This window comes from Bactrocera oleae, chromosome 3, assembly GCF_042242935.1.
Source record: "Bactrocera oleae isolate idBacOlea1 chromosome 3, idBacOlea1, whole genome shotgun sequence".
Classification (NCBI taxonomy): domain Eukaryota; kingdom Metazoa; phylum Arthropoda; class Insecta; order Diptera; family Tephritidae; genus Bactrocera; species Bactrocera oleae.
In genome coordinates, this window is record NC_091537.1 from 60301837 (window position 1) to 60427531 (window position 125695).

The 125695-nt window shown below is 34.4% G+C and overlaps 4 protein-coding genes and 1 long non-coding RNA gene across 12 annotated transcripts; 2 read left to right on the top strand and 3 right to left on the bottom strand.

The window, feature by feature from the left end:
* The first annotated feature begins 14891 nt into the window (after positions 1 to 14891).
* Positions 14892 to 22087, top strand: mus201 (rad2 superfamily protein mus201). 2 transcript variants are annotated; one of them, XM_036356723.2, is made up of 9 exons: positions 14892 to 14971; positions 15045 to 15147; positions 15201 to 15376; positions 15456 to 16083; positions 16142 to 16652; positions 19495 to 20449; positions 20503 to 20944; positions 21009 to 21259; positions 21321 to 22087. In XM_036356723.2, the coding sequence occupies exons 2-9, from the start codon at positions 15060 to 15062 to the stop codon at positions 21909 to 21911; spliced, it is 3642 nt and encodes a 1213-aa protein (XP_036212616.2). In that variant the 5' UTR covers positions 14892 to 14971; positions 15045 to 15059; the 3' UTR covers positions 21912 to 22087. The 2 variants fall into 2 exon arrangements, with proteins under 2 accessions (XP_036212616.2, XP_069962787.1); XM_070106686.1 differs by lacking the exons at positions 14892 to 14971; positions 15045 to 15147 and having other exon boundaries at positions 15262 to 15402.
* Positions 21982 to 28540, bottom strand: Aasdh (Aminoadipate-semialdehyde dehydrogenase). Of its 2 annotated transcripts, XM_036356724.2 has the most exons (7): positions 28233 to 28540; positions 27850 to 28170; positions 27067 to 27797; positions 23333 to 24016; positions 23013 to 23269; positions 22698 to 22961; positions 21982 to 22641 (listed from the first exon to the last, which is right to left on the bottom strand). In XM_036356724.2, the coding sequence occupies exons 1-7, from the start codon at positions 28451 to 28453 to the stop codon at positions 22231 to 22233; spliced, it is 2889 nt and encodes a 962-aa protein (XP_036212617.1). In that variant the 5' UTR covers positions 28454 to 28540; the 3' UTR covers positions 21982 to 22230. The 2 variants fall into 2 exon arrangements, with proteins under 2 accessions (XP_036212617.1, XP_014098358.1); XM_014242883.3 differs by having other exon boundaries at positions 23013 to 24016; positions 28233 to 28537.
* Positions 28541 to 44448: 15908 nt separating this feature from the next.
* D12 (YEATS domain containing 2 homolog D12) lies at positions 44449 to 48770 on the top strand. Its single transcript, XM_014242887.3, has 2 exons — positions 44449 to 46706; positions 46865 to 48770. The coding sequence occupies exons 1-2, from the start codon at positions 44597 to 44599 to the stop codon at positions 48418 to 48420; spliced, it is 3666 nt and encodes a 1221-aa protein (XP_014098362.1). The 5' UTR covers positions 44449 to 44596; the 3' UTR covers positions 48421 to 48770.
* A 12772-nt stretch (positions 48771 to 61542) lies between these two features.
* Positions 61543 to 121071, bottom strand: LOC106625362 (phospholipid-transporting ATPase VD). 6 transcript variants are annotated; one of them, XM_070106687.1, is made up of 17 exons: positions 121055 to 121071; positions 103248 to 104409; positions 76943 to 77123; positions 76701 to 76880; positions 76513 to 76637; positions 70888 to 71561; positions 70440 to 70827; positions 70049 to 70377; positions 69613 to 69985; positions 68953 to 69108; positions 66839 to 67007; positions 66611 to 66781; positions 66362 to 66547; positions 66103 to 66303; positions 65834 to 66021; positions 65601 to 65741; positions 61543 to 63427 (listed from the first exon to the last, which is right to left on the bottom strand). In XM_070106687.1, exons 2-17 carry the CDS (start codon positions 104258 to 104260, stop codon positions 63379 to 63381), a joined length of 4524 nt encoding a protein of 1507 aa, XP_069962788.1. In that variant the 5' UTR covers positions 104261 to 104409; positions 121055 to 121071; the 3' UTR covers positions 61543 to 63378. The 6 variants fall into 6 exon arrangements, 5 of the variants coding, with proteins under 5 accessions (XP_069962788.1, XP_036212627.1, XP_036212625.1 ...); XM_036356734.2 differs by lacking the exon at positions 121055 to 121071 and adding an exon at positions 120338 to 120979 and having other exon boundaries at positions 65656 to 65741; XM_036356732.2 differs by lacking the exon at positions 121055 to 121071 and adding an exon at positions 120338 to 120979.
* On the bottom strand, positions 100301 to 101554 carry LOC138856250 (uncharacterized). Its single transcript, XR_011395381.1, has 2 exons — positions 100649 to 101554; positions 100301 to 100591 (listed from the first exon to the last, which is right to left on the bottom strand). It is a non-coding gene; the product is annotated as an uncharacterized lncRNA (long non-coding RNA).
* Positions 121072 to 125695: the final 4624 nt, after the last annotated feature.

Sequence of the window (125695 nt, forward strand, 5' to 3'; positions counted from 1 at the left end):
TAAAAAGTATACAACGAGCAGCCAGTTTATGCATTAATGGAGCTCTTAGAACAACGCCAAGCCAGCCACTAAACGTCATTTTACATTTACTGCCAGTAGACTTGTTCTGTAAGCATGTGGCAGCAAAGTCAGCTCTCAGACTGAGGGAATCCTCGCAATTAGTCGCCTGCAACAAGGTAAGTTCCAAGATACTTAGTAAATTCCCGTTTCTAACCACAACCACGGATTTCCGCAATCCAGTAGAATTTTATCTTAATTCGGTCTACAATATTGCTTCCCCCTCCAGAGAGGAGTGGAAAAGGGACGAGGTCGACAGGAATGAGGGAATTAGCATCTACACGGATGGATCCAAACTAAATAATTAAGTGGGAGGTGGAGTCTTTTCAGCAATATTAGACACCAAAATCGCCTTCCGTTTACCAGACATCTGCAGTGTCTTCCAGGCGGAGATCACAGCAATCAAAGAAAGCCTTGTTGTATTGACATAAGGTGTACTCACAACAAGAATACGGATAGCCAAGCGGCCTTGAAATCACTCAAGTCTCATATGGTCTCATCAACATCCTACTTCACGATAAACCTGTAAGGGGTTCCAGGTCATAGTGATATCCCTGGTAACTGCGAAGCAGATTAACTAGCCAGAACAGGTACCATTTTACTATTAACCTCTGAAAAAGAAGGTATTTTTATGCCTCTGGCAACTTGTAAACACTTAATCAGCAAGCAGTCTAGCTGAGTCTCGGTGGAGGCAATCACTAATTTGCTCAACTAGTAGACAAACGTGGCAGGAATTGAGCATGAGCCGCACAAATCGGCTATCAAAATTCCAAAAGAATGACATAAGAACTCTGATAGGAGTACTAACAGGTCACTGTCTAATTAGTAGACATGCCAGCAGACTACGTGTACCATACAACGACTGTTGTAAAAGCTGCCAGGAGGTAGAAGAAAAGGAGACGATAAATCATCTTCTATGCGAATGTAAGGCTCTATACAGGAAAAAGTCGGTCGTCCTAAAGATGAAGCTACCAGGCAATGGAGTAAATATTTATTACATGGAAAAGAGCGATGACTGTCAGTTCACTTTAAACGAATCACGTAGTATTTGCAAACTGCGACTTTAATTAACAGAACGACAAAGCTGCGACTGAAACTGAAGTATGGTGAGAAGCTTATTATCACTGAGAAATTTGGAGCATCAACATTCATATGTCTAACAGATAATTAGCATGATATTTTAAATCAAAAAAAATGTATAAAAAAGAAGAACATTCTGAGTCCTAGACGCAGCTGCAGCTATCATTCGCGAAGATATTTAAACCGCAGTGTTTAATAATTTTACCTACCCTCCACCAGGTCGCATTTTTGAAGATTTAAACAACGAGAAACTTTGACAAATTTTGTGGAACGAGTGATTTTAAAAGATAAATTATTAAATTTAGATCATTTTAAATTAATATGCACAAATATTTGCCATAGTATTATGACTGTTGTTCGACCAAGCTCTAATGTTGAATCACCATGCGATACATCGCAATTGACGCACTTGACGCAATTTACTTGCACCCAGCATGAAGAAAAAGAGCAAGAACAAAGAGAAGAACAAGAGGAAGACCAAGAAGAAGAACAAAAAAAAATTTCACGGCTACGAATCAGACAAATAAACTTCACTACAAGTATTTTATTTTAATAAATATCGCAATATTTTGCAATAAAATTAAACAGGATCATAACGGACAGGTGGAATAGGAAATCACGTTAAAAAAACGCGCTAAGTACACTACCTCATAGGTAGCGTGAAAACGTGGGCATATTATAATAAATACAACTTTTCTACATTTATATTTTTGACCTTTGACCTTAAGTATAATTTTCAACTTGTTCTGAATTTATATAACTTCAAATGTCTAAATTGACCGGACTAACAGATCATTGTCAAATCAAATATCTAGTTAATAAATATAAAGGAAAGAAAGTTTCTCAACGGCATCAGAGGGGGTTATTGAAATTGCAGGAATACAACTTTGAAATAGAATACGTAAATGGAAAAAATAATGTTGTAGCTGATTTTTTGAGTCGAATTGAGAACTCACCAATATTAAAAGGAAATGCAGATATTGAGGGACAACCTTTTTGAAAAAACTAACAGTAATTGAGGACCCTAGTCTTTCAACAGAAATGAGAATGCCAATTGTTATATGCAACTATAACGATAGGTATCACTCAACTATCAAAATTTCTCCAAGGGACGCCAAAGAAAACATATGTCCATCCATATAAGATAGAATAAATATGATAAAACAAAAAACTATAGCCAAGTTAAATCAAAACAGAGAAGAATACATGGAAAACAGAGAAACAGGGCCAATTAAAAACTTCATAAGAGTACGGCATAAAGATCAACCGTATTACCGAATTAATCCACTGCAAATTTGCAAATATAGAAAACCTAAACGAGAAAGATGATAATGCATTTAGTTTGAGATAATTTATTGGGGATAATAAAACTTAAAAAAAAATTTTATTACATGTTTTTGTTCTTCTTCTGTGGGTACGGGGTTTTCCAAGAATATAATCATGGTAAGTGATGCCTGTCGTAAGAGGCGACTAAAATCCAACGGAGTAATAAATAATAAAATATCGTACTCTACGTATAGAGACAATTAATCAAAGCCTAACCAGTTATAAATTTTTTTTTTACAGATGACGGGGATAACTATTTTTTTTTTAAATAATCATAACATTGGTGGCAGCACTTTTGCAAATCACACCAATAATAGAAGAAGCGGGGTATACAGTGATACAAACGGCGGACATAGAAATATTTAATGAAATAAGTACTCACCAAAATTAACATTTAATGATATTGTAGTAAAAAATATTGAAAATATAATATAAAAGAAATTGCAGAATTAAAATACCCTAAAAATGTATCATATGGTATTAAGATAACATTATTAATCATAGTAATGGTGGTCGTAATAATCCTTGTAGGAATAGCAAAGAAGAAAACAACAATAATAACAAGTAAGGAAGGGCTAAGTTCGGATGTAACCTAACATTTTATACTCTCGCAAAGTCAAATGGTATACTCGTTTGAGATTTCTTTGTGAATTGACTGATATTTTCGGTAGAAGGTCAACTATAAGCACTGGGGTCCACATATTTAGTACTTAGGGGTTTAAACAGTTTTGGTTCGATTTAGACAATTTTTGGCCGCAAGGTGGCATACTTTAATTGCATTATTCACGTAAAGTTTTACCCCGATATAATCATTGCTACCTGATTTGCATAGTGGAAAGTGAAAGAATCAGATGGAATTGAAAATGGTGTTACATGGAAAGTAAGCGTGGTTGTAGTCCGATTTCGCCCATTTTCGCACTATGACATAGAAACATGAAAAGAACGTTATGCACCGAATTTGGTTGAAATCGGTTGAGCAGATCTCAAGATATGGGTTTTCACCTTAAAGTGGGCTGTGCCACGCCCACTGACTAATTTTGAACGCGGTTCCTATAAAGCCAATTTATACCATCTCAGAGATAAAATTTAATGTCTCTGGCGTGTTTAGTGCTTGATTTATCGCGCTTTTAGTAGTTTTTAACAGTACCGTTATATGGGGAGTGGGCGGAGTTGTCACCCGATTTCAACTATTTTCACACCGTCAATAGAGGTGCTAAAAACATTTGCTTCTAGTGAATTTTGTTATTATAGCATTAGCGGTTTAGGAGATATGCACATTAAACCTCTTAGAGGCGGGACCACGCCCACTTTAAAAAACCAAATTTTAACTGCGATGCCCCCACCTAATGTGATCCTGTGTACCAAATAACAGTATTGTATCTTATTGGGGAGCCTAGTTATACCAATTTATTTGTTTTTGATTAATGGCGATTTGTGGGCGTGGCAGTGGTCCGATTACGCCCATCTGCAATACCAACCGTCTCACGGTACCAAGAAACATGTCTACCAAGTTTCATAAAGATATCTCAATTTTTACTCAAGTTAGAGCTTGCACGGGCGGACAGACGGACGGACGGACGGACAGACAGTCACCCGGATTTCAACTCGTCTCTTCATCCTGATCATTTATATATATATAACCCTATATCTAACTCGATTAGTTTTAGGTGATACAAACAACCGTTAGGTGAACAAAACTATTATACTCTGTAGCAACAGGTTGCGAGAGTATAAAAACCGTAAATACAAGAACTCAGGAAAGTTCTTACAGTAACGCTGGGGGAGTTGCGTCATCAAATTACTCCACCACTCCCCAGCTACGAAGAAGAAGTACTTTTTTAATATAAGTTATAATATGTGTCATACCAACTTGTATATGCACTATACATTGTAATATGCTATTGCAATAGCATAACGAAATTTTATGCCACCGTTGGATATATACATATGTATGTATGTATATACATATATGTATATATGTTTCATATTGATATAATTTAATATCATATGACCACGTAAGGAATATTTCATATTGATTATTTAAATTATGCCAAGTCGTCGATGTTGAGAAACGTCGAGACAGCACAACGACTCCAAATAAATTAAGCAAAATGTAATTTTATAATGAGTAGGAAAATCAATAATAAACTAGACGGTAAGCCGCTCAGAACGGTATTTTTCCATAGTTTTTTATTCAAACAAAATTAAACTATGCTCGTATTAACAAGAATCAAATCACGTAATTTGCGCGATTTTTATGCTTGTACAAAAGGATGTAAGTATTATTAATAAATTAAATCGTTTTTCATTTCATTTTCTTTGTACTTATTTTAAAATTTAAGTAAGAATTTGACGCAAAGTTGCTGCTTTCTTTAGAGGTGCCGCGTCGGCGTTAACCTTAGCGATAAAAAGCGGGCAGCTCAAAAATTTTTTAGGGTTTCCCATTAAGGCAACACCCCTGATCAGCAATTTTTTATATGTAATATTCAAGTTGTTGTTGTTGTTATTGTAAATGTTGTTGCTTCTATGCACTTGTACGAAATGTGTGTGCACATACGAACACAATTAGGATCGCCAGAAAACGGGAATTGAGGCAAATATATAATAAGTAATTTTTAATTAGACCAAAAAATGAGAGTGAAGTTTCATATATCCGCAACTAACTGAAAATTGGTGACATCGTTTAAAATATAATTATAAATAAAATTTCAAAGTTCCCCATTTCTCCCCTGTATGGAAATTGTTTATTCAAGGTCAAATATATGATTTTATTGCGATTTTTTATGATTTTCAGCAAAACGGTAAGTTTGAAGTTATAGAGGTTTTTTAGTTACCATTGTTTGAGGTCCATTGGTATCGAGGTCCTACTGTAATGTTAAAATATTTTTCTATCAATTATTATAGCTTACATTTAAGATATAAGATATACATAAGCTATAATTATAAAAATAGCAGGTAGAAAGAAACCTTGTCCCTTAAGATATACGAAATTGTGACCCTCAGAGAACATCTGTCTCCTGTTCAACAGTATGCCCAATAAGATGATCAACCATTTGAGGACAACGTAGCAGAATCTGGCGTGGAGACCAAAAGAGCCACTATGCAGATTGTGCAGTTACTAACAAAAGAATCCATCGAACCGCTGGCGAAAAGGGACGGGGAGATAAATTATGGATTCACGAAGGTGATGCTAACACCCTACAAGTCGGACGCCGATGCTGCAGACCATCTAGCATCGGAGAACGAGATATGCGAAGTAGAGGAAGATCCTATGGAGTCCTCGAGCGTTGTGGAAAGTCTAGAGCAAGTTGAGTGTTCTTCCGGGTCCGAGCTTACTGCCAGACTATCACTCTTGTATACTGAAAGAGAGCTTTTAAGCAACTCTCAGGAAGACGCAGATATAACAATAGTCAATGCGTCTTCTACAAATTAATCTTAATCACAGCAAAAGAGCTTAAGCAGTCCTAATTAACGGTGTGGCTATAGATTAGCCTGAGTTTGTTCTCATTCAGGAGCCAAGGGTAAATGGAGGGCGTATTTGCGGATTGAGGACACCGAACTATAAGCTAGTCATGGCTAATTGTTAAGGTAAAGTCAGAGCCTCCATAATGGCAAAGAAAGACCTTAACGTTTTTATATTGCAACATCGACACAGCAGCAGTAAGCTGGGAAACGGGAACAAGCAGTTGCCGGCTGGTGTCGTGCTATATGCCATACGAGGAAGAGATGGTGCCACTTTCGATGGTAAAAGAGGTGGTATAGGATAGCAAGGCATCCAAGTGCATGACTTTACTTGGATGCGACTCAAAGGCACATCATACAGTCAATGACAGAGATGAGTGTCTCTTTATTTACCTACTAGCCTCTAAGCTTCTGTTGCGCAATAAGGGAAGTATGCCAACGTTCATTACAAGAAACTGACAAGAAGTACTGGATATCACAATTGTGTCAGAAGAAATATTTAACAGAGTAAACCGAAGGAGAGTCCTCGAAGAACATTCCTTCTCGGATCACCGTTATATTGAATGTATAATATAGGAAAGGCCCGATAGGGGCATTGACTTCAGGAATCATAGAAAAACGAACTGGCAGGTGAGCATACAAGAGCTGGAAAAATGTATCCCTATGATTCCACCGTTTCAGCCCAGAAGTAAGGAAGATCCCGACATCCTCGTTAATCGATTCACGGAATCTTGCCGGCAAGTATTAGGAGTGTCTTGTCCAATAACATGAAGTAGGGGAGCGGAGTAGAATTAGACCGCCATGGTGGTCTCGCTTAAAGATTTACAGAAAGAATGCAGAAAGCAGTTCAAGGCGAGTCAGACTGGGATAATTACTACAACCTCCTTAGGTCATACAAAAAGGAAGTTAGGAGAGCAAAAAAAAATTCTTGGAAATCTTTTGTAATGATATCGAGAACACGGCGGAAGCGTCTCGACTTAGGAAAATAATGGCACAATCGATGCATAGTATCAGGTATCTTCAGAAGCCAGACCGCAGTTGGACGGTATCGAAGGAAGAATTACTGGGACTGCTAATGGATACCCACTTCCCAAGTAACCATTCTTAAAGGGGCACTGCAATTAAACTACATCCCGTCGCTTTGGAGGGAAGTTAAGGTAATATACATACCTAAGGCAGGCAAAAGCTCGCATACAAGTCCAAAGGATTTCAAAATTACATATAAGAAACAAACTAAAACCAAAAAAGTTAGCTGGTTCGCAGCATGCGTATTCTAAAGGAAAATCTACAGAAACAGCGCTAAGCTCTGTGGTGGCTTAGATTGAAAAAGCTCTGGAAGTTAAAGAATACACTCTAATTGCCTTCTTAGATATAGAAGGAGCCTCTCAGAAAATTAATTATCTGTTCAATTACGAGCAGGTCAATAATTTCAACGCTGGGAGCGTCAACGATGTGCAGATCTGTTCAAATGGGTACACCCCTAGGAGGCGTTTTATCCCCACTTCTCTGGATCCTGACAATGATTAAGTTACTGTTGGATCTAGAAAAGAAGGGGGTACATGTTGTGGCCTACGCTGATGATGTGGCAGTTTCGGTTACGGGTAAATTCCTGAATACTCTCACAAACCTTATGCAAACAATCTTAGATGATATAAATCGTTGGGCCTTATCGTGCGGACTAAACTTAAATGCTGGTAAGAAGGAGCTAGTATTGTTCACCCGAAAACATAATGCTCCAATAGTTACGGCGCCAGTATTAAATGGTAGCAGGCTAACAATCGGAGATAAGGCAAACTATTATGGACTAACCTTAGACAGGAAGCTTTCATGGAAACAAAACTTGGATGCTAGGGTGAAAAAAGCAGCTACGGCACTCTACACCTGTAAAAGGATGGTGGGCCCCAAATGGGGACTAACGGCTCGGAAAGCTTATTGGCTCTACACAGTAGTTGTTGGACCATTCATGACATACGGAATATTGGTATGGTGGCCAATGATGGAAAAGAAATACGTGGTGAGGCGTATAAAAAGTATACAACGAGCAGCCAGTTTATGCATTAATGGAGCTCTTAGAACAACGCCAAGCCAGCCACTAAACGTCATTTTACATTTACTGCCAGTAGACTTGTTCTGTAAGCATGTGGCAGCAAAGTCAGCTCTCAGACTGAGGGAATCCTCGCAATTAGTCGCCTGCAACAAGGTAAGTTCCAAGATACTTAGTAAATTCCCGTTTCTAACCACAACCACGGATTTCCGCAATCCAGTAGAATTTTATCTTAATTCGGTCTACAATATTGCTTCCCCCTCCAGAGAGGAGTGGAAAAGGGACGAGGTCGACAGGAATGAGGGAATTAGCATCTACACGGATGGATCCAAACTAAATAATTAAGTGGGAGGTGGAGTCTTTTCAGCAATATTAGACACCAAAATCGCCTTCCGTTTACCAGACATCTGCAGTGTCTTCCAGGCGGAGATCACAGCAATCAAAGAAAGCCTTGTTGTATTGACATAAGGTGTACTCACAACAAGAATACGGATAGCCAAGCGGCCTTGAAATCACTCAAGTCTCATATGGTCTCATCAACATCCTACTTCACGATAAACCTGCAAGGGGTTCCAGGTCATAGTGACATCCCTGGTAACTGCGAAGCAGATTAACTAGCCAGAACAGGTACCATTTTACTATTAACCTCTGAAAAAGAAGGTATTTTTATGCCTCTGGCAACTTGTAAACACTTAATCAGCAAGCAGTCTAGCTGAGTCTCGGTGGAAGCAATCACTAATTTGCTCAACTAGTAGACAAACGTGACTGGAATTGAGCATGAGCCGCACAAATCGGCTATTAAAATTCCAAAGGAATGACATAAGAACTCTGATAGGAGTACTAACAGGTCACTGTCTAATTAGTAGACATGCCAGCAGACTAGGTGTACCATACAACGACTGTTGTAAAAGCTGTCAGGAGGTAGAAGAAGAGGAGACGATAAATCATCTTCCATGCGAATGTAAGGCTCTATACAGGAAAAAGTCGGTCGTCCTAAAGATGAAGCTACCAGGCAATGGAGTAAATATTTATTACATGGAAAAGAGCAATGACTGTCAGTTAACTTTAAACGAATCACGTAGTATTTGCAAAACTGCGACTTTAGATAACAGAACGACAAAGCCACGACTGAAACTGAAGTATGGTGAGAAGCTTATTATCACTGAGAAATCTGGAGCAGATAATTAGCATGATATTTTAGATGAAAAAAAAATTAATAAAAAAGAAGAACAATTCTGATTCCTAGACGCAGCTGCAGCTATCATTCGCGAAAATATTTAAACCGCAGTGTTTAATAATTCTACAATAAAATCCGAGAAACTTTGACAAATTTTGTGGAACGAGTGATTTTAAAAGATAAATTATTAAATTTAGATAATTTTAAATTAATATGCACAAATATTTGCCATAGTATTATGACTGGTGTTCGACCAAGCTCTAATGTTGAATCACCAACAGTGGAGGATCAATATGCAATTGACGCACTTGAAGCAATTTACTTGCACCCAGCATGGAGAAGAAGAGCAAGAACAAAAAGAAGAACAAGAGGAAGATCAAGAAAAAGAACAAAAAAAAAATTTCACGGCTACGAATCAGACAAATAAACTTCACTACAAGTATTTTATTTTAATTTACATCGCAATATTTTGCAATAATTTCAAATTAAACAGGATCATAACGGACAGGTGGAATAGAAAATCACGTTAAAAAAAACGCGCTAAGTACACTACCTCATAGGTAGCGTGAAAACGTGGGCATATTATAATAAATACAAGTTTTCTACATTTATATTTTTGACCTTTGACCTTAAGTATAATTTTCAACTTGTTCTGAATTTATATAACTTCAAATGTCTAAATTGACCGGACTAACAGATCATTGTCAAATCAAATATCTAGTTAATAAATATAAAGGAAAGAAAGTTTCTCAACGGCATCAGAGGTGGTTATTGAAATTGCAGGAATACAACTTTGAAATAGAATACGTAAATGGAAAAAATAATGTTGTAGCTGATTTTTTGAGTCAAATTGAGAACTCACCAATATTAAAAGGAAATGCAGATATTGAGGGACAACCTTTTTGAAAAAACTAACAGGAATTGAGGACCCTAGTCTTTCAACAGAAATGAGAATGCCAATTGTTATATGCAATTATAACGATAGGTATCACTCAACTATCAAATGTTCTCCAAGGGACGCCAAAGAAAACATATGTCCATCCATATAAGATAGAATAAATATAATAAAACAAAAAACTATAGCCAAGTTAAATCAGAACAGAGAAGAATACATGGAAAACAGAGAAACAGGGCCAATTAAAAACTACATAAGAGTACGGCATAAAGACAACCCTATTACCGAATTAATCTACTGCAAAATGTTCATCCTACAAATATACAATAAAAAGGCAAATGAAATTGGCAAATATAGAAAACCTAAACGAGAAAGATGATGATGCATTTAGTTTGAGATAATTTATTGGGAATAATAAAATTTAAAAAAAAAATTTATTACATGATTTTTGTTCTACTTCTGTGGGTACGGGGTTTTCCAAGAATATAACCATGGTAAGTGATGCCTGTCGTAAGAGGCGACTAAAATCCAACGGAGTAATAAATAAAAAAATATCGTACTCTACGTATAGAGACAATTAATCAAAGCCTAGCCAGTTATAAATTTTAATTTTTACAGATGACGGGGATAACTATTTTTTTTTTGAATAATCATAACATTGGTGGCAGCACTTTTGCAAATCACACCAATAATAGAAGAAGCGGGGTATACAGTGATACAAACGGCGGACATAGAAATATTTAATGAAATAAGTACAGTTATAAACATTATAAATCCGAAAAAAATTACAGAAATAGTTGACCAGACCAGATTTAATAAAATATCGGACAGCTTAACATTGAATATAAAGAAATTTTGTATAATGAAATAAAAAACATAAAAATTATATCTATATCATCGTATACCAAAGAATAAAAGAAAAGAGCCTTAAATATTGGGGGGAACAGCCTATAAATGGATGTTTGCAGTTATGGATGATGATGACAGACAAGACGATGTGGACCATTTGAAAGTTATTGAAAAAAATGGCCCTACTACTATTGTAAACTTAAATAAACAAATAGTAATTAATGAACATTTCAATAGATCATTAAACCTATTAAAGGATACTATAGTATCAGATAGGAAACAAATAATAGAAACTGAAAGAAAATTTTTGTATAATAACCAAATGAGCAAATCAAAGTTCATAGAAAACAAAGTTCAAGAAATACAAGACAATATAGCGGCAGCTAAATACAATATGATACATCCAAGTATGTTAACTAAGGAAGAAATTGAAAAATACGAAATTGATTTTTATAAATTAAAATTGGCAACTCCATTGCCAAATTAAAATAAATTACAGATTAGTGAAAAAGAAAAATTCGTTACCAAGATTGGCGAAAGCTATTTTGGTTACGAAGACAATAAAGCATTTAAAAATTTAAAATTGAATATAAGCTGTCTATTTTCAAAAACTTGTGAAATTATATACAATAACAAAACAACAATACAAGAGATAAGCGATGATACAATATTAATAAGAAATACCAATAACGATACAATAAACAGAACTGCGATGATAGAAACATCGTACTAAAAAATGGTTATTTAATTAAAGTTGTAAATTGTAAAATAGAAATATTAAAACGGGAATATAAAAATAATAAAACAGAGTTTGCTGATACAATCGTATACCCTGCCGGAAAATTAAATCAAAGTTACTCACCAAAATTAACATTTAATGATATTGCAATAAAATATATTGAAAATATAAAAGAAATTGCAGAATTAAAATACCTTAAAAATGTATCATATGGTATTAAGATAACATTATTAATCAAAGTAATGGTGGTCAAACTAATCCTTGTAGGAATGGCAAAGAAAACAACAAAAATAAAAACCGTAAATACAAGAACTCAGAAAAGTTCTTACAGTAACGCTGGGGGAGTTGCGTCATCAAATTACTCCACCACTCCCCAGCTGCGAAGAAGAAGTATTTTTTAAATAGCCCCCAATGTAATAAACAACCTACATGGGTATGCGTATATTATAAGTTATAATATGTGTCATACCAACTTGTATATGCACTATACATTGTAATATGTTATTGCAATAGCATAACGAAATTTTATGCCACCGTTGGATATATACATATGTATGTATGTATTGTATATACATATATGTATATGTTTCATATTGATATAATTTAATATCATATGACCACATAAGGAATATTTCATATTGATTATTTAAATTATGCCAAGTCGTCGATGTTGAGAAACGTCGAGACAGCACAACGACTCCAAATAAATTAAGCAAAATGTAATTTTATAATGAGTAGGAAAATCAATAATTAACTAGACGGTAAGCCGCTCAGAACGGTATTTTTATTAACAAGAATCAAATACGTAATTTGCGCGATTTTTATGCTTGTACAAAAGGATGTAAGTATTATTAATAAATTAATTCGTTTTTCATTTCATTTTCTTTGTACTTATTTAAAAATTTAAGTAAGAATTTGACGCAAAGTTGCCGCTTTCTTTAGAGATGCCGCGTCGGCGTTAACCTTAGCGATAAAAACGGACAGCTCAATGATTTTTTTAGGGTTTCCCATTAAGTCAACACCCCTGATCAGCAATTTTTTATATGTAATATTCAAGTGTGCATAATATAATAGAAATGTTTTAGAAAATAGTGAATAAGGATAAAAATTAGGTAATCAAAAATATTTATATGCACGGTGTACATAAAGCGTACAAGAATTTGAGTGTGTGATATGAAAGAAAGTAAAGAAAATCGTGCCTCGTGTTCCTCATGTGAACGGAATGAGCGACACCAAAAGTGAATTGGCCGATAATGGGTGACGAAAAGAGTTCTCGTCTGAACGCCGTCAATGTATACAAATAACACTAGGTGAAAAGCCACTACAAAGGAATCTTAACATCAGGGTTGCATTTTAATCAAACTATCTAATTATGAGGAAATCAATTTTGTAATCACAAATATAATACACTATCACGTTTAAATCGTATTTTAAGGATTTGGGATATATTTCATTAGGAAATAATTTTCCATCATAATAAGCACCTACAATAATAGTGTTTTACCCAATTTACTCAGTATTTACTACCCATCTTATACAACACTGCGAAAAGCTTTAATGAAGCATTGTATAATTATGCAATGTATTGCAGTTTGTACCATCGTAAAGAGTAACTCTTTCTTTATATCTATACAATGATAAATTTTGCTTTATTGTTTAAATGAATTATTATGACTTGTATGACAATGATAAGTTCTGCTTAATTGATTATATGAATTTTCGCGGATATCCTACCGTACGGTCTGGTGAAGCGGACGGTAGAAGCGGTGGTGACTGTTCATTTACATTGCGCTCTCATAAGATAAGTGGTTCAGCTGATTTGGTCTACGGTTTTACGTCGGTCACTGTTTGTGCCATAACTCAGCAGAGGCGGCCATGTTGGTTTTAATGTGAACGTACGCCTCGGAGGTGGCGAAAGTACTGTGAATCATGGATAAAATGATCCGAAACTCTTTGATGTGAGAGAGCGCTGTCAAAGTCCACATTTTTTATAACATTTGACAATGGTGCCACAAGTGAAAGAAATACGTTTTGAGATTTTTTAATGTATTTCTTGGGTATTTTTCGGTTTTCATTTTACAGAAAATATACATAATTAAAATTAGTTTAACAAGCTATATATCCTATATGACTTCTAAATATATGTACGTGTATATTTTAATCCCAAAAGATTTTCTAAATTAACTTTTAAAACTAATTTTAACAAAATATTTTAATATAATTTAAAACACTTTCAAGTTTAAAATAAGCTAAACATGAACATTTCTTAGTTTTTATGTACTAAATAAACAAATATCTTTCGATGATTTATTCGGAAGTCAAAGTTTACATAACATTTGCTGGGAATTCTAGCCAAAATATGTATATACGTTGACAATTGCTACTGCTAAGCAAAAAAATACTCTGCGACAAAATACACGCTCTTTCTTAAAATCAAAGCTATATTAAGAGTCTTTAAATAAAGATTAGAAATATACGTAAAAGTCACCAAAAAATCTGATCTCACAAATTACCCACTGATTTTCATTTTATTTCTGCGGGATTTTTAGTGGTAGTTCATTGTTTTTGTTGTCATCTGTTCAGTAGCTAATGAACTCGTGGGTTTTTTTGGCAGCACTGAAAGTTCTTGAGCTCTCTCAGAAAGCAAAGATAGGAGTTTCGGATAATTTTATCTATGCTATGCTGTGAATTGGAAAGTACCATAAATCATATATGTATTCGTTAAGGAAATAACAATGAAAACCTTCAAGAATATTATCGAAACAAATGAGTTTAATATATTTATTGCTTTTCCTCACCACCTCTGAGGTTGCAATATAGGCGCGTTTTCGATCTTTTTTGGTTGTTCGGTGCCCTAGGAGGCCTATATTCACCTATATAATATATACAGTTCTAAAACAATCTACTTTTCATAACAGTTATAACTCGAAAAGATATATACATAAAATCAGGTACATGAATATATATATATATATAATATAAGTTGAAATATTCAACTTGATTTGAACAAAAACGAAAATAAATATATAAAAATCAGGCACATTCATAAACAAATATAAGTGAAAACAATCTACTTGTATTAATTTTAGCAAAAACAAAAATAAATATAAAAAAAAGTTAAAGCTTAAAGTTATAAATTTTAAAACATAACACGGCAACACACTGTAGCAGATTTCTGTCATTTGGAAGTTTTAGTAGTAGAATATTGGTTGGCAACCCGAAAAAAGTGTGACTTTAGTAGCAGAATGTTGGTTGGCAACCCGTACCAAGTGGGATATTTTTGCGTGTGAATTAGTGAAAATCTTAAGATTGGTTACTTGTAGTTTTATACAATGGTACCATGTAAGGCTTGCATGTTTTTCGCTAAGTTCTGCTTTATTTCTTTACAAATATAGACATTAAATAATTTAAATAGAAGGAATTGTCCGTTATGGGAGTAACAGGTCTTTGGAAGTTGGTTGAGCCTTGTGGCAGTCCTGTTCCTGTTGAAACTCTGGATGGAAAAATACTTGCTATTGGTATATGAATACATCTTTATCAAAAATAATATTAACATCTAGTCTTCATTTAGATATATCCATTTGGCTTCATCAAGTTATTAAAGGATTTCAAGACAGTAAAGGTTCCTTGTTACCACATGCTCATTTGTTGGGTCTTTTTCATCGTCTGTGTAAATTATTGTACTATCGTATACGTCCGGTGTTTGTATTTGACGGACTGGTACCACAATTGAAACGTGATACAATTGTGAGTACATAAGTATGCATATATGGGTACATACAAAAACATTTAAAACATATACCTATGGTACATATATGAATTATAGGCTCGAAGGCACCACCAGCGTGTTAAGATAAACAATGAAGCGAATCGGATACAGGCCCTACTGCTTGAATCACTTGCTAAAGAAAAAGTAGTGCAACAAGCATTGGGAGTTAATGCTCAATTATTAATGAAATCGCCTAACAAAAGAAAAATTAGTCATAATGAAAATGAAAAAGATGATATTTTCAAATTACCTGATCTTCATGCCGAAAAAGAATCTAAGAAAGACCAGGAATACACAGATTCAAGCCTTAGTTATTATTCAGAAGTGTCAGAAGCTGAAAGCTCCATTGATGATTCTAATCCTTGGCGGGAATATAATGCAAACATTCAAGCAATAGATGTGCGTAGTGAACATTTCAAAAGCCTGCCACCTGAAGTTCGACATGAAATATTGGTAGATATAAAGGATACGCGAAAGCAGTCTTCATGGGGTCGTCTACATGAATTACCTTCGAGCAGTAAGGAATTCAGTTCTTTTCAAATGAAAAGACTACTTAAGCGCCGCGCTGTTCAGGAAAGTATTGAAGAAACTGAGAAAGAAATAGGGGAACGAGCTTTAACTTTTACAGATTTACAAAACTTTTTTACTGAAGAGGGAATATTAGATCGCGAAAATATACATCAAAGTATGTATTGAAGATATGGGTCGTGTTTAATACAATTTTTAAAATGTAATAATTTCAGACGCAAAACCAGTATGCTCCGATGAAGCCGTCCGTTTTATGTTAGTGAGTGATTTACGGAAAACACTATTGAAAGACGATAAAAATAATGTATTTACTACGGTAAATGATAACGCTGTGGAAATAAGTGTATCTGAGGATAAAGTCGCACACAAATTGGAAGAACCTAAAAAAAGGAATAAAAGCTTTGAAAATCGATTAGAGGGAATAGATATAGAATACAATGATAATTTAGCATTAGCTATTGCTCTCTCAATGGAAGATGGAGCGGAACCAGTCTACAGTAATGAAGACTATAAGTACAACACTAATGAAGACCTTAAATTGAACCGGCAACAACGTAATCAATTTAAAAATGCCGCGATTGGGCCTGCTCGTGCTTATATGATTGAATATGGTGGATGGAATGACGAAGAGGTTGTTGAAATAATGGAAAAGACGCAAGTGGATTATGATAGTGAGGATGAGGATTTTAATGTTTCTAAGGGAATCGTCTCCCCTTTCAGTTATATGTAAGTAAAGTTTCGCAAATCTCAGCTAACTAAATAATTTTTGCTTTTAATATTATGACCAATATATTGCTTACAATTATTTGCTATAATATTTTGTTGGAATATCCGCTCATCAAATATTTATAAACTAAACGGAAGGAAGCGTCGAAGACCCTATAAAATATATACATAAATGATCAGCGTGACGACCTGAGTCGATTTAGACATGTCCGTCTGGTCTGTCTGTCGGTATATACGCGAACTAGGAATTAAGGAATAGTTTGTTTTTTCTATATATTTTCCCGAAATTTTGGCATGGATCATTGTCTAAAGAAATGGTACAAATTGCTCAGGTCGGACCACTATAGCATGTAGCTGCCATACAAACTGTTTGATCCAAATCAAGTTCTTGTATGAAAAACTTTTTTATTTGACAAAATATCTTCACGAAAATTTCTACGAATTAATTTCTAAGACATCGGTACAAATTTCTCGGATATGACCACTATAGCTGCTATACAAACTGATCGATCAAAATCAAGTTCTTGTATAAAAACTTTTATGTTTGAAGAGTTATATCTTCGGTATAATGGGGTATATAACTTCGACAATGTTACTTCTTCTTGGGGAACTCCTTTTTGCGTTGGTGGCCCTCAGCCGCGCTTTAAAAAAATAACCCTGGTCGGTCCAACATCGGAGTGTACCAAGGTATTTTCGCGTAGAACTCCTTTTTGCGTTGGCAGCCTTCGTGCACGCTTCAAAAAAATAACCTTGATCGGTCCAATACCGGGGTGTACCAAAATTTGTTGGGTCCTGTATTTGGGGTATAAACTCTCTTTTGGGTTTTTTGACATTTACGACCCTTTTGTTATTGTCAAAATTAATAGAATTGAAGAATAATTTAAATATTGAAATAAAGCTATTTTTGCATCATATAATATAAAATAAATGTCTAAAAACAAATTAGTGAAGTGTTAGTGGATATAAAAGTGTATAATTCATTTTAAATCGAAAAAATACGTACTCTAAATAGTTGAAATTTTTAACTTTAAATGTAAAAATCTCTAAAGCTATAAGTTTCCCGCGGATATATCTATATATATTCTTGATCTGGAGGACCTCCTCTATCCGCCAATACCCCCGAAGTTCAGGGATGGTATACTAAAGCCGACCCTATATTTTTTCTGGATGTTCCTATTTTTGCATACTTAATAAATTACAACATTCACTAAAATTTAAAAACTCCATAGATAGAATATTTGTTTTATATATATACACTTATGAACAAAATAATAGATGTACACATTTTTATTTAATAACTTTGAAGTATTAGCAATTAAAACAATTTTGTTTTAGACATATTTACGCTTTACTTTATTAATCATAAATATGTCGAAAATCTTTCATTCCGAATTTTAAAACTGGGTGTAAAATATTTCTAAATAAAATCAAAAAATTCAAGTTATCCTTTTTTCGGTCCATGGGTTTTGGATAACCTATTTATATCCTCCGTGTTTTTTCACTAGTTTTCCAATTTTATTCGGCATGGATTAAATTAATTTTTGGCAGGTCTCTCCTCTTAAGGTCACTTTACAAGTTCTCAATTGGGTTGAGATGAGGGGATTGACTAGACCATTGCATACAGGTCACATTTGCATCCCTGAACCACTCAGATACCAACCTCGATGTATGTTTCGGGTAGTTATCATGTTGATAACGCCATCTCAGGGACATGTTTTTTTCAGCGTATGGTAGCAACACGTTTTGCAAAATGTCTCTGTTCTCAATAGCGGTCATTTTGTCCTTTATCCAAAATAACGGACCCACACTTTGCCAGTATAAACATCCCTACACCATTATGTTTCTGCCCCCATGCTTAATTGTCTTCTGGGTGTATCTACAATCAAATTTTTCGCCTTTAGGGCGACGGGCAGTTCTTTTATAATCATTTTCATAAAAATTAATCTTAACTTCGTCACTGAATAAAATATTTCGCCACTTTTTTCTCCAGTGGGACCGCACCAATTTTTCTGTTTAGCGGCAAAAGCTTTTCTCTTCTGTATGTGAACCTTCCTTAGGAACTTTTCTGGCTTTACGTCCCGGTAGATTATCGTTCACTAATCGAGTCCAACTTCTTCTGCATTTCGCCGTAAAGTCACAAAAGGATCCTTTTTTGCCATGGCGATCATCAATCAGGCCAGTTTTTCTTGTATTTGCAATGAATTTATACGTTTTTCCTTCATCACGCAATTTTTTTTACCAATCGATACTCTACATCGTTAAATTGGCTTTTACGACCCATTCTAAATAATTTTTTGTTTGTAGCTTATGGTGTTCAAAGGAATATAAAATTACAAATACTCCAATACCTACATTAATATGAAAAATACTTCGAAATAACTCTTATTTTTTAAAACGTATTACTTACACCTATTTTATTGGCCAACCAAATTTAATGAAGTAATGATAACTTATCACTCAAACGTAAAATTAACAAAAACAATGTATTGCAATTTGTTGATACTTATGCACTACTCTTTCGCTTTCATTGTAAAAATGTAACGGTATCAAAAAAAGTAACAGTTACAAAACCAATTGGCTTAAAAACATTAATAGCTAAACGCACTCCTATTATTTTATCCATAAAAATATGTACTCTCTTGATCTATTTTGGTTTACGTATCATATCGTTTAAAAAGATAAAAATTCGGGGCCATTCTGGTTAGATACATATGTTATAAATTTAAAAATAAATATGTATATAAAATGTTTATGTCACATATTAATTGAACTAATCCAATATTTGTAAAAAAAATATTGCCCTTTATACATGAAAATAATTGTATTTGTTGTACTTTTGAAGTTCTACCCAATATACAGACAAAAATTCAAACGATGTAAATCCTAGCGAAACGGAAACGTCTAAACAATCCTTCGAAGTATCCAACCAAGAGATACGTCTACGAATAAGCGATAGCTCAGAAACTGACTCGGATTTAGAAGTAGTTGTCGATAATATACCAGTGACTTGTAAAAACGTGTCCAATTTAGAAGTGGTTATAAATACTCAAGACACAATATTACCTGAAGACGATTTATTTACAGATATTTTTGGTTCAAAAGAGGAAAATGCATCTGAAATTGTTGCAGAAAAATTTTTCACTGAACGTTCCAATGTTTCTAGAGAATGTTGTGAAATTATCATACTGGACAGTAACCAATTGGAATCTATTGATAGGTGCAGTAATGACAATCAGGAATCAAAAAACGAGAAATTTTTGCAAACTATTGAGCCAAAAACTACGATAACAATGGAAAATATACCTACAACTACTCAAATGTCTTCTATATTCGATGATCTCAAAAAACAAGCAAATGAGGTCAAAAACATAAATTTAGATGATGTTAATATTAATGAATCAAAAAAAAAGCTTGTGTCGAATAATGAAATTATAGAAATATATGACAGTGATGACCAAAGGTTGGAACATGTAACGCCGAGTAAATCACCTAAATTTAGAACACCTACAAAAAACAAAAGTATTAATGAATATTTTGAAACTAAGTATGTAGTGAAGCGAACTCCAGAGAGTAATAAAAAGAAGGATGAGAAACAAAAATCTAATGTAAAATCCCCGTTTTTTGTGACGAAGTCAAACTCATCCCACCGAAAAAAAAACGTTGTAAAATTGTATGAGTCTTCACTTCATGGGCAAAAGCTCTCGAAAGCATCCAAAACACTATTTGAAAATACCAGTAAATCACCTGAAAAGGAAGATGAGCTAAAGAAGGAAGTTAGTGCGAATTTAAGTAGTGAGGTTTGTATGCAGAAAAATGTTGATAGTAATACTTTTAAATGTGTAATATGCAGGATTTACTAAAAACTGCATCTAGCGTTCTCAAGGAGCAAAAATCCACCGAGCAACTAGAAGTATTAGCTTCAGAATTAGCCAAAGAACGACGAGATTTGGAAAATGAACGTAACCGACAAGATCGCATGGGCGCAGTAATTAATCAAACTATGCATTCTGAATGCCAGGAGTTACTGAGACTATTTGGCATTCCTTATATTATCGCACCTATGGAGGCGGAAGCACAATGTGCTTTTCTTGATTCAGCACGTTTAACTCATGGTACTATTACTGATGACAGTGATATTTGGCTATTTGGCGGACGAACCGTATACAAAAATTTTTTCGAACAAAATAAACACGTTTTGAAATTTGAGGCCAATAAAATTAGCCATGCTTTTAACTGTGACCGTGCAAAATTAATACAGTTAGCTTGTTTAGTAGGTAGCGATTATACAACAGGTAATAATAATATTATACTCAAGTGCCTTACATATTTAATTCAATATAGTTTCTATTCCAACAGGTATACATGGCATTGGTACTGTTACAGCTCTGGAAATTTTGGCAACGTTTTCGATTACAACGAAGCCTGCCAAAGAAGCTTGTAGCGAACCAAGTATAACAACTAGCTCCGTTCTGTCGGCGTTATACCGTTTTCGAGACTGGTTTAAAATGCACAAAGATTTAACACAGCCTACCGGTAGTTCTACACGTCTTAACTTACGAAAAAAATTAAAAAACATTGAATTAAGTGACAACTTTCCCAATCCTGCAGTAAGAAAAATATTGAATGTGTAGATATTGGAAATTAAATAATTATATACATATATAATAGGTCATTGAAGAGTATTTGTTCCCAACAATTGATGATAGTAAGGCAACATTTAGCTGGGGATATCCCGACGTTGAATCTATACACGCTTTCACGAAAAAAGTTTTCGGTTGGACAACAATAAAAACAGATGAAGTGCTTAAGCCTGTGCTGAAACGAATCAACAATAAACAAACTCAATCCAGTATACGCAACTATTTTACGATAAAAAGTCCTTTAAAGCCACCTGACTTAAAAGTAAGCAAGAGAGTACAGAAAGCGATCGATACAATGGCTGGAAAATTGAATGAAAGCGAAGCAGAAGAATCTGACCGACGTAGAAAAATTCAAAATGAAACTATCAAAACCCATAATGAGTTGAATAGTTCTGTTCAGAGTAATTCTGCATCAGATGTTGCAAGCCCAAGTTCTGTATTAACGAAAGGAATGTGTAAACGTTCATCTCGCCTACCGGAGAGCAATCCAGTGATCCCACAACGAGAAAAGTATAAGGATATAATGCGAAGAAATAGAGAAAACGCAGCTGCTCTGTTGAAGAAGTCTACTTCCCAGATATCATCTAGAAAAAATACCAAAAAGAGACGAGCAGAATGAAATCGAAATTAATATATGTATTTACTATTTGCTTGGTACTTGAAACTAACTTGTAAAGAAAATAATTAAATTAATTGAATTTGGCATTTCAATCTTTTTCTTGTTTAAAATCGAAAAGATCACGATTTAGAATTTTTTTATTTAAATCACCAATAAAATATAAAATTAATACTTTATATTTACTTGTTTGTGGGGTTTAGTATGAAAATATATTAATGTGTAGAATGATACTAGAAATAGTAATTTTTAAAATTATAGTATATATCAAAACTAGATTGATTTTTTTCTTTTAATAAGTATAAATTTTTTACTTTTTCAGTTAGTGTATGCTAAATGAGTACAAAAAGTTATCCCTACAACCGATAAAAATTTTGTTGTTCAAATTGCAAGGAGTTGAAAAAATCTCAGCATTCAATTTATATTTTGTAATCATCTCACCAGTTTCGACGTGCAAAAGAGCAATTAATCCACTGGTGGAGCAACATAACACGTACTCAGCGTCTTGTAAAGAAATTGCTAAAGGTGATGCAAAGATATTCCTTTCAAGTTGATTTTTCCATATCAAATCTAGTTTACACGTTGTCCGACGCCCTTTCTCAACTGAGTTTTGATACCGTAAACAGTAAACATATTTATCGTAGGAACCGAACAAGACTTTTCTCTTACTTCCAATATCCTCTAAAATAGTCAATGCAGAAAATATAAGAGATCCAACACAAAATGTCTCTATCTAAAATATTGTATGTAAGTATAATTCAGTAGGTAATTTGTAATAATAGCACAAACCAATTCGCCGTTTTCCGCGTTGCAGATGTGTACTTTTCCAGAAACTTCAGCTAAAATAACAACGTTGTCTTCGCTAATTATAACCGGTGTCGAAAATATCGGTGAATCGCACTTTCTCAGCCACACTAATTCACCAGAATTTAAAATCATCTTGCAGTAACTCCCATCCAGGGTACAAATAATCATCGTGTACGAGTTAATAGCAATAGGGTTGGCAAATATTCCTTTCGTTCCGATTTTTTTGCGCCAAATATAATTATTTGTCTTAAGAAACGACATTTTAATAGAATTTACTTCAGTCCATAAATGACTTACCTTCAAAGAAATACAAACAACATTAAACTCTTCGCCATATGTCGCTATAACCAGTCCAGCTGAGCAGGCCAAAGGTTTAGCTTTAATCAGTCCACCTAAGTCTATACTCCAGTAAATGTGGCCATTTGTAAAATTGAACGCGTATAAATTTTGATCATAACAACCCACTACTGCTAAATATGAGATACTTGCATTTGAAACAATCTCCACTTTGCATTCGATTCTGTCTGGCAATTCCAGTACAGCAATAGGACCTCCTAGATTTATGTCAAGTGTTGTTAAAATATGTGAATGTGAACCAACGCATACCCATTTATTACCAACAATAGAAGGTGCTGAGTCAACACATTTATTTAGACTAGTGCGCCAAAGAAACTTTAACCGTTTTTTTGCATAACTGCTTGAATTTACTGACAAAGTTTTAGATAAAACTTGTGCTTTTGATAACGTGCACGAAGCAAGGAAATTCCTAATCAATTGTAGTGAATGCTGGGAACTTACTAGCATTCCTAATAATTCATTTTGATCGCATGGGTCCAATATCGCTCCAATACGATTAACCAACGTAATAGCATGGAAAGATGTACCACCTGCTGCTATAAACGACATGTTTAGATCCAGCATTTCTATAGATGTGTCAGTGGTTCTTGCGTTATTTTTCATCAAATCGACTCCCAAAACTTCAGTAATAAATCTGTGAAAAATTTCCTCAGAACTTGCCGAAATCGTATAGGTTTTGTTGGTAATTTTTTGTAATAAGCAATGTCTATCTATTTTCCCATGTTCGTTTAAAGGGAATGACGAAATAAATTCTATATCGTCAGGTCGTTCTATTTCCAACAAGTTTTCCATTAAAAGGCGACGAATGTGCATCAATTCTGTTCCATCAACATTTGAATTAGCTTGCACAAAACAAACTACTTTACGCGTTTCTTCATGCCAAAGACATTTAACATTTCTGCAGTTATTATTTAAAATGTTTAGAATCCTTTGTTGTAGGTTTTCTAAATTAAAAGAAATATCACATAATTAATTCTTCTCAATACCATAAACTTAAGATTACCTTATAAAATATATTTAATCATGTGTATTTTCCTAATACTCGAAATCATTTATAATTGTAAACGAAGTCTCTGGTAACGGATAAAGTAAATTGAAACGAAACCAGAATTGAGGTTATGAACTTCGGTTCGTTTACAAATTTGGATTGCCTTACATAGCTACTTTAGGAGGAAGAGCGAAAGTCGATGATAAAAGAAAAAAGTGCAAATAAAATAAGGAAACAAAACTAAAACAATTGCAGAATCTTTACCTCAAATGATAGAAAAAGCATAAATAAACATCGACAAAGAGTAAAGCTTTTTCTGACGGCAACTCCGTAGAAACCTCGTAGACTAACATCAAAGAATTTTGCTGAATAAAAAACAATAGTACTGATTTGTGAAACAGGGTAACAGAGACAAAGGAATGAACCCCATTTAAATAGCTTTCAGAACATTCTATGTCTATGCTAAGGTGTGAAGTTGTATTGAAAATTCGAGATTATTTAACGATGTACATATATACATACAGTGGCGAGAAAAACAGTTCGGATGTGCGCCACTTTTGTATTCTAAGTGCTGTAAAATGTTTTACGACAACTCAAATATTATCAAATTTTCAGGATATGTTTATGTATTTGTTGTACAATAAAATATTTGAAGTAAATTTTCATTCACTAAAACAAAAGAGAAATACAACAAAAACTAAATTAAACTCATTAAGTACAGTTTTGCTCGTAAAAAGTAAATGGCCTAAAATTACATTATTTAATATTTGGTTCAAAGACCTTTGTGTTTAATTACATTTTTTACACGTCTCGGCATACTTTCAACTAAATTCTATACTATTTTCTTTGGTATGCTTCTCCATTCGATTTGTACTCTGCTCCATAGGCTCGGCGCTGTTCGGTATTTGCACAATCTGCTCTTTACAATAGCCCACAAATTTTCAATGGGGATAAGGTCGGGAGTTTGTGCTGGCCATTGGACGAGTTGAAATCGTTGACATGACTGCCGCCACCATATTGAGATTCATATAATAAAATAAATAAATAAAACTCTGGATAATAGTATGTATTTGTGTCAAAAATGGGTTGGATCGGATCAATACTTTCTTTAATATAAAATTTTGACAACAGCTGAAGTAATTTCCCGGGCTTTGATCCTTGCAAGTTGCGAGGGTATAAAATGTTCGGTTACACCCGAACTTAGAACTTCCTTACTTGTTCTTAATTCGGTTTCTACGTAGGCTTCCAAATGCTCTATCGGATTAGGATTCGGGCTTTAGGCTAGATATGGTAATACTTTTACGGCATAATAAAGCTGAATAATAAAGTTCTTGACGATCACGACGACTAAAAGTTTCTGACAGTTCCATTTCGCTGCTCGTGTATGTGGTGCTTTAAATGTCAAAATATTTTAATTTGGGTAGTGTATTGTCTGGACAACGAGCCGGGTTCATAATTTTAATTTATATTATGACAAAATCAACAATTCCCGTGATTTTTCTAATAAAAACATTTTTACTATAAAGTAGATGTTTGCTTAGAACTCATTTTGCGCTGATTTCTCGTTATGACTTACAATTAATGAAACTATATGTGAATGTTTCTTAAATCTATTTAAGAGGCACACCTAGTGTGACCGCATAATACATAATTAATGTATATACACAAACAGCGAGTTTTTAGCTATTTCCCAAAATTAAAAAAACCCTCCACTTTTAAAGTGATTACATTGGCTCAAAATAAAATAAAATACGAGTATTATTAAACTGTAAGGTATAACGATACGATTGTTAAGAAATTGAAATTTAACAAAATGGCAAAAATGGGGATTTTGCTAAAATTACATTTTACATAATCAAAAAACTAGGAGGTCATTGTACAGAGAAACAATACAAAATAAGCGATCGGATGATTTGTCCTCGAGTTACAATTGCAGCCAATTTGAAAAATGTAGGTTTGAGAAAAAGACGTTTAAAGGTAAACTGATTAAGGTAATTGAACTAACTGACTACTCTTTAGAAGGCGTAAGTCAAAAAATGTTTCAAAAAATCAGTACCCAATGCTAACGTTACAATTTTGTTTGTTTTGAAGTGTTGGTACTTCGGTAGACAGTATGTTAAAAAGTATTTTATATTTTTTATAAGGATAGATTTAGTTGATTATTTTGTGTACTCGCTCTTATTGGGAAAAAAACAACGGAATGCCAATCAAAATTACTTGTTAGTAATGTATTTTTATAATAAATTTCATTTTAAACATAATTAAAAATCTAGTTTTTTTATTTTTCATTCATTGTTAAACATATTTTAGCGTCTTTATGTATGTATACTGCTTTGCTGTTTGTACAAGTGACATGATTCAATTATAGTTATAAGGTTGTGTCGATATCCCAAAAATCACAATTTGCAAAAGTAATAGGATCCATAATGTCAAAATTCGCCATTTTGCTTTGAATTGTTCCAAAATTAAATTTTTTACTATGATGTCAACCATTGAAAATGCGTTTTTTGAGTGATAACTGAATACGAAGAGATTGTAAATCACACATCATCAAATTGTATACAGAAAATTCATAAGAAAAACTGTTTTTTTTTTTTTTGACATTATGGATACAAAAACTTCTTTCGTAAGAGGAAGCACGCTCCGCATCGACACAAACTTATATAATTTAAACATGGTTTATTCTTACAAAAAAAATTTTTAATCCATAATGTCAGTACCTTTTTTGTTTTCTCATGAATTTCTTGTTTACAATTTGATGATAATGAAAAACACATTTTCATTGGCTGGAATGTTTAAAAAATATATTTTTGAATGATAAATCTTTTGACAAATTGTTGTTTTTGGGCTATCGACTAGCTCAAGGTATGGGTTTAGCTGATTTAAAGGTATTGATCAAAATATACAAAAACAAAATCATATTAGATGTAGCCCTTAATTCTACGTCTTAGGCGGTATATTTGATAAAACAAAAGATATGTACATAGATTATATTAAACCTCTTACCCAGATTTAGTTGAACACCCATTCGCTTAATAACGCTATCAGTCCTGCCTAAATAAAATACTCTCCCATATTCATCACGGAACACCATATCTCCAGTGTTGCGGAAACGCATCTTTTTATTTTTAGGTCGTAACATACCATCCGTGAAAGGAATGTAACACACTCGAGTTGCACTACCAATTTTTAACTCTCCTTCGCACGATCCAAATAATTCCTTTTCATTTGTATCGGTTATGCGTAAAGTAGTCTGATCATCTAAGGCAATACCAATAGGAGCTCTTTCCCATTGTTCATTAAAATCGCACTCATGTATTGTGCACCAGCAAGACACTTCGGTTGTACCGTAAATGTTAAAAATTCGTTTTTTTAAAGGTATCGTCGGCAACCAAGAATCCCATTCCTTTCTGCTAGGAAAATCTTCTCCACCTAAAATTAAACATCGCAATGAATTGTTTTCATGTAATATGACTTCTTTTATGATAGCTTCTCCGAATAGTCGGAAAAAGGAAGGAGTTGCCTGCAAAATAGTTGTTCCTTTTAAAACCTGTTCACCCCGAGGTTTAGGCCATAGTATATTTATATGTTTTTTGGAATTCAATCTCAATTTCGCAGGACATATTAATAAAGACGCTCCTGAAATTAGTGCCAAAAAAAAATCTACAACAAAAGGATCAAAAGTGGGTGGCGCACACAAGTATATTACATCATTTTCCGATACTTTTAACCGCGTACTAAGGAATATTGATATTAGAAAAATATAACTTTCATAATTTGTAAACATACCATAAAGTTAAAATATTTGGTGCCACACAGGAATACGGTACTTGTACGATTTTTGGAAGTCCTGTAGTTCCTGATGTTGACACACTATAGCAAAGATCACAATCCTCATCATATAATTTTCTATCCATAGATATGTTTTGAAACAAGTACATTTCATTATCCATAATATTCAAAATACCAATTTGTTTGCAATTTTTGGTATCATCACATTTTAGGTCTGTTATAACGTATGTTGCACCATGTGCATTTAACACATTTTCGAAGTTGTAATGTATATTTGTAAAATGCAAAGGAATAAAGTAACAATTGTAGTTGAGGATGCTGCAATAAATATTGTAAAAATTTTTAACATAATTCTTCAATATTTCCAAATATTATTTCACCTGAGGATTAGAGCAATATTATTAGGTGAATGACCTAGTATTCGCAATGCAATGCCTGTATTAGGAGTTATGTTATAATGGTCAAATTGTTGCAAAACACCGGTTACTTCCTTTAATACTACGTCAAATGTGTATGATAGTTCTTCATATTCTGTTCGATAAATAATAAACACTTTGCTACGAAATTTCTCCAATCTTGCGTACTCATATATTTTGCCCATTTTACAAAATATCCGTAGGCAAGGATGAAATCAGAGATAAGAGATGCCCAAATCGTCTCTCACTGGAAATGAGAGCGCAATTGATAAACGTCAAAACATACTGAACTCAAGCAACTGTCAAAGTTCAGCTCTGCTTTTACACACAGATTCTTTTGTAACCCAAAACGGTTTATTGAAGGCGAGGGGACGACGAGGAAAGACGAAGGGACCGTGCCACTCGTGTTCGGGTGGTACGCTTTGTGTTCTTGTTCATAACAGCTCGCTGCTACCCTTTTCAGCATTCCTTTTCACTTTCAAATTCTTTGAACGGTTGCAAGAGCGCTCGGTTTCAAAGGAATTCGTTCACAACTTTGAATTCTGTTATCTATTTTTTGTATGTAATATGCAATATGTATGCATAGAATAGTAGAAATATTTTAAAAAATTGTAAATAAAATGAAAATTCAGATATAGATTATGGAGTAAAGAAATTATGAATTTTTATTAATTAAAGATTAGGAAATTCCTGTTATAAATTTGGCCTTGAAAATATTAGTAGCGGATATTCAATACATTCTGGTGGATTAGGGAATTCCCGTCTTAAGTATTTCTTTGAAACTATTAAGCGGGTAGGTATTATGCATATTGTTCTACCATATTCATGGTAATTCATTGCAAACAAAATGTGTGACCAACATATCAACATACAAATGAAATGCAACACGCTCTAAAACTTGCGCAGTCGAATCGCACAAATATTTACGAAAATTTTGTGAAAAGGAATGCAGAAAAACTAGACTCGAGTTACTGGACTCTTTTTGCCCGTGTGAATGCACAGAGCGACACCAAAAGAGAATTTGAAAAAAATTACGGTCAAAAGAGTCCCAATGTAAAAGCCGTCCAGTAGGTCTGACGTTTAGCAATTGGAAAAAGAGGGACGGCCAGATTAAAATCCTACAGAAAAATATGTAAACAGAGAGATTTGTGCTGCTGTTGAAGATCACTATTCACATATTCTTTTGATTACGTATTGAAAGTTCAAAAATCAATTGTTTAATATATCACAAAAAAATAGTATAAAAAGTTTCTGCATATGTTTAACGGATACATGTATAAATAAATAAATGATGGGTATTTCAATTTAAATTCCCAAAAATTATTATTTTGTCCGATCTGGCTACAATGGAAAATGTTATAGAAAACGCTAATTTTGAGGTGCTCTCACACTGGAAAGAGTTGGGCATCCCATTCTGCTCTTTGAATCGAGAGAGAGCTGTCAAAACCCACATTTTTTATAACATTTGCCAATGTTGCCACTACTGTAAAAAATCGATTGGGTATTTTAAAAATACGTTTTGGATATTTTGCAATTTCCACACTACCATTGAGGTATGCAATTAGCGCGTTACCGATATTATTTTTGGGTGCTCGGTTCCCCAGTAGACCTATATCACCCATATACTATATAGATATTTACTTATGAAAAATAAGTCGTAGTACTAATATATAATACTATGCAAACATAAAAAACTATAAAAAAACAAAACAATTCGTAAAAAATATCACATCTGTATAAAGTATAACAAACAAACCAAAAAATTATAAACTTATATGAAATATATACACGAAGAAAGAAAACATTTCATAAACAATACCACATTTGTATAAAAATAACACAATACAAAAATATGTATATAAATAATAAAAATATAAAAATACATAAATCTATACTAATATTATAAATGCGAAAGTCCGTTTGTTTGTTAAGCTTTCACGCAAAAACTACTTAACAGATCATCATGAAATTTTGAACATATACTCTTAGAGGTGTCAGAATGAACATAGGATACTTTTTATTACAAAATTTATAAATTTTTTACGGATTATTAAAAAAATTATTTTGGAAGTTTATATATGTTTGGAAAATAAATTTGAAAATTTTGAAATTGAAAAAAAAAAGTTTGGCAGAAATGATTGTTTGTCGAAAAAATTAAAAATGAAAGAAAACATAAATGTATAAAACACGTAAATCAGAGAAATAACACAAATATGGATTCGATGCGAGCGAAGCCGCGGGAAAAAGCTAGTTAATAATAAAAGTAAAATATATATACAAAGAAACAATACATTTCACAAGCAATATCACATTTGTATGGGAAATGGATAAAATACAAACATTTCCCATTTATATAAAAAAATAAGTAAACAAAATTAAATATTACTAACACGGTCACGGTCATTACACACACTTTCTATTAATTGATACGAAGTATTAAAGGAAAAACTTTCGTTATTGTTAATAGGTTCGCAGTTTCCGTTCGTTACTAAATTAGCGTAACGCAATCCCCACGTATTCCTTAATAAATTGCAGAACATGTAAGGTGTTATCCTTACACTTCTACCACCGCCTCTCCTTATTTGTCCAAAAGAATTTTCAAGACTGTCTTGACATAGCCGTCTCGTCTGTATATGTTGGAAGCCTGAGCGTGACAAGAATCGCCACAATCGTTTTAAGCTATTTATATTAAGGATCCAACCCTTAAGGTAGTTGAAGGAGGAAGTAATGTCAGCCCCGGTGTCATCGCTAACCCTAATTGTCTTTAAAAGTTTTATAGCCTCATCTAGATTAATTTTGAGGTACGCCTCATCTAATAACTGAATTTGTTCGGTCGTTGCCGAAAAAACTTTTTTGCTAATCAAAATAGCTTCAAAATTGCTACTATTAAAAATGTCAAACAATTTATTAATAAATAAAACATATTCCGACGTATTGCAAAAACTAGGCGAAGGACAAGTTAAACGACCGGAACTATAAATGGATAACATTCCGGAAGCGACTGTGTCACTGAAGACTTGTCCTGCAAGTTTGACACTCATTTTTTGAAAATTATTGGGAAAAATATGTGCATCTGAAAGTTTCGGTGCACAACGAATAGGATTTTGTAAATCTTTTTTATAAAAGTGTACTATATCGGACCAACTTATCGGACGAGGCTTGAAATTTACTTTATTTTTAGACTTTTCGAGACAATTTCTTGTATTTTCCAAAAGGTGGGAGCAGTCATTGAAAAAAAATATATCCTTGCCCATCAGTATGGGTGTTCTTCTGAAACACCCAAGAGAGAAAATTAGATCACTGATCACAAACAAAATGGCATAGATTAAGACCTATGTTTTGCAACTGGGTAATGGCCTCAAAAATATATTTTTTGGCTACATCCCCTTTACAGGAACCATGGACAATAAAATATGATAGGGGGTGAGACCACGGCGCTCCACCAATACCTTCGATCATCAGAGTCATTGCACTATTACCTATTCTACTTGTGCGATTTTCATCGCCATAATCCTCAACCTACAATTTTGTCAAATTTTGGTAAATATTGCATGTGACTCTTAAGTGCCATTTCATCACACAAAATTGACACGAATTTTTGTTCCAGACTAAAGCCCCGTCTTCTCAACTCTAAATACCTAATGCTGCTACTATTACATCCTGGATCACGGGGCCATGCCGAAACAAACTCGTCCAGAGTTCTCTCATACGGAAACCTAAGGATTGGCTTAAGGTGTCTATGAGCTAAAGGTGAAAGGAAGTACACACCTAAAGCCATTGTTTTAAAATAATTGTCGTATCTACGGCCGTTAGGGTTTCGGTTAACATTTTTAACATTATTTTGCACAATAGCGCTTATCTGTGGAGGAAAATTACTACAAAAGTGACCTATTACATCAAAACCTTCCTCTTTCTCCTTTCTTTGTAATCTTTTATATTTCCTTGTGATCCTTGCCGTAGGTTTGTTTCTAAACCGCTAACTAAGGTCCATTCACGTTCAACTTTCCACGCTTTACTTAACAGTTCACAACGAAGAGCAAAAAACAAAGGCTATGCCACATGCCATGGTATAAGGGAGTAGCGAAAGTCCCATTCACAGTAGCTTCCACCTCTGAGGCGTACGTTCAAAATAAAACCAACATGGCGGCCATGGTGAGTTAGGGTGGCGAGGGGTTAAAACGGGTTGCGCATAGCAGAAAACGCCATAATAATGATTTATAAATATTTAAAATTTTGGTTATTAATTGATGTTTAATGCTAACAATATATGATATTATACCATGTTGATATAGGTAAATATGCGGCATATTTTTAAGCATTTTAATTAACTTATTAATGGACAAACTGAAAATTCAATTTAACTATGAGTGGACGGGAATAAATAACTATTGTAACAGAATTTGATATTATAAGTTATAATAATTTATATAATCAAAAAAGCAAAAAATTTTATCACAAATTTTATTTACGTTTTATAATTTCATTTATTAATATTAAATTATATTTTTCAGCATTTAGCGATGGATATATGTACAATATTTTATTACAACTCTTGACATAAAAACTTACCATATTATTATATAGTTCTGTAGATAATAGTAGTAGATAATATAAATTTTATTTCTTTAATAATTTTCAAACTTTTAATCAAAATTAGTTATAATATTATACTTAAATATAAAAAAAAATGCAACATAAAATATAAAAATAAATATTCACTTGATGCCATCTCCTCCTCTCAATAACTCTGCGTATGTCTTTCTCCAATCAGTGGATAGTTCTGAATTTAAAAATGCAAATGTAAATTAACAGTACTGACATATCAAATGTGAGTGTATTGGTGAACCCATCAGCAGTTTCTTGTAGGGTAAGTTTAGGCCAATTATGGAATGTAAACAAATTGTCAAATGACATTTAGGGCTGACAAAATATGTCTTCAAATAATATCGATTAAACTAGAGCAGGCACCGATTATAATGAGTGGAACTGTGTTTTCGTTTGACAGATTTTGTATGGATGAAAACACAAGTTTTCGCGTGAAAACCTCTTATGTCTATGAAAACACGAATTTTGTGTCGGTGCGAACATAGTATTAGTTTAGTTTTTAAATATATAGACTACTAAAATAAATTATTTGTTGAAGTTGCAATATCTTTATAGTATAAAATACGGTTGATATATTTCGCACTGTTATGCAATGCTCAATAGCAATACTGGCAACACATTTGAATTTATTAACAACTTTTTGTCAAACGGACGGACTTGTTTTTTGAAAGGTAAATTGTTTTTGATAATTGTTTTTTAATATAATTATTTTATGTTTTTTTTTTTCATAGAAACATTTCCTAACAACTTATTTTGGATCAACAGGTTAGTATTATTTTCTATAATTTGAATTAAAAGAATTTTCTCAGGGTTTTTGTTAGATCTCCACTGTTGGCAATGCATGAACATAAAATTTATTTAGATAAGTATTATTGTAAAGTGAATTTTTTTAATGTTTTTTTATTTATTTATTATATATAATTTTGTTAGTTAGTTTTAAGGTATATGGGTGAACATAGACATCCTGTGGAACCGAACACCCAAAAAAATCGGTAACGCGCCTAGTTGCATACCTCATGGTGGTGTGGAAAATGCAATATAGATATAAGGAAATGTATAAAAATCTAACGAAATAAAACATATAATATTTGGCACAGAAAAAATCCTGTTTTTATTTAAACAAAGTAAATAAATAATCAGGTTAGATTTTTAAATTGTTTCAATGAATGCAAATAAAGGTGTTGCAAATGAAGAAATTGCTCATGATTCTAACTTTTGTTGGTGGTGAGCACTATAATACTGGCAACATATTACCTTTGATAACAACTAGATGCACACTAAAATATTTACTTTGATAAAAGCAATTTGATCGTAGGAATATGGTAATTTACATATAAGCAATTTTGTATCATTTACAACATAATGTTTGTTTTTTTTTCATCGGAATACTTTTTGCAATTTCACTTTCCAAATCGTTGCCATACATAAATCAGTCTCCAAATTTAAATCACTATGTACGCAATCTAAAGCATCACGGCGTCTATTATTAAAATTATATGTAATGTAAATTTCATCCTAAAGACACCGAAATTTTTTATAAAATCCTTCTAAAACGATATACCGTTCATGAACTTAATGAAAGGGTTAAAATAAGTTCATTATTTTCTACAGGTTTCCTCTGGAAAAAAATAATTTTAGTTATTATTTATTATTACTTTATATGCACTAATACACACCTGCTTATTGATAAAAATTCTTGTGTGAGCAGTTTAATCAGGAGCATTATTAAATATTCATTATTTTACGAAGATTGTTTTGCAAATTTATAAATCTTTCCCTCAGTTTCGTTGAATAAGCATTTTCTGCATCCCGTTATTTGACATGGTTGCTTAATTGCACCTTACATTTTTCTGTGGTGAATATTTATTAATTTACCACAGTTAAAAAAGGCATAAATATAGATCGTAATTATTCTAGAATTTGCCAATAATAGCCGCTCCTTTAAGAACATATATTAAAATAAACTGATTTTATTTTGAAAACATATTAAAGTTTTACATATGACCAATATTTTTTGGACAAATGTTTCATAAGTTAAAAGAAAATAGCAAGATTCAACCATTTTCCGGTTAAAAGTCGGCCATCTTGGCTGTGAATAGAAACTCAACCCCTAGGCGGACTTGACGTTTCTCCATGGACCCCTCTCAGCTGTAGCTTTGTTTACATCGATCAGGTGGTTCTTTCTCTACTCCCCCTTTACGATGACGTGAACAGAGCTGAGCATTCAATGAAAATTTTGCTCAGAAGTTTGCATTGATATTACAGCCGAACGTTAGCTTTTTGGCTAATATTTTTATACGTTTATATGCAATTATATTCATTGATATGAATTTCATTATGCGAATTTTTATGAATGCTTGCAAAACTGATAAGACTCTAATTAAAATCTGTAATATTCAAAATAATATTTATAGTCAGTATGTATGCCACAATGAACGCTTTGCTTTCAGTGTTTCTGTCTTAAGAGTATCGATATTTTTTATTAAATAAAAAATGAACTTGAATATATTTGACAAATACTTAAACTAACGCAAAATCACAAACGAATACATATATTTGTAAATAAGTAGACTATTTTTAATAGTTAGACTTTAGTTTTGAGCTTTTACATTATGAAAAATTATAACTAAAAAACTAAATGTACGTAAATTCATGTATACAAATTGGGCAATGGCAACATTGGTGAAATGAAAATAAAACAACAACTGATTTCTACGGGCATAACATTTCACAAATTTGTTTTCCTGTTCTAGCATTAATATGGCGACCAGAGATAAGAGATAATTATCCCTGATGGCGACGGTGGCTTTGGCAATGCGTACAAAGATGAGAGTGCAACATTTTGCTTGGCTTCGCATCGATTACTTTTTATATGAACGTATTCATTCAAAAGCGTACGTCGAACTTTTCTGTCAAATCAAATGACTTACGTAAAGCGAAGCAAAATTTCTATGTGAATTGGCCAAAACACTTATAGCAGGGATAAAGGGATCAGCGTTGTCGCTTTGGACCAATATTGGTAGTTTCATTTGCCTTTGATAGTTTGTTTGGTATAGGGTTTTGGTAGTCAATAATTTTTATCGGATATATTTAGAATAATAGTTAGTCGCTTTGTTCGCTTAAAATTGCATACTTTCTTATTGGCTATTTATTTTAACTAAAAAATAGTCATGGATGGGAAGCAGCTGCTCAATGTGTGGAAAATGAGAGATCTAACTATATTTGCAACTGTGAAATAAAGGTATAAAGGATCAATAATTTGATATATTCGCGCATTTCTTTAACTTCACACATTAAATGAAAGAAAAAGAGGCTCATGAGCAAATAAATACTTTAATTTTACTTTAAATAATTGTTAATATTATACTTTCAACTGGTTTTTTAGGTATAACAATAAAGTACCTAAAACCTCAGCAGTAAACAAACAAAACGATATCGACGTCATAAAAACTTTACCAACCAACCAATGTGAGGGGTGCAACTGGCACTGTAACCACAGCAATGGCAACAACGACAACACCGATGCAGGTAAGGGGTGTTCTGGAACTAAACGAAAGTTTAGCTTCCTCTCAGCCCTATTGCCTGAGGAGCGTGCGCTGTTTGAGGAGCATGCCAGAGATGATAACGATGAAATGCCCTCATGCAGCGGCGCTCAGCAGGCTATGATTTGGATGAGTCGCAACGGACATGTTTTTGCACGCAAGAAGAAGAGAAATAGAGGAGGCCCACTACCACCAGCTGGTTGTCCTGGTGGACACGACGACCTTCGTAGGAAGGGTATGAGCGGTGCCAGCCTTAAGTGGTACCTGAAGTACCTTCAGGAGGGAAAAACTTCTGAGGTAGCCGGAAAACTCACGCGAGATATAGTCAGAGGAAGCAGTGCCTCCACTGCATCTAAGGGGCATATCAGTGACCGTGTCCATTGTCAAACGGAATAGCAGGACGATGTCAGGTCAATGCAGCCCCGTCCGTTAGGCGAGGTAGCGAAGAGGCAGCGCCTCCGAATACCCAGACCGCAAAACGCCAGATTGGTCAGATAACGCTACAGGAGCCACCCAACTTCAAAAGGCAAAGGAGCAACCACGCACAGGTGACTAGAGGCAATCACTTCCCACCGTCTCCTCTACACCGGAAGCAGCCAGGCTGCAAAGGCCTCTGGCCAGAGACAAGAATGACACAGCCGACAGATCTGTGTCAACCGGTGATCGAATACAAGCCATTTTGCTCTGATTTGAGGAAGGAAAGACTATTCATTGAAGAAATCCTTTAGGCCGATTAGTCGATTAGTAATAGATTATGAAATAAGATAGAAAGCGTTAAAAGCTGCAACGCTCCATGCGAATCAGAATCCATACAGAGCAGGCAGATCAGCTAATACTTCTCTGTATCAGTTACCCTCAGAGATCCAAAGTTCGTTAGATGGAGGTGAGGTTATGCTAAACGCCATCCTAGACATCGAAGGTGCTTTTGACAATACGTCTCACGAAAGCGTGGCAAGAGTACCGGAGAAAAGGAATGTGGAAGCACCACTACCATCATTCCGTTCACGAGACGAAGGTACCTGTTAGGCTTCAGAAACTTTTGGAGGCAGAGAGTTGGAAATAATTAATATGGTCAAATACCTGGGCCTCACGCTGAATTCCACTCTTTGGTGGATGCAGTATGTGGAGCTGACCATAGTCAAGGCTACAAAAACACTCATTGTATGCAATCGACTTGCCGGGAAATCCTGGGGCTGCAACCCAAGAATTATCAGGTGAAGGTACACCATGATCGGGGGACCAATTATTACATATCGGGCAGCTGGCTTCAAAAGCATCCCAGACTTCGGTAGGTCTTCACCGCTGTTCCGTAATGAGGAAAGAGTAGGCAGGGAGAGACATGCCAACAACCTCAAAGCATTCGCCATGCCAAATTGCTAACCTCAGCAGGCTTCATCGATGGGTTCGGACTATAGGAAGTGAAGACGAGATGAGAGATATAAACGTTTTGTGTTTGGCACCGTAAATATGTCTAATCAGGACGATCAGACTTAGGTGGAGGACAGTGTGGCGAACACAGATGATAGAACAAAATCGAACCGACGATAAATTGCCAGAAGCAACCACACAGCAAATTCGTAGTTGGCAAAATGTTCTTGTGGCGAACTTTTGTTAAAGATTTACTATATAATGGCTGCCGGATTGTGCACCAAACACAGTTCTAATTAGAATGTTGCCGTGTAAAGAGCAATTGAGCTACAAGCAATGAGTTGTAAACTCGAATAACGAGTGATAAGGGTTGAGTTGTTGGAAAAATAAATAAAGATAAATGTATAGTCATTAAATTGGGTTTTTTATTTAACAATCCATTGATCCACCTCAAGTGTGTATTTAAATCCTTTTTTGTGATTTTGTGATATATATTTAAACAACTGGTTTTTGAACTTTCAATACCTAATAAAGTGAATTAAACGTATTAGCTCTGAATTAATAAATGTTTTTTTATCACTTTCCATTGAAAATTAATACTACGAAGTATGACATTTTGAATTTTTATTGGTGATCTTGAACAGCGGTAATAAATCTCCGTTCACATAATTTTTTGGTAGGATTTCAGTCCGGCCGGCCTCAACTCAACTGTCAAAGTTCAGGAGGTGATTTACGCTCTCACTTCCAATGATGATAGATCCAAGTCTCATTCATAGTTATAAAACGACGCAAATAATCGGTTTTATTCTGTTTAAAACGTTCTAAATTATGCTTACAAATTTGTTTTCGATCTAGTTTTTGTTGAATGGTTAACGTGTGCGGTACTAACTTTTTTATATGTACTCTCTAGGTAAAATATGAAGTACTCGTTCGTCTGAGATTCCTTTGGCATTAGCAATTTCATGCTTAGTCAAACTTATATCGATACTAACAATATTATGGACTTGCTCAATGATTTCAGGAGTGGTTACGGTTTTTGTTCGTGCTAACCGTGGATCGTCTTCAAGCCTAGCACGATCACGTTTAAGTTCATCATTCAAAATATTCTGACACGCAAACTTTAAATAGCTTGTAAACAAACAATTAATGGACAGAATGACTTGTAATTTTGCATGTGCTCCCACGACAGAAGTACCAACTTGAGAAAAAAAATATTAGGAGCTAGAAGTGCCATTTCTTGGTAAGAGCAGAACCTTTTCAACCCACTGTTTAAACATATTTAAAATCAAATTAACCCGGGTGTTATTATTTAAATATTGTGGTTATTAATATTATTAACGCAATTTAAATATAATGATATACTTGATACTATTGATATTTGAAATCTGATGTGATTGTTGCCAACTCGATATATAATATATCAATTCTAATACTAATAAATGAAGTTTATTTCACGAATTAGATGGCGGCATAATGAAATTTGTTCATTGCTATTGCGATACTACTTGTTATTTAATGTTAGGTTAATATAATAAGATCAATTAATAAATGTTTTTTATCATTTACAACTGAAAATTACTACTACGCATCACATCACAAAAAATGTAATCAAATATATTTAAATGTTATGTTTTCCTTAACTTTTATTGTTTTACATTATTTATTAGTGATCTTGAACGGCGGCAATAAGTTGAAATTGTCCTTCACTATCAAAACTATTTTCTAATTTATTGGTGGGAAATGGACCATCTTCATCCTCGCCAATTTGGTCAACTGGCGCCCCCGAATCGTACGGTTTTATCTGGCCACTTCACATATTCGCAACCGTAATTGTAATAAAATTTTCACTCCATTTATCGCCAAACTAAAACTGCTCCAGCTCCTTTTTCAGTTGTGGAATATTCAGATCGTTAAACTTGCCAATTTTCAAATAATTATCTCCTTGGAAATTTATTTGTCAATCCCACTTCTGACACTAATTGTAACGGATTTTTCGATAAGTCGTCTAGTTATAACTCACTCCTGAGTTCGATCACTGGATTGTCAAATAAAAGTCCTAATTTAATGACTTATCTTTATTTCTAATTCCAACAACTTAACACTTATTGCTCGTTATTCGACAACTTCTTGCTTATGTCTCAATTGCTCTTAACACGGCACCATTCTAATTAGAACTGTGTTTGCTGCACAATCTGGGAGCCTTTATAAGGTACATCTTTAATAAAACTTCGACTCTAGAACATTCTGGCAACTACGAATTCACTGTCTTGTTGCTTCTGGCAATTTATCGTCGGTTCGATATTATGTTCTATCATCCATGTTCTTCACAATGTTAAACAGTGCAAGAATGTAAAAGAATGGTGGGGCCCAGGTGGGGACTGACATCTCGGGTGGCTCACTGGCTGTACACAGCAATTGTAAGGCCGATCATGACCTACGGGATAGTAGTATGGTGGCCAATTACAGAAAAGAAATATGCGATTAGAAGCATGGAAAGTATACAAAGAGCAGCTAGTATTTGCATCAGTGGAGCTCTCAGAACTACGCCAAGCCAGGCACTCAGCATAATTTTACACTTGCTGCCAACAGACTTATATTGCAAGCAAATGGCAGCGAAGTCAGCTCTAAGACTGAGGGAAGCCTCCCTATTAGTCGCCTGTAACCAGGGGCATTCTAGGATACTTAGGAAGTTCCCGTTTCTTCCCATAACTACGGATTTTCGCAATCCGGGGGAGCTGAACCTAAATCCGGTCCTCAATATTGCCTTTCCCTCCAGAGAGGAGTGGGAACGGGATGTAGTGGACAAGGAAGAAGGGATTAGCTTCTATACGGATGGTTCCAAACTGGATAACCGAGTAGGCGGCGGTGTCTTCTCGGCTAAATTAGATACCAAAATCGCCTTCCGGTTACCAGACCACTGTAGTGTCTTCTAAGCAGAGGTCACTGCAATTAAAGAAAGCCTTCTTGTGCTAACAAAAAGCGTAATCACAACAAGAAGTGTACTTATATATACAGACAGCCAAGCGGCTTTGAAATCTCTGATGTCTCATAGGATTTCGTCGAAGACAGTGAAGGATTGCCATGATCTTCTAGCGGATCTGTCATCCTATTTCACTGTAAATCTGCAATGGGTTCCAGGACACAGTGACATCCCTGGTAACTGCGTAGCAGATGAACTAGCCAGAACAGGCACCACCCTACAACTAGATCCTGGTAAGGTGGACATAAATATGCCTCTGGCTACGTGTAGATACCTAATCGACAAACATGTCATTAATATAGCTGAGTGTCAGTGGAATCAATCCCTGACCTGCTCAACTAGCAGGCAAACGTGGCAAGAATGGAATATGAGCCGCACATGCCGACTGTTAAAATTCAAGAGGAATGATATAAGAACTCTCGTAGGAGTACTAACAGGCCACTGTCTAATAGGCAGACATGCAAGTAGACTTGGCGCGCCATATAACGACTATTGTAGAAGCTGTCAGGAAGCAGAAGAGGAGGAGACCATTAAACATCTTCTCTGCGATTGCGCAGCACTATATAGGAAAATAATCGCAACCATCGGTCGTGGGTTTCTTGACGACGTCTCGGAGGTTGCACAGATAAAACTTGTCTCACTGATGAAGTTCATCAGAAGTACGGGGTGGTTCAGAGAGGAGCCAATAGAGTGAGGGGATCACAGTCCCAGTGGTATCACAATGGGCCTCCTAAAGGCCTAAGTGTGTCGAATGACAGCCACTTTACCTACCTACCTACCTAAACAGTGCAAAAATAACTTGAATTAAATATTTAACTTTTGTTCTACTCAATTTATTCACGTATACCAATAAAGTAACGGTATTTCCAATAAGAGCTAACTGAACGCAGACTTAATGGTGCCTATGTTTACTTGTTCTCACACTAAAATCCCGTTATCACAAAAATGAAAATAGAAATATACATTTTTGCTTTTGCCTTTTGAACTTAAAAATATAAAGAAGAAATACATGTAGAAAATTTGAACTGAATTACCTATTTACATAGTGTTGTTACTTCACTTAAAAAATAGTGTCGGGGGAATGCAGACTTTATTGGCTATGTATATACTTTCCTAATCTGGACAACCTCCTCTATCCGTACATACCCATTTTAAACCCAAATTCGGGGGATGCTATCCTAAACCCCAGCCATTTTTTTCTCATATTATTTTGATTTTTAAAGATTTAATCTTCACATGGCTGATTTTTCTTGAACAATTTCTGGCAATACTGCCAGTCAACCATTAAATAATTTAAAAAAGGTTCTGCTGGAAAAGCGTTCGCTAACGCTAAAGTTACACGATCAAGAACTTGCTTTCAATTTGTAAAAGGGTCTTCATAGTCAGAAAAGCTAGAAGCTCAGCACAGGTATTCTCACAGTCAAAAGAGCAGGAAGCGTGTATACTAATACAAGGTTCCTCACAGTTGGAAGAGCAGGATAAAATGAAAGCTGAAGGATGATTCTTTCCAAGAAGATCCAGAATTGCAAGGTGCAATGTATGAAGTAGATTGGAACAAACGTACAACGAGTGGAGAAATAACTACCGGAAGGCCAGTCGAAAAAGCATATTAGGCAGAGCAGAGCAGTTTAAAGTTGGTGTGTGGCTGCTTGCATCGAGTATGGAAAAGCAAACCTCGCGAGTACTTATGGTTGTTCCCAATTTCAGAATTCCTGAAGTTCTTAATGTGCAGTACAAAGGTTTAAGAGGAGGACACTTGAGAATCACGAAAACCTTGGAGAAATTGAAGTAAAGGTTTTATTGTTCTGGTTTTCGTCAATCACCTATGGAGAGGATTGCGAAATATGCTGAGTGCATTGTAGCTGAAGGATCAAGGTCCAGGAGTCATAAAAAACAGTACAATTCGGGTGCGCCAGTTGACCAAATAGGCGTGGATGAAGATAGTTCCTTTTCCACCAATAAATTAAGAAATTGTCATGTTTTGGTAGTCAAGGACCATTTCAACGAATGGCCAGAAGTATACACAATGCCTAATCAAAAGCTGAACCAGTGACGCTCGCATTCATTAACAAGTCGGTAACGAGATTCGGTGTTTCAATTGAGTAACGTTCTGACCAAGAATGGAATCTCGAGTCAGCTTTAAGTGAAGGGATGTATCAGAAACTGGGTATCCGGAAAACGAATGGAATTAACTTCAAGAAGAGAAGGACGGCTAAGGAAGTTAACAGTAGCCCAGAAGACGAAATGAGGGACATAAAAGCTTTGTATTTGGCACTGCAAATATGTCTAATCGGAACGATCAGACTGAGATGGAGGGCAGTATGACGAACACGGATGATAGAACAAAATCGAATCGACGATAAATTGCCAAAATCAATTAGACAGAATGTTCTGGTTGCAAACTTTTGTTAAAGATTTACTATATAATGGCTGCCGGATTGTGCAGCAAACACAGTAAGTGTTGTTGTGTTTAGAGCAATTGAGACATAAGCAAGAAGTTATACGCTCGAATAACGAGCAATAAGTGTTAAGTTGTTGGAATTAGCAATAAAGATAAGTGTATAGCCATTAAATTGGGACTGTTTTTAACAATCCAGTGATCGCACTCAAGAGTAAGTCATAGGTAGGCGGCTTATTGAGAAATCCGTTACAAAACAATATATTTGTGATGTCAAGCGTTTTTTCAAAATTTATTATATAACTTTGGCTACAGAAATCAACAAGCGTTTTGCATTTGCTGAAAAAGATGTCCAGTTCTGCATGCCCTTTCTTTTTTAGATCCACATAATAAACAAAAATTGTTGATTTTTCGACTCGCTGCCACACTACTTTCCTCTCGATGTGCGGAATTACAGCGCATCAGATGTGGCAGCTCTCTCTTCAATAATTCTTTGTCACCAGATGACTTTATTTCACTTAGGAAATTGACATCCATTACCCCTATCCTTACATCATCAATTTCAAAAATGTTTAGTGCTCTGTTAAAAATAAGATATTTTTTGCAGTTAAATCAGTTATTAACGTCAAACAAGCCAATTTCTGAGCGCTATACTGTGTCAAATTTAGATGTTGTGAATTTTTTAAAATAATTTATGTACATATATATAAAATATATTTAACACATTTTGCACATATTTTCCAAGTAACTTAGTTGTTTTTGTGGTTGTAGCGGCAGAATTCTGTAGAATTAAGATCACTTAACTGAAATTATAAGTTCAACGAGTAAGACATTTTCTTGCGAAAAAAAAACTGAAGAAATGTAACAGTCAGCATCTGATGGTATGGACGAATAGAGGAGATCGTCAAATTTTGAATTTCAAAAATTGCACTCATTAAATTGTTAAATTTTTTAATCTTAAATGCAAATACCTAAGTATATAGAGTATATGTAAATATCATACATATGTGTATGTATTTTTAAACTGAAACCTGGATCTGGATTTATTCTAAAATTTTCACTTAACGTAAATATGAATTTCTAATACTTAATATTATATTGTTGTTGTAAAGCATTCCTAATTAACTTTTCTTTAAATAACTATAAATTTTGTGATTAATATTATACGAAAAAATTTCAATGTGGTTTTTTATATAACATTGAATTAAATTGGCAATCCTTTAATGAAAACAGTTTGACGGGCAGCGTGGTTAATGACAAGTTTTTTGACACATCTACTATTTTGGTTTTTACATACTAATTGTCAAAGGACGCGGGTTTATTGTTCTCTGGAAAGAACATTTATTGAAAAAATTAAAACTTTTTAAGATACTCTTAAATTTCCATCTGCACTAAGAAATTTAGAATTTTCAATACAAATTGTACTTCGTTTAAGATGTTTCCCAACACTATTTCCCCTCAAAAGCGTAAGCATCCGAGTGAATACCATGATCCGGATTATATACGTTTGCATTCAAGTCCATATAAAAAGTCGCGCGATGGTGATTCTAATATAATTCAAATAAGTAAATTTTTAACACCTACTAGTTCTACGTTAAAATGTATTTATGAAATAATTTCAAGTGAGTTTCAAAAAGAAATATCTCTAAAACAAGAACATTTAGCTGCAATCGAGAAACGTTTGGACCAAGCTCGCATTTTCCTGGATCGTTTGCGGCATGTTATAGTATTGGATTATTACCAGAAACAAGAATTATCAATATCAACAGGTGATGCCCTAGAAATTCGTGGAAAAGAATCTCTTTTTGACAAAGAGGATCATGGTTTTCAAATGGCACTGCACCCATCTTTAAAAAAAAGAAAAGAAAAGGCCCCTACCAAAATGTATGATATTACACAACGCCCTCTACCTGAACGTGTAGCGGCTCAAAATGCATTGAACACCATAAGATCCCGATCTCAATCGCAAAAACGACAAGAAAGACGTTTGCAACAATTAATAAAGAATCAGGGTTTAGTGATAGATCATTCGAAAGAAAAAGAAATAGAAATGGTGGAAGCAGTTAGTACAGTTGATCAAACGAAATCTCAAGATACCCACCTAACAAATCAACAATTATCTGCAATCGGAAAGAACGCCAGTTTTATTCCATCAAAAACTGGAAAATCCTTGAATTCAACTCGTTTTAATAATAAAACAAAACATTTTGTTGTTATAGGAAATACTTCAACGTATATAGGAGGAGAAGTAGATGCTAGATCGGAACTTAAAATAACAGTCGGAAATATTTTAACCCATAAATGGCTAGTTTATGTGCAATCAAAAGATCCTAAAATCAACTTGGAATCTTTTATAAAAAAAGTTCGTTTTCATCTACATACCTCATATCGCCCAAATGACATAGTAGACATTGGAACGGCGCCTTTCCAAATAGCCCGCAGAGGTTGGGGCGAGTTTCCAATGAGAATTCAGCTCTTCTTTCATGAATATCTACAACAAAAGCCTGTACAACTTATACATAACGTGGTGCTTGATCGTACGTTAAGTGGAATGCACACCCTTGGTTCAGAGACTTTAATGGAAATTTGGCTTCGTTCTGATATTGTATTTACGAAAGCAAAACATGAGTCGCCCTTTAATGTAAAAAGCAACGTCTTTGAAAATATAAAACCAACTACAATTGAAAATATTATTGAAACAGCCGAAAGAGGTCGTATAAATAACACAACGAAACATCGTAAAATATCTTTCAAACATAACAAAGAAGATTTAGACGAGAGTTTATTCGGGTTTTTTAACAAAATCGATGCAGCATCTGCTAATATTTCAAAGATAGAGCCATCAGTGGTCGTAAACGAGCCACTTGCAAATATTTCAAGTAATAGTCCGATTAAAATAATCTGCAAGGGCCCTCAAAAGTCAGTAGCTTCATCAAACAATGAAATGAATTGCCCCGCTCTAAGCAAAGATAAGATGGTACGCGGGAATAGTTGTTCGCTTTCGTTACTGAACAGTAAAAGGACTAGTGGTAAAAATTTTCTTACAAATAGTGTTATTGTTAGTCAATCCTCTACTTCAAATATTAGTAATACTCAAAGTGATATATCAAATCTTAGATACACAAAAGTTGTCGACATAAAATCGACAAATACAAATTCTGACATAAGTAAAGAAATTGCTACTATTATAAAAAGTAGAAAATCAATGCAGCTCACAACTCCTATGATAATGAGGCTTCAAACTACAACTGCGGCCAATACCCATCAAGTTTCAAATATTAACAAAAACAATAATAATATTATTGCAATAAGTAAAGTAGGAAAGCTTATGCCACTAAAATTTACAAACATGAATAAAATCGGCGCATCGGATAGTAATTCTAGTTTCGCAAACATGTCTGTGAAGAACGCAGGTAAAAAAACTGTGTTGCAAAAGAAACTGGTTCAGTTGGTGGATGCTGAGGGCAAAATAAAATGTATGCGAGTACTAGTGGCTCCTACGCAAAAACCAGTGGGTGACAAGAAAATCGGAAGCTTAGGAAATGGTGAGTAAATTAACCAGGTTCTTTTCAATTTGGCAAAAAAATACGATAAAAATAATTAACTAAAATATGTATGATATGTTTATATATTAACAAATTGTACACACAGCGAAATATTTTTATTTTTTTTACACTTACGGTACTTCTTTGAAATTTTGCAGGAACTGCTGACTCGTCTCAAAATGTGTACAGAGCATTATCTGTAGCAGCAAAGAAAAAAACATTTTTCGAATCCTCTGCAATGGCGATAGAAAATCATGCCTCGAAACTATTTACCGTTTCAAATGATGTTAATCGTACAAATTTATTGGTCACAAATAATAATGGCGAATTTCATGCAACAAACAACATATACAATGCGAAAAGTAATAAAAATACTGTAAGCTCTCCCAAGCAGATGGTTTTTCAAAAGGAGGGTAAATTATTCATTATTGACCCCTTACAAATGAAATTGAAGCAGGAACGAAAGAAACAAGTTTCCCTGTTGAAACCACAAACCAATTTACAGAGACAGCATCAACAGCAGACACCAAGCCAAAAAGTAAAATCTAAAGCTCTACAAAGTATGATATGCGATCACGATTATACACACTCTTCGGTAAAAGTTAATAAAGGCAACACCACTTTAAACAATCTAGAAATTATATCGGGATCAATTAAGTCACATGTACCAGAACTTCATTTGGGTATAAGGCAAACACGTGCCAAAGCAAGTAGTGCGTTTGAGCTTCTGCAGCAGTGTAGAAATAAATTCGAACAAGACTTTTTGAATCAAAATATTAATTCAATGCGTTCCGCTATAGATTACATATTACGACATTTGCCTCTTATTGCACCCAAAAATACCTTAGCAGCTGCTTTCTCTTTCGTAAGCAATAGCGAAAAAGAATTCCACTCAATGCCCGTTTTAAAACAACGCGCCTGCGAATGGTTGCGCGCTAAATACATTACACGCTTTGTTCGTAACCACAAATATTTAAAAGAACTTTATTATGATAAAGGACGGGTTTGGAGCACACGTGAGGTACTAGTATATGCTCGTTATCATGCATTCACGCCAAAGATGAAGTCAATTGACATAATGTCCGGGCAGCTTATTGGACCAAACAAATTTCATACCGACAATCTTTCGAAGGAACGTGATTTTTCGCAGTTTGTCAAAAGCGAAGTTAAATCCGAGCAGAACTATATACAATATGAATCAATAACTCCAAAACATCGTATCAAACCTTGGATCGATTGTGGATGGCAAAAATTTATTGACCAAGAAAGTGGTGTAGAATTCTCCGAGGAGCCAATTGATGTCGTTAGCTTACCGAAGTCAAAGAATCGTAACAGATTTAATATAGAATATCTACGATCAAATCAACAACATAGTTGTGAACAAGAACAGCAGTTTTATTTAGCAATCCCGGATCATCTCCAAAAGTCGTCTCAACTTGTAAGCGATATTTGCCGAGATTTTAATATACAACTGCAACCGGAACAAGTTGAAGGAGATGTAATATATCCTTTAGCGCAAGCAGTGTTGTCCCAGTGCTTAAACACATTTATTGAAAAAATTATAAGGGGTGCAGTAGCCTCAAAACAAAACCAACCAGCTACTAAAAGTTTGAATGTTACAACGCGAGATATTGGGAAAGTTTTGGTTCGGCACGCTGAGTTTGATTTTCTAACAAACAAATATTTTGGAACTTATGAACACGATAGTCGCTAAACTAAGCGAACTTGCTTTAATATAAATATTATTTTCTTTTGTATACTTATAGTATTTGAAAGTTTTTTAAATTGCCCATTTATTAGAACCAAGGAATTATTTGTCTATAAATATATACTCATGCTGTAATGCTTCATCAGTTAAGTTTTATTTTAAGTGTTTTAATAAACTGTTACGTATACTTGTAATAATAATAATTTATGTTTAGATTTTGCAGATTTTTGTGAGATATAATTTTTATACTCTTGCAACATGTTGCTACAGAGTTTAATACCATAGTTCTGTTTACCTAACGGTTGTATGCATCACCTTAAACTAGATCGTAAAATATAAAGAAGGTACAAATCGAATTTTGTATGATGATCGATTGAACGGCTAAGAGGACCATTTTTTTAACGCTACTATTTAGCAGATATGTAAAAAACCCTGCGTTACTTGCGTTTACAATATCTAATAGGCAAAGGATAACAATAAAGGAGTTAAGCTCAATGTGATTACGAGCATTTACGTTCAAATCCTGAAACTCATATATATTTTCCTTTTTTAATATCATATTTACTGACATAATTAAAATATTTCAGGGAAATATGTTCATATATTTAGTAAATGTTCACTTATTAATGCGAATGTACACAAATATGTGCAATCACACATACATTCATAAATACACGTACGCGAATGCTTACTTCTTGTCTCGCGCAAGCAATGTTTCTAACTTTTATGCTAGAACAGTTGAAACGAAATCAATTTTATATGGAAATTTAAAATTTGTATATTTATATTCAGGGGTTTTGTAGAATCAGATAGTTGTCGGAATCAGATATTATTGATTTGACGTTCGAAACAGAAATTCCATAGGTTTTTGGATGCCTCGGAAATTAATTTTTATCGGCTTTCTTATTGGAAACAAAGCAGAAACAAGCCAGTCGCTGACAGATTTGAAATGTATGTAATTAATTTATATTATTGTTACGATTTAATTTATCATTATTTCTATAGGGGAAAACATAAGAATAAAACACAAAATGTCATAATTATTAAGTTCATGGAAAAAATTCAGATATTTTAAGAAGATTTAAAAAACGAAATTTAACATCTAAATGCGATTTTAGTTGACTTTATTCATTAATTTGAATTTATCAAACGATTTCAAATTAATTCACTTGCAAGTTTCGTCACATTAGTAAACAGCTTATTCGAATATTGGTTTTGCGTATGTTCGAAGATTCATCATAGAAAATCAGAATTAGTTTGCTGACAACTACGCAAATCGGTTTGGATTCCATAGCACCCCTGATTATTATGTAAATATTATTATATTAAGTAAATAACCCCTTAATGTTTAAATATGTATTTCCCCGTATAAATCAAATACTATCATTAATAGTAAAGCATCGGATGACACGCCTGGGGGCATGCCATGTCAGTAACGGCGAGTTTGGACGGAGCAACATTGTGTTGCTGCTAAAAAAAATTGAGTTCTGACAAAACGTTAAAAAAATTACAACTTTTCCGACAAACATACATACATACGAGCTCGCATACATACTGACGCCGAACTTTACGCATCGTAGCGGAGTTGACAAAATTTGTTTGAATCGACAATTTTGCGACAATGTCGGTCAGCTATGTTGTCACGCAATTACTTTGCTAACGAAAAATGACCTATGCTCTTTTTGAAGTGATTACCGATTTGCCTGCATTTTCATAGCGTAGTATTTAGATAAAATGGACTAAATCGAAAATATATGAAATAATGATAATAAGTAAACCTATAAAAGCACTATATGGAGTGTGCTTAAAACTCATGGAGTAATAAAGGATTGCATATGAATGGTAATTGTACAGAAATTGTATAATTTATTGCCATATATAGTGCATAATATGAAATAAATTAAAATATTATTTTGAGTCGCTAATGAGACTATGTTGCCAATTCTCCTTTCTGAAGGGAACATCAGACAAATTCTTCAATTTCTGATTTTTATGCAAATGGGGATGATAGTATTCTCAGAGAATTGTCAGATTGAAATTTTGGCTTATTTCTTCGATTTTACTAAAATCATTCAACTCATTTCATTTAAACTTAATTTAGGTCATTCTCGCGCAATTGCGAGTAGGAATTCCATATGAAAATCAATTGCAGTTGACCAGGCGCACAGAAAGTGTAGAGTTATAAACGATCGCACTTTGTTTTGTAGCAAACGCACGTTCCTTATGAATGATTTTGTTGTCGTTCTAATATGAGTTACTTAGAAAATATGTCGCAAGTTTGCTCGCATCTTATTGGTCAATGATGGTGCTTCTTTACATTTTTCTCATTTTTGTACTATCGCAACATGTTGTTACAGAGTATAATATTTTGGTTTTTATAAACCTTTTTAATTAAATTTATTTCAATGTTTCAGAATATTTGTTCATAAGTTATTATAAATTAACTTAAATAAAAAAAATTAAATAACAACTTTAAACAAGTAAGGAAGGGCTAAGTTCGGATGTAACCGAACATTTTATACTCGCAAAGTTAAATGGTATATTCGTTTGAGACTTCTTTATATATTTTAATAATTAGAAGTAGGAACTATTGCCTTAGTTATTTACTTTTCACTCACTGTGAAAATAATTAGAGCAATTTGTAAACTAAATTTACTCAAATTATGAGAAATCGTTCTTGTGCTTTTTGTATACGCTTATAATTGATTTTATATAGAATACATTACAACTGTATTGAGAAGTATGAAAAGAAATCGTTTTTGAACAATGAATAACATTTTTTATTTATTATATCGATATTATTACATATGTTTAGCTTAAAAATAATAAATATTAACAACTTTAAAAATGATATAATATTATTATATTAATTTGTATATAATATTTACAATATTAAACATAAATTTTTGTAGAGATTCTTATACATATATCCAAATTATATTTCTTTTTTCCTTATACTATTTAATTTCTATCATATATTTATACAATAATGTCATATATAATAACAAATTATATATATAATTTCAATTTTCTTAGTTAGATTATTTACATATTTTTCTTAAAATTGTCTTAAAAACTACTGTCAAAATTCCTATACCATTCCAATTCGATTATATTTGGAAAAAAAAAAATGAAGAACTATTGCACTAAGTCTGAAAACTTTAGTTCGAAATAGAGACACAAATACTGTCATGATAGCTGTGTACTGTCTCAAAAGTAATTGCATTTACACGGGAAGGATCCATGTTTGCATCCAATCAATTTGTGTACCGGCAGGTGTAGTTGAATATTCTGCACCAAGCAGGGAACTAAAGTTTTTTTCTTGGAGCAGATTTCTTATTGCAGTCCCTGTAGACATTGAACAAATGTTAAAATCTCCAACAATTAGCACAGTTTGATTGCCTAACTCAGAAGTAAGGACTTCCTGAAGTTCTACAATTAATTTTCTGACAGAGAAAGCTGAATTTCTATATAGAACCAGCATATTAATATTGAAACATTTAAACAAAACCGCTTCTAAAACTTTGCTGCCTGAATAAATTTTCTTTACAGCCTTTGATTCTATAGAGCAAGTAATACTATGCTTTGCATATATTATAATGCCCCGTTTATTTCTGTTGGTTGTTTCCGTGCTATGTATCCTCAGCTCGTTAATTGGAGTAAATCCTGGTATATTAAAACTTTCGCAAGGATAACTCCAAGCGTGAGCGTGAAGATTCTGAACATTATGGAATAAAATTTGATGTCCTGAAATCATAAAATTGAAACTTGTTGTCAAAGCTTTATTTGTGTTCAATTCCCTCAGTTCCCTAAATACGGGATCCGATTCAGAAAATTTGTTAGGAGAAATAAAATTTCCTATGATGAATAGACCTTCTGCAGAAGCAGCTCGACTACAAGCGACATATATTGAAGCTCTAGGCATTCTGGGTCGAGTATGAACTACACCCTGACCCTGACACCCTGACTTTTATGAATAGTTATTCCCTCAGCCGGAACAACTGGAAACTGATTTCTTTCAATTGAAATTTGTTCATTTCTTTTATATTGAAAAGATTTTAGAACTTTTTCAATTGGTGTCCAAGAACTTTCTAGAGGATGAGGCTTTTTTGATCGTGATATCAAACCAACAGAAGGTTCCAAAAATTTAATCCACAGAATTGTTGGAAAAGAACAATGGAAATCCATTTGCATAAGTTGTCCAGCTGCCCCATTAACCAAGCCGTCACACGTGTTTATGTTCACTGTAATCATATATTTGGCGGAGATTTTTAGTGTCAATTCATAGGGCAGTTCCTACGTTTCAGAAGTTTTGAAAAGTTTTACTCTTTCCAAAATATCATTTTCATTTATACCAATTCCTTTAACTGAGTCTTTTGCAGTTGAAAGGAAAGCTTCTGTTGGGATCCGACTGAGCTTAAGGGCATTGAAATTATTTATCTCTTCATTGGACCAAAATAAATGTATGGCATCATCGGGAACTTCTTCGAAATAACCTACTCGAGTTTCAATGAGTGATATGTCCTTATTTGTCATAGTACCAGATGCCATATGATTTAATGCAATTGCAAAGGCCTGATCCTCCCGTTGTCTCATAATCACTGTTACTTCAAAGTATTTAAATAACTCCCACAAAGGCGAACCAACTAAAGTGCTGTATGCATCATTGGGATTAGGAGAGAATATCCACCTATCTCCAACAGGTAAGAGTTGCTTCAAATCACCAAACACTATGATCGGTATACCACCGAAGGGGCTGTCTGTTTTGAAAATTTGTTTTAATCTCGCATCAACTGAGCTAAACATACGAGCACCTACCATCGATATTTCATCAATTATGATTAATTTTAAATCGATAAGTCTGGAATACAATGAGTTCACTGTGTCATTGCTAAGTGGCCTCAACTCTCTATTCAACTGATTAACAAGTAAAGAGAATATTGAATGAAGGGTCATTCCACCTATTTCGAATGCTGCTTTACCCGTAGGTGCGCAAAGAAGAACTTTTAAGGAACTTGGATTGGATCCAGGTGTAGAATTGTAACGATGGTTAAGAGCTTGATATATTGCAGATATCAAACGACTCTTTCCTACACCTGCACCGCCGCCAATGAACTCATAAAATGGGAGATTTGTTTTTGTTTTTAGGTGGTGTATCAAATGTGTCAAATAGGTTCTTCGCTTAGTATTTAGACTTTGAACTAAAAAAAATAGATCCTCAACTGGAATTAAAGGGGGTAGTTTAATAAGTCTAATATTGCAATCAGATTCAGTGCTATTATCTGTTGAAACTTCGCCATGCAAGTCCAGCAAATTTATATTTGGGTTTATTTCTGGAAGTGCCAACACTCTGAACTCATTTTCCACGATAGGTAGTTCATTTTGAGCACCTTCGTCCATAACTATTTCATTATAAAGACTTTCTAGAACATTTTCAAGTTCTCTCTGCTCAAAAACATCATATTTTCTTTGATTTTCCTCAATTATAATACGATGTGTTATGCAAGTCTGCTCATTATCGTTTTCAATGAGATCTTGCTGTTCATTCCGCCAAGGATAGTAAAGCATTAACATTTCGCGGAAATACTCAACTCTGGCCAAATCTGGGTTAAACCTTCTATACCGAATAATACAAGGTTTGGTACGTTTTTTCACAAAACCGCTACCGTCTTTAAGAGGCATGACAACCCCGCTTTCTGGTAAATTATCGTCTTCCCTCTCTTCTTCTTCATGATCATTATCTTGTGCTCTTCTAATAGATTTAAAATATTTATACGTAGATGCAAAATCAGCTAAACAAAGAGTTTCTAACTGATCGGATCTTTGAACATAACGGTCTAAAATACCGGCTACGAATATTTCAGTCGAACCTGAAGGAAGGTTTTGAAGTTCCGCTCTAGGTTTTACCATTCAAACACGTTGCTCAGGTCGAGAGGTATTTATAAATATTTCTGCATTACTTGCTTCCGAAAGATGGAGTCCAATGCAGCAATATACTGCTTCTTCTGCAGATATTTCTGTGCCTGATATAAATTTGTGACCTATATGTTTAAGTTTTTGCTTAATAGTATAATTTCCTGCATTTACCTCCGATATAGCTTCATTTAAGAGCCTAGAAATTCCCCTGTTAGACTTGTTAATATAATTAATTATATATGAACAGCAAGCATATGCATCCAGTATATATTGGATATCCATATTTGCTCTATGGAGTTCCAAAATCAGAGGATTATAAGCGTTTATAAAACGATCCTGTAATTCTCTTTTTAGAAAAATTTTGGTTTTTGTTAAACTTGACCTAAGGGCTAACAAATAGTCATCAAAAGACATATTTATTCTACTATCAGACAGGAAGTATTCAAAATCGTTTAAATTAGAAATGTCTTCTGTAGTCATATTTGAATTTAAAACGTTTTGAATTTTGAAAAAGTTTTCCTTGTGTCTTTCTGAATTTTGACTTGTTTCTGTAAGAGGTAACAGTATTTGCGTTGAAGGCATTGGTGGCTATGGTATACCAAAACGACAAAACTGTTGTCGTCTTATTTCCCTAGTACAAGACCGACTGTGGTTATGCTTTTGATAACCCAAATAATTTTCTAAGTGGCTGATCGAACCATCGGTAGAAATATAATTGTCAATAAAACTAATGACATCAGGGAATGTTTGAGGATCTTGAAGGTTGATCCTGGGAGAATTATTAAGCCAATATTTGCCATATACATGCGGGGAACCTCTCTGTTGAAACTCCACTCTCCAGTAGAAATTTGTAACAAAATGCTCTCCAAAAATGCCGGCGTTATCTTTAAAAAGCTTAAGAATTTGTCGATAGCGGTAGTCAAAATATCTAGCACAAGTAACCGCTTCTGACCGAATTAAGCGATATCTATCTTGGGTTGTTAAACTGTTGGCTTCCTCTTCCGAAATATCTTTAGAATCAACAGTTTTAGAGAGGATGACCAAAAGCTCAACCCACTGAGATTCTGCAGCCGATAAAGTGATAAAGAAGGTTGGAAGCCCAAAGTGGCGAATCATAGCGATTGCCTTTTTCTTCTCAGCTTCCCAGTGCGCAGGTGAGGATCTAACGCCTTTCAAAACCTTGTAACCACCATCGTGTTGAATCAAGTTTTGAACAAAGTTTTCGTTTAATAGATTTTGGGACGTAACTCGGTTGCGACCTGAAAACTTTCTAAGGCAAATGAATGTACTATTCTTAATTTGTAGCAGTTCTAATTTTTTGTAATCATAGAACAACTTTGGAATGGTACACGCTCTTCTGTCTAAACGGCGAATTTCAGAACGTATTATCTTCTATATGTTTCAGAGCATGTACGCTTCTGCCCAACGAATATTGTTCCAAATGAAAACTCTTCTGACTTATTATCTTGAATTATGTCAATTGGTCTTTGTACTTCACCTGGCGCTATAACTAAACGGTTATAGTCTACGTTTTCTACAGGAATATTGTCCAAAAGAGTTTCTTGACCGCCTGGATTTAGCTCGGAAGGTAAAAGACCCGTGGGAATATTATTACCTGAGGGATTATCATGAGAAGTTTGTGCCGCATGAAAAGATTGAACCAATCGGGAATCCTCTGCAGATGCAACAAACGGAACTTCTTCTTGGTTATTAAATTCTGAAATCCAGTTTTCATTAATATGTATATTGTGCTCACGATACAGAGCGGTATTAACTAAGAACTGCAAAGCTTCCATAATCTTTGCGGGGCGTATGGTATCGATCATGTAATCATGATTGTATTCCAAACGCCTTCTAAAGTGAATTTGTATAACATGAGCCTCATCAAAGGATCTTGGTAGAGATGTCACAATATTATTAACAGAAATTGGTATATTAACAACAGCACTTTTGAGCAAACTCTGACCTTGATATCCTAACGGACGGATTGTCATAACAGGCAATCTAGGCATTATGAGACGTCCTTCAATTGGGGTTAAATCTTTCAAACAATCCGGTACTTCAGGAAAGTCTAGACCGTTAGCTAAACATTTTTTTGGAACGTTCTTTTTAACAATCGCAGTTTTGCAAGTAGCTCAAAAATTGTAATTTCCATCTTTGTGCATTAAAAAAAGGCGGATGCCGCATTTGGGTGACCTTGCGCAATAGTTTCGAAGTTTAATTTGCGAACTTGGTGTGAAAACCATAAGCCGCCGCAGCAAATACATATTTCAGTAGGGTCCTTATTTATATTTTGGAAATAAATGTTTTTGAAATTTGTTAAATTGCCACTATTATCAGTTTCTATAACATTATTTTCTCTCGTTAATCGGATTCGTTGGGACTGCCTTTGTTTTCAATTTGTCTATTGAGTGGATTATCTCTACGAAGGCAATCTTGACCTTGTCTAAGACGTCTCTGATTCAAAATTTCTTCCCTCATACCCCTCCTACTAAGCTGTCGACGTTGTGTTTCTCTATCACGCTCCTCTCTCCTTATTTCAGGATTTCTTCTTGCATGTTCACTTTGCATTTGATCACGAATGCGCTCTAAATTCCTATACTCAGGATTTCTTGCGCGAAGTTCTCTATGTTACCTAGTGTTCCTACTTTGTTCATCATAACGTACCTCAGGATTTTCTCGACGAGATCTATGACCTCGAGTATTTCTTATTTGCTCTTCAGAGCGAATTTGGGGATCTTGCCGCCTTGTTCTATGTTGAACAGTATTTGAAACTTGCTCAACAGATCGAACCTCGGGGTCTTCACGCCGAGACCTATGACCTCGAGTATCTCTTATTTGCTCTTCAAAGCGAATTTGCGGATTTTCCCGCCTGGTTCTATGTTGATTTGTATTGATAATTTGTTCGGACAGACGTACATCGGAATCTAATCTACGATTAGCGTGACTTACAGTATTTTGTGACTGCTCACTATCTCTATATAAAGAGTTCGCACGAAGAACTCTCATACGTCTTCTATTCTGAAGACGACTTAGTAATATAGATTTTCTACTTAATCTAGGCATAATTAATTAATAATAAATGGATTAATATATAAAATACTTATAGATAATACTTATATAATTCAGTCCGTCCGGGTGTTAAAAGTTGGATCCTAGGTGCTGCTCTCTTTCACTGTAATTACTTGTAAGTCCTTGCTATGCTATTGCTCGTCACTATACACTGTACTGTGTAATACACTAAAATTAGTTTGAATAGAGCACTTTGCTTGTAAAGACATCTAGTGAAACTGAAACTACAAACACAGTATACTGATATTTATTATACTCTTGCAACATGTTGGTACAGCTTACGTACTTTTGTATACCTATATATTACTTAGCTATTCACTAACATAATAATACATAATATTTAGTTATATTTATATTTTAGAAATTAGTACTTTATTTCATTGTATTGAAATTAAGTTCTCGGAAAACTCTCCGTAAATTACTTTTGTTAAACGCTTTCTAAAACAGGGGGATCTATGGTACCTATTTTGAATGGTCTACCCATGAAGGCTAAATTAACAATAACTTACATATAATTAAGTATGGTATACACATATGTAGAGCAAGTATGTAGATTTTCTTCTTTCTGTTTTAATATCTAAACCTTTCATAAGCTGCCAACGGCGCTAGGTAAAAATGTAATTTTCTTGAGTTTACAGTTCACCTCTATACCCCTTCATATTAAAATGTGTCGCAAAACTGAAATAATAGACAGTAGCATGTAAACCGATGGTCGCAGTTTATCTATAACCACATAAAAAGGGTCTTTAGCCCTTTTGATACTACATTACTAATATTTATTTCATGCAATTTTTTCTAGAAAGATTTTTTTGCTCTATACAAAGTCCAGCACTCTAAGAAACTTTTTTAGCATTGTTGACTGGTATATTTTATAATAAGTTCAACATGATGGCTGAGAAATTATACCTAACCACTGATTATCACCAAATATTAGAAGAAATATATGTATATAGAAATCTATATCTATCACTTTAGCTGATGCAAACAACTCTTTGGTGAACAAAACTATACTCTGTTGCAACATGTTGCGAAAGTATAAAAATGTTGCGAAAGAATTCAACATTCATTACTCGATTATTATTTTGTGTCAATACTATTTTTTTCTCCCAAATGTTAACTTTTATAAAAAAAAGCTATTTAACTCAAACATGTGATATAAACTGAACCAAAGGGGTTAGATTTAATATGTGTGGTATATGAGGTTGCTGTTGTACCAGAGGAGCGGAAATAAGTATATTAGGGTTATAAGGTTTAAACAAAGTCTAGACCAATTTCATTCATATGCAGCGATATACATTATTTTTAAGAAAAACTGTCCATTTAATTTCATTAAATTATCAAATTGACGAAAAAAATTATAGCATAAGTAGTACATGTGAGCTGGGAAAATCAAAGACCAGAAAATTCCTCCAAACCGTATATTAAAAAATGTTGAATTAAACATCCATTATTTAATGATATCGTGATTAAATTACAATCAAATTTGGTATCTTCTTGACTTATATTAAAGGCCATAAACTTAGTCTCAGTTTTATTGCTTAAAGTGAGATATAAGTATGAATGTGATATTAACTCCACCAAAGTGGCTAAATTTTATATTATAAGCTTAGGTGGCAAACGTCAACCAAAGAATCGGAATTCATTATATGAAGGTGTGAGGTTTAGACTTAGTATATACTAATTTCATTCTAATTCAGCGTCAAACCACATAATTTTTAAAAAATCTTTTCCACTTAATTTCGTTAAAATATCACGTTGATCTACCGGAACGGTGTGAAGTCAGGTGGAAAGACGGAAATCATATATATATTGGGGATAGAGAAATATATTAATTTTGACATTGCTCAGCTATACTCGAGAACATATTCTGAAGCAATTTTATATAAAAAAAAATATTAATACTCACTGACCGACATATTCGGCATAAAACTGGTTAGAATAACGAAAAGCATTATAAGTAGTATATGGAATTTGAGGGCAGTATTAACCCGATTTTATTAATTTTTTCCAATACCACATACTACTAACATGCCACAGACTAATAAAATGATCCCACTGTTTCATTAAGGTACCTCACATACCATCACCAATCAAATGGAGTAAAGTCAGACGAATGTTCGAAAATCCTGATATTAGTTACATGGGGGCTAAGGAAAATTTTCACCCAATTTGATCTTGTTATGAGTAAAACACGCTCTCTCATTTTCATTGAGATAACTCACATATGCGGTATAAAGTCACGCGGAAGTTCAAAAATATTTATATTAGATATATGAGAGCTACAAGAACTATTGATCCGATTCAACCCATTTTTGAAACAAAGACATACTATTATCGATAGTTTTTTTTATTTATTCTATTATATGAATTTCAATTATATACATATCTTACACAATGGCCGATATTTACGGTAAAAAGTCAACTATAGGTACTGGGGTCCACATATTCAGTACCTAGGGGCTTGAACAGTTTTGGTTCGATTTAGAGAATTTTTGGTCACAAGGTGGCATACTTTAAACGCATTATTCACGCAAAGTTTTACGGTGATATAATCATTGTTGCTTGATTTGCATAGTGGAAAGTGAAAGAATCAAGTGGAATTTAAAATGGTGTCATATGGAAAATAGGCGTGGTTGTAATCCGATTTCGCCCATTTTCGCACCATAACATAGAAATATAAAATGTTATGTACCAAATTTGGTTGAAATCGGTTAAAAAGATCCCAAGATATGGGTTTTCACCTAAAAGTGGGCGGTGTCACGCCCACTGTCTAATTTTGAACGCGGTTCCTATAAAGTCATCTCATACCATCCCTGAGCTAAAATTTAATGTCTCTGGCGTGTTTAGTGCTTGATTTATCGCGCTTTTAGTAGTTTTTAACAGTACCGTTACATGGGGAGTGGGCGGAGTTGCCACCCGATTTCAACTATTTTTTTTTTAAAAAAGTTTTAACTGCAGATGCCTCTTTCTAATGTGATCCTGTGTACCAAATAACAGTCTTGTATCTTATTGCGGAGCTTAGTTATGGCAAGTTATTTGTTTTTGATTAATGGCGTTTTGTGGGCGTGGCAGTGGTCCGATTACGCCCATCTGCAATACCAACCGTCTCACGGTACCAAGAAACATGTCTACCAAGTTTCATAAAGATATCTCAATTTTTACTCAAGTTAGAGCTTGCACGGGCGGACAGACGGACGGACGGACGGACAGACAGTCACCCGGATTTCAACTCGTCTCTTCATCCTGATCATTTATATATATATAACCCTATATCTAACTCGATTAGTTTTAGGTGATACAAACAACCGTGAGGTGAACAAAACTATTATACTCTGTAGCAACATGTTGCAAGAGTATAAAAATGCGCATAGCATTCATTCATTCTCCGGTTCCCTCATCAAAACTCCCTGGTTGATCATGTTCATGTTAACAAAACCGTAATTCTACATATTCACTTCAAAACGATGTTGATATTTTACGGGGTGAATTCACCAGTGGAAATTTTACCAATGTTCGGTGTCGAACCTGCACCTTCTCATTGTTGTAAGTTCTCTTATTCTACGTTTTCTGTGGGTGCATTCGAGATGTCAATCACTACAGTGTTGCAAATTTGTCAAAGTATCACACTTACAACATCATCACGTTCTACTTTTTGCACGCAACTTATGCAAATAATCGGCAACACTAAATTTCAGCAAAGTATTAGCAAATCAAATATACAACACATTTGCTGTACTGCTGAGTTTATTACGTGGCTCGAACGCACCCTGCTTCTCTATACTTTACGTTCTTAGATTCTACGTTCTTTACTCTGTCTACTCCGATATCGACCATTCTTATAAGGAATCATTTGTATTGGGGAAGGGTATTGTAGCTTCGGTTCAACCGATTTCTTCTTGTTTATTCATAAATTTCGCGAATATAGAAATATTTATCCATTTACATACATATGGAATGATAACAGTTGGTAAGGTTGTTGTAAAAAGCGAGCAGCTATTCGGAGGATGCCTTATTCGCCTTTCCGATATTGAGTAAATTATATATATATAAAATCAGTAATGTAATTCGAATAGTTCCAGCTAAATTATACCAAACCGAAATGGAAGCCCCTTTTGAAATAATTAAATATAGAAGTCAAACTTTTTAGTTTATATTAAAAATACATTAATTTTATTTATTCAGTTTAACAGTTTAATCATGATAATTAGCATTACTAATTAATTAGAGCGAATCTTCGAAAGATTCGCTTCGATTTAGTACTAATATAATTAAACTACTCGCTCTTTAAACTACTTCCTATTTCCTTTTTAATACTTTCAATTCGATCTATATACAGTATATGTAGATACGAGTTACGCAGTAAACGACTAATTTAAATAAATATTTCCAGTAGAAAAACGCAAATGGAAAAATTGTAATTTCTCTTTAAATTTTTTAACGTCTACATATTGTCATGCGCGAATCAGCTCTTTTCTATACATACATATGTGTATTTACAAAAAATTTTATTTCATGTTTTTTTATTTGTTTATATCAATTAGAATTGTAATTCTTTAATGAGTGCACACATCACAGCCTCAGCTACAAAGTTTTTTCACATTACACGTTTTTGTCGCTATAATCTATTGCATTCATTCTTTAGGTGATGATTATTTAGAAATTCCTTAAGAAGCATTAAAAACTAAAGACCTATTAGTAGTTAGCTAGTTTTTGATATTTTTTAAGTATAAAATGGATTGTATTATATATGAGATTAAAAATTATTGATAATTCATGAGCAAGGTATAAACCTTGCTCATTTTGCCGATTTTTCATTTATTGTTTGAGTTATATATTGTTCTATCTGACATTTATTATAGCCAGAAGGTTAGGTCAGAAAATCGTGGTTTTCAAAATTAAATATAATATCGAAAGTACTTGATACTTTGCAAATAAACATGAAATACTTTGTTCAAACAAATTACAAATGCTTTAATATTTCAATATACAGTCATATATATAATTACGAAATTATTAATATTTAAGGTTACATCTATCTGTTCTTTCTGTTTATATTAAACATTTAAAATTGAAAGAAAATTGCTTGGTTACATATCTGGAATAAAGAACTTAGTCGAACCGAATTATATTAGTTAATTGTTTAGTGTTTGAAATTCTTAGAAAAAAAAAAATGAACTAAAAAAATCGCCAAAATTAGGGGAATAAAGATTTTAATTTTTATTGAAAATTGAAAAGTGTAATATTTTTAATAAAACAAGATTATAAGCTGCAAAAACAAATATATTCAAATTTCGTAATGATGAACAATTAAACTTGATTACATACAAATTTAGAAAATCATCAAATTTGAGGATTTTCTCACAGGTATAATTTTACTAACCTGCTTAGTTTTGGAAATGTTAATATAAATGTTGTTGATAACAAAAACAATAAACTGATGATAATATTTAAAAAAAAAAATGTATAATAATGGATTATCTTTATATGGTGACTTAGTCGGAAAATACTCTACAGAGCCTTGATAATATTGCATAATAAAATAAATTACTGATGGAACAGAATAAATTTAGTTTATATTACATTATTATAATAGACTGTGATCTGAAAACCACCCTTAAGATATTCACCTAAAACAAATGAATTTAATATTAAAATATATAAGTATTTGAATAATTTAGCCTATAATACAATAAAAATTAAAAATAACTTTTAGTACGGATTAAAAATGTTTACATAGCCTTAGGCTATTATTATAATAGAGCTTTAACAGAAACGAACCTAGAACATACTATTGACCTTACGTATTAACTAACTCAGTCACACACATGTATATATTAATACTACACTTTCGCACCATTATATATGTATGTATTTCAATAACTCTTTTTACATATGATTGTTTTCCAAATATTGATCAGCACTAAATATCCTGATGATAACCTTTGTTGTATAAAATATCCTCTTCGGTAGCGTTTATCAAGAAATAGTCGTTATAATTTGATTCTTAGACCCATAATCGGCGATTCTGTAAATAATAGTTAATTAACGCTGGTGTATACATTTTCTGCTGTTATCAAAATAATAGGAGTGGATTAATCATTATCCATGATAATAAATTCAAAAAATGTAAATGTAACCTAATTATTTCGAAATTATTTTTTTATCTTACATAATTATTAATGAAAAAAAATAAACAAAAAACAGCATGTAATATAAATTCACAAAGTGACAATGAAATTATAAGAAATCGCTTTCTTAAAACAATAGGAGTGCCCTATATATTCATCAAAAACTTAGCAATTGACAAAGTTTGTAAAACGATATTTTTAATATAATAGTTTCAGGACATTTTTGCTTGTATGCTTTGGATAATTATCTTCCTGGAAGACCCAAGCCAATGGCATTTCATCACTAGCATAGGGCAGCATGGTTTCGTGCGTAATTTACCCTTGATTCAGTGTATTGGGCCTACCATATTTAACAGTTTTTATGCAATGTTTTAAATTAAATTCGGTTTTTTGCGGGCTTTCACATACTGACAAAAATCTTTTTCAACAAACAGAGTATTTTTAGATTCATCTAACAACAAGATGCTGTGCCATTTTTCTGGTTACTAGTCAATGTATTGTATGAAAAGGAATTTTCTCGGGCTGTGTGCGGTAATCGTCGGTTGATAGTTTGGATACTTAGATTCAAGCTTAGCTCATACTTTATTTTTTCAAGCTTGAAAAAGGATGTTACCTTGTGTATCTAGTTATGAAAGAAGAAAGTTTTTTTGATGTCGCTCGTGGTCGTCGGCGTATTTCGACGCTTCCGAAAATATTTTGTACTACCTTTTACGTAGAGTTCAAGGTTATTTTTCCTCTTCTAAGTGACAATGAACGACTGATTTTTCAAGATAAGAACACAAGAAATAAGAGAAAGTAAATATGTAATTAAAACAGGGAATAGAATAGATATGCAATAGCACTCCTATTATTTTGATAACATCTGTACATATCTGTGTTTAAAAATATAATGCACGCAACCATAGGTGCTTAGCTCACATTAAATAAATCTGCAAACGGATTGTAACTTGCATACTTGCAAAAAATATATGGTTCAAATTGGTTCCATTAAACAAACAGATAAAATTTAAACGAAAATTAGTTTTTGTCAAGTATCCCATTCGAAAATAATTAACAATATATGGTTATTTATTAGTGTGGTAAAAAAACTTTCATTGTAATATCCTAATCGTTTTCTTAAGCAACACCAATTAGAAATGATGAACTTACACAATATCTAAATAAGAATATATTATATTAAAATAAAACCTAAACTAATGAAAATTTGTAAATAAGAAAGAATAAAATGAAGTGTTGAACGAATTATAAATCAAATAAATGTTGTAAATAAAAAAAAAACACACAACATTTGCAACCAATATTACTATTCTGCAAAAATTATATTAACTTAAATTCTATATTTTTATGAATAGAACTTTCTAGTTTTAAGTTATCAAATAAATCCATGACCCATGGTTACAGTGCTTCAAAGTAAAGAGTGGATGGAGAAAATGATTTAGCTTGTTGCATTCAAAAAAAACACACTATATTATTTTAAATGTTTTTATAAAACATTCTTTTTTTAATTCCCAGTATTCGCTAGGCGTTAGTAACCGAAGCTTTTAATGTGTACAATGTAAGAGAATATTTGTATCATATATATACATATATATATATATATATAACTTTTGATCCATGTTATAGTTCAGGGCGCGACAATCGAACTCACATGGTGACTTTTGGGTTTACAGTCCTGTGTAGATAAAATCTAAACTTATAGACAAGTTTTTTTTTCTAATGCGATCGTCTTCCAGTATATCAGCGGCTCGAAAGTGGCTTAAAAGTTGTGAGATTATCTAACTTTTGACAACATCAAGTCGCACGTCCAAGAAGAATGGTAAGGTTGGGTTAAATTTTAAGAAGTTTTTAAATAATCAAATTTATTTCAAAATATAAACAACCTTAACTGAGATGAAGCATCTTTATTTTTATACTGTTTTAAGAAAGAAACCAAATTAGACACTCATTTAGTAAAGAAATATGTATAAAAAATCTTTGTAAGGTACTACTGGCGAAACATATTTTACTATGGAAGCGGAAAAACGCATAGCAGATAATTGTCGGTTACATTATGTGTTGTGTGTTCTTTACCTATAAATTGATGAAGCTGATGTTGACCTTGACCAAGCAACTAACAAACCCTCACCTCTACTCCGATCTCTTTTTTTCTGCAGCAAAACTGTTGCACTGTCGTCAGGAAATAATGAGTTTTTAATTGTTGTAAACAGCAGCCTGCAATAAAAATTATGTATCATTATTTATTAACAAATATATATCAGATGTGCAATTTGATTAATTGTGACGATACAATGTGAATAGCTTACCTAGGCAAAACAGCCACCAATGTCGATATAAGTATCACAAGCCAATGAAGTAAAGAGCCTAAACAGCGAAATATTACCCAATAAGTAGAAGGTAGTCCAAAACAATTTACACAAGTTGCATTATAAATAACAGAAAAAGCATAGAAGGAACCAAGACTTATGGTAATAGAGAGCAGATGCAGTACAGTCTACAAAAAACAAAAAAAAAAAAATTCAATCTATTTAAACAAATTTATTACATTTACAATGCTAATGCATTGCTAAAATACCCATGATCTAATTTCGAGTGCACCATGGACTAAATTCGTATACAAACAGGAAGCTGTTATGGTTGCTCCGAACTCCCATATGCCAACATCACTTTCCGCGTAGGCGCATAAGGCAATGAAAAATACCACTAAACTTTGATATAACGAATCTGATAGTACTATCCAGAAATCATGCGGTTTGTAGGCAAGACCCAAACGACCCTACAGAAAAATTAAACAATAACATAGATTGTTTACAATTTTGTGCTTGTGTACTAACATGTTTGTATAAAAAACAATTTCGTAGTAAAAAATCCTCAGGCACGCGTTTGTCGTAGACACCTATGGCAAGCGGCGGCAGAGACGTAAATATTAAATTATACAACATCAGATACATTTGATCCATCATAACAGAGCCCGAGAAGCCACAGTATAGTTGGTACCAAAATATTAAGAACACGAAGGCCTTCAAAAATGAAAACTCAGGGTAAATATAAAAAAATTTAAATATTTTTTATAAAATATTTACAGCATTTTTGTAGAAGAAATAAAGTATCATGCGCGACAAACGATCGTAACACCAGTATCCATGAGCTAACAATAAAGGTTCCAAGTAGCGAAACCGTGATAACGTAAAATCAGCGGCCATAACAGCTTGCATACCCTCTTGACCGGAAATACCAACGCCAACATCTGCCATCTTTACATATGAACAATAAATGGTTCCGTATATATAACTGAAGTTCGCTTTAAATACCTGTATCATTGAAACATCATTCGCACCATCACCAATTGCCAAAGTACATAGACGCAACTCATCTTTTACCACTTTAACCAGATATGCTTTCTGAAGAGGTGTCGAACGGCAACACAACACAGAAGCACAGCTTTTAGCCAATTTCAGGAAAGGTCTTATGAGTTTCGATCTGCAAGATAATTTTCAGTGTAAAGTACATGTTTTTATTAATTTGCAAATTTTTTTTGCTAATATAAACATCGGATCATATTGAAAATAAATAAATAAACTCGTTTGCGCTCCATATGTTTGGAGCATATGGCGAATAATGCAACGGCTACGATTTGTCTGGATTTTATTTAAGCATTTGGTAAGGTTTGGCATCGAGTCATACTATACGTAAATAAAACCTGTGCTTAATCATAATAATTTTTTATTTATGCAAAGCATATTAAAGCATTTTTTCAGCAAATTGCCTCTTCCAGAAAAATTCATACTTTGTTTAAGTTTATATAATAATTTTGTTCACCTAATGATTGTTTGTACATTTAAAACTTATCTATATGCATATAGTTATATATTGTATTGAGTTTTGCAATAGGGATGATATGATTTCTAAGTGTCGTTTCGGACATTTTTAATATGTCACTATTTGTAATGTTTTCATTGTATTTAGTAATGTTTACAATTTCATCATAGAAAGATATACGCAAGAACAACGTTTACAATTTATTCAATTTTATTATCAAAATAATCGTTCTCCAATTGCAACTTTTCGTCTGCTACTGCGGCTCACTTTCATCTGAATGGTGCGGTAAATAAACAAAACTGTCGATTCATATCCACATATTATTCATGAACAAACATTACATTCACCTAAATTGACATTATGGTGTGGTTTTTGTACTGGTGTAATCATCGGTCCGTACTTCTTTCCAAATGAAGCTGATTAAACGTTAAATGGAGAGCGGTATAGATCGATGATAACCAACTTTTTATGGCCGCAATTGGAAGAAGTTGATCTTGACAACATCTGGTCCCAGCATCACCACAACATCACCAATGAAGCATTATCGCAAATAAAGTCTTGTTAATCCAATAACATGGCTTTAGAAAAAATAAGCCTCTGAATTGTGTTTGCTTATTTTAGCTCATTTATGAAATTTCATACGAAAAAAATAAGCGTTTTCTTCTAAAAACCATAGGATGGAAATTGATGTATACACAATTTATTAAGTTTACTTTAAGCTAAGAAATTAAATCTATATTAAAACTCAATTTTCAACCCCAACCCCAAAGCAAACGAAATATTAGGTGTTGTAAAAAGTAAAAATCCATTATTTTTCCAATAGATAGCGTTATTTATCTGAAATCGTTATATAAGTAAGAAAAATGACATTTCGTACTTAAAAAGATTTTCTGACAGTTTTGTGATTGGTTGATTTGAAAAAATCGATTAAATAATGGAAATCCAGGTCCTAAACATTGCACAAAAACAGTTTGGAACCATTTGCATGGGGCTGGATACGAAAAGTAATAATTAAAGCATTCATTCAAAAATAATGGATTTCTTTTTATTACACCTAATATGATATTGTACAAAGAACTTAAATGAACGAGAAGTTGCAAATTAAATTTTGTATGATGCTCAATTGGACGGTTAACAAAGCTAATAAACTCTGAGCAGGGAATTAACCATTTTCTGTGATATTCGCTACTATTTAACAGAAATGAGAATTTATAACAACGTTCTCGCAGAATTACGTATCGGTTTATATAAATACCTATTAAGGGAAACACTTAAAATGCCGACATATCAAAATACAGTCACGATAAAATATTTTTGAAAAATATTTGCAAAATCAAGTCATACTTGTAGATGGGCCAAAAGGTAAAATAAAGTTAAAAATAGTTAACAAAAATAATGCCGAAAGTAGTTCGACTCGACATACCCCTAAACCGCCCGGTGTTAGATCGACCAGGGTTATAATTTTTAAGCGCGGCCGAAAACTCGTGAACACCCCGTTATTTTTAATTTTTTTGTCTGTTTTTTGAATTGTCGGTACTTTGATTGACAGAATTTTAAATTTAGAGATTTTGATTGTCGGCATTATGTTATACACCCAAATACTTACCGTAAATCCAGGATAAAAGTCAATGTTTTGCCGTCGACAACCAAAGCACGTGTTTTTAGTCGAGTATGTGTATCATATAATGATTTGCTGTTGTCAAAATCAGCTAGGTAGAAATTAATTGCACTCTCCGCAGCATCACGCGAACGAGCCGTTAGACTATAAATAGGATTAAACTTAAAATTTAAAACTTTAAGAATTGAATTTAACGCAACACGCCCAATAGCTTATTTCGCCTTGAGTGTAAAGAGTGGGCGCTTTCCCATAGTTCTCGGGATTTACTAATGAGTTCCTGAGACTTTTTGACTTCTTTTTTGCAATATCGCTCATTTTCATATTCTCTCAATAAAATATTAATCACAACTTTAAATTAACGGCAATACAAGTTCTTCTTTTTCCACGATCCATTTTAGTATATATTAATTAAATTTTATAAAAATAGTAGAAATTATTGTTTTTGTACATATTCACTTAAATAATACTAAACTAATTTTATCAAGAATTTAAGTGCCTGCTTTTGTATTTACTTTTTTTTAAATTATTTTTGGTTTTAATTTAATATTCTTTCTTGTTGTCATGGACTGTATATGTTAACAATACAGGAAAATACATTAGACTAGTTTATATTATAAATATTATATAATAATAAGAAGTTGATCATACCGTAATAACTCCATCTGTTGAGTAAAAAGTTTGGCAGAATAAGCAACATTTATTGCAGTTTCTGGCTTATCGCCAGTTAACACCCACACCGATATACCAGCCGAAATCAGAGCAGTTAACGTTTCCGGAACGCCATCTTGAAGTCTATCCTCAATTCCTGTAGCACCTAGTAATGTCAAATTACATTCCAGCTTCGCAAATGAATCACGAATGCGTCGTTCTCTATTCTCCAACGACATTTCAATTTCTTCGTGGTGTGCCCACCATTCTGTATATTCGACGGGATTCAATATTCGTTTTGCCATAACTAATATACGCAAACCGTCACGAGCATAACGGTCCAACTGCTGTTGAGTTTTTTCTCGTATCAAACCTATCACAAAACGTTTGGTAAAAATTATTCTATTTTTTTTTAGGCTATTGAAAAATCAAATACCTTCTGGCGTATTTGAAGCGCTTGATACTAATACGGGCATAATAGAGCTGTCAGCGCCCTTTGTGTAAAGCACTATTTCTTGTGTTCCTGTACGGCGCACAACAATTGACATGCACTTGCGGCTCGAATCAAATGGCAAAACCTTTAAAACTTCATACTCCACCATCCCAGAATTAGGAATGCTAACTAGTATATGATTTGGACTTCGATTGACTAAACAGCAGTCATAACTGTAAGCAGCATTTACAAGCGCAAGCTCATCTGGACTCTCGGCTTCATACAATGGTCTGCCGTTAGCCGTTTTAAATGATTGTTGAATTTTTGTTTGACTGTAAGAAAATATTTTTAATATGTATATAAATATAGCCGACATAGCTTTTTTAAAACTTACTTTAACTTGTTCTTAAATTTTTTTGTTTGAACCCTTACATTCAGGAATGAAGTAAGGCTACTTATTTTGGAATTTATCGCTGCTTTCGCTCGTCCTGTCGGTGATATGCTATTTGAAAATGACTTTATTTTCATATGAGGTGATTCAGAAGTAGGCGTAGTCTCTGCTGAGCTGCTTATTGGGGATAACGATGGTATATGTGTCTGTGTTGGTAAAACATAGGCAAGGTTTGGTGGTGGTGATGGTGTTACGGAACGTGATTCAGCTAAGCGAGTATAACGATCAATTGGTATTGCAGATGCTAAATTATTATTAGCTATAGTTAACGATGAAGAAGATGAATCTGTTTGTGTTATATGTTGTAAAGGAACATGGTTGTCTTTTACATCTACAATTATTAAATTTTATATGTATATGGAAGAATTGAGAAACATCATTGACAACTTACTTTTTAGTACTACTGAATCACTGCTGGCTGCTCCTTGAACCTCAATTATACCACTAGCATTCATCAAATCATGATGTGGTGTGGCACTTACTATCACCGTATTGCAAATTGCCAATACCAAAAGAAACTCCTGTAGCCGTTGGGCATTTGATGACAAATACTGACCAGAATTTATTAATTCTAGCATATCATTTAATAATGTGGAATTTGTTATGAGCGGTGGAGCTGGTGTTCCAGGCTTTGAATGCAATCGTTCCAGCTCTGAAGGCGGATGAGCGTAGTCTATGCCATTGACAACACATCGTCGAAATAGCATTTTATTTTCTGTCAGTGTTCCTGTCTTATCTGAAAATATATGCTGTATTTGTCCTAACTCTTCAGTAATGTTCATCGCACGGCATTCTGTTTTTTTATTTGTATCCTCGTCATACAAGTCAATATTGTTGTGAATATGGTAAACTTGCAGAATTTTGCATAATTCAATGGTAACGTACAAAGACAATGGAATCATCACCTGCAATATTATAATGTATGTCCAAAAAGTCAACAGACCTTCGTAGTTTGGATGAACATCAAAAGGTAGATATGGTACAGGAAATTGCTCAAAAGAGCTTAACCACATTTTGCAGCCAACTGCGCCCACAATACATAATATCAGTAAAATTATCACACACCTAATAGAAATAGAAAAAATTTATATTTAAAATATAATAATATTAAATATTATAAATTCATGTTTAGCACTAATGCAAAAATTCGGAACCTCCAATATAAACTGAATCTTTGATTTTTAATCTATCTGTCAAAATTATTATTATAGTTTGAGCCTTGGTAGCAAAGTTTACTAAATTTCATCTAAACCTTATTCTAGGAAGTAAAAAATATAAGTGCAAAACCAGAAAACAACTAAAAACCAAATCGAATAGTACAAACGGAAGGTCGTCAATACCATTCATGAAAAATATAGAGAAGAAAAAAGGTGTTATGGATGTTACTTTTCAATGCATGAACATATGTGTGATCTGTTTTCTGCAGGGCGTGCTGTAAAATATAAAAACGACATTTTTTGTTTTTAGATTACTTTTATTGTACATATGTCAAGAAAAAGAAGTTGCTTGAGATTTAAAAATGTTAACCTTAACATAATTTTTCTAAAATTGTCAAATTTAGTAAAGTTACTTTTTCGAATAGTGTGTTTATTATGTCTTACCTAAAATATTTTCTTATTGAGTTAGTGAGTAAGTTATCAAGTCATTGGTCACGTTTCAAGTTTCAAATATGAATTTGTTGAAGAGCGCTGAAATTTAATATCTAGATATGTGTTAGGAAACATATGCAGTACACTAATATGCTTAAGTTATAGGAACTAATTTTTATGAACACGCTTCTTGTGGTAAAATCATTGATTAATGGGTTTTTTACAATATTAAATATTTTTATACTCTCGCAATATGTTGTTACAGAATATAGTAGTTTTATTCCTAACGGTTGTTTGTATCACCTAAAATTAATCGAGATAGATATCGAGTTCTATATATGTAGCTATATAAAGCAAGATGACGAAACGAGTTGAAATCTGGTTCAGTAAAAGTTCATATATTTTGATGAAACTTGGTACACATATTCGCTGGTAGTATATGAAGATTGGTATCGCAGATGAACTAAATCGGATAATTTCCACCCCCAAAAAAAGCCGTTCATCGAAATGATATAACGTGCAATAACTAAGCTCCAGATTAAGATACAAAACTGTCATTTGGTACAGGGGATCAGTGTAGAGAGCGGCATTTGTCATTTAAAAAATGTTAAAAGTGGGCGAGGCCACACCCTTTAATGTGCATATCTCATAAACCACTATAGCTACACGGAAGTTGTCCTTTTTGCGCTTCTTCACACATCGTGAAAAAAGATGAAATCAGATGAGAACCATGCCCGAAATTAGAAAATGGGTACCGCTCACCTCTAGGTGCAATCCTATATCGCAGGAACTACTCGACCGATTATAATCAAATTTAACGCATTACAATGTTTCGATATTCTGATGTTATATTTCGAAAATGAGGGAAGCAGACAATAACCTCGCCTACTTCGTACATATAAGTATAAATATTACCAATTAAGTTATTGAAATAATTTGGCATATGCAATTAGTATGGTAATTATGGTATGCCTAAGGTATGCCAACTCACAGTCAAAACAAGTGTGCCCTTGTGTCAAAAACAGGAAAAACCCGGTCAATACTTCCTCTAGCTCCCATACACCTGTGCATCGAAATAACGTAAAGATTTTCGAACTTGCGGTTGACTTTGAACCGTGTATAACAGTGTGTCTTTGTGTTTAAAATAAATGAAATCCGGACAATACTACCCCAACCTCAGATATACATATCTAATACACTTATTTCAAACTTCCGCTTGAATTTATAATATAATATATGACCGAGATATAGTCAATATATAAGGTATAATGAAACAGCGGAATTTCATGGTAATACAAGATGCGTTCCAAAGTAAATAGGACTTTTAAAAAAATGACAGAACAAATGGTTTTATCGCCAAAATCAATTAATTTTGTTCAAAATAGACTATTTCTGCTTTAATTCAGCTTTTTGCACGGTCCAAAAGCATGTCGAACGAGTGTTTTAGCTCGTTGCCCGGTATGGCCGCGAGTATAGGGATAGGAAAGTCGACTCTGACTTTGGTCAAGAATCGATCTTTAACTTAAAATAATCGAGTTTAAATGTTCCAAGTCGATTAAAATCGATTCTCCCTCGATGACTTCGACTTTTCTGTCAACAGTTATAACATTCGATGGTAGTACAGTGTGCATCGTTTTCATGTACCGACTCTTTTATATTTTTTTTATACCTTATCGTTAAACTAACCTCTTTCTGATTGGACAAAAATAAACATCATCGCTGGTATCCTTGGTAACCGTTTTAAATAAGCATAGTATAACATAACTGACGGATATATAATTGTTAAATTTTTAAAAAAGTCGACTTGAGAGTCGACTTTTAGCAATGATTAATCGACTTTAAGAGTCATAAAATTCCAAGTCGACTCTAAAATCGAAAGTCGACTCTAAAATCGAAAGTCGACTTTTCGCGCGCTGTTACCATCCCTCCGCCAGTATGCCGGTGCAAGCCTTTTAAATGGCCTCCACGTCTGCATAACGCTTTCCTTTCATCGGCAAATTCATTTTTCCGAAAAGGTAGAAGTCGCACGGTGACATATCAGGTGAATACGGGGAGTGGTTGATTGTTAAAATGTGATTTTTGGTCAAATAATCGGCCACAAGCGTCGATCGATGAGACGGCGCATTATCGGGCAGCAAACGCCAACTTCCATCTTCGCGATATTCGGGCCGAACACGTCGAATACGGCGCACCAAACGCTTCAAAACTCCAAGGTAGAATACCGCATTAACGTTTTGGCCGGGTGGAACAAATTCTTTGTGGACAATACCCTTGGAATCATAAAAAAAAATCAGCATTGTCTTCACTTTTGACTTCTCCAGTCGCGATTTTTTGGGTTTCGGCTCGTCCGGCGCCTTCCATTCAGCACTCTGGCGTTTCGTTTCGGGATCATATTGAAAACACCACGTTTCGTCACCAGTCACAATCTTGTAAAGGAAGTTCGGGTCTTTTTTTGCCTCTTTAATGATGTCCTTTTCGAATGTTTAATTCTGAGCAATTTTTGGTCGTCAGTCAATTTGTGCGGAACAAACCGTGCACACACTTTTTGTAAGCCCAAATGATCGGTCAAAATGCGATAAATCGATGTTTTGGAGATGTTCAATTCAATTTCCATGAATTTCAATGATGATTTCGGCTGATTTTTCATTAATTCAAGCACAGTTTCGATTGAAATTTCGGTGATCACATACTGACACTTAAAACGCAATAACTCCACTTCCAATAGTTGAAATGTCATGAAATTTTTACTGGAAGTCGATAAAGGATAGCAGATTCTAACGCACTAGTCGACATATAGATGGCGTCACTAGAGTTTACTTTGTTACTTTTTTACTGTTTACTTTGGAACGCACCTTGTATGTCGTCAAGCCAAAAATTGATTTAAAAAAAAACAGGTCAATACTACTTCTAGCCTCCCACATACCTAATATCATTATAATATCGGATATATGCAAAGTTTAATGCAGAAAATGTGAAAATCGGTTCACATATTACCCTAAGTCCCATACATGTACTTATATAATGATTTTCATTATTTTAGCAGACATTATATCGAGTATATCGGCCGATGTGTGATCAATTTTCCTAAAATTACTTATATTTTCTCGAGTATACATGTTTAAGGACACGCGTAATACAATAAATTCAGACTGTCCCCTACCCCCACCCCTGCGGGCAGGGGATAGAATATGCCCGCGGCAAGGCATGCCTGTCGTAAAAGGCGACTAAAAGCCAATATGCACTATGACTGTTATTATATACCTTGCTCAGTAATATCAGCATAGTAGGTGGAGTGATAGTGCTATAATACTCAGCTTGAACTAATATTAGAAACACTTTAAATGAAAAAAGCGAATAAAAAGACATTTGAAGTTCAAGCGACAAATGTCACCAGTCATTTGAGTAATGGGGAGCTCAACTGGCAGTAGTTTAGGCTACGCAGTCTGACCGGAGACTTTCCGGTACCACGGGGAGCAGAAAGCCCTTGGACTTCTGTTCAATCTGCTCATTGGGTTCGGCCCTTTGGGGAGTATCGTGGTTTAAACCTAAATGCTGGAAGAACTGAATTTTCAGTTCGAAAAAAGAAGTTGCACAAGTAACTGGGTGCCGTACCCGAAAACGGAAGAGGTTTTAGGTCGGCCTCGAATCACACCAAGATGGTAGTGTGGACCCAGACACACTGCCACTGGTATCCAAATAAATACTTGCAAAAAGCTCGTATTGTTTGGGGCGCTGATCAACGCATTGTATTGATACGTTGTGTTTTTGAACACCGTGAGGTAAGGCCGTCGCCGGCAGGTACTCACGTAAATCTACAACGAAAGTTGTCCCCTAGCCCCAATTTACCCGATAAAGTGATTTCGGACTTTCAACCGTTTATGCCAGTATATATATGCGATATTTAAATGAAATTAAGTGGATAGCGCTGAATATGAATGGAATTGGTCTAAACTTCATAACCCTAACCTTTTGAGGTTTAAAAATTGCGAGAGTATAAAATGTTCAGTTACACACGAACTTAGCCCTTCCTTACTTGTTTAATTCAAAATTTTGTCTACACCTTAAACTATTTCCCCCTAAATGCAAGATTATAAACTGTTCGATTTGTTTAGATGTGCAATAAGATAGAATAATGCTACTTTCAACTTATGTTTGTCAAGAAATGAAAAGAAGAAACTTTGAAGACTCTTTAAATTAAATAGTAAAGTCGTATCCAAAAATATTCAATTTTAGTTGGTCATTTAAAAATATATTAATGCCAATTGTGATGCATATGAAACAAATAGGAATTGATTTTCATCATTATTTATTATTTCTTTTACTCTCGAAACTATACTATAGTACTATCGTCCTTTTCAATCTCGTTTTCTAAAACCAAAAAACCCATATCCTCAGAGGCATCGATCATAATTAATAGTTAAATTTACCATATCACATCAATATTCATCTGCTGCTCGACTTGCGAACGCTTATAGCGAGGCCCACTGTTGTTAAGCATTGATTTTGTTTCGTGGCCTGTATATACCACGACCCCTTCAATGAAATCAGTGTTCTGAAATGTAACAATTTAAAGGTATTCACATAGTAATATCAAGAAGAAAATATAAAGAATCACCTTCAAGCGACTCTCCCTCAGAAGCAAGTTTTCAGTTGCAATCGGAATACGCTCCCCTGTCGGATTTATTAAGGCTCCATGGAATCTGTAAAGCTTTGTGGTGGGTGCGTCAGCTTCGATACGGCTCACGAATTTACTAGGGGTGAAAATATTCTGTTTATCGGTGAAACCGCGAACAACCTAATAAAGAAATTATCTAGTAAGTTGATATGCAAAAAGAATAGCTTAAAAAATATATTTACTTCTCTTCGTTTAAGATTTGTTTCCCCATCTAAATCGCAAGTGTCGATATAACAGGCGCCATGCAAGTCGCTAGTTCTTAAAAGTAATATGTCTGCTGGTACCGTTTCATTATTTGATAAATGAACTAGGTCACCAACGCGAACATCTTGCCATTTTATCTTTTTATACCGCTCCGTTTCACTATAATAATGAAAATGTATTACGCGATATTGTATAAGCACACTACGTTATATATGTAATTTAATACATTTCAATTACAATATTTATGGTATAAAAAATATGACATGGATAACACAACCAATTAATGTCTCTAAAAAATTTTACAGAAAAATAAAAAAATGTATATATATTAATGTGACAAATTTTTTCTTTGTAATACATTCAGGTAGGTTCTGGAATCCGAGTGAAAGTGGAAATTGAAATGAATACAAAAACGAGTGAAGAACGAGAAATTTGTTTATTAATAATATTCAAAAAATAAAATACATAAATATAATAAAAAACAAGGAAGGAAGGGTTAAGTTCGGATGTAACCGAACATTTTATACTCTCGCAAAGTCAAATGGTATACTCGTTTGAGATTTCTTTGTGGATTGACTGATATTTTCGGTAGAAGGTCATCTATAGACACTGGGGTCCACATATTTAGTACTTAGGGGCTTGAACAGTTTTGGTTCGATTTAGACAATTTTTGGTCACAAGGTGGCATACTTTAAACGTATTATTCACGCAAAGTTTTACCCCGATATAATCATTTTGACACTATGACATAGAAATATAAAAAGAACGTTATACACCGAATTTGGTTGAAATCGGTTAAGCAGATCCCAATATATGGGTTTTCACCTATAAGTGGGCGGTGTCACGCCCACTGTCTAATTTTGAACGCGGTTCCTATAAAGTTATCTCGTACCATGCCAGAGATAAAATTTAATGTCTCTGGCGTGTTTCGTGCTTGATTTATCGCGCTTTTAGTAGTTTTTAACAGTACCGTTATATGGGGAGTGGGCGGAGTTGCCACCCGATTTCAACTATTTTCACACTGTAGGTAGAGGTTCTGCTTCCAGTGAATTTTGTTATTATAGCTTTAGATGTTTAGGAGATATGCACATTAAACCTATTAGGGGCGGGACAACGCCCACTTAAAAAAAAAATTTAACTGCAGATGCCCCTCCCTAATGTGATCCTGTGTACCAAATAACAGTCTTGTATCTTATTGCGGAGCTTAGTTATGGCAATTTATTTGTTTTTGATTAATGGCGTTTTGTGAGCGTGGCAGTGGTCCGACTACGCTTATCTGCAATACCAACCGTCTTCCGGTACCAAGAAACATGTCTACCAAGTTTCATAAAGATATCTCAATTTTTACTCAAGTTAGAGCTTGCACGGACGGACGGACAGACAGTCACCCGGATTTCAACTCGTCTCTTCATCCTGATCATTTGTATAACTCGATTAGTTTTAGGTGATACAAACATTCTTTAGGTGAACAAAACTATTATACTCTGTAGCAACAGGTTGCGAGAGTATAAAAATGAGTATATTTGCAACGATTGTAATTTCAATTTCTCTAGCTTCAGAAATGCTATCCTATCCGTCCAACCCTGATTAGCTTAAGAAAAATTCTTTAGAATATCAAAATTACTTGTTTTCACCGTTTCCAACCTGAAATATATTTTTTTGGTAGGCCATGAACGGGTGTTTTTTGAGATATTGATCTTTTACAGCTGTTACTAGGTTTATACTTTTTGGTTTGCCATTTTATAATTAAAAGACTAACGCCGGAACAACGACTACAAACCGTTTAAATTTATTACAAAAATAATGGTTCGGTTAGCGTGAGGCATTGGGCCCTGCGTCCAAACTTCGGTCGACATAATCGACCAGCAGAGTGGATAATTCGAGCAACCATAGATCGGTTTCGCACCACGTTTACTCCAGATGAGAATACGCATCCTTAGAGACGCCGCATATTGCCTACCGAAGACGCTATTGCTACTGTGGAGCAGAGTATCGAAGAAGGTCCGAATGAAATCATCCGCCAACGCTCGAAACAATTGGAGCTGTGCCCATCCACTTTAAGGAAGATTTTGCGGAAGGATCTTGGTTTGCGGGCTTACCAAATCAAACACCTGCAAGAATTGAACAGAACCGAACGACCATAATTCGACTTGCTGCAAAAATTGGGCCTCCCAGCTTTTCCAAAATCATTTTTAAAACAATATGGTAGACCCTTATCTTTATAACGAAGCTGAATTCGGCCATACAATTAAAATATTTTAGCGTTTTTTTCTTCTTGAAATTCACATGTATAAAAAAACACCCTTTATATTAAGCTTGTAAACGATTCCTTCCAAAGCGCATCGACTTAATTTTTGTCACTATTCACAAAGCCTCAGGCGATATGCCTACAGCCACCATGAATCGAATATTGATTGCATATTGCTCTGCGTTTTTAGGTTTCCCTCTTTAATAATTAACAACTATTATTTTAAAAATTTAAATAAATTTAAAATTTTTTTTCTATATAATTTTACCACTTTAATTTATTGGGTTGGCAACTAAGTAATTGCACTTATTTCACTCATAGATGGCTTCAGTTGAATTTTTAGGTTTGCTGGCGTAGTCCAAATGTAAAACACATTTTGTTATTTGATAGTTGGCAATTCAGCTGTCAATCAGTAAAAAAAGTTTTTTGATCGGTTGCGTAGTTTTCGTTCGGCGTTTGTTGAAAAATGGAACATCAAAAGGAACATTTTCGTCATATTTTCCTTTTTTATTTTCGCAAAGGGAAAAACGCATCGCAAGCTCACAAAAAGTTATGTGCTGTTTATGGCGACGAAGCCATAAAAGAACGGTAGTGTCAAAATTGGTTTGCCAAATTTCGTTCTGGTGATTTTTCACTCAATGATGAAAAACGCTCTGGTCGTCCAGTTGAAGTTGATGACGACCTAATCAAAGCAATAATCGATTCGGATCGTCACAGTACAACACGTGAGATTGCAGAGAAGCTTCAGGTATCACATACATGCATTGAAAATCACTTAAAACAACTTGGCTATATTCAAAAACTCGATACATGGGTCCCTCACGAACTGAAAGAAACGCATTTAACGCAACGCATTAACAGCTGCGATTTGCTAAAGAAACGTAATGAAACTTATCCATTTTTAATACGAATGATAACTGGCGATGAAAAATGGGTTGTTCACAACAATATTAAGCGGAAAAGATCGTGGAGCAGGCCAGGTGAACCAGCTCAACGGCAAAAATTATTGGAGCTTGGTTGGGATGTTTTGACACATCCACCATATAGTCCTGTCCTTGCACCATCGGATTACTTTTTGTTTTATGAACGTGGGATTATAATGCTGCCTGAAAGATGGCATAACGTCATTGATCAAAATGGGCAATACGTTACAGAATAAAGGTATTTAGTTCCATGAAAAAATTGTATTTGATTTTTTAAAAAACATAGTTGCCAACCCAATACTTACATGTTGCACCAAATTCAATAATTGATTTTAAGTGAATAACAAACGAATATTTTCTTGTGAATTCGCTTTTAAGAACACTCATTTCCATAGTGAAAGTGAAATATAGAACATCAAATGTCGGATTGAAAGGGGATTTGCTTCAAATTCACTCGGAAGCATGATACCTTTAGTATTTCTTTGTAATGATATATACATACGAGTATACATATATATTTCCTCCTAACTTTCGAATATTATTTCAGTTACTACATTTTACTAATCTGAACATTAGGTAAATTCTAATGTTTGGAATTTGGAAATAAACAAACGTCAGATTATGAAGGAAGAGAGAGACAGAGAGAGAAAGAAAGAGAAAGAAAGAGAATTGTTAGCAAATTTTGTGAAACAACAACTCAGAAAATATTTACCAGTGATCGTATGCATTTGGAAATGAACCACGTTTTATTTAAGAAAAAAGCAACACACACAAACACAAGTAAAAAAGGGCTAAGTTCAGGTGTAAACGAAAATTGTATCCTCATGTAACTTGCAAGAATCAAAGTCGAGGAAATACCTTCAGGTGTTGGCAAAACTTTATATTAAGAAATGTAGCGAAAAGGTTCAACTTCATTATTTGAGGAAATAGGGAATGGATTACAATTAAATTTGGTATCATAATAACTTATTTTGAACGCCATAGACTTACTTAGTTTTATTGTTACCCGTCAGTGAAAATTATACTAAAATTCTTGGGGCCATGGAAATGAAATGATTTGCATTAATTTTTGAAATTGCACAGGTATACTTGAGAACATATTTTCAAGCAATTTTATAAATGTATAAATATAGGCTCTGGGGTTCACATTTTCATATAAAGCCCTTTTGTGTCATCTCAGATGTAAAATTTAATGTCTCTGACGCATTTCGTCATTGATTTATCGCAGTTGTAGTAGTTTTTAACAAAACTTTGAAAAAAATTTCAATCCACAGGTGCTCCTTATCATTGCGATTCGTTGTACCAAAATACAGTTTTGTATCTTAATATGCGGCTTAGATATGGCAATTTATACGTTTTTGATTAATGGCGTGGCAGTGGTTCGATAACGCCCATCTACGAACTCGTCCTCACTTTTTTGCCAAGGAACACATGTACAAAGTTTCATTAAGATATCTCAATTTTTACTCAAATAGTCCGCTTCCACGGACGGACGGACAGACATACAGTCACTCAGATTTCAACTCGACTCATCATCCTGACCATTTATATACAGATGTCTACAAAATAATAGGGGTGCCAATATGAAAAATATATTTGGGTACATAACGTTTCTGGATAACATGTAAATGACGAGGTACAATAGCAGTACACATAACGAGATATTCACATTAAAACATAAAACACATTTTTGATGTGATGATTGTTATTCTCGATCAGTTTTGCTAGTTCTCGGAGACCCTTGAAATTGCTTTCCACAAAAAAATAGGAATGTAAAAATTTCCTTACTAAAATAATCTTTAACTTAAGCAAGTAAGGATCGTCTAAGTTCGGGTGTAACCGAACATTTTATACTCTCGCACCTTGCAAGATTGAAAGCCCAGGAAATTACTTCAGGTGTTGGCAAAACTTTATAATGAAGGAAGTATTGATCCGATTCAACCCATTTTTTACATAAAGACATACTATTATCGAGAGCTTCATTTATTAATTTTAATTATATATCTTACACATTGACCGATATGTTTGGTAAAAAGTCAACTAGCATTGGGGTCCACATATTCAGTACCTAGGGGCTTGAACAGTTTTGGTTCGATTTAGACAATTTTCGGTCACACGCATTATTCACGCAAAATTTTACCCCGATACAATCATTGTTGCTTGATTTGCATAGTAGAAAGTGAAAGAATCAGTAAGTACCGAATTTGGTTGAAATCGGTTAATCAGGTCCCAAGATGTGGGTTTTCACCTAAAAGTGGGCGGTGTCACGCCCACTGTCTAATTTTGAACGCGGTTCCTATAAAGTCATCTCATATCATCCAGAGATAAAATTTAAGGTATCTGGCGTAAATAGTGTTGAGTTATCGCGCTTTTAGTAGTTTTTAACAGTACCGTTATATGGGAAGTGGGCGGTGTTATCACCTGATTTCACCCATTTTCTCACTGTCGATAGAGGTGCTAAAAACATTTGTTCTCAATGAATTTTGTAATTATGGCTTTAGCGGTTTAGGAGATATGCACAATAAACCAATTAGGGGGCGGGACTACGCCCACATTCTAAAAAAATTTTAAACTGCAGATCCCCTCCCTAATTTGATCTTGTGTACCAAATAACAGTCTTGTATCTTATTGTGGAGCTTAGTTATGACAATTTCTTTGTTTTTGATTAATGGCGTTTTGTGGGCGTGGCAGTGGTCCGATTAGCAATACCAACTGTCTTACGGTACAGAGAAACATGTGTACCAAGTTTTATAAAGATATCTCAATGTTTACTCAAGTTACAGCTTGCACAGACGGACGGACGGGCAGACAGTCACCCGGATTTCCACTCATCTCTTCATCCTGATCATTTATATATATATAACCCTATATCTCGATTAGTTTTAGTTTAACAACCGTTAGGTGAACAAAACTATTATACTCTGTAGCGAGAGTATAAAAATATTCGTAAAATTAGAAAAGCAAGTCAGTTTCATAATCTTGCAGCAATTTGAGTTAGTTATGGTAAATTTAATCCTTGGATTTTTCTTCAGTGGGTAGAGGAAAGCATTCTACAGAGATAAAGTGGGAAATTATAAAAAAAAATTCGAAAGCTAGGAAAGACGTATAAGTAGATCCAAGAAATGGAAGAATATTTTGCTCAAATGGTAACAAATGAATAAGTTATTTAAATACAATTGAAACAGATGGGCGAAAGCACCAAAGATCTATTGTTGGCGATCCCGATACATGGTACTACTGCAAAATTAATGCTTTTGTGTCAGTCAGGAGCATTAGCGATAAACTAAATTTATCAGTTAATACTGAAACTCTTTGTAGGCGATTTTGGGAAAATTACCATTTCAACATTGCTAGGATCTCATAGACTCTATTTCTAGGAAGGGTGATGCTCTAATAAAAATATCAAAGCTATTTAAAGGCATATGATTATTTTTAATATTTAGTAAAGGTTTGCAATCATTTTAATTTAAAACTTTTAAAATTTTTCGTACTACATAGAATACTATTATTTTTATGTCGAACTAATTTTATAGTTTATGTAACATAAACTGTGATATCAAATTTTCTTTACATTGAACATAAACATATGAACTATGGAAATATTAATATATCATCAGTGAATGTCTTGTGCAAAAATTTTGAGACTTAAAAAATGATTTTTATTAAAAATTTAAAGTTTCGTTTTGTTAATGATGTTTTTTGTGGATAACTGTATGTATAACCCTATAACTAACTCGATTATTTTTAGGTGATACAAACAACCGTTACAAGAACAAAACTATTATACTCTATAGCAACATGTTGCAAGAGTATAAAAATAGTGCATATAATTGAAGAATAAAATACTGGGTGTTTACATGTATGTAAATGGCATATTGATCAAACCACTTTAATAAATATATGATTTAATATAATGTTTTTTCCACAAATATAAGTAAAGTCAAGAATCCAGTACTATCCTTTTTTTTCATTTCGACTTCGCACCTGTTATGTAATACGCAATAAATAAATAATTTGTTTCGATTTTTCACTTTTTTTTAAATATTTTCATGCGAAACTGTATGATATTCTCAGCTGTTGGTACATGTCTTATTAATGCGAATAAATGTTGCAAAAAGAATTGCCTTTTTGTAGAAACGCAACTTATGTATGTATATGAATATTTTTTAGTTATGTTTGAACTTATGTACAGTTACTCAAATCTTATGGTATATCAACCAGGGCCTTACAAAAATGTTTAACTAGACATACACATATACACACATATCTACTGAACTGAGAGAGGTATTAAAATACAACACTGCGATGAACCGTTGGTCTTTCAATATAAATTATTGTTAATGCTTAATTGCTTTTGGTATATTATTTTAACATGAATTGTTCTCGGGAAAAGACATATTATACAAAATGGTCCACCTACAAGAAAATAACACAGAGAAGATGTCATCCGTCATTATAAAAACGAAAATTTGCGTAGGAATATTGCTGAAATGGTTACTTTAGGTGATTTAACAGTGTTGATTATCATTTACCGTTTTGTCTGCGAAAACAGAACGTATAATAAGACCCGAAAAGCACCCAACAAAGTTTTTAACGAAACTGACGATCGTTACATTGAAAATCCAAAGGTTTATTTTCAAACTGAGACGGAGTCGGGCGGAGTTCGACAGGTACCATAATTTCAATAGGAGCAAGAAGTCGCAGATTAATACAAAAGATCAGACAATTTGTAAAAATTTTCTAAGTAGTATTTAAATAACGATACAAACAAAGTGTAGTATTCCGCTCTGATGAAGTCTCCTACGTCTGACGTAAACCAAATACAGGGACAAAAAAAAATGTTAAAAGCGACACTTCAGTCAACATCGGGAATAAAAAATGATAGTCTTATTTTTAATCCCAATATCGGAATTAAAAAATAAAAATTAAATTTTTAATCCCACATTTTTGAATTAAAAAATTCGGAATTAAAATTAAATTTAAATTAAAAAATAGTCACCACACATTAACATTGACAATTGGTAGGCCATTTTCGATCAAAATGTTAATAATAAGTGGGGTCATGCAAAATAATAATACTATTTTTTTATAATTAAATACTTTAAAAATATATCAGTTTAGAACTGATTGAAATAAGCTATTTTTTCTAGTTATTTTTTTGTTTTAATATTTTTATTAAATATAAAATATACAATATTATAAAATAATTAAATACATATATATTTTTAAGTTTCACACCAAAAATCTGTAATAATTTGAATTGTTTTAATATCCCTTGTAGTTCAGTAGATACATTTAGCTTCACAGTTTTTGTATGTCTATAAATTTATATTTCATATAAAATGAAGAAAAACATTTACAAGGTGCGTTTCAAAGTAAACAGGACTTTAATAAAAAGACAGAACAAATGGTTTTATCGGCAAAATCAATTAATTTTATTATTTCGTCTCCTTCTGTTTTAATACAGCTTTTTGCACGGTCCAAAAGCATGTCGAACGAGTGTTTTAGCTCGTCCCGGTATGGCCGTCAGTATGCCGGTGCAAGCCTTTTGAATGGCCTCCACGTCTGCATAACGCTTTCCTTTCATCGGCAAATGCATTTTTCCGAAAGGTAGGAGTCGCACGGTGCCATATCAGGTGAACACGGGGAGTGGTTGATTGTTAAAATGTGATTTTTGGTCAAATAATCGACCACAAGCCTCGATGAGACGATGCATTATCGTGCAAGGTAGAGTACCGCATTAACGTTTTGGCCGGGTGGAACAAATTCTTTGTGGACAATACCCTTGGAATCATAAAAACAAATCAGCATTGTCCTCCTTTTAACTTCTTCAGGCGCGATTTTTTGGGTTTCGGCTCATTTATGTCCTCACGACCACTTTGAAATCGTTGAAACCACTCGTGCACTCTGCTACGGGATAGGCAATCATCGCCATAAACTTGTTTCATCAATTGAAACGTTTCGGTAAAAGTTTTACCAATTTTAAAACAAAATTTAATGTTGGCTCTTTGTTCGAAGCTCATTTTCGCACGGATGACAAAATTATACTGTCACTTAAAACGCAATAACTTCACTTCTAATAGATGAAATGTCATGAAATTTTTACTGGAAGTCGATAAAGGATAGCAGATTCTAACGCACTAGTCGACTAATAGATGGCGCCACTAGAGTTTACTTTGTTACTTTTGTCCTGTTTACTTTGGAACGCACCTTGTATGGGTATGTGTACGTATGTATGTATGATATATGAAATGGGAAATATTCCTGCTTTATTAGTTCGCCAAATTAAAAAATTTAGTTTTCGAACATGTGGCCACCGCCACTACATCTTATGAAGACCACTTTATTAATATTATATCATTTAAAGCTTGTTCCTTGAGCTTGATATTCAAACATGTGTATGCTCATAAAATTTATATGATGCACGCAAACTTTTGCATTGCTACACTGAATGGTTAGGGAAAGACAATTTACATGGGTTAATTTATTGCCCTCAAAGCAAAATGTATTGGTTTATTGAATAACATCATCATTTTCAATATTTTCATTCAGAATACGTAGTCAGCATTTTTATTATTTTTAACTGCAACGGCTTAATATAAGTGCCAAAATATAATAATTTATGTGCCTGAAATCTTAAATTAAGCTTATATTATTTGCTTATTATCTATATTTATTAAAATCTGGTTAACTGATTTCTATATAAACATATACGAGTATATATTATATAATATAAGCATCTAAAGGAGGACATACATTTAATTTTATTTAACTGCAAAATTAATTTAATAAATTCATAATTTGTACTGGCAGTGAACGTTGGTTTCCAACACAAGTTAAATTCGATCTTAAAAAATTATCATTTATTAATACTTAACGAAATTATTAGTTAATTGATATTTTTAAAATCAAAAGTAATATCTTATTATAAAATAAAAATTAAACTAATTTTAAAACGCTTTGCAGAAGTAATAAGAATACAATTTGTTTATTTGTAAATATGTGTGTGGAGAAAGGGAGTTCGGCAAAATTTTATTTATACTTTGTGTATAATATTATTTATATTTATACTTTGAGTATATTTAAACGTATACTATAACAAGTAAGGAAGGGCTAAGTTCGGATGTAACCGAACATTTTGTACTCTCGCAAAGTCAAATGGTATACTCGTTTGAGATTTCTTTGTGGATTGACTGATATTTTCGGTAGAAGGTCAACTATAGACACTGGGGTCCACATATTTAGTACTTAGGGGCTTGAACAGTTTTGGTTCGATTTAGACAATTTTTGGTCACAAGGTGGCATACTTTATACGTATTATTCAAGCAAAGTTTTACCCCGATATAATCATTGTTGCTTGATATGCATAGTGGAAAGTGAAAGAATCAGATGGAATTGAAAATGGTGTTATATGGGAAATAGGCGTGGTTGTAGTCCAATTTCGGCCATTTTCGCACTATAACATAGAAATATGAAAAGAACGTTATGCACCAAATTTGGTTGAAATTGGTTAAGCATATCCCAAGATATGGGGTTTCACCTATAAGTGGGCGGTGCCACGCCCACTGTCTAATTTTGAACGCGGTTCCTATAAAGTCATCTCATACCATCCCAGAGATAAAATTTAATGTCTCTGGCGTGTTTAGTGCTTGATTTATCGCGCTTTTAGTAGTTTTTAACAGTACCGTTATGGGGAGTGGCCGGAGTTGCCACCCGATTTCACCCATTTTCACACTGTAGGCAGAGGTTCTAAAAACATTTGCTTTCAGTGAATTTTGTTATTATAGCATTAGCGGTTTAGGAGATATGCACATTAAACCTATTAGGAGGCGGGACAACGCCCACTTTAAAAAACTTTTTAATTGCAGATGCCCCTCTCTATTGTGATCCTGTATACCAAATAAGAGTCTTGTATCTTGTTGTGGAGCTTAGTTATGGCAATTTATTTGTTTTTGAATAATGGCGTTTGCATAATGGCGTGGCAGTGGTCCAATTACGCCCATCTGCAATACCAACCGTCTCACGGTACCAAGAAACATGTCTACAAAGTTTCATAAAGATATCTCAATTTTTACTCAAGTTAGAGCTTGAACGGACGGACGGACGGACAGTCACCCGGATTTCAACTCATCTCCTCATCCTGATCATTTATATATATATAACCCTATATCTAACTCGATTGGTTTTAGGTGATACAAACAGCCGTTAGGTGAACAAAACTATTATACTCTGTAGCAACAGGTTGCGAGAGTATAAAAATATATTCCCATATTACAGATCACAATCAGACTCAGTATTTCTCAAAGCAGCAACATTCATCTAAAAACAAAGAAAGTTCGAATTTTCATTTATTATAGTCTCTCTTCTATATGACTCTAAATGCTATGAAAACAATAGAAAATTTAATACAAGGTGCGTTTCAAAGTAAACAGTAAAACAGTAACAAAGTTAACTCTAGTGGCGCCATGTATATGTCGACTAGTGCGTTAGAATCTGCTATCCTTTATCGACTGTAAAAATTTCATGACATTTCATCTATTAGAAGTAAAGTTATTGCGTTTTAAGTGACAGTATAATTTTGTCATCGGTGCGAAAATGAGCTTCGAACAAAGAGCCAACATTAAATTTTGTTTTAAAATTGGTAAAACTTTTACCGAACGTTTCATCAGAAGTACGGGGTGGTTCAGAGAGGAGCCAATAGAGTGAGGGGATCACAGTCCCAGTGGTATCCCAATGGGCCTCCTAAAGGCCTAAGTGTGTCGAATGACAGCCACTTTACCTACCTACCTACCTACCGAAACGTTTCAATTGATGAAACAAGTTTATGGCGATGATTGTGGCCGTGAGGACATAAATGACGAAGAACCGAAACCCAAAAAATCGCGCCTGGAGAAGTCAAAAGTGAAGACAATGCTGATTTGTTTTTATGATTCCAAGGGTATTGCCCACAAAGAATTTGTTCCACCCGGCCAAAACGTTAATGCGGTATTCTACCTTGGAGTTTTGAAGCGTTTGGTGCGCCGTATTCGACGTGTTCGGCCCGAATATCGCGAAGATGGAAGTTGGCGTTTGTTGCACGATAATGCGCCGTCTCATCGATCGACGCTTGTAGCCGATTATTTGACCAAAAATCACATTTTAACAATCAAACACTCTCCGTGTTCACCTGATATGGCACCGTGCGACTCCTACCTTTCGGAAAAATGCATTTGCCGATGAAAGGAAAGCGTTATGCAGACGTGGAGGCCAATCAAAAGGCTTGCACCGGCACACTGGCGGCCATACCGGGCAACGAGCTAAAACACTCGTTCGACATGCTTTTGAACCGTGCAAAGAGCTGTATTAAAGCAGAAGACTATTTTGAATAAACTTAATTGATTTTGCCAATAAAACTATTTGTTCTGTCTTTTTTTTAACAGTCCTATTTAGTTTGGAACGCACCTTGTATTTTACAGGGGTCAAAACAAAAAGCATGATTTTTTGACATATCTCGAAGTATTTTTTGCAAAACAAAATTTAAAGTAATGATTATTTTTCGATTTTGGGTTCATACAGAGGGTAATACTATAATGACAGCACACTCTCGAAATTTTCAAGGATTAAATCCGGGAGTTGGCAAATCTTTTACTTAAACAAGTAAGGAAAGTGCTAAATTCGGGTGTAATCGAACATTTCATTCTCTTGCAACTTGCAATGAATAAAGGCGGAAGAACACCTTCAGGTTTTGGCAATGCTCTATATCAAACTACGGAAACTATCGCCGTGATTTCATATATTTAAGAAAAGAGGATGCATTGCTATTAGAAAAAGATTTGTGAATTTCATTAAGATTTCTTACATATTGACCGATAGATGTGGTATAAAGTGAATCGGAGGTTCGAAAATATTTATGTTAAGTATATGGGCAAAGTTTTATTCTGATAATTTAATGATGTTTGATTTGTATATTGTAAAGTGAAAGAATCATAAGGAATTTAAAAGGTTATTATGTATATGGAAATGAAGCGTCGTTGTCATCCTATTTCGCCCATTTTTGCAGTGCATAATAGAATTTGGTAACATTGTGATATTTTGGTTGAAATCGGTCTAGTAGTTCCTGAGGTATGGGATTTCATCTAAAGGTGGGGGGTGCCACGCCCACTGACCAAGTTTTATACCAGATTCTATAAAGCTCTTCCCTACCAACCTGGTTGTGAAATTTATTGCTTGTGACTCACCTACTCCGTGAATTATCGCACTTTTAGTAGTTTTCAACATAACCGTTATATGGGCAGTGGGTGTGGTTATTATCTGATTTTACCTATTTTCACAGAGTTTGAAGAGGTTATAAAATTACATCTTCTTGGCAAGTTTGGTTCTGTTTAACGGCGTTTTATGGACCCAACCTCCTCATCACTAAATCTCAATTTTTACTCAAGTTATCGCTTGCACGGACAAACCGACAGTCTTCATATTGATCATTGAAATAGTGATTGGAATATCATTTGGTCCTTATTACACTGGTAAACCAAATTAAACTATTTTGTTTTATGAAGTTTCTAACTGTTTCTTACTAATATGACGTCGCTGATTTCAAATCTACCATCAGTTTCTAGTTTTAGTGATATAGGTACTTCGTAAAATATTGTTACTCGGCTTACTTGAATTAATTTTTAGGGCAAAAAATCACTAAATTTTATAAATAAACCACTATGTTTACATTAATAAGAACTTGTTTAAATGATTCGAGTAGGTTTGTGCTATTTGTGGTGCCTATATGTTTAGAGAATGCCGTTTAAATGCGTCTGATTCTATACAAAAAAGGCATTTTTGTCTATATACCAAATAAACCTGTTTCATGTGTTTATGGGATAGCCGAGCCAAGACAGAACACTGGACTAAATAAGTTAGGCCATTGAGAGTGAATTTAGTACCGGGTAGTATGAATGTCTTGATAAAAAGTTAAATCTGATAAGACACTTTGTAAAAGCTGTAAACAAGAATGGGGAATGTTTTAATATGTATGTCAGCAAAATATTTCCGAAATTGAGCACAGGTAAAATTTAAAATGGTATTTTTGACGGTCCTCAAATTAGGAAACTAGTAAAAGGCCAACATTTTACTGATTGTATGAAAGATAAGGAGAAATCCGCATGGATTGAATTTATTTGGGTTGTGCAGTGTTATTTCTTAGAAAATAAAAAAGCTTTAGACTACATTAAACACATTGAGGAGCTCATATTGCACTTCTTCTTCAGCCATTTAGACAGCTTCACAGAAAATTTAGGCTTTTATCAGGTTATTCGCACTATGGAAGAGCGATACCAGGGCCGTCGGAATGCAAATATGATGGCTGATTACTGCTGGAGCATTCAAAACAAGATTGATGTTTCTAATCATGCAAGAAAAGCACATAAAAGAAAGTTTTTTTTTATGTCAAGTAAGAGCAATAAATTTTTTAAATCTGAAATTATAGTATTTTTGGCTAAAAATGTAATATGTTCATATTTCGATAACTAGAACTGACTGCAGATTTGGAATCAGCGTAACAAAATCATACAAAATCGTGTAAGAAACTTCATAAAACAAAACTATTTCCCAGTGTTATAGGTCATAGACTCACTTAGTTTTATTACTACATTTTGCTTCCTGTTCAAGTTAATTATAATTAAAATCAACCTAATTAATTTAAATGATATATCACTCACGATCATTTTAATCGGACGGGCCCCTATAAATAAAGCGTTCAAACGAAATCGATAAAAAAATTTTGGTCGGATCGGTATAAAGTTTGTATATGTTCGTGTGAATTTTATTCTCAATTAGTGCATGTTTGACAGCTATTTATTAACAACGCCAAGAGTTTGTCTATATACAGTGTTGGAAAATTAATAGGGACATCACCTTTATTCCCATATTTTATAGCACATATATTCGTTCCCCAATATTGAATTTAACTGTACACTAATGATGTCAAACAGTACTTTAATATAACACCCGTTACCTATACTGTAATATCTTTGCATTGCGATAAAAAATTATGATTTTAGGAGCGCGTGCTACGTATGAGCTGGAAAAAATCATAGGGACAAATTTACTTATTTATTAGTTTGCACAGAAAAATAGCAAAGATCGCAACGAAATTCTCTGAAATTAAGAGCCTATTTATTGTTTTGTTGAAATTAACTGTATTATATAACAAGTAAATATTTTTATATAAAATGGGGCACGGAAAAGCATTATTAAATTAAGAAACTCCGGAAAAATTATTCGTGAAATAGCGACACACAGTTAGAAACCGTCTTGAATTTGCTAAGACGCACACTTACTTCGTGAAAATTGGAATAACGTTCTGTGGTCGGATGAAACGAAAGTTAATTTATTTGGATCCGATGGCAAAACTTTTGTACGACGAGCTCGAAATGCGAAATTCAACCCCAGATATACACGAAAAACAATTGAACACGGAGGCGGATCAATAATGTTATGGGGATACTTTTCGGCGGCTAGAGTTGGACTGATTTATTGGATACAAGAAAAAATGTGCTCAACAGATTATGTCAACATCCTTAATACTGTAATGTTGCCCCGTGCGGAGGAGCACCTGCTACTAAAATGGGAGTTCATGTATGACAACGATCCGAAATATGCTTCGAAACTGGTAAAATCATGGTTTCAGTACAATAAAGTTGGCGTTATGGAATGGCCCTCCAAGTCGCCAGATCTTAATCCTATAGAACACCTATAGGGAGTGCTGAAGAAAACAGTCGATGAACAAAAATGGAAAAATAAGCACGAATTGTGAAGATAAATCCAAGAAGCATGGAATTCAATACGTGACCGGCACTAATCTTGTCAACTCCATGCCGCGAAGATGTCAGGAAGAGGTTAAAATGAAAGAAGCATCAACAAAATATTAGATTTGAATGGAAGAAAAGTAATAATTAAATAAAATAACACAAAAAAAAAATAAATTAATGTTTGTCCCTATTTTTATTTCCAGGCTGATACAATACAAAATGTATCCGTTTTTACTTTGTAAACTCAAACAAACCATAAATAACTACTCAAATGTTATTCAATTACTTAAGTGGACGATAATCTCTTTGTCCCTATTATATTTTTCAACACTGCATATATAGCTCTCTATCTAACTCGACTAGTTCTAGGTGTTACAAACAATGGTGAGGTTAACAAAACTGTAATTCTCTTTGCAACATATAGCGAGAGTATAAAAATGTGATGCTTTACAATCATATTTCGTTTCTTATTTTATACATGGGTGGCTCACGAATCGTGCTACAAAAACTAACCGTAATAATTTTTTTTTTAAATTAATGCATTATAAATGCATGTATAGCAAATTTTTATTATTATTATATTTTAATTATTTTTAATATGCACCGTAAATGACCTCCATGCTCAGCCACGCATATACGACACCTAATTAGAAAATTATTCATTGCGGCCTGAAGGGTTGAAGTTGGCATTGCCTCATTTATCGATTTAATGGACTGCTTCAATTCAGTCAGATTTATGGGTTTTGGTTTGTACACCTCTTGCTTTTAACCCCATGAAAAAAAGTCTGGTGCAGTCAGGTCAGGTGATCCTGGCGGGCCATTGAAAAGTAGAGTTTCTTGATATTAATTTGTTTTCAAATTTTCGGTGGATAGTCAGATATTATTGCTTTGACGTTCGAAACTGAAATTGTATCGGTTTTAGGTGTCATGAAAACCAATTTTATCGGTTTTGATATCAGAAACAGAGCAAGAGGATAGTCGCTGACATATTTGAAATGTAAGTTAAACAAGTAAGGAAGGGCTAAGTTCGGATGTAACCGAACATTTTATACTCTCGCAAAGTCAAATGGTATACTCGTTTGAGATTTCTTTGTGGATTGACTGATATTTTCGGTAGAAGGTCAACTATAGGCACTGGGGTCCACATATTTAGTACTTAGGGGTTTGAACAGTTTTGGTTCGATTTAGACAATTTTTGGCCGCAAGGTGGCATACTTTAATTGCATTATTCACGCAAAGTTTTACCCCGATATAATCATTGTTACCTGATTTGCATAGTGGAAAGTGAAAGAATCAGATGGAATTAAAAATGGTGTTACATGGGAAGTAAGCGTGGTTGTAGTCCGATTTCGTCCATTTTCGCACTATGACATAGAAACATGAAAAGAACGTTATGCACCGAATTTGGTTGAAATCGGTTGAGCAGATCTCAAGATATGGGTTTTCACCTAAAAGTGGGCTGGGCCACGCCCACTGACTAATTTTGAACGCGGTTCCTATAAACCCAATTTATACCATCTCAGAGATAAAATTTAATGTCTCTGGCGTGTTTAGTGCTTGATTTATCGCGCTTTTAGTAGTTTTTAACAGTACCGTTATATGGGGAGTGGGCGGAGTTGCCACCCGATTTCAACTATTTTTTTTTAAAAAAAGTTTTAACTGCAGATGCCTCTTTCTAATGTGATCCTGTGTACCAAATAACAGTCTTGTATCTTATTGCGGAGCTTAGTTATGGCAAGTTATTTGTTTTTGATTAATGGCGTTTTGTGGGCGTGGCAGTGGTCCGATTACGCCCATCTGCAATACAAACCGTCTCACGGTACCAAGAAACATGTCTACCAAGTTTCATAAAGATATCTCAATTTTTACTCAAGTTAGAGCTTGCATGGACGGACGGACGGACGGACGGACGGACAGACAGTCACCCGGATTTCAACTCGTCTCTTCATCCTGATCATTTATATATATATAACCCTATATCTAACTCGATTAGTTTTAGGTGATACAAACAACCGTTAGGTGAACAAAACTATTATACTCTGTAGCAACAGGTTGCGAGAGTATAAAAATTAATTTATGTTATTGTTACGATTTAATTTATCGTAATTTCTATAGGGGAAAACATAAAAATAAAACACAAAATGTCATAATTATTGCGTTTATGAAAAAATCCAGATATTTTTATAGGATTTACAAAACGTAATAAACGTAATTTAACACCCATATGCGTCTTTTTTAGTCGATAATATGAAATAAATCTGTAAAGTATTCTCTGGTGCATCAAGTGGATTACTGTGATCTTTTAATACCTTTCTTTTAATTTTTATACTCTCGCAACCTGTTGCTACAGAGTATAATAGTTTTGTTCCCCTAACGGTTGTTTGTATCACCTAAAACTAATCGAGTTAGATATAGGGTTATATATATATAAATGATCAGGATGAAGAGACGAGTTGAAATCCGGGTGACTGTCTGTCCGTCCGTCCGTGCAACCTCTTACTTGAGTAAAAATTGAGATATCTTTATGAAACTTGGTAGACATGTTTCTTGGCACCGTGAGACGGTTGGTATTGCAGATGGGCGTAATCGGACCCCTGCCACGCCCACCAAACGCCATTAATCAAAAACAAATAAATTGCCATAACTAAGCTCCGCAATAAGATACAAGACTGTTATTTGGTATACAGGATCACATTAGGAAGGGGCATCTGCAGTTAAATTTTTTTTTTAAGTGGGCGTGGTCCCGACTCTAATAGGTTTAATGTGCATATCTCCTAAACCGCTAATGCTATAATTACAAAATTTACTGGAAGCAAATGTTTTTAGCACTTCTATTGACGGTGTGAAAATAGTTGAAATCGGGTGGCAACTCCGCCCACTCCCCATATCACGGTACTGTTAAAAACTACTAAAAGCGCGATAAATCAAGCACTAAACCCGCCAGAGACATTAAATTTTATCTCTGGGATGGTATGAGATGACTTTATAGGAACCGAGTTCAAAATTAGACAGTGGGCGTGGCACAGCCCACTTTTAGGTGAAAACCCATATCTTGAGATCTGCTTAACCGATTTCAACCAAATTTGGTGCATAACGTTCTTTTCATGTTTCTATGTCATAGTGCGAAAATGGGCGAAATCGGACTACAACCACGCCTACTTCCCATATAACACCATTTTAAATTCCATCTGATTCTTTCACTTTCCACTATGCAAATCAGGCAACAATGACTGTATCGGGATAAAACTTTGCGTGAATAATGCGATTAAAGTATGCCACCTTGTGGCCAAAAATTGTCTAAATCGAACCAAAACTGTTTAAGCCCCTAAGTACTAAATATGTGGACCCCAGTGCCAGTATTTGACTCTGCGAGAGTATAAAATGTTTGGTTACATCCGAACTTAGCATTTCCTTACTTGTTTTTTGTTGCTTTCTTTTCCAATAAAATAAAAGCTAAAATAGCGGAACTTATTGCAAACTTTAGTATACTTTATTCATGTTCGATGTTCGAAAAGCCGTAAATCCAATCAGATTCTGTGACATCATTGAAAATTAGAATTGGTTTGCAATTCTGACAACTACGCAAATCTGTCTTGGATTCCACAACACCCCTGATTGTCTTCTTCAGCCATTTCAATCATTTTTTGGCTAAATTTTAGGCAAATAAGCAAATCTAGAGGGTTTAACTGGCTTGTTATTTGAACTTTGTACGGAAACAGGTTTAAGTCATCATGAAATATCCGTTATGACCGTCTAGTAACTTCAAGTTGCGAGTCGAAACTCTTGGGTTTACCTGAATTGACGATGCAACAGCCGCGTTTGTTTTTCAAACATGAACATACGGATCTTGATGGTACGGTCTTCTTGTAATACTTCCAGATTTGGCAAACATGTTTACTAACCTCATAATGGTCCATCTACTCTGGGGAGTGCCGCCGAAATCCCGTCTGAATTCCCTTTAGGCGGAAATGATGGGCTGCAAAGCATGGTACCGCTGCACTTTCTTCTACTTCATAGGTTGAACGATATATGCGACATAAAGTCAACCGAAAGTTCGAAAATCTCATTTTTCGATTTATAAGATTGGCAATGGTCCGATTTTGCTCATTTGCAATATCTTCTCATGGTCCCAAGGCACACGTATACCAAGCTTCAATAAAATATATTAAATTTTACTCAAGTTATCGGAATTCAACTCGGCATCGTGATCATTTATATATACAGAACTCTACATCTTTCTCTATCTTTCACTAATAATTTATGAATTAAATCCATTATAGCTTCGATTTATTCGCATTTCTTACAACAACTATGTATTCATATACATGTAACCAGCCAACAATTTGCATCCAACGGTTTAGGGTTTGCTAACATAGTTCTTTCTAGCCACGTTGTGTGATATAAACAACTATTCGAATATGGTCACTTCTCTTTTTGTCATCAACTACAAGTATAGACGTTTGGGAAAAAAGATCTGTACGGTAAACAAACATGCTGTTAATTTTAAGTACTTTGAGAAGCTCAGAATTTTCACTTTCTCCAGACTCATGTAAAGCCATCACCGCAATACGATTTTCTTTAGCTCTCCACTCCATTGTAAATTAACGAATGCAAACACTAAACTGATTACTATATACGAGTAGACGAGTAAAAATATCGACGCTTTTTTCAGCGAAATTGTCCTCGCTGTATGCATTGTAAACTTTGTAAAAGAATTTATGGCAAGACTAAGTATACTTTGTATTATATATAATCTCCATCGTTTTCTTTTGGGTGTAACAAACCTTGTAGCAAATTTAACCACTTTCAGGGTAACAAAATCGATTTTGTCTTATAATGACCTTAACCTGAATACTATAGAAAAAACTTAATAAACGCCTTAGAGTTAGAATTCTAATTATATATTCCCTAATCAATCTGGTATACTCTATTTAATAAATCACAAGTTCGTAACAATTGTCAAGTAAACACTTACGTCAACAAAGCTTTCCATTGGAACGCTTAATTCAAAATATACATTGTTGACTTTGACAAAAGCCAATAATCGACTCATTGTCAATGGCGCTCATAATTAAATTGTACCTGTTTAAAAACATACGAATATAGATGCATATTAACATATTGTTATGTAAGATCAATTTTGGCTAGATTACAAATATATTGATATTTGATTTAACTTCCTATCACCTCGAAATTATGGTTTGAATTTATAAAATAATGGAATTAGTAGCCAACACCCTCGCTCATAAAATACTTATAAGTATAAATGTAGATAAATGTATATTTAGTTATGTATAATATAACGATATGTTGTGCATATGTATATTATATATTTATATACATATAGACATATTTGAGCATATAGAAAATACCAGAACCTTCCAATGTATATTCACAGATTTATAGATAGGTGTATTGTTAATTTCATGGATAAAGTGAAAGCTATATTGCCTCTCAAGACGACAAAAAAAATTTATCCACGTTGACCGATAAATATATATTGGTGTATTTTCCTATCTTACGTTCGTTTTTGTATCCAACATTCGTCATATAACTTTTTTCTATAGGACTCGTAGTTTTGCCGGAAATTGAGATAACCCATTCTTAACCCTTAAAAATCAACTAGTCCCTCCACTTCCTTTTCCCGACCTTTATGGGCGATCAATTATTTTTCTCTTAATGTTTGTTATTTTATCTGTCGTTTCCGATGGGTATTGCAGATGGGCGTAATCGGACCACTGCGACGCCCACAAAACGCCATTAATCAAAAACCCGCCCCGCCCCCTAATAAGTTTAATGTGCATATCTCCTAAACCGCTAATGTTATAATAACAAAATTCACTGGAAGCAAATGTTTTTAGAACCTCTACCTACAGTGTGAAAATAGTTGAAATCGGGTGGCAACTCCACCCACTCCACATATAACGGCACTGTTAAAAACTACTAAAAGCGCGATAAATCAAGCACTAAACACGCCAGAGACATTAAATTTTATCTCTGGGATGGTATGAGATGACTTTATAGGAACCACGTTCAAAATTAGACAGTGGGCGCGGCACCGCCCCCTTTTAGGTGAAAACCCATATCTTGAGATCTGCTTAACCAATTTCAACCAAATTCGGTACATAACATTCTTCTCATATCTCTATGTTATAGTGCGAAAATGGGCGAATTCGGGCGTCGGATTACAACGACGCCTATTCCCCATATAACTTTTGACTTTGCGAGAGTATAAAATGTTCGGTTACATCCGAACTTAGCCCTTCCTTACTTGTTTAAAATAAAGTTTTGTAGATACGCTGCAACATTTCCCTTGGCCTTAATTCATATAAATTATAAGATTTTGTGGCCAGGCCTTAAAAATATAATTATAACAAAACTGAGCGCAATTTTCTATATACGGTTCCTGATGTGCTTTCTTAACATCTCCTATTTTTGGAGGGGTATTAAACTGCATCCGAATAGCAGATGAGTTTTATAAGAAACTTTTTGAGACCGAAATACAACAAGTAGAAAGCCACAATATTAGAAACATCTCTTCGTATAAACCCTCGGTCAATTTACATTTGGACAATTTAAATATATTGGCGGCCTTGTAGTCTATGTATATGTGATATATTTTGAATGGCTTATATCTAAAAAACATAAAGTTAGTCGATGAATACTAAAAACTTAACACAACGCTTTGCTGCATTCAATGCATAGACAGAAAAGGTTTGAGCTGTAACAAATGAACTTGAAAGAAACGAACTTGATCAATTAAAATAATTATAATGAAATGGCATTGGTGAAAAAACTCGTTGATTTTCGAAGGTACACATACATACATTTGTATTCAAGAGCTTAGTTATACACATTTTATCGCTCAAAACCGGTTAGATGAGAATATGTGATTGCAAACTACTAAAGATATAAAAACTAATTGACAAACTCATGTAAATAGTAAAAAAAAAGGAAAGCATCTAAACCTCCCACGACTATTTAGCGGTAATGTCACAAATTACTTTTGATGTTTGTTATTTTGTTTACATTGTCTATGAGAATATTAGCTTTCTCGCTTTGTAACTGTAAATAAATGGAGATGAATAAGGAAATTTATGCATAATAACTATGTGGTTTGTGATTATTATCCGAATTAAAGTTGATCTTAGATTAAAGTGGAGCGTATTCATCTATGTATGTTTGACACCGAGCTTCCTGCCGACAACGGTAAATAAAGTACATTCATTCTGAAATTAGTAACCGACGTGCCGACGTAGAAATCATTTGAGCAATGCTGCCATTGCTGAATTTGTATACATGGTTTTGCACACATCTACCTTTTCAGTTACAATTTTTCATAATGTAAAAGATCAAACCTAAAATCCAACTATTAAAAATAGTCTCTCCGTTTATAAATAATTTTATTTGACTATGATTTTGAGTTAGTTTAAGAATATTTCAAATATATTCAAGTCTACTTTTTAATTACTTCAAAATATCGAGACTGGTAACCCTGCGTTGTAGGAGAGCAATCAGCTGACTCGTTTCTACGGGAAATATCCAATATTCGCGGATATCCCAAATTACGGAGAGTAGAAGCGGTGGTGTTCACTTGCACTGCACTTTCATAAAATACGTCGTATCAGCTGATACGAAAAAGAGTAGGAGTCCTCTTGTGACCATATTAAAGGAAAGCTATAAAAACACAAGAGAAAATATACCGTGTTTATGTATTCCAAAACTAATATTTACATTTAAACAGTATTAACGTGAACACAACACGATTATAACAACAGCAACAATTAATACAGCTGCAGCGTTAATTGAACACATGTCAGCGACTTGTAAGAAATCGCGAACATGATGAAATGATAATGACACTTGCTTAATGAATTCACATCAAAACCTTAGCGCTAAACATGCTTCAATGAAATTTATACAGCTTCTGGAAAACATGAAAAACTAGTGCCTGATCAAAGAATTGTTTTTTAATTTAGATTTTTTATAAACAGTTAACTACCGAAAATCTGGAAAAAATATTCCTGAGGCCACTACTTTGCAAATAAAATAAAAAATAGTTTAAAAAAACTAAAAAACACGCTTTAAAGAATTTTTACACCTATTCCTATAAATCTCTTCCCTACCATCTTGTTTGTGAAATTTAATGCTTATGGCGCATTTATTTCGTCAGTTATCGCACTTTTAGTATACTTTAACATAACTGTTATATGAGGAGTGGGTGTGGTTATTATCTGATTTTGCCCATTTTCACAGCGTATGAAAAAGGGCTAAAAGGACTTCCTCTCAGCAAATTTGGTTGAGTTAGCTCTAGCGGTTTGGAAGATATATACATTAAACCATTTAGGGCGCAGGGTTACGCCCATCTTTAAATAATGGAAAACTGTTATCAAATTATTGCATTGTCATCGGTCCCTGACACATCTGCAAAGTTTCAAGTTGATCAGACTCATGGAAACCGGTGAAAATTGAGCTCTAAGATTCCGTTACATACATACAACCCAAGCTAATAAAAGCGTATTAAAACAAGTAAGGAAAGGCTAAGTTCGGATGTAACCGAACATTTTATACTCTCGCAAAGTCAAATGGTATACTCGTTTGAGATTTCTTTGTGGATTGACTGATATTTTCGGTAGAAGGTCAACTATAGGCACTGGGGTCCACATATTTAGTACTTAGGGGCTTGAACAGTTTTGGTTCGATTTAGACAATTATTGGTCACAAGGTGGCATACTTTAAACGTATTATTCACGCAAAGTTTTACCCCGATATAATCATTTTAGTCCGATTTCGCCCATTTTCGCACTATGCACCGAATTTGGTTGAAATCGGTTGAGCAGATCCCAAGATATGGGTTTTCACCTAAAAGTGGGCGTTGCCACGCCTACTGACTAATTTTGAAGGCGGTTCCTATAAAGTCATCTCATACCATCCCAGAGATAAAATTTAATGTCTCTGGCGTGTTTAGTGCTTGGTTTATCGCGTCTTTTTTAACAGTACCGTTATATGAGGAGTGGGTGGGCTTGTCACCCGATTTCACCCATTTTCACACCGTCAACAGAGGACTAAAAACATTTGCTTCCAATAAATTTTGTTATTATAGCATTAGCGGTTTAGGAGATATGCACATTAAACTTATTACGGGCGGGACCCCGCCCACCTTAAAAAAAAATTGTAACTGATAATTAATATCATCAAATAACAGTCTTGTATTTTATTGCGAAGCTTAGTTATGGCAATTTATTTGTTTTTGATTAATGGCGTTTTGTGGGCGTGGCAGTGGTCCAATTACGCCCATATGCAATACCAACTGTCTCCCGGTACCAAGAAACATGTCTACCAAGTTTCATAAAGATATCTCAATTTTTACTCAAGTTAGAGCTTGCACGGACGGACGGACAGACAGTCACCCGGATTTCAACTCGTCTCTTCATCCTGATCATTTATATATATATAACCCTATATCTAACTCGATTAGTTTTAGGTAATACAAACAACCGTTAGGTGAACAAAACTATTATACTCTGTAGAAAATATAAAAAGATTCCAAAGCACAAAGCACTAGATTATCTATTAATAAAACATATATTTTTTGCGCGATGGATTTTAGATGAATATCAAAGGATTAGTGATGGTCAACACGAACAGCGATTGTTTAGTTTAAATCTACTCTTTTTTTCAAATTTCTGTCAAGTCAAGTCGAAATTTTATTACCTTACCTTTATAAAATAAAATTATTTGATGGCAAACAAAACTACTAAAATTTGTAATTTTTTCATGTCTCTGACTAATTCTAACCCCTTAAATGGCGTTTTAGTTAAGAAACTTCTTTTACACCCAAAATTAAGAAAACAATTAAGTTAATTAGTATAAACTTAATAAGGCCTTAAGTATTTAAATATAAAATTAGTATACCACTTTTTGTAGATAATTATCTTATACGCAGTGAAAATATGATGCCTGCTAACATAACATGATTTACGGAAGATTTTAAAACAGGTTTTTAAAAAAATTAAAGGGACATATAAACTAACATCCAGAACGTATTTAAATTATGATCGGGAAAAACGATCGATTTCAACGAGAAACTTTTAAATTTCAACACCAGTTCAAGTGCAATTCAAGTAATATAAAATGTTAAAACTCTTTAATAAGGCAGTGTTATCAAAAATAAAAACAAATAATATTGAAATAAAAGTTTTTATACTCGCATTTGTAATAATACGTAAAATATTACAGTTAAACTTAAAAAAAATTGTATATTTATAATTTAGTATTTAAAGTTTGGACAAAAAATGCCTTTCGCTGAAATAATGTCACAATTTTTACTTACCTGTCATAAACTCGGCATGTCGTATTGTTAATTCGTTTGTCCGAAGAACGACGACGTCTATCTTCGAATAAATCTTTAACTGCTGTAACACCAAGCACAAACAGAACTGGAATCATGGCAACTTCTTTACCGAAAGCGTTTATAGCCGGAAACCAATTTAGTAATACGATAAAAATAAAATATAAATTCGCGACACGATGGAATTGCTCGAGTAGATTTTTCGGTATGAACGAAAGTAAAGTGTATTTTGTGGTGCGGATCTTATTACCCACGAAATCGCCATTCGGGTGATCGCGTTTTGGAGTTTTTGGTGGAACTGTATGATTAGGTATAACTATTCGATAACTTCGTTCATCTAATTTCTCACTATGACAAACTAATATACGCTTCCACCAAGGTGGTGTTTCGGAGCGCCTCAGTGTGTATATTGATTCCGAGCGTGATGCTTGCCGAGAATGACCTCGGCCACCTGATGACGATGTAACAGATGGCCCAAAATCACGAGTTTCAGTTTCCTCCTTGTGACCAGGTGGGAGGATAAAATCTGTTTTCGAACCAACACGACTATGACCGCGTGAGGCATCAGTCGTACCAGGTGAATCTGTAATTTGACCTTGTGAAAAAGCACGTTGATGTCCTTTCATAGCTGATTTTATTGGCCGACCACTCGGACCCAAAATGGTACCACCGCCATGGCTTACGGATCGTATATGGCCGCGACTAGTTGTATCAACGCTGAGATTACGGGAGGGCGCAGATACCACAGCCACGCCAGGTATACCTGTCGCCATACTACGAATAATGCCTTCGCCAGTATTTACAGCTCCGGGAAAGACATAGGTACGTTCGGGTTCTTGCAAAGGAATTTTCTGCGCTCCATGTAGAGGATCGTACGTCGTAATTCTTTGTTGCAATAACGCAAAATTTGGCACCGGCAATGTTGACGGGGCTGAACGCTGTTGCTGTACAATTGTAAACTTTTGCCGCAACTCTTCGGTATTCCCTGAAAGCATTATTACAAGACACCATGTGTATCTGCGAACTTGTAATCATAAACTACAGCTACTGGTTCGAAACAGCAATCAAATTAAAAATTGACAATTTTAAATTGTCCTTTTAAATTCATTATATAACAAATTTAAAATATTTTTATGATAGAACCCTGTAATATAAAAATAAAATTATTTAATTTTTTATTAGAAGTAACTTAGGGTCAAATCTAAATATATATTATTTAAAAAAATAATAAAAGAATATAATATAAATAAATACAATATTATATATATATAACAGTTATATTATACCAAGCTTCTCATTTAGAGCTGCTCTTTAAAGGATCAACTGACATCTGAGCAGTGTACAAGGTCGGGCTAGCAATTTAAAAGTCCAAAGTTAGGAAAATCAATTCCTCATGGTTTAGTTGTAATTTCGAGTGAACCTCTACATACTGAAATCAACTGCTAATGGCTGTGAATGATCGTTAGTGATAGTTAGTCTAAGGTCGCGTATGAGCAAAAAAACAGTAGAAGTAAATACTTATTTGTTTTGAAATATTTTTAATATTGGTTACGGCAGAAAACAAATAGTGTGGACAGCTCCTGACAGTATAAAAACCCCGGTCCGGTTACGAAGACCCAACTATCACGAGAATGGTTTTGAAGATTGATCGTATCACTATTTGATTAATGTAGCTACTTCCTGAGTTAACGAAACGAAGAAAATCGAGGCTATATCCATATAGCTGCTATGGTCGAAATTTCTAAAACTGACATAACTGTCAAATTAAAAGAGATTATAATACATAGTTTTGTCCCGTTAATTTTTTCGGAGTGTGTTGATGTAATAAACGAAAGTAGGAAGTAGTAGAAGGCCTTGTTAACAATTACAATGCGAATCAAAAAATAATGTTTTCGTTTTCCTAAGTGTAGGAAGCGTTTATTGGGATATATGTAGTAATTATATTTAATACTTGTTCCAGTCTCCCGCGTTGTCTATTGTAGCCTGACATTATTGATGGCAACTTGCGCTACTTTTTCCACATATTCCACAGGAAGCGACCTACAGGTATGTTGGAGTAGCCGGGACATTAAACGTTTTCTTGATATTTTGGCTTTCATTAAAATTCAAACATTCTCTAATGGATTGGCCTCTGGTGACTGGGATGGCCAATCTAAAGTAACAATATGGTTTTCTTGTTTCCATTGAGTACAGAGTCTGTTCTTAAGTTTCAGATCATTATCTTCTTACAGTATCCAATCATGGTTATTTTTACCGTAAAGCCTTTCAACTGACTTCAGTAAACACTCCTAATACAATTTTATCATTCTAACGAATTCAGGTTTTCTGTGAATCGCCTCAAAACCCTAAATCCATGAGCAGAGAAGTATAAAAAAAACATGGACCTTATTCATATGTTATTCATTTTAGTCGACTTATACATCTTTGGTCTTAGTGAAAACTTTACATGCTTGCACTTTTGTTCATTTACATTCATTCGCCAGTTGGTTAGCTATTTTTCAACCAAAGCTAAATGTAATATCCTTGACGCACTGATGAGAGATTTTTTACGGCATATTAGAGCTGTGTCATCCACAAAATCGATGTCATTACGTTATTGCCCATTGGATTATATAAGATATATAGAGTTGGACCTAGCACACTCCCTTGAAGTACACCAGCCCATATCGGTCGTACATTTGATATGAAATTAGCTACTCTAACAGTAAATCTTCTATTTTTTAAATAAGACTCCAATGTTTTATATAATTTGAAATTTTAATTTTATATAAAAGGCCCTCATGCCAAACCTTATCGAATGCTTGAGCTACATCAAGGAATATTGCTGAACAACACACTCTGTACTCGAATGCCCTTCTAATTTCGTTAGTAATTCTATTTACTTGCTCTACTATGCCATGTTTTGCACGAAACCCGAATTGGTGCGTTGGAGTTGTATTATTTTCATGGAGAAAAGTAGACATCTTTGATAATAACACTTTTTCAAATACTTTGGAATTATTGGTCTGCAAGAAGACGCATGTATTAAATCTTCTCCATTAGCATTTTTGGAGTAATTTTATCGTGTCCTGGTGACTTGGGATTTATCCCTGTTATTATTTTTTTAATTTCAAAAGTTGAAGGCTTAATAGACAAGAGCGACTTGCTAGCAGTGTCGATCAAAGTTGGCAGATTAAAGTTGTTTTCTGGACAATTAGGCTGAAATACCGTCTCTGGGTGGTTTGAAAAGCAAATTGCTTTTTCGTCATCACTTCGAGCCTTATTACCACTTACGTCGCTTATGTTTAGGGTTATAGACAAGTTGGAATCTACCGGCGACTTAATGTGTTTTTGGGTTTTCCAAAGGGTGTTTTGCTGGTTGGTTGAATTTGGCCTCAATTCCTTTATATTATATTCAGTGCTGTTACTTCCACACACTTCAGCGCTTTTTTTAGTTTACGTACTGCATCCTTCAATTGCAGCCGAGTAAAAGGAGAGCGATTTGCTTGCCATTCACGTCTAGCACCCTTTTTTCAGTTACAAGCTTTTCTATTTCAACATTTGTGATTCTTCTGAGACCAGACTACTTGTTAGTTTGGTTTGGTGTTGCTAAGACAGCTGCTTTAGTAATTATTTCAATAAATTCGCGTATGCTATTTAGCTATCTATTAAGATCTATCTATATTTTTAATTACACCAAAATAAATTAAATCTGGTATTATGCTTCGATCACTGGGCCAGTATGTCGGCTTATGAGGAGATATTATATCAAGGTTTTTGCGCCTATCTATAATAGTGTAATACAGCTGTCTTCATTTTGTGTTAATTAGACATGAGCCCTAATACATATGCTTAGCATTGAAATCACCACCTGCTAGAAATCTATTTCCTAGTGAGCCAAAAAAGTCTTTAAATTGGCAATCTGTAAATTTAAAACGAGGTGGGTAGTATACAGCCGTCAGGTTTAAGTCACTACTGCGTTTTTTTAAACGTATTGTGTTAGCTTGTAACTGGGCTGTAACATGATATTCTAAAGCATGGTGATTTAATCGATTTCTAACCAACACTGCTGTTTCACCATGCGCTTTTCCATCTAGGTGATTTATATCATATGTTATAGAGTCTAAAACCAAGTATAAGGAAATTGTTCTTATTTGCTACATGTGATTCAGATAATAACATTACATCTATAGCTTTTTTCATTTAGAAATCTAATGATCTCCAGTTTGTGCTGGTTAACACCGTTAGCATTTCAAATACAAATATTTAGTTCCCTCTTTTGTTTACTTTAACAAGTTTTCAGCAATTGGTTTTGCGCTTTAATTAGATCTTGAATCATTATTTGCATTGTTGACATACATTGAATAAGATTTAATATCATACTTTCAACACCACCGCTTGGCTCTTTCTGGGGCAATCGCGTTTGAACAGTGTTCCCTTTTACCACATTTGGATAATTTCCATGGACGGCGGTATTTTTAACATAACCAGGTTTTGAACTCTGATCAGTGATTTTATTAATTTCGCTACGAGGAATGTTCATCATTTGGTTGGGCAACCCCTATACTTAGCAGGTTATTTCCTCCACAATTACTACATTTCTTCGTTAAATCCTCTTTCTTAAGCGTACATTTAGACGTAGGGTGTTAATCACCAAATACTACAGAAACAATGCGAAGGGTGCACTATGACTTTTTGTGCCCATACTTTTGGCAGTTAGTGCTTTTGACCATTTGTTTTATGGGGTTCTTAAATGGTAATTCTACGGTTCTTTACCTGGTTACTCAATAAGGCAAATCTAGAACCACTGTTTTTAAAGGACTTGATTTCCTTTTAATGTTCACGTGATTAAATGTGACAAACTTTTCTTAACCAAACACGTCTCCAGGAGTTGAACAATACAAAAGTTTACTGATCTGAAGTATATACCGTATTGTATTTAGAGATAGAGCTTTTCTTAGACTGAGCAGCAGTTTCTTCTCAAAAAAGAGAACAATAGCTTTGTCCTCATGACCTCTTCACAAATGTACAACTGATATTTAAATACTTTGCAGTTTTTAATAGTTCATTTGGGACCTTTACAAAGGCTGCTTCAAAACGTTTCTTATATTGAGCACTTATTTTTCTTATTTCACGGCACGACAGACACATTAAGAAGATCGAAAATGTACGCTTTAGCAACGCGATTAAACATGTGTTAATTTGTAAAAAAAAATAAAATCAGTTTTCAACGAACTGATTGCGCGAAGGAAAAATGTTATTTTTTGAAAGCACTGTACTTTGAAAGTTTGATAGTTAGGCCCGTTTATGACTGCAGGTAATGGCATGATGTAACTTGGTGCTATAAAGTTGTGAAAGTGATCTCCACTTACGTATTAACGTCACCGCAGCAAAAATTTAATGGTTGTCAGAAAGGAGTTTTACGCAAATGAACTAAAGACATTCTGTTGTTAGATCAACTAGGATTATTTTTTTGAAGCGCAGTCGAAAGCCCCCACGAAAAAGCCAAGGAAGTAAGGAGATCGCGGTATTTGATCGACTGCGGTGGCGTTAATACGTACGTACCGAAATATCTTCATAAAATTATAATATTTCTTTTGGCATAATGACAATTTGTGCTAAGAAATCATTTTACAGGAAAATTTCTACCCCTATCGTTGACTTTACACCATAGTTATTTCTGTACTTCTTCATAAACTTCTTTATTAAAATTAAGAAATCTTATGGATGATTTTCTAAAATATCTATTTATTTACATTTTTAATAGATGATAAAGGGAGCCATTGATGAAGAAGGGTATATCTCCTATTTTCATTTATGGATATTCACTAAATAATATAATTAGGATTGATGGTTTATTTCATTTGATGTAATTTATAAAAAAAATTTGCACTATAACAATTGACTAAGATAAACTTTGTAGTAAGAAGAGGTTAGCTTATATTGTTCATTAGTTTCTTCTGATTTTAAAATCACCAAAAATCGTTTATAGCAGTTAAGAATTCAGTGATCAAATCTAAAGCATACCCTTTATATTTTTTAATACAACAAATTCTACTTTAAATTAATATCAATTAAATATTTGTAAACATATTGTGACACTGTGAAGATTTTATAGGTAGTATTAGTATTGGTAGAAATTTTTTGATATAACAACACTGTTAAAAGGATTCAGCAATTTCTTTCAACCAAATAAATAAGAATTTATGTTTATTGGTTAATGAATTAAGTTTTGCCAAATAAGCGATTGAAACATGGTTGTTCACTATACAACCGCCCAAGGAACCATTCGCTTCGGCAAAGAAATTAAGGGTTCACTACCCGATTTATATTATCCTTAACCGCCGGTAGCTTAGCTGGATGATAGCTTTAACTGACAGAACCGTTTTCAACAAGTTGTGGTTAGCTTACCCACACATAGTTTGATAATTGTGAATGCGTGGGGAAAATAGTTCACAAAGCTTGCATTGTGAACATGCAAAACTGTTAAAACGTCATGAGCCATGTATATGCGGGTTCAGACGAAGACTCTTTTTACCGCCCAAACCGGTTTTCGGTACGAAGAGACCGTGCCGCACGTGCTTGGATGGCACGCTTTATGTTTTTTCCTTAACAACTCTCTGCTACGCAATTCAGCATTCCTTTTCATTTGGAAATTCCTTTCATGGTTGAAACAGCGCTCGGTTTCAAAGAAATATTTACATTATATTCGGAAATTTAAATACTATTACCCCTTTTTTGTATTTAATATGCATATCCGTATGAATGCAAAATGTTCATAATATATAATGATAATAAGTGACAAGAGTCCCCGTCTTAACGCCGTCTAAGCAGCTGATTTTTCTCAAAGATTTTACAACTGACAGCTGTCATTTCATGTTCTTTTTGAGAAAAAGTCGGAACTTTACGCATAATCAACTACTTTTTGGCACTATTTGACGAAAGACGAAAATATTGTGGCTTACATGAAGGCCAGAACAAAATAGAATCTACGATAAATTGCTAGAATCATCTAGACAGCAAAATTTGTAGTGTTAAGTTGTTTCAATTTGAAACAAAGATAAGTGTATGCCATTAAATTGAAACAATTCAGGGATCGGACTCAAGAGTGAGTTACAAGGCAGACGATTTATCGAGAAATCCGTTACAATTGTGATCAGAAGTGGAATTGTTAAATAAATTCCCAAGGAGATAATTGATTTCAAATGGCCGAGTTTAACGATCTGAAAATTTCCCAATTGAAAAAAGAGCTAGAGCAACGTGGTTTGGCAACAAACGGAATAAAGCCGAATTACAATCACGGTTGCGAGAGGCCATGGAAGCGGACGACATAAGTGTGGACGAATATATTTTTCAACTGGAATTAGATGAAGAAATAACGTAGATAGAAGAAAACGAAGAGTCTCAATGCTCGTCAAAGTATATGTACACATTTTTGGCTGCAATGTCAACGCAAATATCCACACAGTTTAAAGAGCAGGATGCACGTATATCACAGATGATGACCCTACAAATGGCAGAATTGTCATCACAAATTTTTGCACAACAATCCAGGTTGTCTTCGCAATTAGAAACGCGGTTATCAACGTAGTTCGATGCACGTATATCAGCTAAGCTGTCCTCACATTTAGAAGGTCAGTTTGCACTGAAAGATGCACGTATATCACTACAGGTGACTTCACAAATAGCATAAAGGTCCTCACAGATTTCAGAAAAGCGGGATGAAATTAAAACTGAAGTGGATGATATAAAAGATCATCTCCGCGAGCTACAATTAAATTGTCAACAGTCTCTGCCAAGGTACAACCTCCATCTTTTGATGGCACAGTTCCGTTCCATTTTTTAAGCTTCAATTCGAAAAATCGGCACTGCAAATAATTGGAACGTTGAAGGTAAAGTAGCTGCAATATCCGTTGCATTAAAAGAATCTGCAGCGGAGGTATTACAAACCATTCCAAACTGCGAGTCTAGTAGTTATGAAGCGTTGATAGGTGGTATAATAGTGAGCCCAGGAAGCAGATCTTCTAACTCGAGTTGGAAAATCGTCGCCAGAAAGCCAATAAGTCTCTGCAGGAGTTTTCTACAGAGATTGAGAAGTTAGTTTATGCACATAAATCCGTGGAGTTTATCGAGGACACAAAAAATTCGGCAAAGTTGCGTACTTGCAACTGGAGAAGATACCCAGATACCCATCTCGAAGAAGTATCGTACGAGATCGTAAATAGAAATGCAACCGTGTTACACAATTTTATAGTGGCAGAAATCATCGTCAAAGCCATAATTGGAGTAGACTTTCTAGCGAATCAAGGAATCAAAATTGTCATGAAGAGGAGGATTATAACTTATACAAATATGGAAATGCCACTTATGTTCGGTTACAAAAACAAGTACAACGTTAGACAAGTGATAATAACAGACAGCAGATTCCACAAAAATCAGAAGCAGTTACTTGGGCAGAAATGGATGGAGACTGGTCCAAACAAGTTGTGTATTGAGGCCACGTGTTCCAGCAAGAGTACTTTATGAGTGCAAATCACCAATCAAACTCTCCAAAAGAGCGATATTAGGACGGTGTTAGGAGATTGAGGTCGTGATAAATTGCGAAATAGGTCTAGAGGAAGGTTCCATTAACGAAAAGGACATATCGAGCGAAATTAACGCATGGACCGAGGAACTAGAGATAAACCATCAAAATAAGTGCAAATAAACCCTTCCCAACATGAGGTTTTGGTGAACTATAGAAAAGGTTGAATGATGTAACGAAGAAACACAATTATGTTATCCACTACATAGAATCGATTGAGATGATCTATAGCAATTTACCGTAATATGGACCAGGTATTAAAAGAATTGCACTTGAAGACATGTTTGGTTTACTTCGACTATATCATCGTGTTGTGTAAAAGCTTCGATGAACACCTTAAGAACTTGGAAGAGGTTTTCCTTTTCAAAAAGGAAGACAGCTACTTAGGACACGAAGTGACAACGGAGGGCATTTTCACAGCTAATAAAAAGATAGAGGCTATAAAATATTGGCCCACTACTAAAAATATTCATGAATTAAGGAGTTTACTTGGACTGTGTACTTATTATCGACGATTTGTTTGAAATTTTTCCAGCGTAGCTAGTAACCTCCATGAACTCACGAAAAAGAACAGAGTTTTTGAATGGAATAAAGAACAGGAAGTGGCTTTTCAAACTCTGAAGAAACGGTTAAGTACTGAGCCAATGTTAGCATACCCGGTCCCAGGATCAGCGTTTATTTCAGATACGGACGCTAGTGGTTTTGCAGTCGGAGGCGTTCTATCACAAATTATACTATATGTCCAGCGATTTCGTGTAAGGAGAAATCATGCAGCATCAAAACGGCTTCTACAATTCAGAAACCCAGAAGAACAATTGGCGCGACGTTGGATTGAGAGACTCCAAAGTTACGACTTCTCTATAGAACATCCCAAAGGTAGTAGTCATGGCAAAGCAGATGCGATAACCCGCCGTCCCTGTAATTTTGAATGCAGAAATTGCTCGAAATCTGGGCTCAAGAAGACATTATAGATGTCCGATTAATTACAATAACATCAGACTGAGATACGGAGGAACTGCGAAAATGTCAGCAAGGGGATCCAGATTTGAAATGTGTAATACATGGAATGGAGATGAACAAACGTTTAACGAGAGAAGAAATAACTGCAGAAAGTCCAGTCGCAAAGGCATACTAAGAACAATGGATAGTTTAAAGTTGGTGTCTGGGTGCTTGCATCGTGTATGGGAAAGCAAAAGCGGGCAAAGCTCCCGAGCTTTGATTATTCTTCCGTAAATAGGAATTCCCGAAGTTCACAACTAACTGCACAACGGTTCAAGTGGAGGACACATGGGACCTTGGAGAAATTAAAACAAAGATTTAATTGGGTTGGTTGTCGTCAATCAGTTACCGAGTGGATCGCCAATTGTTCTGAGTGCATTGCACCTAAAGGGCCAAAGTCCACGAGTCATGGTCTGATGAAACAGCACAATTCAGGTGCGCCGTTTAAGCAAATTGCCATGGAAGTAGCTGGTCCATTTCCCACCAGTAATTATGTTTTGGTAGTCATGGACTATTTCAGCAAATGGCAAGTCCTAACCAATAGGCAAAAACAGTAGCGGACGTATTGATCAACAATTGCGTAACGAGGATATTATACATTTACATTAAAGAACACATTTTGTTCAAAGAAGGAATTTTGAATCAGGAGATATGCCGGAAACTGTATATCCGGAAATAGACGCAACTGTACAACATCCGCAGTCCGATAATATGGTAAAACGATTCAATCGAACTTTGGAAGAACATTTGAGGAAAGTTGTGGAGAAGTATCAAAAAGATTGGGATACCCATATATCCTTGTTTCTGATGGCTTATCGATCTGCTGTACATGAAACAACGAGGCAGACTACAGCTAGGGTGTTGTTGTTGTAACGGTTATGTAGTCCCCGCTTGAGTGGTAAATTTCAGTTTGGTTGTCGTCGAGATCATCTAACGGGAGGCCCAGGAAACGAGCTGCTTCGACGGGGTCGGACCATAGGGGAATGGTTGTTAGATGAGTGGGGTTCGTTGGGCATGCAAAGAGGTGGTTAGTGTCATGCGGAGACTGATTGCCTGCAGGACATATATTTTGTATGTCGGGGTCGATTCTGGATAAGTAGGAGTTTAACCTGCTACATTATCCAGAACGAAGTTGCACAAGGGTCACTCTAGATTCGCGTGGCAACTCCAGCTCTACGTCTGCTATGGGTGGTGGTTTGACTCCTAGTACGCCATTCACTGAGATCGCAACTAATTTCAATACATCCAAAGCCTTTCCAAATAAAGTTATATACCATCGAAATAAGAACAATACGGGATGATAGAGGAAATTATCCAAATCCAGATAACTGACGCTGACTTATGGACGAAAGCCGCCAATGTAGAAATGAGTTCTACGCGCAGGAATTAGGAACGACTTGTGACATTTTTTTTTGAAGCGCGGATGAAGGCGACCAGTTTAAAAAGGGTTCTACCCGAAAGGCTAATAATGAATTTTTTTATGGTGTGAATAAATAGAACTGAACAAAATTTTATGTATCAAGCTATTTTTGTAATAATAAATACATATATAGAAACAATTTAGTGAATTGTGAAAATTGTACATTTAAAATTGTTAAATATATGAACTTTAAAGACCATTATGACCTTTTATATACCCTAATATTTCACTAATTCGTTTCTACATTTTTATTTTATATGAAAAAGAGCAAAAAAAAAACTTAATTCAATATCTAACTTTTGTTCAATTATTTTTATTCACACAATAACATAAGGGTTGCATTCTAACAAATAATCAGTGTTACCTGATCTACAAATTTTGCAAAGGAACCAAAAGAAACAGATAATACCCTAATGGCTGAAATTAAAAACCCAAGTTTTTCGCGTAGAATTCCTCATTAGCGTCCTTCGGCTGCGCTTTAAAAAAAAAATAACTCTCATCAGTATAACACCGGGGTGTCCTCGGTTCTTCCGCATATAACTCCTTTTTCAGTTGACAGCCTTCGGCCGCGCTTCAAAATATTAACCATGGTCAATTCAACGGCGGATTTTATCAAGGGAAAGGAATTTTAAAAGATTTTACATGACTCATCACACGATTATGAATTTCGTCAATACAATGAATGAAAATGAATTTTACACTTATATTTTTCACTTTTATATCCAAAACACTTCATTATATTACATTAGAGAACATTCATTTTGAAGATGATGTTATAAGCTCTATCATAATTATTTTTTCGCGTAGAACTTCTTTTTGTATATAATAATTATATCCAACCATATCCCTTTTAACCCTGAAATCGTGAGATGGTATACTTAAGCCGTCCCAATATAAAAGTGAAAAATATAATGTAAAATTCATTTTATAATGGAAAAAATACGTACTTCAAACTGTTTAAATATTCAACTTCAAACGCAAATATCCCGTTTTATCACCGAAATCCTGGGACGGTATTCTAAAGCAGACCCGAAACACGCACTTTGAGTAGTTGAAGTTTTGAACATTAAATGCAAATATTTCAAAAACTATAAGTCACTATATATTATATATATATAATTTCTTAATCTGGAGAACTTTCTCTATCCGTATATACCCTTTTCGACTGCACGGACTGCAATACACGGGGTGAGTTTCTCCTTGAATTTATAGTTCAACGCTGAAGATGAGCCACGGCCCTTCTACTTGCGCACTTCCCGGAGACGATTCAAGAAGACCAGATCCGACCTATGGTCGAACGAAGGCCATCACGCTTGGACTGGATGGTTGTAAAACAGCTCTTCACTGCAGACTCCATCACGTGGGCTTTGGCCTTTGAAAAATATATGGCCCCGGGTGCGGATGGCATCCTTCCAGCATTTCTGCAACAGGGGGAGCAGGTCTTACTGCCTCACCTTGTTCGGCTGATGAGGGATATCCTAGAGCTGGCATTTATCCCAGAACCTTTGGCACACTGCAAAGGTGATCTTCATACCCAAGGTAGGAAGGAAAAACTATTCGTTGGCAAAATCCTTCAGACCAATTAGTCTAACTTCCTTCATACTTAAGGGTATGGTAAAGATCATTGATCACGAAATAAGATCGAATTTACTGAAGGCTGCACCGCTACACGCAAAGCAGTATGCTTACAGAGCAGGCAGGTCAACGACATTGTAATCTTAGCCAGGGATAAGTTCGTAGACAGTCTCTGCGATATTGTACAAATATTGGGGATGGCAAGGGGTGGTGTAGTGGTGTTGGCTTAAACATCAACCCCTCCAAAATTACAATCATACCGTTTACCAGGCGCAGGTTACTGCCATGCCTCAGAAACCTATCTAAGGATAGGTTTTTCTTGACTGTGTGTGCTAGGGCATGGAACTGGAGATGACTAACACGGTCAAGTACCTAGGCCTCACGCTGAATTCCACTCTACGCTGGAAGTCATGTGGACCTGACCTTATCCAAAGCTACGAAAGAGCTCATGATGTGCAATCGACTTGCTGAGAAATTATAAGGCTGCAACCCGAGGATTATCAGATGGTTGAACACCATGATTGTGAGTTCGATCATAACATATGGAGCGGTGACATGGGTTTCCAAAGCATCGCAGACCTCGGTAGGACTTCAATTATCGCAGCTGAAGGTCCTAAGCAACGAAATGTCACTAGCCCTTCTCCCAAGAGGCAGCATTACCAAAGCAGTAAGCTTCACTAGGAAGTTCAAAGTTACCCTTGGCAGTAAGGCGAAATGGAAAGATTCCATGCTGGACCTACTGCTAAGGGATAGTACCATCAAGTGATACACCGATGGCTCGGTACACGGCGGAGGGGATTGGTGCAGGGGTTGCAGGACTACGCATCAAGCTCTCCATTCCCATGGAAAGTTTTCCTAGCAGGCGGAAGTATATGCTAAAAGTCGATGTGTAGAAATAAACCTCCAACGCAACTATCGCAATCAAAGTATTACCATACTCAGCGATAGTCAGGCGGCACTAAAAGCGATCTCCGCTTTTGAGGTCAAAGCGCTACTAGTGCAAGAGTGCATAGAACGGCTGAACAGCCTATCAAACCACAATAGAGTGGACCTCATTTGGGTGCCTGGTCACAGGGGTATAGCCGGAAATAAACTGGCTGACGAGTTGGCCCGCTCTGCAGCTTCCACAAAAATGGTAGGACCAGAACCATGCGTAGCGTAGGGAGAGAAATTGCCAACATCTCCAAGCCATGCGCCATGCCAGGTTGCTGATCGGGGGTTACGACCTCAGACGGTTTAAAACCGTAATCAATCTCCCGAGAAATAAATTTCGACAACTTGTCGCGTTGTACAGCGACCATTGCAAGCTCAATAAGCACCTATTGAACATGGGCTTAGTCTCTTCTGCAAACTGCCGGTTCTGTGACATGTAGCCGGAAACCCCAGAACACCTGCTAGTGGACTGCACAGCGGTCTGCAGACGCATATATATATTTTTTTAATTTTCTTATTTTGACGCGAAGATTACAAATGCGTGAGCCAAAAGTCTTTCTTTTGTCAATAATTCTATTTTTTTGAATTAAAAAATAATAATTTTTACAAACAATTCAAAAACTTACACACTTTGCAAGTAAATAACCCTGGTCGGTCCAACCTCGGGGTATCCATAGTTGTTTGGCATCGAACTCCTTTCAGCACGAAATATAACTATTGACACCCCGGTGCTGATTGAGAGCGGCAGAAGGCCTCCAGTGCAGAAAGGAGTTCGACGATCTCCTCTATTCGTACATACCATCAGATCACGACGTAAAAAAAATTATGATTGTTACATTCCTTCAGTATTTTTTTTCACAAGAAAATGTAACTCGTTGAACGGGTTATTACAGCTAAGTGATCTGAATTCTACAGAACTCTGCCGCTACAACAAAAACAACGGGAAAACTTTAGTATACCGTCCCAGGCTTTCGGGGATAAAATGGGTATGGGCGGAATAGAATAGAATATGAATATGAGGTTTGCACTGCTACCTAGGGTCTATTGTGCCCTCTCCTCCATCACATGCATTCCCAAAATCCCAGCACCCTGAAAAACTCCAACAACTTGCTGTGCGGTGCAATCTAGAATCAGGTGTTCTGGTGTTTCCGGCCCTATGTCCCATAATCGGCAGTTGCCACAAGAAGCTATGCCCATGTTTGACAGGTGTTTCTTGAGCCTACAGTGCCCAGTGTAGAGCGCGACAAGGAGTTGGAGTTTGTCTCTGGGGAGGTTTATCATTGTTTTGAACCTGGCTATGTTGAACCCTCCCAGTAGCAGTTTAGCATGACGCAGCCCTGCTGCCTGTTGCCAGTGACTGTCTCTGCTCGCTCGCTCCTCCGTACGGAGCAGCTCCTTTATTATATGGGGCCCCACCGCAATGCATGGTTCTGGCCCCTTCATTTTGAAAGCAGCAGCAGAGCGGGCAAGTTCGTCTGCCAGCTCGTTACCGGCTACCCCTTTATGCCCCGGCCCCCAGATCAGGTGTACACGGTTGCAAGCTGATAGGCGGTTACGCCTTCCCATGCACTATGGGCGGATAGAGATCCTGCAGATCAAGAATATGTATAGATAAAGCCGCGGGAAATTTATAGTTTTCGAGATATTTACGTTTAAAGTTGAAAATTTCAACTATTTAAAGAACGCATTTTTTCGATTTCAAATGAATTATACACTTATATTTTCCACTTTTATATCCAATAACTCTTCACTAATTCGTTTGTACACGTTTATTATACATTATATAGTGCAAAAATAGTTTAATTCAATAATTAAATTATTGTTAAATTCTATTAATTCTGACAATAACAAAACTGTTGCAAATTGTCATATAACCAGTGTGACCTTATCGACATCTTTTGTAATTGAACTGAAAGAAATGAAAACCGATAATACCCCAAATACAGGAATCCAAAACCTAGAGAAATAAACTATTACAGAGCATTGATGTTAAGTATTATGTTGTACCCTCTATGACAATATTACTTTTTTTGCGTTGGCGGCCCTCGGCCCCGCTTCAAAAAAAATAACACTGGTCTGTCCAACACCGGGGTGTATCAAAATATTTTTCGCGCAGAACTTCTTTTTGTGTTGGCGGCCTTCAGCCGCGCTTATAAAAAAAAAAATAACTCTGGTCGATCCAACACCGGGGTGTACCAAGGGTTTTACGCACAGAAATTCTTTTTCCGTTGGTTCCTGTATCTAGGGTATAATCTCTCTGTTTATTTTAGTTTTCTTCGTTTACAAAATATATTAGTATGGCAACACTGGGGTTTTGACATTCACAACCACTTTGTTATTGTCAAAATTAATAAAAATTAAAGAATGAATTAAATATTGAAATAAAGCTATTTTTGCAGCATCTAATATAAAAGAAATGTCTAAAAACGAATTAGTCAAGTGTTAGTGGATATAAAAGTGAAAAATATAAGGGTATAATTCATTTGAAATCGAAAAAATGCGTACTTTCAATATTTAAAATTTTCCACTTTAAACGTAAATATCTCGAAAACTATAAGTTTTCAGCGGCTATATCCATATATAGTCTTGATCTGCAGGATCTCCTCTATCCGCATATACCCATTTTATCCATGAAAGCCTGGGATGGTATACTAAAGCCGACCCAAAACAACAACAAAGCTACTTGAAAAATATGTGCAAAGTGTCATAATAACCCTGTTCGGTCCAACACCGGGGTGTATCAAAATATTTTTCGCGCAGAACTTCTTTTTGCGTTGGCGGCCTTCGGCCGCGCTTTAAAAAAATAACCCTGGTCGATCCAACACCGGGGTGTATCAAGGTTTTTTTGCGCAGAACTCCTTTTTGCGTTGGCGACCTTCGGCCGAGCTTCAAAAAAAATAACCCTGGTCGATCCAACACCGGGGTGTACCAAAGTTTTTACGCGCAGAAATTCTTTTTGCGTTGTTTTCTGTATCTGGGGTACAATCTCTCTGTTTATTTTATTTTTCTTCGTTTACAAAATATATTAGTATGGCAACACTGATGTTTTGACATTCACAACCATTTTGTTATTGTCAAAATTAATAAAATTGAAGAATGATTTAAATATTGAAATAAAGCAATTTTTGCAGCTTCTAATATAAAAGAAATGTCTAAAAACGAATTAGTCAAGTGTTAGTGGATATAAAAGTGAAAAATATAAGGGTATAATTCATTTTAAATCGCAAAAAATACGTACTTTAAATAGTTGAAATTTTCAACTTTAAACGTAAATATCTCGAAGATAAGAATAAGTTTCCCGCGGCTATATCTATATATATTCTTGATCTGGAGGATGTCCTCTATCCGCCCATTTTATCCCCGAAAGCGTGGGACGTTATTCTAAAGCCGACCCACCTAATTTATTGGCGGAACTAAACTATACATTTACCCTACAATAAGCCGATTTTAAATCCTAACTTTAAAAAAATTAGCAAATACTTTCTAATGACGACTCAACCTATAAAAAAAAAACATAAAACTTAAAATAATATTGCTTTTAAACAACAAAAAAAATATAAACTACAATTATGTTATGCTTACGTGCGCAAAACAGCTTTATTGCTGCTGTTCTTTCCGATTAGAGTTGTCGACGCAAGCAAATTCGAAAGCTCGCAATTAATCAGACTGCAAAATTAACTAAAGTTACCAATTTTTTTAAGATAAATTTTAATAAATCTATTTTCCTCCTTTTGTTTATTTAGAGCAAACTGCACAAGACACTCTTAAATAAGAACCATTTTTTATAATTTGCATATTTTTTGTTTAACTTTAAATTCTCTTTACACTTTTCGATTATGTACTTATTTGTTGTTTGGTAATTACTATTTAGTAATAGATTGATTTGAAATCAAATCCTACTATTGCAGCTTATGGGGACATCCGCAATGTATTAAATAAATAGGCTGTTTGCGTGTCCTAAATTGCATTCCTCTGCATTTTTTCAATATCACAAATTGTAATATGTGTATACGACACAATATCGTATGTACGTATGTAGATAAATAATGGAACCAGTTACACTTTTACTCAATCGAAGGCACATAACGTATCAAATAATGTACACCCTTTTAATACTTGCACTGAACCTTTCATATTAGATTCTACAATTTCTAATAATTTTTCACCTATACTTTTTTAAAGGTAATTTAAGTGTCATTTGTTCTTCGTTTTAATATCAAAAGCGCTTTTCGACACTTCCCAATCACTCAAAAAAGTTAGATAAATAGATGAGAACGAGAATTTACGTCTATTACTCACAGGTTCATCATATGGTAGTCCGTACTTCAACTAAAAGTGGTAGTTATTCAACACTAATCGAGTGTTTGCACTTTCACATATCTACGTTTGACTTTTATACATAGGCTGTGTACCGAAAGGTAACATTTTTCCATGTGTTGAGTTGGAGTCAAAAAATTTCCGGTTCGGCTTTGGTATACCGTACCAGGCTTTCGGTGATAAAACGGGTATGGGCGGCTAAAAGAGATCTTTCAGATCAAGAATATATCGAGATATTTACGTTGAAAGTTGAAAATTTCAACTATTTAAAGTACGTATTTTTTGGATTTCAAATAAACTATACACTTATTTTTTCACTTTTATATCCACTAACACTTCACTAATTCTTTTTTTGATATGTTTTATATTATTTGCTGAATATATAGCTATATTTCAATATTTAAATCATTCTTCAATTTTATTAATTTTTACAATAACAAAATGTTGTAAATATCAAAAAACCAATGTTGCCATACTAATATATTTTGAACACGAAAAATAAAATTAAAAGAGAGATTATACCCTACGTACAGGAACCAAGGCAAAACGAAGTTCTGTGCGAAAAAACTTTGGTACACCGGTGTTGGACCGACCACGGTTATTTTTTTTGAAGCGCGGCCGAAGGCCGCCAACGCAATACGGAGTTCTACAAGAAAAACTAATATTGTCATAGAGGGTATAACATAATACTTAACATCAATGCTCTGTAATAGTTTATTTTTCTAGGTTTTCGATTCCTGGATTTGGGCTATTATCTGTTTTCATTTCTCTCAGTTCAATTACAAAAGTTGTCGATAAGGTAGTACTGGTTATTTGACATTTTAAAACCCTTTTGTTATTGTGAGAATTAATAGAATTTAACAATAATTTAAATATTGAATTAAACTATTTTTGCACTATATAATGTAAAAAAAAATTTGTACAAACGAATTAGTGAAGTGTTAGTGGATATAAAATTGGAAAATATAAGTGTATAATTCATTTGAAATCGAAAAAATGCGTACTTCAAATAGTTGAAATTTTCAACTTTAAACGTAAATATCTCGAAACCTATAAGTTTTCCGCGGCTATATCTAGATATATTCTTGATCTGGAGGATATCTTCTATCCGCTCATAGCTATCTTATCCCCGAAAGCCTGAGACGGTATACTAAGTTTTCCCAAATTTCCTATGGTTTAAAAATTTTACATTTTTCTGTGCCAAATGGAAAGTTTAAGTTGTTTTGACAGTTGAAGTTCAAACCAAACGCAATTTCGTCGTTTGAGATTGCCTTGTTGTTTAAATTATTAAATATATTCGTAAAATGACTTTTATGAAAAACAAGTACCTTGCTTACTAATAACAATAAAAATGAAACTAGAAAAAACTCATTAATTTTAAGGTTTGTTATAAATTGAGAATTTTAGGCAACGTGCTAGGCTACTTGCATGCGGAACACATATGCACTTGCCTAATTTCATATGAATATACAATATATATATATATGTATCTTTATAAATATGTCCATTTACATTAAGAAGAAAAAATGATTTGTAGAAGTTTTTCTTTCTTCGTGAGAAAGTTATAGCAAGTGATTTCACGAAACAACGCCGAAGCTTTCGTTTTGAGAAATTAAATTAATTGTAATCACAGCAGCGTATTAGAAAATTTTCCTTCTATTAAATTAGATTTGAACTTATAATTTTAAAATTATTTATTGATTAAAAGATATATTGTAATTTGTTATAATTATTATATATGATTTCGTCGAAGAGTTCACAACAAAAAATAAAGGAAAAAAAATTCTACATTGTAAATTAATTGTATTTACGTTATTTGATTAAGTGAAAACAAATTTGTACAGGAAACCGCTATATTTATATACATAAATATATATATTTACAGTTAGACCTATGTTAAACTTTTCGTTTTCGAATTTCATAATCGTCTTAGCCCCGTTTCCTTAATGTATCGTTATTATTATCCTTAACCGCTGGTAGCTTATCTGGATGATTGCTGTAACTAACATAACCGTTTTTACTACCGTGTGGTTAGCTTATTTACAAATAGTTTGAAATTTGTGAATGCGTGGGGAAAACAACTCACAATCTTGCATTGTAAAGACACAAAACGTCATGAGCCATGTATGTGCACATTCAGACAAGGACTCATTTTGCCGCCCAAATCGGTTTTCGTAAGCAAGAGGAACGACGAAGAGACTGGGCACGCTTTCTGCAACAGCTCGCTGCTACGCAATTCGACACTCCTTTTCATTCCAATTTTTAAATTCCTTTCATGTGTGCAATAGCGCTTGATTTCAAAGGAATATTCCTCTTTTTCGTATGTTATATGCGTATATGAATGCGACTATGCATAATATATAATGATATGATGAGTGACAAAAAAGTCTTCTTACAGATTTGTTCTTCGATACGCCGCATCTCCACAAGCAACGTACAGGGGTTGGTTGAATTAATCATTATCGTTGTTGTTGTTGTAGCGGCAGAATTTTGTCGAGTTGACGGTTCTTGGCCGGAAAAAATCCGGGTCCGTTCCGGTTACGTAGACCCGACTGTTATGGAAACGGAAAAAATCATTCTCGTAATCATTCTTGCTCGAAATGATGTCGGTTAAGGTTGTTCGAACTGATATAGCGTATTTTTGAGCTCTTGACCGTTCAAAAATTTTATGGGGACGACAAAAATTTATGTGGAGGATGAAAAAAGTAGAAATCTAAATTTTTCTGCATTTGTATAGTTGGGAAAAATAAGATTTTATGTTTTAAGACTTAAATATTGCAGTTGTTGCATAAAGTTTATTTACCAATTCATTAGTTAAATATGATAATTGAAATTTACATATGCCAGCAATTATTATTAAAATATTAATAACTCATATAAATACTTTCATATGTATGTATTTAATAACTATTTTCCATGATTTGTTAAACTTTATGTTTTGAATATAACTTTGCTAAATTGTAGTTTATGCAACAAAACATAAAACATTAGCATTTCATCTGTGCTGCCATTATGCCACCGAAGCTATTCACGTACATGTTGCCTCTTCAAAATTGTTTGCAAATGAAAACAGCGCTCTCAAACCACAACAACGACAGTACATTGCTAGCAATGTATGGCATGATATGTATTTAGTACTCAATTGCCAAACATTAGCAATGTGCAGTCTACATTGGCAATTTTGACATTTGAAATTCAAAACCATTGTATAAGCCTATAAGCGGCCTTTACACGGTCATTCATGTTTGCAAGCATGTGCGGCGTGATGAGTAGAATGAGCTTGTAAACATAATAAATTCGTGTTTGTCATACATGTGCGATGGTTTTTAAAAATTTTTAAAAACATGATGTTGTTATGAACATGTTTTATGGTGTAAACGCTTGCATCATGCACGAAGTATATTTTTTTTCAGTCTTAAGTGCCGTTTCACATTGGGATGCAAAAGAGTCTGATGTTTTTCAAATTTTCTTTTGGTGTCGCTCTGGGCATTCACACGGTCAAAAAGAGTCCAGCAACTCGAGTCTAGTTTTTCTGCATTCCTTTTCACAAAATGTTCGTAAATATTTGTGCGGTTGGACTGCGCAACACCTCGCAACACTGCGTGCTGCGTATTTCATTTGTATGTTGAGATGATGGTCACACATTTTGCTTGCAATGAATTACCATGAATATGGTAGAACAATATGCATAACACAAGTACCTACCCGCTAAATAGTTTCAAAAAAATAGTAAAGACGGGAATTCCCTAATCCACAAGAATGTATTGAATATCCGCTACTAATATTTTCAAGGCCAAATTTATAATAGGAATTTCCTAATCTTTAAGTATTAAAAATTCATAATTTCTTTACTCCATAATCTATATCTTAATATTTACAATTTGTCTTAATATTTCTATTATTCTATGCATACGTATTTGCATATTACATACAAAAATAGATAACAGAACTCAAATTTGCGATCGAATTCATTTGAAACCGAGCGCTCTTGCAACCATTCAAAGGATTTGAAAGTGAAAAGGAATGCTGAGAAGGGTAGCAGCGAGCTGTTACGAACAAGAACACAAAGCGTGCCACCCGAACACGAGTGGCACGGTCCCTTCGTCTTTCCTCGTCGTCCCCTCGCCCACAATAAAGTGGTATGAGACTCTTTTGCGTCCCAATGTGAAACGGCACTAAGAACATTGAAGCGTAATGACGTCACGGATAAACGAAGAACTGTGGAAGGACTTCTTTGAAATTTATCTAAGCGTTCTGGATGGCTGGATTATAATTTTTTAAAAAAATCATATAATATAAAAAAAAAACATATAAATAAAAAAAATTATAACAAAGAAACAATACAAGTCGTAATAAAATAACATGGTTTTATGATGAACGTTTTAAATTAAATTAGCAAATAAAATTTAGTTGCACGTTGCTCAAAAATATTTGTGTCGTTCCCTGAAATTTCGTTTCGCACTGCTTTTGTTAGCTATTTTTAGCGGGTTTATTTCTGGCATCCCGCCTTTTTTGATATCAGCTGTTCGAATTTCCCTGATTTTAATAATCAGGGAAAGATAATAACAGAAAAATCAGCGAAATTGAGAGAGTCTCGCTTCATGTCAGAGATGTCTCATGTGA

Bases quoted from the DNA above. Each gene is read 5' to 3' on its own strand.
- mus201 (XM_036356723.2), top strand. From the start codon at position 15,060: ATGGGAGTAACAGGTCTTTGGAAGTTGGTTGAGCCTTGTGGCAGTCCT. The intron at 15,148-15,200 runs GTATATGAATAC...GTCTTCATTTAG, and splicing joins TGGAAAAATACTTGCTATTG to ATATATCCATTTGGCTTCAT. The intron at 15,377-15,455 runs GTGAGTACATAA...TATGAATTATAG, and splicing joins AATTGAAACGTGATACAATT to GCTCGAAGGCACCACCAGCG.
- Aasdh (XM_014242883.3), bottom strand. From the start codon at position 28,453: ATGGGCAAAATATATGAGTACGCAAGATTGGAGAAATTTCGTAGCAAA. The intron at 27,798-27,849 runs GTATGTTTACAA...AATATTCCTTAG, and splicing joins CCAAATATTTTAACTTTATG to TACGCGGTTAAAAGTATCGG. The intron at 24,017-27,066 runs GTAAGAGGTTTA...CTTTTAATTTAG, and splicing joins GGGTGTTCAACTAAATCTGG to AAAACCTACAACAAAGGATT.
- D12 (XM_014242887.3), top strand. From the start codon at position 44,597: ATGTTTCCCAACACTATTTCCCCTCAAAAGCGTAAGCATCCGAGTGAA. The intron at 46,707-46,864 runs GTGAGTAAATTA...GAAATTTTGCAG, and splicing joins AATCGGAAGCTTAGGAAATG to GAACTGCTGACTCGTCTCAA.
- LOC106625362 (XM_070106687.1), bottom strand. From the start codon at position 104,260: ATGCTTTCAGGGAATACCGAAGAGTTGCGGCAAAAGTTTACAATTGTA. The intron at 66,782-66,838 runs GTATTTAAAGCG...TCATATGTAAAG, and splicing joins ATGATGTTTCAATGATACAG to ATGGCAGATGTTGGCGTTGG. The intron at 65,742-65,833 runs GTAAGCTATTCA...TTTTTATTGCAG, and splicing joins TTGGTGGCTGTTTTGCCTAG to GCTGCTGTTTACAACAATTA.